The sequence below is a fragment of the Periophthalmus magnuspinnatus genome, chromosome 16 (genome assembly GCF_009829125.3).
Source record: "Periophthalmus magnuspinnatus isolate fPerMag1 chromosome 16, fPerMag1.2.pri, whole genome shotgun sequence".
Taxonomy (NCBI): Eukaryota; Metazoa; Chordata; class Actinopteri; order Gobiiformes; family Gobiidae; genus Periophthalmus; species Periophthalmus magnuspinnatus.
Window position 1 is genome coordinate 5,053,260 of NC_047141.1, and position 140,920 is coordinate 5,194,179.

The window sequence follows — 140,920 nt, forward strand, 5'->3', positions numbered from 1 at the left end:
AACCGTGTTATAACGTAAGCCAAAACACCTCTAAAGTACACAGACATTACAATTCGACAATTAAAATGATAAGAAAACACCTTTATTTTGTTGAAATCATGTTTAAAGTATCAGAAAAACAATTGTATTATGTGTAAATGGAGCTCAACAGTGAAGGCTCATCCCGCGCTTCAAAAACTAAATTTCCCATACATTTTTCTCATAGGCTTTACGAAAAAAAAAAAAGAATATTTAAGGTTCAAATGCGTGCTTAGGGATATTGTTATACTTGGTAACTAATGACCACAACCACCATTTTATTTACAATCTGTTTCAGACATTTGTAAATCACCAAGTTATTCAAACATTTCTCAGAATCTTGAGTTTTAAATGTGCTTTTTTGGACTTAAAACAGCTGCGTTATGGATATAAGTTAGGACGCAGCTAATCGTCTCCATGTTGCCTTTGAATTCTTAATATTTAAATGATAAAAGTCGATGGGAAAATGAATGGACCGTGTATCCAGGAACATGAGCGTCACTCTCCCTGTGTGATGTCATCCATATAAAACTCTGTACTTCCTGTAATTTTAAAGATATTTGCCAACTTTTCTTCACAAATTGCTTATTAATTTGTGTAAAACTATAATTTATATTTACAACAGGTTTTATCCACCAGATTAAGTAGAAATGACAGAATAATCACAACTTTTCAGACGCATTTGAGCAAAATGTCTTATCCCAGATACAGAGAAACTACCGGTCAAGTTTGGACACGGCCTCTCATTCAGTGTTTTTTTCTTATGTTTACTACTTTCTACATTTTATATACCTACAGAAGACATCAAATATATGCAGGATATACGGAATTATGCAGCAAAGGGGAAAAAAACTCATCTAAATATGTACTGTATATTAAAATTCCTTAACTTTGTGGACAGAGCTGCAAACCCTTGTCCTTCTCTTAATGAGCTTCATGACGAATTTGCATGAAACGTCAGGGTCAAAACATACCAAAAGTGCACATAAAAATAAGCTACAATATAAAACAAGTTCAGAGTTATTTTGAGTTCATGAGTTTACTACTTTCCACATGTGTCATTCATAGTTTTGATGCTTCAGTGCGAATCTACAGTGTAAATAATCATGGAAATAACAAAGAAATAGAAATGAAAAAGTGTGTCAAAACTGTTGACTGGATGTTTATTTGAGCAAAATGTGTCCCTGTACAGATATACAGCTATACGTCATGCTGAGGGTGTACTCCATGTATGTCTATAGAGGAATGTTCAGCAGTTACCATGGTGACACAATGCACAGATTAGCAAACGCAGTGTTCATAGTCCTGTTTAGGTGTTTGATTTTCAACAAAAAGATGAGATTGACTAACTGAAAAACTGTTGGCTGATGCTTGTTTGTGAGTGTAATGTTTTTTTCTGAGAGACTTGTTTAGCAGCACAAGTATTTTAAAGTACTTTGTGTCTAGACGGTGGAAAAGCGCCATATAAAAATGTGACCGTTTACCATTGATTAGTATTTGATTTTCAGTACTTATCTTGATTTGTTATGACTCAATTAATCATGATCATATGTTTTAGTAGGATAAATGACACAGGAGATCACAGGGTTAAGACCTCTAAGCGTAAATCTTCTTGCTTTAAGGAGCGTTTACAGTAAACAGAGACGCGGCAGCTCAAACACGGTTAGTTTAGAAGATTAGTGCTCGCTTTTTTAGTCCTGGAGCACATCACTTAAACATGAGCCGGTGCAGTACGGCGCTAACAGGTTTACATGGGTCAGACAGGGCATGGTTAGCGCTACAGCTAACCGGCTTGACCTCAATCAATATGGACAATTATGACCTCTCCACAACCGCAAACAGATTGATTGGGCTGCTTGGTTAAAAAAATAAAAATGTGAAAAATCATATTATAACATTGTTCAAGAAGGCACCTCATTTGTCTGTTATTAATGTCCATATTTTGATTTACAGACACAATAGCGAAATAAAAATACCAGGATCATGTAGAGCGGGTTAACACAAAGATTAAAAAAAATGATGAGCCTGACAGCAGCAGTTACAGAGAGAGGGGCCACATTTCTTCAATAGAAAGTGAACTGGAGCCACAGTTGATGTAACCAGAAGTGCGCCCATGCTCACTTCCTATTTGGAACGTGGATAGCGGGTTAGCTATGTAAATTTATATATATATATATAATCTATGCTCCCAAACCAAGGCAGCCCATCCCTGACCCCTGCCCCTCAGCCCCTCACTGCAGCCTGCAGCTCTGCATTATGCATGGGGCGTGGAGCATTACCAGAGTTTAACACTGCGCTAGTTTTGACCTCCATAACCTCTGTGCCCCTGAACACCCAGGGCAAGTGTGGCAACTCACACTCAAATACACAGGGCTGCAGTGGCACAGTGGTTCAAGGCCTCCAACCATCGGGTTGATAGTTCATTTCCAGCTCTGGCCAGTGCACCTATCGTTTGCCTGTTAATGTGAAGTGTGAGTGTTGGTCGGAGCGGCCGATGCTCAGAATGGCTGTTTTGCTTCAGTTTTCCCCAGGCCAGCTGGGTGGGGTAATGTAGAGTCAAGGAGCCAAATCAGGACCGTGATGGTCCTGATGGGGCCGTGCCGTGTGTGCCCACAGCAGAATGTGCCTTTGTTTTGGGGAACGCTTCAACAAGCTCCATGGTCACCATAAAGTCACGCACACACAAAGACCCCCCCATCATCCTGGACAGCAGGGCACAGACTGAAATGTGTCCAGGTTAGTCCTGTGCCATCACAGCAACTGTAGTGTGTTGTTTCATATAGTTTTTAATTATAAAAGCACTCACACACACAAACACACACACCACATTTATCCAGACAAAGTGGTGATGTTTTTGCCAAAGGACACAAAAACCACCAAGGTCCACCAGTTGAATAAAGGTGAAATCATAAAAGTGTAAACTATACCACTGTTGTATCGTCTCTCCATGTCCTTATCTCCTGTTCCACGTCTATGAGGTGTGTGTACATGTGATAAACATATGCAGCATTGACCCTGTGTCCCCTGTGTGCAGATGCCATGGGGCTGTCAGACGTGGCTCATGTGGAGAGCATCCAGGAGAAGTCCCAGTGTGCTCTGGAGGAGTACGTGAGAAACCAGTACCCCAACCAGCCCAACCGCTTCGGCCGGCTGCTGCTGCGGCTGCCCTCACTGCGCATCGTGTCCTCCCCGGTCATCGAGCAGCTCTTCTTTGTGCGGCTGGTGGGAAAGACCCCCATAGAGACCCTGCTTAGGGACATGCTGCTGTCCGGCTCCAGCTATAACTGGCCCTACATGCCCCCGGTGCAGAGGGAGCGGCCCCTGTCCCTACACTACAATGAGAATGGCCCCTGAAAAGGCTCCGGGGCCCCTCACGACTGTCATCCTGCTGTCCACTCACACTTTAGGATTCCTCCAAAACACGGCCATCTCACCTCCTGGGCCGGAGACGGACCCTCTGCAGGGACAGAGGCACGCCCCCCTGGGGTCAGAGCTGTCGGGCCCCTGGATTGAAGCCTGCTGTGTAGGGGCCAGTGTGGACTCGGCACTGGAGCTGAGCCGGCAGCACAAGGCAGCACTCATACCAGAAGCCATTAAAGAGTCAGACACCCTCTGGACCTTTTCGTATTAGCACTCAGGCTGTGACGCCGTAGGAGCCTGTGGCAGGGCTCAGGGCCCCGGGGTTTTTCTGTGGTTTTTACAGTACAGCAGTGGCCCTAGAATCCACTAGTACCCACTCAGCCCTACTGGTGCCTACCAGGTGAGCCACATGCAGACTAAAACAGTGAGCACTCATACCCGTTTAAGCAGGTTTCAGGAGAATCTAAACTTTTTTCACTGCGGGCCGCATATGGAAATATTTTTGAAGCAGTGAGTCATTCACTCTGGTGTATATTACGTAGCTTTGACAGAGGAACAGATAGCTTGGAACAGTAATGTCAGCTCTGCATCTCACTGCAATATGATGCTATCGAGGTAACGGTGGTAGAATTATTTTAATTTGTAGAAAAAAGTTCAATCTATGATCAGTTAGGCCAATTGAGCAGCGGGCCTGAGGGCCAACAAAACTTGGTCTGAGGCGCCGAGTGAAGGCAGACTGGGTAAAAGCGAGTAGTGCTGAGGAGGTACTAGACAACCACGTCCACCCACAGTGTCTGTAGGACTGTCTCTTATGTCCCTCTGTACCTCACGTCCTCCTCGTAGCTAAAGTCCCCTCTCTCCCTCCTGTCTTTTTTATTCTCCATGTCTTTCCTGTCTTCCCCTGTCCCCTATCTCCCTCCTGTCCCGCCATCCCCTCTGTCCTCTCTGTATAAAGTTGAATGAGTGAGCAGGCTCCGTGGGGCCCTGCTGTCGTGCCAAAGATCACAGTGATGTAAAACTGTTTCTGTGAATGTGTCTTATGATTGTGTGTGTGGGTCTGTCCACAGCTCCTGTCAGTGCCACAGTGAACCTCACATTCAGATTGTCCATGCGCTTGTCTGGGGCAGACTGGGACAGTCTGGGGTAGTCTGGAGTAGTCCGGGGTGGCCCTGGGGTAGTCCTGGATAGTCAGGGGTAGTCTGGAATAGTCTGGGGTAGTTCTGGGGTAGTCTGGAGTAGTCCAGGATCATTGAGAGTAGTCCAGGATCGTTCAGAGTAGTCCAGGATAGTCCGGGTTAGTCCTAGATAATCGGTGGTGGTCCTGGAAGAGTCTGGGGTGGTCCTGGATAACCTGGAGTAGTCTGGAGTAGTCCGGGTTGGTCCTTGATAGTCCAGGGTGGTCTTGGGGTGGTCCTGAGGTATTCCAGGATAGTCTGGGATAGACTTGAACATGCCTTAGAAAGAAGACACTGTGTCACTAAGCGTTTGATGACTGTGCCATATTGTGTTACCTGTTAGAACAGGAGTGGGAGGCTGTGCTGTACCTGTAGATCAGAAGCTCTCGTCTGTTTAAGGAGCAGGCCTCTGTGCTCCATGTCAGTATTATTGTACAGTATTGTTTTAGGCCTACCAGGACTTCTATTTTTGTTTGGATTCTATTCTTATTTTAAATAAAATTTACAGTTGTTATTCATCTTGTGTTTCTTTTATTTATTATTTGTTTATTAATTATTAGTGAACCAGACTCAACATCTGGGGCCCTTCAGACCAGTGATTCTCAACCGAGGAGTCAGACTTATATACTATACAGTCTATACAGTCATGTGTAATGGTAATTGCTCTGACACATTTGAAGAGCACGTATTATGCTATTTTGATGTATGTTATAATATTGTTTCCTCATCACAAACACACCTGGAGTTGTGTTTTGTTTCATTCACACAAATCCTGTATATTTAGGCTGAGTTCTTCTCTCAAACACAAAACACTCTGTTCCACCTTTTGATGTCATGCAGTAATACAGGAAGTGCTCCACTGTGTTTTTAACCTCCATACATCTTCACTAGATGAGCTGAGGTCTGTCAGGATGAGCTGAGGTCTGTAGGTATGAGCTGAGGTCATAGGAGCTCAGGTTGTGGGATGTGTGTCTGCAGCTGCACATGTGAAAGACACTGAACATTAGCAGGAATCACATCAGACATTTTAGCTCTTTGTGCTCACAGTCAGCTTATACAATCAATCAGCTGTGCTTACAATAGTTACATAACATCCTACCTGAAGGTGACATGAACCAGCTGGAGCTAGAGCTATGCTTTGTTAACTTTCTTAAACAACATACCGCTGCCCTAGAGCACTTTCGCCAGGTCCACAACTCATGTGTCTGCGTGTGTCAGTCACACTACAGTCCCCCAGGTACAAGGCTTACATGGGCATGAGTCATGAGCATATAATAATAATAATAATTATTATTATTATTATTATTATTATTATTATTATTATTACTATTATTATTATTATTATTATTAAAACTGCAAGCAGTGATAAAGGCCCTTGCCACCCCTTGCGACCACGGGGTACATGCCACCGCAAAGATAATAATAACTATTATTATTATTATTATTATTATTATTATTATTATTATTATTATTATTATTATTATTATTATTATTATTATTATTAATAATAATAATTAAATATTGATGTCCACCCCAAGTCTGCTGCCTACCCATAAAAGTCACTGCATGCTACTGAAATAAACAGCTATAAAAATGACATACATTTAATCTCACATTTGGCAGAAAAAAATAAGCAAGCAATATCTAATTTACACTGATAATTTGATTTTAGGACATGATACAAACTGCGCTACTTACAAGTTATTTGCCCTCAATAGCCCAAATATGCATTAAAGCTCCGGTTAGTATCATTTTCACTTAAATGTAGCCGACCAAAATAAAACAACATGTGTTCAGTGTGTTCAGTGCTGTAGTTTGTCATCACTGCTGAGTGAATGAGTGAATAAACACCCTAAGATTTCCCTAGTGTTTTCTTATCTCATGCAGTTGAATGCCTCTCCTGCGCCTAATGTAAGTTTGACTGCTCTGTCACATAAAGCGGCATCCTAGTATGTATCAGCTTCTACAGATGTGTTATTGAGATCTTTGGGATTTGATTCATGAAACCTCATTTGTACTTCCCCCGGGTTGACGTGCAATTTGAAAAATTGGTTTAAATCAGACTAGGCCTGTTATCTTGTTTTTCTGGCATGCATTTAACCGTAGTGAAAGTATACAGACTTTGTTCCCCAAAACATGATGAATTCCCAGTCGCACACACACACCCACACTCTGATGCTGTGAGCTGCTGTCTGAACCTTGGCCTGTGGAGCTTTCCTGTAATGAAAATGGCTCATGTGAGTGAGGTATGATGTATTCTCCGCACTAATGTAAAAATGAATGATACATGTGGGGCGGCCTCCCATCTCCATACACAGATCCCTTTAAATGCATATGTCCCTTTTCCATAAATACATGTGAGCGGAGCAATGCCAGTGTGTGTGCTGCTCCTCTGAGGCCAAACACCACAGACAGATGACACTCAGATGCAGACGACTGAGCCCCTCCTCCCCTCAGCTCTCATAAATGCTTAAACAGCACCGGGCCCATGTACGGCAACAGCATCAATATGGATGCAGCGCGGGTCGCTCGCATCAATATTCATGTGTTATGTTCGGCTGTGGCAGCGTCTGCGCGAGGTCAGAGGGCACCTGTGCATGTGGACATGTGCCCTCCTCTGTACCACAGACGTCCTCTGTACCACAGCCTCCTCTGTACCACAGACCTCCTCTGTACCACAGCCTCCTCTGTACCACAGACCTCCTCTGTACCACAGCCTCCTCTGTACCACAGACCTCCTCTGTACCACAGACCTCCTCTGTACCACAGACCTCCTCTGTACCACAGACGTCCTCTGTACCACAGACGTCCTCTGTACCACAGACGTCCTCTGTACCACAGACGTCCTCTGTACCACAATTTGTGTAATATATTGTAAGTTCACATAGTTAGCAAAATATGAATTTACATACTACAATTTACACATAAATATCTCAAAATATCAGTTAAACAGTTAAACCGTTCAAGTCAATAAATATATTAATTCATGCATAGCCTTTCCATTAATTATTCATAGGCAATGTTCAAAAGACGTGTCTTTAATTAAGATTTTAAAATAATAGATCCTGTTTCAAGGCACAGATTTTCACAGAAACCACCAGGAGACCCACCCCAGGTGATCTGAGGGCCCACAGGGCTCATAGGGAGTGAACAGGTCTGTCAGATACTTTGGACCTCTGTCATTCAGAGATTTGTTGACCAATAAAAGAATTTTGAAATTGAATCTGTGAGAGACTGGCCAGTGTAACGCTCGTCGTACTGGGGTCATATCTGTATAATCCCTCAGTCGTCCACTACTACTGAGGTTATATGATGTCTTTTTTTGTTTTCATGACCCTAACGGCAGCATTTTGTATCTGTTGTAGCTGCCTGACAGTGAACAGGTCAATTCAATTCAATTTATTTGTAGTCATTGTCACAGAAGAACAACGAAATTGCGTTTGGAGCATCCCATAAAGTGCAAATCCATAAATAATAAATACCCCTTAAACCCAAGTGTAAACATTAACCCAGTGTGGCTTCAGTACAACATGAGACAGTTCTTGTAGCAGCATGATGGTGTCAGTGAGGTGCACAAAACAGGGACATACAGACAGGGACCTGAGAATGATGACAAAATGCAACAATGCAACCAGTTCAATGTTATTAAGAGTTGGATGTGGTTTTTGTCCATGAGAGGGGGGCAGAGAGGGGCAGAGAGGGGAGAGGGGCCGAGAGGAGCAGAGAGGGGCAGAGTTCAGGAGCCTCACAGCCTGTGGATACAGACTGTTGACCAGTCTGGATGTTCTGGCCCGTATGGACCTGTACCTTCTCCCTGAGGGCAGCAGGTGAAAAAGATGGTGCGCAGGCTGATGTTGGTCCCGCAGGATGTTGTGCACTCTTCTCAGACAGCGAGTGGAGTAGATGGGGCTGATTTCTGGCAGAGTCGTTCTGATGATTCTACCGGCTGCTTTCACCACCTGCTGGAGCGCCTGCTGGTCAGCCTTAGTGCAGCTGGAGAACCACACTAAAAGTCCATACGTCAGAACGCTACTGATGGCACAGTTATAAAAGTTCAACATCAGAGGTCTGGAAATGTGGGCACTCCTCAATTTCCTCAGGTAGTAAAGGCGCTGTTGGGCCTTCCGTACGGCTGAGGTGATGTGATCGCCCCAGGACAGGTCCTCAGTCACGGTTACGCCCAGGAATTTAAAACTGCTCACCCTCTCCACCGCCTCGGTGCCAATGAGGAGAGGTAGGTGGTTGTTGTGACTTTTTCTGCGGAAATCCACAACAATCTCCTTGGTCTTTTTAGTGTTTAAAAGCAAGTTATTGTGGTGGCACCATGACTCTAGGTGTTGCATCTCCCTCCTGTAGTTAACCTCATCATTGTTGGATATAAGGCCGAGCACTGTGGTGTCATCAGCGAACTTAACAATGAGGTTGGACGCAGAGGAGGAAAGACAGTCATGGGTGAAGAGAGTGTATATCAGAGGGCTCAGAACACACCCTTGAGGGGCCCCGGTGTTGACAACAAGGGTGGGGGAGGTGTTCTTGCCCACTCTGACACTCTGTGTACAGTTGGTGAGAAAGTCCACAGTCCAGTTGCACAGAGAGGAGTTGAGTCCCAGTTGGTGGAGTTTAGACCGAAGTTTGTTTGGCCGGATGGTGTTAAAAGCTGAACTGTAGTCTACAAAGAGGAGCCGAGCATAGGTGTTCTTGTGCTCCAGGTGCTCCAGTAGTGTGTGCAGCACCGTGGCTATGGCGTCCTCAGTTGACCGGTTCTCTCTGTATGCAAACTGGTATGGATCCAGGAATGGTGGCAAAGCGGAGGTCGTTGCACTTTGGGATACCAGTGACAGGGATCGGTTCATACCACGTGCCAGTACTCGTACTCATACTCATCAATAGGCTGTGATACTAAGAGCTGATACCACCATAACTGCACTGTCTTATTTGACTTTCACAGCTCACCCCTGAGCAGTGTGGCTCTGAGCAGTGATGACCATAAAGAAGCACATTAACTGCACATTAAACTCAGCTTTAATCATATATGACTGTCACATGAACCACACAAATATTTCGGACTCTAAAGGTTTTTGACAAACAATTCTAGCAACAGAATAGAGCTGGTTCAGAGCTTTTAAAAGAAAGAAGGTATAGCATGTCCATATTAGTGAATGGGTGCCTGTGGTAAAAGTAAGATAACACTCACTGTTATGCTAACACGTTAGCAGTTAGCACATTATCAGTTAGCCCAGAGCACAGTCTTCAAAGATGAAGTGTAAATATTAAAGCCAGATGCTGATCTAAATAAATTATATTAGACTTATACCTCACTACAGTGATTACAGTAGAAATTTTAAAGAGCTTTTCAAACAAGTATTGTAAGATGAAAAAGTGTACAAATCCTATGAAATGAGTTAGAGTTACCTCTATAATTGAAAATAGTCCAGCCTGTTTGATATAAATGTGTGGATCAGCCTTTATAAATCTTGTCTAGAAATAAAGTCACTAAGGCGCGAGATATTTTTTAGGTGATAAAAAGTCAAACTACTTATGGTCTTGATACGGCTGTAAAAACTCAAGTTACAGTACTGAGTTATTCAAGCCTCTTTGTTTGGACTTTGTATGTGAAGGACAGAGCATTGACCTTTTCACATACAGTTTGTCTCTTTCATAGAGCCAAGAACAATAACCTCGGTTTTATCCTCACTTAACATGAGAAAATTATGACATATACACTGACCTACTTTTTCATGCACCGCATCAGTGATTCAGCCCCTGGAGTAACAGACTTAAATTTGTGAATCATCTGCATAAAGATGGTACGAGATGTTGCAGTGCTGTAATAATTTGGTTAATGCTGTAATATAGAGATTAAATAAAAGAGGACCAAGGATTGAACCTTGTGGAACCCCATACACTGTTTGATATATTTGTCAGAGGTGCATTCATCAACTGACACAAAATATTCTCAGTCACTAAGATTCGACCTAAACCAGTTCACAAAAGGGGACGGAAAACAAAAGTAATGTTCCTATCTATGTAATAAAATCGAGTAATTCACTGCATCGAATGTTACTGTCAAATCAAGCAGAACTAAAATAGAAACTTTACCAAACTTTTGATTTCAGTCCTGGAATTGAATTGGAACTCCACTGAACTATGGCTAAAAGGAGCTGTTCACTTGAAAACTACCACTTCACGACTTCACATGGTTACTCAAACATGTCTCAGTGAAACAAAACACATCTTTGGGTATGATTTGATGAGGTAAAAACATTATAACATGGCTTAATGCTCACAAGAATGTATTTGACCTTTAAGTCATAGTACGATCTCCAGTAATAACATATAATGACTGTTTCCATTGGCGACAGCAGTGTGTGGTGCTTGTCCTTATGTATGAGGGGGCTACAGTTTTCAATGTTCAAATGCTGGTCCAGACTGAAATCCTCTTTAAGCAGGCTTATTGACACGGCTTTAGCAGAGTCGCAACTAATGTACTTAAGAGGTCAGGCCTCGGTCAAAAATAAACGTCCAGATTTTCATATCCAATTGTTCCGCATCAATGTGAACTTTGGACGTGACTAACAAGTCTCAACAGGTTATTCACCGAAGCAGCGAGTATAGACGTGGGTCTGGTGCAGTGGAGGGTCAGGTGCAGTGGAGGGTCAGGTGCAGTGGAGGGTCAGGTGCAGTGGAGGGTCAGGTGCAGTGGAGGGTCAGGTGCAGTGGAGGGTCTGGTGCAGTGGAGGGTCAGGTGCAGTGGAGGGTCTGGTGCAGTGGAGGGTCAGGTGCAGTGGAGGGTCAGGTGCAGTGGAGGGTCTGATGTAGAGGGGGTCAGGTGCAGTGGAGGGTCTGGTGCAGTGGAGGGTCAGGTGCAGTGGAGGGTCAGGTGCAGTGGAGGGTCAGGTGCAGATGGGGGTCTGGTCTAGAGGGGATTCTGGTGCAGGTTGGTTGCAGAGGGGTCTGGTGTAGAGGGGGGTCTGGTGCAGATCAGGTGCAGAGGTGGGTTGAGTTTAGAGGTGATGCAGAGACTATTTCTACTATCTATTTTTATTAGTAATTTTAGCTGCAAAGTTTAAGTACTAATGCTAAATCACTAGATGTCCCTGAACGCCTCGTAGCCCCCCGTTTGTGCATTTTCGGTTCTCTGACCTGCTGTAGACTGGGACAAGAGTGGTCTGACAGCTTTTGGGGCAAAGACGATTTGTATTTTGTTGTTTAACGAACTTGGATTTCCCCATGCATGCAAACATATTGACTGCCAACAATACTGTGTGAATAGGGCTGTCAAAAATCAGATACTAATCAATACTAAAATACAATATTAGTGTCAAAACTAGATATTCGTTTGAACATGTATCAATACTGAAAAGTCACATTGACAGGACAGAAATGAACCTTTCCTGAATAACTTTACAATGATCTTGAGCTGGATCAGAACAAGTATAAGACACATAGACTCGTATACACCCATGGACCACTATGAACCTACTGCACACTGAGGTAGTACACAGATATAAGGATACATGACAATAGAACAGGAAGTACTACTATTTAATGTCCTATATTGCACAAAACTGACTCTTGTGAGCTCTACGTCATTCCTTCTCAAAAACAGACCTGGAGTGGAGTTTTGTTTCATTCACACATGTTTTAGTAACCCATTATTATTAGTCTGTCCACATCTCCAAAGCTCAAAACGCTCTGTTCCACCTTGTGATGTCATGAAGCAGTAGTTTTCAAGTTAACAGCTCCTTTTACCTTTTGTTTAGTAGAGATCGGAGGGATAAATTTACCCAAATGATTCCAGTGAAGGTGTATGGAGTTTAAAAAGACAATGGAGCACTTCCTGTATCACCACATGACATCACAAGGTGGAACAGAGCATTTTCTATTAGAGAGAAGGACTCGGACTCAGAACCTAAATATGCAGGGTTTGTGTGTTGAAAATGTGTGAATGAAACAAAACACAACTCCAGGTCTGTTTGTGATGAGGAAACAACATTAGAACAGATCAGAAAATAGTGTAATATGGGCCCTTTAAAGACACTGTATTTAATTCTATGTTTATTATTATCTCCGTGGTGTCAGAATTAGGGATGCACGATCCAGCTTTTTTTGTCCTAACACTGATGTTGATAATTTTGGCTTTAAGTATCTGCCGATACTGGCCATTGAAGTCCCCCAGGAGAACAATGGAGTCCCTAGTTGGTGCACTGTCTAGTACTCCTCCCAAGGACTCCAAGAAGGCCAGGTACTCTGCACTGCTGTTCAGCAGCCCCAACAGTGAGAGACCTGTCCCCCACTTCACCAGTGAGCTGTGGGACAATCAGCAACCCCACACCAGCTCGCCGCCTCTCCAGAGCCCAAGCTGTGCGTGAGGGTGAGGCCGACTATATCTATCCAGTAACACTCAAACTCCCACACAAGCTCAGGCTCCTTCCCCCCCAGTGAGGTGACATTCCATGTCCCCACAGCCAGTCTCTATGTCCGGAGATCCAGTCGCCGAGGCCCCCGCCTTCAACTGCCGCCCAGATCTCCTTGCCATGGAGGAGGTGGGTCATGGAGCAAGTGGGTCCATGGGAGGACGGCCCCATGTCACTCCTTTGGGCCCCATGGGGAAAGGCCCAGCCACCAGGTGCTCCCTCCCTGTAATTTATTTATTGGCTTATTTGACAGGGACAGTGTACATTAATAGCATTGCTGCAAATGCACCAGAATTAGCCAAAAGGCTATTTTGTATCTGTTGTCCCCGGACAGATGGCAGACCTAGCGAAAATTACAATACACTATAGACAAAACATTAAAAACAGATATAACAAACACTGTCAACAAAGGGTTGAGAAAAGACAAACAAAACACAGGCATCATACAGACAGTCCACAGCCATTCCACAACATCCAACACAAGAGAAAACACAAGTGCTCGTCTGGTTAGTCAGGGGGGAGTCATTAGTATTGTTAATGCAGACATGTTTGATTTGTTATAAACCAGTTTTTTAAATGTTTTTTAAACAGAATATAGATGCTTATTTCTCTGATGTTCTGAGGGACAGAGTTCCAGTCCTGTGCAGCTGTCACTGAGAAGGCACTGTGACCGAAGACACTTCTCCTCAGAGGAACAATACAGTTCGAGCAACATAACTGACCTTGGTCGTTTACTCATCTTTGAAGGCTTTTGGTAAGAAACAGCCAGGGAAATATTAGACGTGTTTAGGTGTGTGCTCACATGTTTTAGATCAGCAGTGAACTTCGGCCTCTCCACTGAGCACATGTTTTTTTTGCTCTGCTATGTTAAAGTGAAAATGAAACTTAGCTTCAATGTGTGCTATTTCTGACAAAAGTGAGGTGTTTGAGTCATTTTTATTAGTAATTATAGCTGTAAAGTTTTAGTGTTAATGGTCGCTTGAACCAATATCTTGGAACCGGTATCCGATCCACCAAAATATTCTATATTGGCTCCAATGAAATCCATATAACATTTTTGCCTTGGTGCTTCCTTAACCAGAATCGGTATCGAGTTTGAAATGTTAGTATTGTGACAGCACTAGATCAGAGCAGGTCCATAGCTCCAAAAGTCCCAGCACAAGAAAAGCCACCCCTCCGGCCTCGTGCATGTCAGGACATCACACACCACAACGCAGCTGCTTCTGTGGATGAATGTTCCAGTGAAGCGCTGCACTCTCTGACACGCTGACCCTTCTGTGACCCTTCTGTGACCCCCCCGGTGACCTGCCACTGACCCCCGCAGGTGTGGCCTCTGGGGGTCCCACACTGACAGCTCGCAGAGTGTGAGGTTATTAGCGAGCCGCATTCGGCATGATGTTTTTCCACACCACTGCAAAGCCCTGTGGAATCATGAACTACAACAAGAGTCACAGGGACATGAGGGGGCGGGGCGGAGGTGAGGGGGATTATGGGGGATAGAGACATCGTAGTGCATCTACTAACAGTTTAGATGCATCGCAAAAAAAGAAGTGATTTTAAGCATGTGCTGCAAGAAACACAAATGTTCAAATCATTTCATATTGTCAACATAACGTCACTTGTAGAGTCACTTGTAGAGTCACTTGTAGAGTTATTTACACTGGGAAGAGGAACCACAACTTTTACTCGTAACTAAGTAAGAGTACTGTTACTTCAGTGTAAATATTACTCAAGTAGGAGTAAAAGTCTCCTGCTCGAAAAGAACGCTTTCTTTAAAAAGTTACTCAAGTAAATGTAACTGAGTACTTCCCACCTCTGCTGCTAACACAAGTATGAGTCCCTGTATCTGGACTTGTTGGGTCAGTTATTTGTGTGTGTGTGTCTGTGTGTGTACGTGGGTGTGTGTTTGTGTCTGTATGTGTTTGTGTGTGTTTGTGCATGTGTGTGTTTGTCAGTTTGTGTGTGCATATGCGTGTAAATATGTGTGTGTGTGTGCGCACGCCTTTATGCTTGTGTGTTTGTTTGTGTGTCTGTTTGTGTGTGTGTATATGTGTGTGTGTGTGTGCGCGCGCCTTTATGCTTGTGTGTTTGTGTGGACGTGAGCACAGCCTGTTTGTCCCTCTCGTCGCTCCCAGGGAGATCCGTGACCGAAGATCCTCAAGTTTAGGGTTCATGTGCAGTTCAGAGCGCGGTTCACAGGGCGGTCAGCAGGCCACTGTCAGCAGAGCACACCCCTCCCCCTGCGCCATCTCTCTCTGCCCTGTCCTCTCTCTTCCCTCTCCTCTTTTTCCTCTCTCTCCACTCTCTCTCTCTATCCTCTCTCTCCTCTCTTTCTCTCCAATCTTTCTCTCCACGCTTTCTCTCCACTCTTCCCCTACGCCCTCTCCTCTCTTTCTCTCCTCTCTCTTCGCTTATGCCTTCTCCTCTCTCTCCTCTCTCTGATCTCTCTCTCCTCTCTCTCCACTCTCTCTCCTCTCTTTCTCTCCACTCTTTCCCTACGCCCTCTCTTCTCTCTCCTCTCTCTCTCCACTCTCTCTTCACCTAGGCCCTCTCCTCTCTCTCCTTTCTCTCCTCTCTCGCTTTCCTCTCTCTACCCCTATGCCCTCTCCCCTCTCTCCCTATGCCCTCTTCGCTCTCTCCGCTCTCTCTTTATGTTCTCTCTCCTCTTTCTGCTCTTCTCTGTCTTCTCTTTCTGCTCTCTCTCCTCTCTCCTTTCTCACTCCCTCTTCTCTCTCCCCTTCCTTTCTTTCTTTCTCTGTCTCATACATGTGGCTCTATCCTCTAATCACAGCCCTCTCTCCTCTCTCTCTTTCTGCTCTCCCTCTCCTCTCTCTTCCCCTACGCTCTCTCTACTCTCTCTGTTTTTCTCTCTTCTTTCATACATGTGACTGTATCCCCTAATTACACCCCTCAATTCCCTCTCTGCTCTTTCTCTCTTCTCTCTTTCCCCCCTCCTCTCTCATCTCTCTCTCTGTCCATCTCTCTCACATTTCTATCACCACTCTCTCTCTCTTTTCTCTCTTCCGTTTCATCCTCGCTCTCGCTCTGTCTCTCTCTTTCTACTCTCTTTCCCACCCCTCTCTCTCCACTGTCTCTTCTTTCTCTCATTTTCTCTGTCTCAGCTCTCTACCACCCCACCCCCCCTCTCTCTCTCTTTCCTCCTCCCTCCCTGTCTCTTTTCTCTCTCACTCTCACATACACAGGGCTCTGTTGCCAAATCACTGCCCTCTCTCCCTCCCTCTCCCTTCTCTCTCTCCTTCTCTCTCCCTCTCTCACATACATGGGGCTCTATCGCCAAATCACAGCCCTCTTTACCTCCTTCATTCTTTCTCTTTCTCTTCTCTCTCCTACCTCCCCTCCCTCTCTCTCTCCTTTCTGTCTCCTAATCATGACCCCCTCCCCTCTCTCTCTGTCCTGATCACATCCCTCTCTCCCTGTTCCCTTTCTCTCCTCTCTCTCTGCTCACCACAACCCCCTCTCCCTCCCTCCCTCCCTCCTCTCTCCCTCTTTCTCCCTCTCTTTTTCTCTGTGCTCAGCTGACTCCTGTCTGACCCCAGCAGGCTGCTCCATTGTCTGTTCACACTCTGTGCACTGACAAGACACACAGTATCACAGTGAAAGTACTGCTACTGCAAGTACTCATAGAAATACCCTGCTGCTCTTACTTCTACCTTTATTTTTTACTGATGTAGTAAGGTAATGATACAAATCCTTCCCCTCCTCTTTCTACTACACCACTACTACAACTATAACAACTACTACTATTAATAATAACATTACTACTACTATTACTACTACTCTATTCCTCCTCCTACTACTGCTACTGCTACTCCTCTCCTCCTCCTAATACTACTCATACTACTACAACTACTCTACTCCTCGTCCTCCACCTCCTTCTCCTCCTCCTCCTCCTACTACTGCTACTCCTCTCCTCCTCCTACAACTACTCATACTACTACAACTACTCTACTCCTCCTCCTCCTACTGCTACTACTCTACTCCTCCTACTACTACTCTACTACTCCTACTATTACCACTACTCTCTTCCTCATACTGCTACTACTATTCTCCTCCTCCCCCTCACACATTACTACTACTCTACTCCACCTCCTTCTCATCCTACTATTACCACTACTCTACTCCTCCTACTACTATTACTATTACTACTACTGCTACTATGGTGAAGACATTATTGCTTTGCCTTGAATGTTCCACAGTATGACATTAACAGTTCTTTTGTGTGTTTTTGAGGAGGTAACAGTATAATAACATGTCTTAAAGTTCACAGGACTCAGTTTATCAGTGTAGTGTTTTATAAGAGCCGTAAAGTGGAGGTGGGTCATGTGCTTGTCGTGTAGCTCTGGTTCTGCTCAGGTTTCTGTAGGTTTTAGACGTCATAGAGGCGATGTTTAGACGTCATAGAGGCGATATTTAGACGTCACTGAGGCGATATTTAGACGTCACTGAGGCGATATTTAGACGTCACTGAGGCGATATTTAGACGTCACTGAGGCGATATTTAGACGTCACTGAGGCGATATTTAGACGTCACTGAGGCGATATTTAGACGTCACTGAGGCGATATTTAGACGTCACTGAGGCGATATTTAGACGTCACTGAGGCGGTATTTAGACGTCACTGAGGCGATATTTAGACGTCACTGAGGCGATATTTAGACGTCACTGAGGCGATATTTAGACGTCATTGAGGCGATGTTTTTAGACGTCATTGAGGCGATGTTTTTAGACGTCATTGTGATGATATTTAGACGTCACTGAGGTGATATTTAGACGTCATTGAGTTGATATTTAATGCCGTATTTGGAGTTCTCTCCTTAGCACTGTCTTTTCTTGGTCATTGCAGAGCAGCTTTTTCATATCCTGCATATTTAAAGGTACATTATGTATTAAGTTTTTGCTGGCAGGTACCCACACGTCTCCATGGAGATGTTAATGCGCCCACAGTATGGCAGCTCCATGTCAGATCTATGGAGAGGAATACACACTTCATTACTTCACGTGAGTCTGGTCATCGTTGAATCTGCCTAAGTTCAGATGGGTGTGACTGACAGGTGGATTTGCCCGTTCTTTTTGGTCAGATTGTGTTAAAAGCTCAGATTAAAGTCTAATTTAAGTAACAGAGCTTCAGACAGATCAGAGCCTACAGTTAGCGTCACACCTCCAGGTAATGTTGGTGACATCAGCTGCAAAATCTCATCTGAGGCATTATTTAGCGCAGCATGACACATTTCCACACTCAAGTCCACATGGAAGAGCTGTATTTGGAGGTCACTTCTGTGGGTGTAGAATGTGTTAGCTCTGCGTTTGTCCAGCAGCCATTTCATACCCTGCATATTTAAAGCTGCACTATGTAGTTTTTGGTGGCGGGTACCTGCATGTTTCCATGGAGATGCTTTTGCTCTGTCTGGAATGCTCCACAATATGATGATGATGAAAAAAATCCCTGCAGTTAAAGATCCCATTGTAGGATATTTTCTGATCTATGTTCTAATGTTTCCTCATCACAAACACTCTGTTCCACCTTGTGATGTCATCATGTGGTAATACAGGAAGTGCTCCACTGTGTTTTTAAACTCCACACACCTTCACTAGAATCATTTGGATCATTTCATTCCTCAAACTGACAATCTCTACTGAACTAAAGGTAAAAAGGAGCAGTTAACTTGAAAACTACCACTTCATGACATCACAAGGTGGAACAGAGCATTTTGAGCTTTAGAGAAGTAGACAGACTAATAAATAAAACACAACTGTGGGTAAGTTTTTGTAACATGACTTAAAGCTTACAAGAATCCATTTTGCGTAATATAGAACCTTTAAGTTACATGCCAGATCTGTGGAGAGGCGACCCCACTCACAAAAAGAACGCATCTTTTTCAAGGTATTTTTAACAATTAAAACAGATGTAATTGAATAAATGCAGGATGGATGAATGTGAAGAAGTTTGCGGGAGGCTGCTGTGGCGTCCGGGGCAGCTGTGGCCACTTGGCTTTAGTGATGGCACTTTCAGTTCTTTTATGGGACACACATCGGTTCATTTCAAAAGACTTTCTTTTTTCATTTTTATTTATATGACAGAAGGCGGTGAGAGAAAAAAACAAGGCTCAGATTAGTTTAAAATGGTTCAAACTGAGAGTGGGAGCGTGTTTACTCTGTCAGATCATGAATAATCTAAATCAAACATTTTGTGTGTGTGTGTGTCTGTGTGTGCAGGGGTGTGTCTGTGTGTTGCGTATGTATGTGTCTGTATGTATGTATGTATGTACGTGTGTGTGTGTATGTATGTGTGCGTCTGTATGTGTATATGTATGCGTGTGTGTGTCTATGTGTGTATGTATGTGTGTGTAATTATGTGTGTGTGTGTGTATGTGTGTGTATGTATTTGTGTGTGTGTCTGTTTGTATGTGTGTGTGTGCCTGTGCGTATGTGAGTCGGGGTGTGTCTGTGTGTGTATGTGTGTGAATGTGTATGTCTGGCTCTGTCTGTGTGTCGGGGTGTGTGTATGTGTGTATGTGTGTAGGGGTGTGTGTGTCTGTGCGTATGTGAGTCTATGTGTGTCTCTGTGTGTGTGTATCTGTGTGAATGTGTATGTCTGTCTCTGTCGGTGTGAGGGGGTGTGTGTGTATGTGTGTGTCTCTGTCTGTGTGTATGTGTGTGTCTGTGCGTATGTGAGTCTATGTGTGTCGGGGTGTGTGTGTATGTGTGTGAATGTTTATGTCTGTCTGTCTCTGTCTGTCTGTGTCTGTGTCTGTGTGTGTGTGGCTCTGTCTGTATGTGTGTGTGTGTGTCTGTGTATGTGAGTCAGGGTGTGTCGGGGTGTGTCTGTGTGTGTGTATGTGTGTGTCTCTGTCTGTATGTATGTGTGTGTGTTGTAAAACGCAAACAAATATATTTAAAATATTTGGTTCTTTTAATAAGTGAGACCCGTCACAGTCACTTGTTTGTGTAAAAGCTGGTTTGACACATGCACTCGGTTCATGTTAAGGAATCGTTCAAAAGAGCCGACTCGTGCACGTCATTATTTGGCTCGTAGATGAGTCTCACGGCCGGAGGAATCGAAGAGTTGTGTTCTTTATAGCTGCGGCCGCGACCTCTGTCCAACCCCACGAGCAGAGGAGCTGTGCTGGCCTTTTCTCCCGCGCCCGTCCCATTAAAGATGGAGGGGAGGAGGGGGCTGGAGTGGGAGGGGGATGGGGGGGTGAGGGGGGCAGGAGTGAGGGGGAGTATGGGGGGCAGGCTAAAGTAACCTTATCATGTAATTGGGTTCAAGGTGAGAGCCATTGACCCGAAGCAGGGGGCTCGGGGCGGGTCAGAGAGTCACGTCAGACAGGCTTTAATCACTGATGAGGCTGATGCTGATGCACACAGCGAGAACACGCCGCTACACAGACTGAAGTCACATGTGCATACCCTCGCGCCAAGGAGATATTATCACTTTGTCTACAGCGTGCCACAATATGGGACACGGGATTTGTGATTTTGGATCTTGCATGTTTTGGTTTTATTGCTCTCTTTTAGTGTGTTCTCATCATAGACTGTATATCTAAACGGACATAGCTAACGCGCTAAATAGGACGTGATTTTGGCTCCATAGACTCTGGCCCCAATTCACTTTAAATAGAAACTGCTGTACTGAGCCTCGTCATTTTGGTCTTAAAATGTTTGTATTAAACCATTCTACGCAATCCTGCTGATTTTTGTTTCATTATTGCGTCTGTAAATCAAGATATGAACATTCATAACAGACAAATCAAGCGGCTTCTTTACCCGAGGTCACTCACGCTAGCGTTAGCAACAGGTTTGATTGACAGCATTGCTAAGTGCCCCTTCCTGCCAAACCAGCGATGTGGGCAGAAGGGGCGGTACCTTCAGCAGCCTCACTCCGGATTGGCTCTTTGGTTGCTATGATACGCATAGTCGGAGCTCCAAATATGGAACTCGACTCCAAATTGGCCCCTATAACTGCTCTAGCGTCGATGAGCTTTATTTGACTGGAGTCGAACGCTACGGGTGACGTCACACTCACTTTATCCACATCTTTGTACAGTCTATGGGTCCCACCTACTCTACTACTGGCACAAGACGAGCACCAACGCCTATGGAAAGCAGCGGCGCGAGTGGCGGGGAGAGAGTCCCGTCAACAATCTCACCCCTGATTGGCTTTTCGATGGCGTACCCTCATTACCCAATATGGAACTTGATTGCAGATTTGCCGTTATAAGCCTCGGTGAGCTTCATTTGACTGAAGCCGAACTCTATGGGTGAAGTCGCACTCCCTCAGTTCACTCACAGTCTGTGGTCTACACCCATCTCGAGCCAGCCACCAGTGGGAGGTGTTCTTTGACTTCTCCAATTCGATTGACGCTGTTTCTGCTTCTGAAGTAAAGGCCAACAGCTCGGGGTGTAATCGGGAGTTTGTGCAGGTGCTGGTGTGTGTGTGCGTTGTGCGGCGGGAGAACCCTTCTGATCGATAATTAAAGCATTTGTGAACTAAAGACAAGGAAATTAAGTTTGTGGATCAAGATGTATTTTTTTGTTTTTGTATTAACCTTTAAAAATAATGATAAGTTACAAAGTGTCCAGGCCGTAGAGCGAGGAGAGGCTGCGCTCGAGTACACCCCCGCGCCCCCCTTCTCCTCACAACCTCGTGCAAATCCAAGGTCTTACAAGCTTTTGACCTCCGCACTGATCAATATAAAAAGCTGACAGCCCCAATACACAGCACATGGCAATATTCGAGTAGTGCAGAGTACACAGTGAACAGGCCTTCAGCTGACCACACTGCTGCTTCAGACGAGCGCACGGGACACTTGAAGGTCCCATACTACATTTCTTTACATGTATTTGAGCAAAATGTGTCTTGCCCCAGTGTAGATGTATCGTATAAGCGGCTCTTGAGGTCAAAATAAGTCAGCTGTGTACTGTCTGCATCTAATTTTTGTTAATTTACTGTCCGTTAATCAGGAAGCGCACGTTAGCATCACCTCATAACCACAGCGAAACGCCGCCCTCGTCTCTCAAAGTTATGAAATGCACTTACAAACTCATCATGGTGAATAATTAGGATGCTCAGAATGCATAAGGTAAGTGAGGAGTAACTTTGTACCACTGCAAACACTTTTCTGCTGTAAAAATTTGATACAGCGTCTTTAAATACATTTTTCTGAGTGGGACTATAGTTTTTTTGTTTTGTTGGTGGGTGAAGTGTCTTGCTTACAGACACAATGACGTTATCCTCGCTATCCCCTGTGCCACTACGGTATAAGGCTTCCCAACATTCTCTCACCCAGAACTAACAGGACCAACATTAAAAAATACTAAAATGTATAACTCAAGTGGTAAAAGTATATAATGTGTAGTGGGTACTGATATTAGCATTAGCATTTAGCCTCTTCTTCCTATTTAAAAGATGGAATATTACACTTCTATGCGGTATTAACTGCTACATAAATAGTTACATATTTAGATCACCACGCTACCATGTATTGTTTTGAAAATGTCCAAATTCGCCCAAATTCGCAGAAATTCACCAAAATTTGCCCAAAACAACATATTAACATTTCGTATTCACTTTCGTTTTTGATGCTCAGAGTCTCCCATCCTTCCTCCATTCAGCGTGCATCCTGCTAACGAAACTGCTGCACATCGGATCAGGTTTGTGAAGTTGTAGTGTACAGTTTTGTATCATGTTTTTGTATATTTATGGCGAACTGTGGCGCAAAGAATCTTATAGCTAACCATAAAGAGTGTTTGAATAGGACCTGGGAGACATGCACGGATGACATTTACATTTACAACCTCTTCAGGCCTTTTTGCTGATTAGGGAACAACGTTATAACTTGGTGGAAAGCTAAAAAAAAAATGGCGTTTGCGTTCCCCTATAACATAACATCTTCTATCCCAACTGGACGGCTGGGGGATCACACAAACAGCTGGATACATGTGGATGTGGAGTAAAAAGCATTGCATTAGCATAAGCCTGAAGGAGTGACAGCCTCCTGGGATGGATGACCGGGGGGGTCAGAGGTCAGAGCCATCCACCGCCAAGGCCAAGGAGAGCGGCCCGATTAAAGACCTGAGTGATGGCCCATAAACATCTGCTGAGGGCCCCTCCATACCCCAACAGCTACGACCGGGATGCCACGGCTCAGTTCATCGTATTTGTTCCAATAGAGCTCCTGCAGTTGTCGACACGCTATCCCAGCATGCACCTCCAAACCGCACATTGGCAGTGGAGCGGTCGAGGATTCCCACAGAAGCTAACTGTGTAGCTGTAATGGAAAAAAAAACTTGAAGTGAGTTTCAGAGATTGTGGATTTACAAAGCTCCAGGTTGACAGTAGAAGTGGATTTCTGTAGCTAAACGGGTGAAGATATGAATGCATTTTTACATCGCTATTGTTTTTTGTTTTTTTTTTATTATTATTATTATTATTATTCAACCATTGTCTTATAACAATTCAAAAACTCTAAGTGCGCGTACTGTCATTAGCATTATAGTGTATCAATGAGGCTGAGGGTTTGAAGAGAAACAATCCGAATGCTTTTTTGTGAACTCTACAAAATAAAATCAGAAAACTAAAGATTTACCTTTGTTTGGTGTGTTTTATTACATTGACATGAGTGATTTAGCTGCTAACAGGCCACAACACCTGCACATTAGTGAGAGCACATCGTTTTCTTGCTTTATCAATTTCACATAATTTAATTTAGTTCAATTTTATTTTATTTCTACAGCACATTTAAAACAACGTCAGCTGATTTCACATAAATGTCAACAAAAAACATATACAGATAACACGATACATAGGAAAAGTACAATAAAACACCAGTATATCCTGTCTAGCTAGTATTAAATGCCAGGGAGAAGAGGTGGGTTTTCAGTCTTTCAGGGATCTGACAGGCAGAGGGCGCTCTGTCACCTCTGGTCTGATTTCAGGGCTCTGGGTGGAGTAAAGGGCTGCAGTAGCTCTCTCAAATAAAGAGGACCCATAGAGTGCACACACAGGACCCATAGAGTGCACACAGAGGACCCATAGAGTGCACACAGAGGACCCATAGAGTGCAGACAGGACCCATAGAGTGCACACAGAGGACCCATAGAGTGCACACAGAGGACCCATAGAGTGCACACAGAGGACCCATAGAGTGCAGACAGGACCCATAGAGTGCACACAGAGGACCCATAGAGTGCACACAGAGGACCCATAGAGTGCAGACAGGACCCATAGAGTGCACACACAGGACCCATAGCGTGCACACAGAGGACCCATAGAGTGCACACAGAGGACCCATAGAGTGCACACAGAGGACCCATAGAGTGCACACAGAGGACCCATAGAGTGCACACACAGGACCCATAGCGTGCACACAGAGGACCCATAGAGTGCACACAGAGGACCCATAGAGTGCACACAGAGGACCCATAGAGTGCACACAGAGGACCCATAGAGTGCAGACAGGACCCATAGAGTGCACACACAGGACCCATAGAGTGCACACAGAGGACCCATAGAGTGCACACACTGGACCCATAGAATGCAAACATTTCAACATAATCAAGAACATTTAAACTGTCACTATCAGTAAATGTTATAGGGTTTGGGCTTTATATTAAAGTCTTCATCTCTGGGACCCTTTTTCATGCCATAAAAATATGAAAAGTAAACCAGATGTCCAGATATGACAGAGTTAAGGCCACATCTATGCGATCTATACTATACGATTTCATTTAAAGACCAAAAACTCCAAAAGAATAGAAATGGCCCTAAAAAATCTCTCATTATAAACACTGTAAATCGTCTACATGTCAGCTTTGTTAGAAATGCAACTGTCCACTCTAATCCTAACGCATTCAGACTCACCTCATTATTCACTGCAATGAGTTTATAAGCACGTTTCAGAACCAGAGGCAGAGTTTGGGTATCATGCTGCAGCTAGCATGCTAACAGTGCACAGGTTTTACTTCTGGGCTTTGTTATTGTATAATTAAATTCAGATAGTACACAGTGGATTTATTTTGACCCTGTAAGCTGCTTTTACATTATATCTGTACTGGGGCTATAGAAAGTCTTTTTGTATGTATTTGTATTTTGTTTGAGTCTAACTTTTTTATGTTTTTTGATTGTGTGTTTTGCTGTTTTTATACTAAACTTAAGCTATTATCTTTAACTGAACACAACAAGGAAAAAAACTTCAGAAAATAAATCAAAATGGCACCTGCTATGACACAAATGTTGGTTTTGCTCACAACTATAAACTTATTTTAATCTTTTGTGAATCTGTCTTTGAAATGGAAAAAGGTCTGTTAAAGGCCCATGTATCTGAGCAAAATGTGTCTTGCATTTGCCCCAATACAGATAAACTGTATAATCAGCTCATGGGGTCAAAATAAGTCCGCTGTGTTCCATATGCATGTAATTAATCCGATAATCAGGAAGTGCGTGTTGGCATGCTACTTTTTGTTAGCCTCACTGTGATGGTAAAACTCAGCACATGTTTTCTGTAATAAGATGGGATATTTTTGTAGGTTGTGGTTGTTTAGTAGTCATGATGTAATTCAAAGTCCTATATTACGTACAATTGACTCTTGTGAGCTTTAAGTCATGTTATAATGTTGTTTCCGCCTCAAAAAGTTGTGTTTTGTTTCATTCACACATGTTTGAGTAACACTTTATTATTCTGTCTACATCTCCAAAGCTCAAAATGCTCTGTTCCACCTTGTGATGTCATGAAGTGGTAGTTTTCAAGTTAACAGCTCCTTTTACCTTTAGTTCAGTAGAGATTGGCAATTCTAGGGCTGAGATCATCCAATAAAAACACAATGGAGCACTTCCTGTATTACCACATGACATCACAAGGTGGAACAGAGTGTTTTCTCAGCCTAAATATGCAGGGCTTGTGTGTTAAACATGTGAATGAAACAAAACACAACTCCAGTATTTGCAATTATAACCATTCAACCTGTACTCCTCCTCTCCCCGCGTCGTTTGGAGGAAGAGGAGGAGAAAGAGGAGGCAGAGACAGAGGAGGAGGAGGCAGAGGAGGAGGAGGCAGAGGAGGAGGAAGCAGAGGAGGAGGTGGAGGAGGAGGAGGGCTGATAGAGACTCCAGGGCACTTGTGTGAAAAGTGATTTAACACCTGCATTTCCTGGAACTCACTGAAGGATGCTAATTTGATTAGTTGGACTCCTCAGCCAATCAGACGGCTTATTGCTGCCCTCTGACCCCAGAGACCTTTGCAGTAGGTTGAGGGGCCGAGGGCTGAGGGGTCCACTTGACATTCCCCCACCCCTCTTGCTCTCTCACTCTCTCTCTCTTTCATTGTATGCTGCAGAGGAGGCTGGAGTTCGTACTCTCTCTTCTCCTCTCTGTCCATCCTCTCTCTTTCTCTTACTTACTCTCTCTCCCTCCTCATTACTCCTCTTCTCTGCCCTTACTCTTCCTCCTCATCTCCGTTTTCTCCCTTCTCCCTTCCTTTACTCTCTTCTCTCTCTCTCCTCCTCCCTGTCCGTCCTCCGTCCGTCCGCTCTCTCTCCTCTTTTCTCCTCTCTTACTTTCTCCTCCTCACCGTCCTCCTCTCTCTCCATTCTTCTCCTCCCTTACTCTATCTCCTCCTCAGTGTCCTCCTCTCTTCCTTTGCTCTTTCTTGCCTTCTGTCCATCCTCCTCTCTCCTCTCCTCTGCCTTTACTCCCTCTCTCCTCCTCTCTCTCCTCCTCTTTGTCCCCTCTTCCCTTACTCTTTCTCCCCTCCTCTCCATCCTCCTCTTTTTCCCCTCTTCCCTTGCTCTCTCTCCTTCTGTCCCTTCTCCTCTCTCCACTTCTACGCCTTTACTCCCTCTCTCCTCCTCTCCATCCTCCTCTCTCTCCCCTCTCCTCTTACTACTACTTTCCTCCTCTCTCTTCACTCTTCCCTTACTCTCTCTCTCCTCCTCTCCATCCTCCTCTCTCTCCCCTCTCTTTTCCTCTCCATCCTCCTCTCTCCTCTCCTCTTCCTTTCCTCTCTCTGTCTGTTCGCCCCCTCTCTCTCTCTCTCCTTCTGTCCATCCTCCTCTCTCTCCCCTCTCTCTTCCTCTCCATCTTCCTCTCTCTACGCTCTTCCCTTACTCTCTTTCTCCTCCCCTCCATCCTCCGCTCTCTCCCCTCTCTCCTCCTCTCCATCCTCCTCTCTCTCCCCTCTTCCCTTACTCTCTTTCTCCTCCTCTCCATCCTCCTATCTCTCCATCCTCCTCTCTCCCCCCTCTTCCCCTACTCTCTTTCTCCTCTCCATCCTCCTCTCTGTCCCCTCTTCCCTTACTCCCTCTCTCCTCCTCTCCATCCTCCTCTCTCTCCCCTCTTCCCTTACTCCCTCTCTCCTCCTCTCCATCCTCCTCTCTCTCCCTTCTTCCCTTACTCTCTTTCTCCTCCTCTCCATCCTCCTATCTCTCCATCCTCCTCTCTGCCCCCTCTTCCCTTACTCCCTCTCTCCTCCTCTCCATCCTCCTCTCTCCTCTCCTCTGTCTTTCCTCTCTATGTCTGTTCGCCCCCCCTCTCTCTCTCCTTTTGTCCATCCTCCTCTCTCCTCCTCTCCATCCTCCTCTCTCCTCTCCTCTGTCTTTCCTCTCTATGTCTGTTCGCCCCCTCTCTCTCTCTCCTTTTGTCCATCCTCCTCTCTCCTCCTCTCCATCCTCCTCTCTCCTCTCCTCTGTCTTTCCTCTCTATGTCTGTTCGCCCCCTCTCTCTCTCTCCTTTTGTCCATCCTCCTCTCTCCTCCTCTCCATCCTCCTCTCTCCTCTCCTCTGTCTTTCCTCTCTCTGTCTCGGAGCATTAGTGCAGAGGGGGCGGGGCCAGGGGTCAGTTGAGTGCGCTGTGTTAAGCTAAAGTGAAGGGGATTTCCTGCGGTAGTGAGGAGGATTTACACGATCAGAGAGTCCGACTCATTAATAATAAAAATAATAACAAAAGTATTAAAATAAAAACGCATTTAAAAATACATTACAAGTAAGCCATTATGTAAAAGTAGGTTCTTAAATTAGTTTTAAAAGCACCCACAGTGTTGGCTCGTCTAATCTCGTCTGTCAGTGCGTTTCAGAGCTTTGGGGGCTTGACCGAAAAGGCCCTGTCCCCTGTGGTCAGACGTCGGGAGAGTCTGTTCTGTTCAGTAATCAGCAGTGTTTTAAAGTCTATCATTTATAGTTAGCCAGAGTAAAGCAGCAAGGACAGGGTTTATGTGCTGATACTGTTTGGTGCTGTTTGGAGTTTTGCACCAGCTGGAGACGGCCGATGGATTTCTGGCTCAAACTTACATAAAGGGCTTAAGAGTATTTCAAACAGCTGGGTATTAGGGCATGAATGACACTGTAGGTCTGCTCGAGGAACACGTTTTTTTTGTTTTATTTTGGCTATAGCGCGATTTGATAAAAGTATTAGCTGCTATGGTGGGCAGGTGTTTAGCTGCTGTTGTCTTAAAATGCGGAATGTGGGTCTTTAATTCTGGAGGGTGGGTCTTTAGCTGTCGAGGGCGAGTTTTAGCGGTGGAGGACAGGTATTTAGGTGTGGAGGGCAGATTATGTACTGTGGAGGGCAGGTCTTTAGCTGTGGAGGACAGATTATTAGCTGTGTAGGGCGGGTCTTTAGATGTTGAGGGCAGATTATTTGCTGTGGAGGGCAGGTCTTTAGCTGTGGAGGGCGGGTTATTATCTGTGGAGGGCAGATTATTTGTTGTGGAGGGCAGATTATTAGCTGTGGAGGGTGTGTCTTTAGCTGTGGAGGGTGAGTCTTTAGCTGTGGAGGGTGAGTCTTTATCTGAGGAGGGTGAGTCTTTAGCTGTGGAGGGTAGATTATTTGCTGTGGAGGGCGGGTTATTATCTGTGGAGGGCAGATTATTTGCTGTGGAGGGCAGGTCTTTAGCTGTGGAGGGCGGGTTATTATCTGTGGAGGGCAGATTATTTGTTGTGGAGGGCAGATTATTAGCTGTGGAGGGTGTGTCTTTAGCTGTGGAGGGTGGGTCTTTAGCTGTGGAGGGTGAGTCTTTAGCTGTGGAGGGTGAGTCTTTATCTGAGGAGGGTGAGTCTTTAGCTGTGGAGGGTAGATTATTTGCTGTGGAGGGCGGGTTATTATCTGTGGAGGGCAGATTATTTGCTGTGGAGGGCAGGTCTTTAGCTGTGGAGGGCGGGTTATTATCTGTGGAGGGCAGATTATTTGTTGTGGAGGGCAGATTATTAGCTGTGGAGGGTGAGTCTTTAGCTGTGGAGGGTGAGTCTTTAGCTGTGGAGGGTGAGTCTTTAGCTGTGGAGGGCAGATTATTTGCTGTGGAGGGCAGATTATTAGCTGTGGAGGGCAGATTATTAGCTGTGGAGGGTAGATTATTAGCTGTGGAGGGTGAGTCTTTAGCTGTGGAGGGTGAGTCTTTAGCTGTGGAGGGCAGATTATTTGCTGTGGAGGGCAGATTATTAGCTGTGGAGGGTAGATTATTAGCTGTGGAGGGTGGGTCTTTAGCTGTGGAGGGTGAGTCTTTAGCTGTGGAGGGCAGATTATTTGCTGTGGAGGGCAGATTATTAGCTGTGGAGGGCAGATTATTAGCTGTGGAGGGTAGATTATTTGTTGTGGACGGTTGCTCTTTTGCTGTGGAGCATGGATGTTTAGCTGTGGAGGACAGGTCTTTAGCTGTGGAGGGTGGGTCGTTAGCGTGATCCAGCTGCCCGGATTAGCCTGAGCTCCTGATCCAGCACTGACCCCTCCAGAGCAACAGCCAAATCTGTAAAAGCCTCAACACATAGGATTCTCATACCCCACATCCACAGGACTCCTTACCAGACATACAAGAAGTACTCCATTTTCATTTGAAATGGTTTGCAGTGATCCATAGTTACCTCACTAAACTTATGCATTCAGAGCATCCTAATTATTCACTGTGATGAGTTTACAGCACATCCAGCACATCCCAAAGATTCTCAATGGGGTTAAGGTCTGGACTCTGTAGTGGACAATCCATGTGTGAAAATGATGTCTCCTGCTCCTGAACCACTCTGTCACAATTTGAGCCCGATGAATCCTGGCATTGTCATCTTGGAATATGCCCGTGCCATCAGGGAAGAAAAACTCCACTGATGGAATAACCTGGTCATTCAGGATATTCAGGTGTCAGATGACCAGTTTTCTAATTAGATGCAGACAGTACACATCTGTTTATACAATATATCAGTACTGGGGCAAGACATATTTTGCTCAACTCTAAAGAGGGGGTATAATGCAGAATCTTCTTTTTGGAGCTTTCTACAATGTTATGATGTTTCCTCTTCAAAAACATGTTTGAAGAGGTTATATTTGTCAGCCATGCATATTTGGGTAATCTAGCAATCTCTCCCGGGCACTATATAAACCCTCCTTGCAGTTAGCTGTCCTTAAACCTACATCGTCTATGCTCCTGCACAGCAATTCTCCATAAATATATGAAATTTAAAAAATTGATACAAAACTATATACTACAACCTGACAAACCTGATGTGATGTACAGTAATTTTAGAAATGTTTTACTCCTGTAATGTTCTAATGTAAGGAAACACGCCAAATCTCTTCTGGTTTGTCTACCTTCTGAACACAGGGCTACTGTAGGCCGAAACCCCCGCCAAAAAAAGAGCAAAACAACAGCAACCTCAATTTCTAGAACCAGTCTCCAAAACAGACCATTAACTGACCAATAGAACCTTCACATCAAGTTCTGTCCTTTGTCTGTGTGTATTGCTTCTGGGACCCCAAACCTACATACATGCCTGTCACTGAGGCACTCACTATAGTCTCAGCCTCAGGCCTTTTAGTAAAGTAGTCCATCGGTTACCCTTCTCCGTCAAGGGCAAAGGACCAAGAACATTGATCCCTACCCTTTCCATGGGGCAGCCAGCCGAAGACCTGTCGATGGACCCTTTGTGAGATGTGCACCGGTCACAGAGGCCCCGCGCGGTAGTTCTCCACATCCCTCCTCAGTTAGCAGCAGTAGAATCCTCGCTGCAGACAGAGGAGTGTCCTTGTCACCCCAAAATTACCCGTCCCCATAGCTCCAGGAAAGGCGGTCTCTCGTAGTGACCGCAGAACTACATCGGCCATCTCACCTGCCCTGTTCTTGGATCTTTCCTCCCTTTTTGTAACACCTTGTCACCCTGGCTCCTTAAAAGACATGGGCCACTGTAGGTCTGAGTGGTCAATTCTTGTAAAGTGGAGCCCCCCAGGGAGTACTTGAAATGGCGTGTAGCACTGACCCTGAGCACCACACCTGAGTCTATACTGCTGCAATCAGACTCCCCCTTTTGTAGAAGGCGGGAAAGAGGTGCTGCAGTGCAAGAGAAGCCCTTCACAAATCTGAGAACAGGCCAGACCCAGGAAACTTTTACGATCCAAGACACAAGTGGGAGAGTCTTTCACTGTTTGCACTTTACAGTCTATGATACTCACTCTGCCCTCTATCTTGTGGTCCAGAAAAGACAGCCCTGAGCCAGGAGACCGGGGTGAGGTCTGAACGGGTGCTGCAGAAGCTGCTGTGGGACGTGCAGCATGGACTCCCTGTGCACTTCAGAGAGATACTGGGGCTCTATGGACAATCTCCACCTGTCCAGACAGGACCCTTTCCTTTGCTGTGTGTGCGGGGCGCTGGAGGACCACAGAACAACAACGGCTTGCTATTGTTTGACTCCCCTGTCCTCCCAGAGATGTCTGCAGTAAAGAAGAAGGACCTCTATATTCTATGCATCAAAGTCTTCCACAGAGCCGAGCTGTTCGGTGTCCCAGAGTCCAGGTGGTCAGGTGTGTTGGCCCCAGGTTCTTCTCCACGAGGCTGCTGGAGGTCCCTGTACCACCCTCCTGTGGAGAAACGCTGTGCGGATCTTCAGTGGCAGGTGGTGCATGGGGCCATGACTACAAACAGACATGTGGCTCACTTTGACCCAAGATCAGACAGACACTGTGCCTTCTGCCAAGAAGAAGAGACACTTGAACATCTGTGGTTGTCTTGTCCTCGGCTGGTCCCCCTCCTCAGTCTCGTGGGACGCTGGTTGCAGACTCTGGGACAAACACTCACCCGGGAACTCTTTGTGTTTGGACCCAAGTTTTCTGTGGCCAATCGTAGAACTGTTGTTTTAATAAACTTTATCCTAGGCCAGGCTAAGATGAGCGTGTGGCTCACCCGGAGGAACCACATGGTCGGCTCAGGCTGCACAGACCCGGAGCTCCTGTTAAAGAGACTGGTGGGGGCACGGCTCAAACTTGAGTTTACGTACAGTAAACTGGTGGAGCAGGTGGAGGATTTTGAGGCAGTGTGGACAGTGAGGAGGGCGCTGTGTTCAGTGAGGGAGGGGCAGTTAACCCTGCACCTGTAGGAGGGGCTGGAATATGGATGTGTGATTGTGTTTTTTAACAAAATAAATGTATTGTTAAAGTCAAAGTCTTTCTCTCTGTCTCTCTCTCTCTGTCCTTCTCTTCTTTCTCCATCCTCCCCTCCACTGTCCTCTCCTCTCATTGCCCTCTCTTTCTCTCTCTCCTCTTCATCTTCCCCTCTCCTCTCCTCTCATTGCCCTCTCTCACTCCGCTGTTGGGATCTCAGAAGATCTCTCTCTCTCTCTCTCTGTCTCTCTCTCTCTCTGTCCTTCTCTTCTTTCTCCATCCTCCCCTCCGCTGTCCTCTTCTCTCATTGCCCTCTCTTCTCTCTCTCCTCTCCATCCTCCCCTCTCCTCTCCTCTCATTGCCCTCTCTTTCTCTCTCTCCTCTTTATCCTCCCCTCTCTTTCTCTCTCCTCTTCATCCTCCCCTCTCATCTCCTCTCATTTCCCTCTCTCACTCCGCTGTCGGGATCTCAGAAGATCTCTCTCTCTCTCTCTCTCTCTGTCTCTCTCTCTGTCCCTCTCTTCTTTCTCCATCCTCCCCTCCGCTCTCCTCTCCTCTCATTGCCCTCTCTTTCTCTCTCTCCTCTTCATCCTCCCCTCTCCTCTCCTCTCATTGCCCTCTCTTTCTCTCTCTCCTCTCCATCCTCCCCTCTCCTCTCCTCTCATTGCCCTCTCTTTCTCTCTCTCCTCTCCATCCTCCCCTCTCCTCTCCTCTCATTGCCCTCTCTTTCTCTCTCTCCTCTCCATCCTCCCCTCTCCTCTCCTCTCATTGCCCTCTCTTTCTCTCTCTCCTCTCCATCCTCCCCTCTCCTCTCCTCTCATTGCCCTCTCTCACTCTGCTGTCAGGATCTCTGAGTTGCTCTGTCTCTGTCTTTCTCTCTGTCTCTCTCACCCTCTCTCTCTCTGTCCCTCTCTTCTTTCTCCATCCTCCCCTCCGCTCTCCTCTCCTCTCATTGCCCTCTCTTTCTCTCTCTCCTCTTCATCCTCCCCTCTCCTCTCCTCTCATTGCCCTCTCTCACTCTGCTGTCAGGATCTCTGAGTTGCTCTCTCTCTGTCTCTTTCTCTCTCTCTCTGTCCCTCTCTTCTTTCTCCTCTCCTCTCATTGCCCTCTCTTTCTCTCTCTCCTCTTTATCCTCCCCTCTCTTTCTCTCTCCTCTTCATCCTCCCCTCTCCTCTCATTGCCCTCTCTTTCTCTCTCTCCTCTTCATCCTCCCCTCTGCTCTCCTCTCATTTCCCTCTCTCACTCCGCTGTCGGGATCTCAGAAGATCTCTCTCTCTCTCTCTCTCTCTCTCTCTCTCTGTCTCTCTCTCTGTCCCTCTCTTCTTTCTCCATCCTCCCCTCCGCTCTCCTCTCCTCTCATTGCCCTCTCTTTCTCTCTCTCCTCTCCATCCTCCCCTCTCCTCTCCTCTCATTGCCCTCTCTTTCTCTCTCTCTCTCTCCTCTCCATCCTCCCCTCTCCTCTCATTGCCCTCTCTTTCTCTCTCTCCTCTCCATCCTCCCCTCCGCTCTCCTCTCCTCTCATTGCCCTCTCTCACTCTGCTGTCAGGATCTCAGAGTTCCAGTCAGCTGTGAAATCGGACAAATTGCGGTGGCCGTGCCTGTGGTGTTTAGTGTTTTTTGTTACGTGTGTGCGTGTGTGAGTCTCTGTGTGTGCGTGTGTGCATGTGTGTATATCTGTGTGTGTGTGTGTGTGTGTGTGAGAGATGAGGGGGGTGAGGGAGGGGGGGTGTATTGGGCCTATTGGGGGGCCAGGGGTCAAGGGGAGATTTTCTGCACCAACACTTCCTCTGTGTTTCCCATACATGCACACAAGCTCTCCACACACACACACGCACACACACACGCAGAGCTGTGGCGGGCCCCCGGGAGCCCGTGTGAGGGCCAGAACGAGCAGGGGTCACACACACACAGATGAGCCGCAGGTCAGGCCTGTCACACCTGCAGCAGTATTCACAACACTCTCTCTCTCTCTCTCTGCTCTCAGCCACATAATGAATAGTCCAATGTGAACAATTTCCCATTCAAATCCCACTCAAGACGTCACAGCTCCCATCAGCCCCGGGTTCACCGCCGTGGACCGGACCGGTGACGTCGTACAGCACAATCAGCGCCACTTTCACTTTGAACGTACACATATTTGTTGTGTAAAATCGCAGACTTTCTGTGGCAATTTGAACCGAACAAAAGCTAAAACTAAAAAATTATGTTTAAACAGTTGAATTGAGGTTTAAAAAAAATCTGTTATAACTTTAAAACTACCACTTAATGAATGAATCACAAGGTGGAACAGAGCAGTACTCAAACATTAATCACTCTAAATACTACCCCAGAGTTACAAATAAATATCGAGGGTGTACAAATTGAAAATGTGTTTGAGAATAAATTCCTAGGAGTAATTATGGACAGAGAATGATCATGGAAAGGAAAGGCCACATCCGGCAGATAAAAACTAAAATAGCCAAGAGCCTCTCAATTATAAATAAAGCAAAATAATATCTTGATGACGAGGCTCTCCGTACATTATCCGTACTCACTGGTTCTAACTTATTTCACGTATTGTGCTGAAATACAACAATTATCAATGCTCCACTAAGCCATTATTATTACTGCAAAAACGAGCAGTGTGGATTATTTTCTAGATTATACTCACAATCTTTTTTATCCAGTCCAAATTATTAAAATATCCGGACCTTGTAAAAATATTAGAGAGGTCAGTTTAAATATAAAGTCACACTGCACGTTCTCTGTGTCAGTGTTGGTTCTACTTTATGCTCATTGTTTCTTTTCCATTGCTGTTTTCTTGTTCTTCTCATGGTTGGAATGTTTTTCATGTGACCTCATATTTGACCTTTTACTGCGTTTACTGTCATGAATTGAATGAGTCTATGTGTATGTACTTGTATGTGTGTATTATATATATGTGTGTATATTTACGTATGTATAGAGGTATATAAGTATTCTTTTTTTCTTTCTTTTTTTCTTTTTTTCAGCTGAATAGGAAGCTTAAACGACGCTTTTAATTTATGTCCTAATGGAAGACAGGGGTGGGATTTAATAAGTTTTCTTCTTCCCACTCCTTTTCGAGCTTAAACACGAACAAGTTTGTGAAATGTGCTTTAAGTGTACTTGATATATGTGCTTGAAAAATAAAAAAAATAAATGAAAAAACTTAAATGAGACTATAAAATGGTTTTATATAACAAGTTTTGCAGAATAGCTCTGATTTAAAGTTGGACTACGTGACATTTTTGGTGAGGAATCCACTTTATTTAACTTTTAACTTCAACTTTAACTTCATTTAACTTCTTTCAAGCTTTTGTTTTTAAATGAAACGCGCTCAGGTTAAAGCAGACATATTGTGCTTGTGTGTGCTCTGTAGTTAAAATCTATGACACGCCTGGATCTTTACATTATAATTTCCACATTTTAAATCGGAATATTCATCCAAAACCAACGGGAGCTGACATCTTTGCAAACAACAAAGCTCCGTCTGCTGTCGGCCCACAGCAGGCGGCAGGGGGATTTGTTTCATTTGCGCCAGAATAACTACACGATGCTTCCAAATCCTACGAGTATCACCGATTAACAACATAAAATTGAAGAATGAAGTGTGTTTGTAGCGGTGGGCGTGTGAAACGGGGGACGTGGGACATTGAAAACGAGGGTGACTGTCAAAATAGCATCTTGAAAATAATTAAAGATCACTCGAATATGCACAAATCACTCCAAATACAACTTCAGAGGGTCAATTTTATTTATTTATTTATTTTATTTATCTTTATTTATACAGGGGGGACCCAATGAGACCCACTTGGACTCTCTTTTTCATGGGTGCCCTGTTTAAAATACAACACAAACCGAAAAAACAATCAAAACAAATAAGTCCATACAAAACATCAATAACAAGTGCAGGTGTGTGTATAAAAGTTTGTTATCAGATTATTAAATTGCAATTGTATCACCAACGTGTGTTTTGCTTTTCCTTGGAGCATATTCCATTTTTGTGAAGCAAAACACCCAAAAGCCTCTTTCCCATCTCAGTTCTGGCTCGTCCTTAGTCTTATGCATCATGTGATCTGGTGTTAAATGTTCCGGTATCAATAATTAACAAGCAGGTGAGGGATTCTGGCAGTTTTTGAAGTAATCCCTTATAGATAAACTTAATGCAGTGCTGTTCTCTTCTAACAGACAGTGATGGACAACCTACTTTTTCATAGAGACACAGTGATGAGTTTCAAATCCATCACCTGTAACAAAACGAAGGGCGGAGTAAAATAGTGGATCCAACGGTTTCAAAGCAGAGGCTGAAGTCTGCACATACACCACATCCTCATAATCCAGTACAGATAGGAAGGTTGCTTGCACTACTTCTTTTCTGTAACTCATTGGGATACAATATTTGTTTCTGTAATAAAATGATCATTTAGATTTTAAGCTATTACATAATTCTGAGATATGTTTTTTAAAGGACAAGTTTTCATCAAGCCAAAACCCAAGATATTTATAAGTGTTGACTTAGTTTTACTTGCATTCAAAAACAGCTTAAGATTTATGAGGGAGTTTTGGATTTCATTAAAATCTTGCTGCAGTTTTAAAAGCGCCTGATCAGCAGAAGGAGAAGTTGCATACAAAATGAGAAGAAACACATATAACATAGCTCTTAAATGTCCAGTTTAAGGTACACTTTATAGTCCCCGTAGGAAAATGATTTGTCTTTTGCATTTGACCCATTCTTCAGGAGCATCAGGCGCAGTGGGACCCATCTCTAGATCTAGTCTTGGTCAGGACGACTTCAACTAGAGGATTTGACCCACGGTGCGTGTTTTGGGTTGACGAGGGAAACCAGAGGAGCCCACACAGACCCAGGCAGACGGGGTCACAGTACTGCATTTTACTACTTGGGTTAAAGTAAAGATCCACTTGCTCAAATCTTACTCCTACACGAGTAAAAGTAGCACTGTCCAATTATGACTTAGGTTAAAGTACTGAAGTATTTGCTTTAGAAATGATTGAAGTAATGAAAGTAACCTTGTTGTAAATGATAACTTTGAGCCTTCTACGTGAGCCTACATTTTGTTTTTACTATCTCAAAAAAGCAATAAAAAGCAAATTCCGGGCTCGTTAGACTTGCAGATATTAGTCCTAAAACAGATTAAAGCAAGTATTATATTTGACTTTTAAAATGTAGAGGAGTCAAAGTAAAAAGTACTCAACTAAAATGCAACGCAAGTCCTCAAAATCTGCAGTAAATTTACTCAAAGTTACCGACCATCTCTGGACACAGGGAGAACATGCAAACTCTGCACAGAAAGGCACAGGTGTTTTTCCCTCATCACAAACACACCTGGAGTTCTGTTTTGTTTCATTCACACATTTTTAACCCTGCTGATTTAGGCTGAGCACCTTCTCTCAAACAGAAAACACTCTGTTCTACCTTGTGATGTCATCATGTGGTAATACAGGAAGTGCTCCGTTGTGTTTTTAAAACTCCACACACATTGACTAGAAATATTCAGATCATTTCAGCCATGTAATTTCCAATCTCTACTGAAGCAAAGGTAAAAGGAGCTGTTCACTTGAAAACTACCACTTCATGACATCACAAGGTGGAACAGAGCATTTTGAGCCTCGGAGGTACAAACAGAGTAATAATAAAGGCTTATGCATAGATATTTATGTTAAAGCCTACGTTCAGTCTTCCTCTGTGGCTCTACGGCGTGTGAGGAGCGAGTGAGAATCAGATTTACTCTCACAGAGCTCCATCTTGTGGAGGAGAAGAAGCATTACAACATGCTGCTTTTGAAGAGTCTGACTTTCCCCTTTGTGTCTGTGATCTTAAAGCGCACATATCACGCTATTTTCTGATCCGTTATAATGTTGTTTCCTCATCACAAACACACCGGGGGTTATGTTTTGTTTCATTCACACGTTTAACACACAAATCCTGCATATTTAGGCTGAGTTCTTCTCTAAAACTGAAAACAATCTGTTCCACCTTGTGATGTCATCATGCGGTGATACAGGTTTGTGATTTTAAACTCCGCACACCTTCACTGCGAGCATTTGGATCATTTCAGCTTTGGAGTTAGCGATCTCCTCTGAGCTAAAGGTAAAAGGAGCTGTTAACTTGAAAACTACCACTTCATGACATCACAAGGTGGAACAGAGCGTTTTGAGCGTTGGAGATGTACAGACTAATAACGCAGGATTAACTTAAGCGTGTGTGACTGAATTCTAACACAACTTAAAGCTCACAAGAGTCAATTTTGCACAATATAGAGGTTGAGAGCGTCTGGGGGTGTGATGCTAACTGGAGGCACAACTCTGTCAGAAGCCGTTACACTTTAATAAGAGCTTTATCTTAACACAATCTGACGAGAAAGAACTGAAACAGCGACAGATGAGCTGATTTGTGCGGTTAAATCAAGTCTCTCACACATATAATTACGGTCACAAATTAGCTAGCATTAGCCAAACAGTTTTTTAGTTGGTCACTCCCACCTTTGTGTTGAAAATGAAAGTACTAAACAGGAACAAACAACAAAACAACAGACTCCTGAAAATGTGTCCTTTAAATCCATTTTGTGTTTTTTCCTTGAGTTTTCAGACTATTTCAAAACCTTTTTAACAGTGATTGCTAATGTGCGCATTGTGTCTCCATGGTAACTGCTGAACATTTCACCATAGAGATACATGTAAAACAGCAAAGTATCAATAAGTGACGGAGCCAGCAGCACAATATGAACATTTTATTTCATATAGAGTTTATGGTTGTAGTTTAGGTTATAGATGTTTGAGATATACAATATAAAGTCACACACACGAGCACACACTGTACACATGTTTAGACCGGGCCCAGCGCCAAAGCAACTGCAGAGATCATGAATACAGCTATAAATACACTTAAAAAAACATCATGTTCCTCTCATAAGTGTCCAGGGAATAAACACTAGTGTACCTCAATACACTGTAGACCTACTACACTACTACTACTACTAAATACTTCACTTTAAATGTACAAAGATCAGAATTAAAGGTCTTATATTACGCGGATGTTTGGTCGACGTTGTACTGCTGTATTCTTCATCGAAAATAGACCTGGAGTTGTGTTTTGTTTCATTCACAAACCCTCCATGTTAAACACTCTGTTCCACCTGTCACGCGGCAATACAGGAAGTGCTCCGCTGTGTTTTTAAACTCCATACACCTTCACGAGAATCAGCCCTGGAATTGCTAAACTTTAAAGCTACAGCTATTGTTTTAGCCTCATTCGTTGTTGTTTGATTTTAGGAGACTTTGGAGACTTTCTGTGGCAATCTCAAGTGAACAAAAAAGGTTAAAAAAGGTTCAGATGTAAGGTTTTTGTAGTGTTTTGTAGAGTAAAGCAGTTAAATTGAGGCTAAACATAACATTAAAACTACCACTTCATGACATCACAAGGTGGAACAGAGCATTTTGAGCTTCGGAGATGTAGACAAACATAATCTGGGGTTACTCAAACATGTGTGAATGAAACAAAACACAACTCCAGATAAGTTTATGACGAGATAACAACATTCTAACATGGTTAATCTCACATGAGTCAGTTTTGCGTAATATAAAACCTTTAAAACAACACAAATAAGCACAAATAGAAACGTGAAACCAGCCAGAGCCGAACTCATCTCCACCTGCACCACCGGGGACGCTGCACGGCCCCTCTGCTCACCATCCACAGCCCCGCCCCCAGCAGCAGCACGACCTTTGACCCCAGGGTGAGCGACAGGAGCAGGGTGAGCGGCTCCACGCCCCCGGCACAGATCGGGACGGGCTGGAGGAAGTAGAGCGTGGCCTGGTCGCGTCCCAGAGGGTTGGTGGCTGCGCAGGTGTAGTGGGCGTGTGGTTGGACGTCCCGCAGCCGGCCCTCCGTGCGGTAGTGCGGTCCCTCTGTGAGAGCCGCGGCCCCGGAACCCTGCAGCAACACCTCTGGGTTCAGCCACTGCACGTCTGGGAGCGGAGAGCCCTGCACCCGGCACACTGCGCTGTACCCAGAGTCAGAGCTGCCCTCCAGAGTCACAGACAGGATCTTTGGAGGAGCTGCAGGCAGACGGGACAATCATCAGACTTGGGCGGTGGTGGAAAGTAACAGAGTAAAAATAGTAAAGTAGTGTAAATAAAGGGCCTATATTACACAATTTTCTGATCTCTGTTATAATGTTGTTTCCTCATCACAAACAGACCTGGAGTTGCATTTTTTTGGTTTTCATTCATACATGTTTAACACACAAATCCAGGATATTTAGGTTGATTCTTCTCTCAGACTGAAAACACTCTGTTCCACCTTGTGATGTCATGTGGTAATACAGGAAGTGCTCCTGGAATTACCCATCTGTACTGAACTAAAGGTTTGAGAGCAGTATCTGTACTTTCTACTCCACTACGTTTTTGAACAGGGTTGAAAAGTAAAAGTATTTTCATTATTGTCTGAGACCTGCTGAAAAGGCTGAGGGTTTATTTTTTAAAACGTTCATAATTTGAACAAATAAAAATATACAAATAAAAACAGATGGGAAAAAAATATCGATTCACTTGTTTCTGTTGAGCAAAATTCAGCACAAATCTTTATCAAAGTCACTACATTTGAAGCTTTATAAAACTTCAAAATCTGTGAGAAATACTTTTTTTACTCCTTAAGTACATTTTTAAACAGGTCTTAAATCGATTTTTTTAGGTGATACTTTTACTTTTACTTAGGTATTTTTTTGCTCCAGTATTTGTAATTTTACTTAAATAACAGCATTTCTTCATCCACCACTGAACAATGACTCAAACTCTTCATATCAAGTACCACCAGGGCTTTACGAGTCCCACCAGAACTAAACCAGGTCTATAACAGGACTATTTCAGTATCGAAGTATCGGAAATCAGATACTAATCAATACCGAAGCAAGTATTGAAACTAGATACTCACACTAAACTAGATCATTGTTGTGTTGGAATCAGTATCAAGTATCGAGTCTATTGGTTTTTTTTTAAATTTTAGTATTTTCAGTATTTCAGTATCATGACAACACTAGCACTAACACTTTGGACAGCCCCTGTATAAACCGTCCTCACCTTCGACCCTCACTCTGGTTCCCATCTTGTCGCTGTGCTCCTTGCCCTGGATTTCCACCTGGCAGTAGTAGCGGCCGCTGTCCTGTAGGGTGGCGCCGTTGATGCGCAGGGACAGATCGTGTTCTCGTGGGTTTCCTTCCAGACGGTACCTGCGCTCAAACACAACAGAGAACTCACTCGCTGACCACAGTGCAGTAAGAGGGTAACACAAACACATAATTTCGACACAGAGGCTGCCATGTCATGTGCTTAAGTGTCTTGCCTAAGGACACAATGACAGTTTGCACTAGAGGCGCTACTGTTCCGCTGTGGCACCTGGTGTTTCCTATTTATCGTCTGAGATCTGACTTTGCCAAGCAGGTATGGCCACAAAATCGAATGTACTGAGCTCTGACAGTTTGTTTCATTGTAATATCATTTTAAAAGTTTTTATGATACAAAAATACCTTGAAAATCCTGCATTCTTACTGTGAGCAGGGTCGCCTCTCCACAGACCTGACCTTGACCAAGTGGCTGCGTGCTTGTTGCCAATAACGCATCATGGAGACAAACACCTGCTTTATCCTTAACCAGAAAAACTACATAGTTCCATGGTTGGCTGCTCTTGTGGCTGACTGGCTGGCACACTGAGCAGTTTTTAAACTTGTAAATTTGTATCTTAAATTTTTTACTTAACATTTGAGATTTTGATGAATGAAGAAAGTGGAGCATGCGCAGTTTAAAGGCCTATTGACACTTTGCAGCTGATGTCATCTACATTCTGTGGGGGTGATGCTAGCTTTAGGCCCTGCTCTGTCTGAGGCTCTGTCACTCTAGTTAGACTTAGACTAGAGACAGTTTTTCAGTCAGTCACACTCACCGTTTTGTTGAAAATCAAACACCACGAACCAATTAATCAAACACTCCTGAATGTGTTGTCCATTTCGTATTTTTTCTGGAGTTTATCTTAGCCATTTTTTGACAGTGTTTGCTAATGTGTGCATTGTGTCACCATGGTAACTGCTGAACATTCCGCCATAGAGATACATGTAGAACACTCCCAGCGTGATGTCACTGCAAGTATCAATTGGATTGTGTGATCGGGGCAGTTTGTTTTTCTTGAACTCGTGGCGTCTCACCTCTGGTCCTGGTGCAGCGCGGCCTCACAGCCCTCTGCTCCGCTCCGGCTCACACAGTGGAACACCAGGGTGGAGTCAGCCCCGTGGCCACGCCTCCAGCTCACCTGCAGCGAGGCATGATGGGAGTGCAGGGGGTGGCTGAAGGAGCAGGGCAGGACCACGGGGTAGCCCTCCATAGCTCTGACCTCCGCTTGGACCACTAGAGCCCAGCCATCATCACCTGCAAGAACTGCACAAGGCCTGGGTTAAAGCTTTAAAGCTACGCCTGCAATTAAACAATATTTTAGTCAATTATTCAGTTGGACAAATGATTATTTCCAGTGTAAATTATATATATATTTTTTAACCAAATATAGGTTGAAATATAGTTACTAGTTTTAAATTTAAAGTGGACCTATTATGCAAAATTGACTTTTCACCATGTTATAGTAATTTTCCCTCATCATTTACTCTCATTTTCACCTCCACTGTACACGCCCACTGCTCCTTACTCATTTTGTTCTCCAATTTTATTTTCTTAAGTGATACACGCAGGATTCTGTGTTCTGTGAAGAAAAAACAATAGCAACTACTGGCTGGTCATTTTAGATGACTATTGTGATTTAAAATGTGCAAATTATGACATAATGATCCACGGGTGTCATAGACTATAATTACAGAGCGACACAACTGCAGTAGGTCTGCTTTAACAATGCCACATTTATATTTTAGAGTCTGTACATTCCACAAAACAATTAACAAAATACCACTAGGATTATTTCTTATAGTTAGATCCCTCTATATGACTGAACCCCACAGTCTCCACTTTAGGACACGAGAGAGTCTTTACGATATGAGACAGTCTTTAGGACACGAGAGAGTCTTTACGATATGAGACAGTCTTTAGGACATGAGAGAGTCTTTACAATATGAGACAGTCTTTAGGACATGTGCAAGTCTTTAGCACATGGGGCGGTCTTTAGGACATGAGGAAGTCTTTAGGACATGGATAGGTCTTTAGGACATGAGGCGGTCTTTAGCACAAGGGGAGGTCTTTAGGACATAGGGAGGTCTTTAGGATATGAGAGTCTTTAGGACATGAGACAGTCGTTAGGACATGAGACAGTCTTTAGGACATGAGGAAGTCTTTAGGACATGGGGAGGTCTTTAGGATATGAGGCGGTCTTTAGCACATGGGGAGGTCTTTAGGACATGAGAGAGTCTTTAGGATATGAGAGAGTCTTTAGGACATGAGACAGTCGTTAGGACATGAGACAGTGTTTAGGACATGGGGCAGTCTTTAGGACGTGGGACAAACGCGTAAAAACCCACTTAGATGAACAGCAGTTGTGGGACGCTCCTGTTCAGTGGGAGACATGTGGGAGGCAGGGACAGGTAAAGAACGTCACAGGTGAATATATATTTTATTAGCATTGCTTTGAAAACAACATGTCTGCCCTTGTTTGTCAATTTCAAGCCTTTAAATTCAATATCAAACGCCCTGTAGATGGACAATTTGCATTTCCACTTGGATTGCATGGATACATCTGACTTATACTTGTGTTTTAGTGTTTACTTACTAAATTTATTTACTAAAACTACTACCAACTATTGTCTTGTCTGACCTTCTCTGCTGAAAGTGAACAAGAGTGTACTGACCTGATGCTGATGAGAGGAGGAGAACTGTAGCCCACACCCACAGAACCATGCTCCTACTGAGGACAGAGAGGGACACAGAGGGACCAGGGGACACGGAGGGACAAGCTGGAGACACAAAGACAGGGAGGCAGAGGGACCGGGGACGGATGTGGAGACGCAGAGGCAGGGATAGTGAGACATAGGACGCACTGCATGTCCTGAGTCACTAACAGCTGACTGTGTCCACATGCTTCCTCTTCTCCTGCACCAATCAACTCCCAAAAACTCACAGAGACACTAAAAAGAGACTTCCTAAAAGCGAGGACCTGAACTAGACTGAAATGGGAGCTACAGGGGCTGGTCTAAGGACATACTCAGACACACCCTGCTGTATTGGACCCTGTCTGGCCCCACACTCACATTCGCCCCATGCGTGACCCCTTCCTCCACTAGGGGCGCAGTTTGTACTCTGGCTCTACATAGAAAGATAAACAGACAAATAGAAAAGCTCCGTGGGCCCGCTCCAGCGCGGTGCCTCTCAGTGTAATTGGGTGCAGTGCGCAGCAGAGGGCGCTGTCCTCATGCTCTTCTCTCCGCAGACCCGCGCTCTCTGTGGCTGAGTGTGACTGTATCAGGTACGTACGGTTTCATAGACATAGTTGAATGTTTATTATGTCCTTCCAGATTCAGACTTGATTTAGTCCTGGCATAGTTCTGGTTTAGTCCTGTCATAGTTCTCGCTCTATCCTGGTCTAGTTCTGTTTCAGTCCTAATTTGGTCTTGATTTAGTCCTGGTTTAGTCCTGGTTTAGTCCTGGTTTAGTCCTGGTTTAGTCCTGGTTTAGTCCTGGTTTAGTCCTGTTTTTCCAGAGGAAATGCAGACCTGTGCTGTGTTGCTTCATCAGCACATCTCACTCTGCTGTGCACTGTCCTGCAGCGTGAGGCTGAACCTTCATCTGTCTCTCCTCTCCTTCTCTCCATTTCTCTCTTCTTTTCCATCTCTCTCCTCTTCTCCATCTCTCCCTTCCTCCTCTCTTCTCCATCTCTCTCTTCTTCCTCTCTTCTCCCTCTCTCCTCCTCTCTATCTCGCTCCTCTTGTCCATCTCTCTCCTCTTCCTCTCTTCTCCCTCTCTCCTCTCCCTCGTCCCCCACTCTCCTTCTCTCTTCCTTTGCTCTGGTGTAAGCTCCACCCATCCCTCCCTCTGCCTCACTGCAGAAGCAGGTGTTTCCACGGCAGGTTCACTGTTTCTGCTCCTGAGATCCAGTGAGTCCAGATCTTCTCCTGGACGTTCTGAAGACGCCTGAGTCTGTCCATCCAGACGAGGACATGAGCCGCACGTGTGAGCTGAGCCACTGAGCAGGTAAAACTATGAACTAAACCAGGACTAAACCAGGACTAAACCAGGACTGAACCAGGACTAAACCAGGACTGAACCAGGACTGAACCAGGACTGTGCGTGTGTGAGTGTCCAGTAACCAGGACTAAACCAGGACTGAACCAGGACTGAACCAGGACTGAACCAGGACTGAACCAGGACTGAACCAGGTCTGAACCAGGACTGAACCAGGACTGAACTGGGACTAAACCGGGACTGAACCAGGACTGAACCAGGAGTAAACCAGGACTAAATCAGGACTAAATCAGGACTAAACTAGGACTGAACCAGGACTAAACCAGGACTGAACCAGGACTGAACCAGGTCTGAACCGGGACTAAACTAGGACTAAACTGGGACTAAACCGGGACTGAACCAGGACTGAACCAGGAGTAAACCAGGACTGAACCAGGACTAAATCAGGACTAAACCAGGACTGAACCAGAACTAAACCAAGACTAAACCAGTACTAAACCAAGACTAAACTAGGACTAAACCAGAACTAAAGCAGGACTAAACCAGGACTAAACCGGGACTAAACCAAGACTAAACCAGGACTAAACCAGGACTAAACTGGGACTGAACCAGGAGTAAACCAGGACTAACCCAAGACTAAACCGGTACTAAACTGAGACTAAACCAAGACTAAGCCAAGACTAAACCAGGACTAAACCAGGACTGAGCCAGGACTAAGCCAAGACTGCATCAGGACTAAACCGGGACTAAAGCTGAACTAAACCGGGACTAAACCAAGACTAAACCGGGACTAAACCAAGACTAAACCGGGACTAAACTGGGACTAAACTGGGACTAAACCAGGACTAAACTGGGACTAAACCAGGACTAAACCAGGAATAAACCAGGACTAAACCGGGACTAAACCAGGACTAAACCAGGAATAAACCAGGACTAAACCAGGACTAAACCATGACTACAGCAGGACTAAACCAGGACTAAACTAAACCAAAACTAAACCGGATCTGAACTTGGAAACTACCAAGTCTAATTAGGATTAAACAAGGACTAAACCAGAACAAAATAAGGACTAATCCAGGACTAAATCAGGACTAAACCAGGACTAAACCAGGACTGAGCCAGGACTAAGCCAAGACTGCATCAGGACTAAACCGGGACTAAAGCTGAACTAAACCGGGACTAAACCAAGACTAAACCGGGACTAAACCAAGACTAAACCGGGACTAAACTGGGACTAAACTGGGACTAAACCAGGACTAAACTGGGACTAAACCAGGACTAAACCAGGAATAAACCAGGACTAAACCGGGACTAAACCAGGACTAAACCAGGAATAAACCAGGACTAAACCAGGACTAAACCAAGACTACAGCAGGACTAAACCAGGACTAAACTAAACCAAAACTAAACCGGATCTGAACTTGGAAACTACCAAGTCTAATTAGGATTAAACAAGGACTAAACCAGAACAAAATAAGGACTAAACCAGGACTAAACCAGGTCTAAACCAGGTCTAAACCAGGACTAATGCATGTATTACCGGACGTCTCTCTTTCACCTGATGCTGTTCTATTTATAGCGGCTTTGTAGTAAACCTGACATTGAAGTATTGCAGGACAGTTCTATGGGGGGAGGGAGTGAAGGAGAGGTGTGGGGATATGTATGTATTTAACACTTTTATTTTGACTCTGTAGTATTGTTTTATAGTAACAGCAAAGTCTACACTTTGATACTTCTTCTTTGTGTTGTAACTATAGACACATGGAGATACCAACTTAACCTTTTTAGTCACATAACCAGCAAATAAATACATTGTTGTTTTCAGTCGTTTAATGTTTTAATATATCTATGTCACAGAAATCAGAAAAAAAAATGTTTTAAAATTTTGACTTTTATTTATTGGAAAAAATGGGGAGAAAAAATTGTATTTGTGCTGAAGGGTGAGGGGAGGGGGGTGTTCTCAGGTTGCAGCACAGGGACTATTTTTAGCCGAAGCACAGCCAGTTGTCGTTTGTGATAAAAGAAAACATCTACTATGACGCGCACGGCTGCAGCCACGAGGACAGTGGACTTTTATAACAACAGTACTCAAGAAAATGTAAACGTGAACTCGATTTCGATACTAAGGAATAGACTCGATACTCAATACTAATTCCAATACCATGACAGTTACGCATTAAATAGTTGTTTACTTTCTTTTATCTGTGTACTCCCTCAGTGTCCAGTAGGTTCATAATGGTCCATGGGAGTATAATAGTCTATGTGTCTTATACTTGTGAAAGATACAGAGAGACATCATTGTAAAGATATTCAGGAAAGGTTCATTTCTGTCCTATGAATGTGACGTTTTAGTATTGATACCTGTTCAAAAGAGTATCTAGTTTCGATACTAGTTTTAGTGTTGATTAGTATCTGATTTTTGATACTTTTGACAACTGTATCAGGTGCTGTTATGGATGAAAAGCCGCATTTAAATTTGAGGTATCTGTACTTTACTTGAGTACATTTTTAAGTTGATACTTTTTACTTTAATAAATATAAGTGCAGGTATCTGTATTTTGTACTCCACTACATTTTTCTCATTGTTTAAGATCTCAAAATCGGTGTGAAATACTTTTACTTTGTACTCTTTAACCACATTTTTAAACAGATATTTTAATACTTTTATTTAAGTAGATTATTTATGGAATACTTTTACTTTTTTTTTTGTATGAAGTATCTCGCTCCAGTATCTGTAATTTTACTTCAGTAACAATATTGAGTACTTCTTTCGCCACTGTAGAAAAGTTACGTAGTGCTTCTTTAAATAATGCAAACATTGAAAAATAAATGTAATTTTAAGTACAGTAATTAATATGTATGTCAGAGATGCATATCCACTTCGCTCTCTCTCTGGCTCTTATCCAGTTAACACAAGCGAAGAAGTCGAACCTGCTAATAGTCCACCTCCCCGCTAATGCTCTGTCCTCTGTTGTCATGACAACAGGATGTACAATCTATTACTGGCCTCTGTTAGTCATTTATCAGCGAGAGGTCATGAAGGCTTTGGTTTGCTACGTTCTGCTCGATTAAATGAAGACAGGGGGACAGGGGGACAGGTGAACAAGCGGACAGGGAAACTGAGACAAGTCAACAGGTGGACGGGGGGACAGGTATCAGATGGATATCTATACAGATGGATTAGTGGACAGAGAGACAGGGACAGGGGGACACTGGTGAGGTGGACAGCGATTGAAAAGTTACCTCATAAATGAACTTAAGTCAAAGTAACAGAGTATGATCCTCCTGTGACAAGCAGCACACAGGTAGACAGGTGATGAAGAGGAGGGGGCTGCAGGACATCTGGACAGAGGGACAGGAGGACAGGCACGATGTGAGACAGGACTAAGTGTCCACAGCCTCTTATCTGATGAAGGTCAGGGCAGAGGACAGAGATAGTGTCGGCTTAAGTCCCCCTCTGTGGAGGGACCTGTCACCATGGAAACGCTTTTGTTGATTTCATTGAGCGCCTTATCTCAGTGTCAGGGCCACAAAAGAGGACTTGCACATGTGGACAAGAGGACATGGAGACAGGGGACAACACACACAAACAGGGAAGAGGTGAACAATAGACCAGAGGGCAGGATATAGGACAGGTGGACAAATGGACAGTCAGAGAAGTAGATGACAGGGGCAAAGGGACAAGTGTTTGACTGGACTTTGGTTAGGTTTGGTTTCAGCGTTGGGGCTCACCCTGTACTGCCTGGACAGGGGGGATCAGTGATGGGACAGGGGAGGATAATGGGGGAATGGACTCCAGAGGGAGATGGGTTCTTTATTCATAACCTCAGCTTCACTGTAACACTTTCCTCACTGTCCGCTGTGTGTTACAGATGTCAGGTGACCTCCTGGCCCTGCCTCAGGTGACCACGCCGCTCCTGACCACACCCACCGGGAGCACACACGTGAACAGCTCAGAGAGGGCGGGGCCTGATCATGGGTGGGTGGTGCCTGAGTTCACAGTGGCGGCGCAGTGTCGTGTGGTGGCCACACTGGTGCTGTGTGTGTTTGCTGGTCTCAGCAACATGTGTGTGCTGGTGAGCGTGTGGCGCACACGCGGCCTGGCCTCTCACCTGCGCCCCCTGCTGCTCAGCCTGGCCGTGGCCCACCTCATGGGGGCGCTGTTGGTCATGCCCATGGATGCGGCGTGGAACATCACGGTGCAGTGGAGAGGGGGCGCTGTCCTGTGCAAACTGCTGTGTTTCCTGAAGCTGCTGTGCATGCACGCGTCTGCGCACGTGGTCATTGTCATCAGTCTGGACCGGCAGCACGCCATCCTGCGCCCTCTGCACGCGCTCAGTGCGCACCAACGCAACCGCCGCATGCTCGCCGCCGCCTGGGCGCTCAGCGTGGTGCTGGCCACACCACAGGTAACTCTGCTCTGATCAAAGTCCTGTGTGAAGGCTCGCTGGAGGCAACAGCGTGAACCAGTGCAGGGTCTGGATGTGTGGAGGGGAGGAGTCACATTTTGGTCCTTGGCACAGCCTGAGGTGCAGTGCTGCAGTGAGGTCATGATAGGGGTCCTCTGCTGTGTCCCTTAGGCACAAATGAAGCGTTTCACTCACTGCCATAAGGGGTCCAGTCTGTGGTAGTTCTTGGAACAGAAAATCTCTTCAGACTGAAGTGTGCTGTGATTTTATCCGCTGTAAAACCCGGACAAACACATCACTGTCACTGTCATATGATACATGCAGCATTATGAATAAAACATATGAATGAGACGTAAGGAGGGAGTGAAGGACACAGGAGAGAAGGCGAGGAGAGAGCCTGAAAGGGTGTAGCTCCAGCACTTTGTTTCCATAGCAACACACCTCTAGTCTCTAGGTCTGTTTAATCTGAGGAGGGGCTGCTCTGTCCCTGCAGACGCTTCATGATCTCAGGTGGAGGGCAGGGGTCTGTGCCGAGGTCCAAACAGAAAATACTCAGGTTGACAAGGTCGTCACTTTACACACTTACCACGTTAAAGGTGTATGAAGTCACTTTTCTGGTGAAGGGTTGTAATATAATTGCCTTTAATGTGCCACAGTATAACATTAAACTTATCCATCTCCATGGAGACAAGCAGACAACTCCATCAGGCTACAGATCAGGTCTGTGGACTTGTGAGCTCGTTCAAAATCTCTGTCTTTGAGCAATAAAAATACCTGCAATTGAACAAATCATGTTTAAGTTTAATGCAATACTGTGGAACATTTTTGTATAATGCTACAACTTTTTAATTATAAAATTCACCTTACTTCATTTGAGTTGAGAGAGAATTGTTGAACTTTGTGCCCATTTCTGTAAACCTTAAACAAGGACCCAATATTTGTGTTGTGACACTTAAAGGGCTCATACTACACTATATTCTCTCTGTTATAAAACATACATATAAAACATACCTGGAGTTTTGTTTCATTCACACAAATCCTGTTCTTATCTTAAACAGAAAACACTCTGTTCCATCTTGTGATGTCATGTGGTAATACAGGAAGTGCTCCACTGTGTTTTCAAACTCCATACATGTTCGCTAGAATCGTTTGGATAATTTCAGTCCTGGAATTTCCGATCTCTACTGAACTAAAGGTAAAAGGAGCTGTAAACTTGAAAACTACCACTTCATGACATCACAAGGTGGAACAGAGCATTTTTAACTTTGGAGACATAGACGGACGAATGATGTACGGTTACTCAGACATGTGTGAATGAAACAAAACTCAACTCCAGGTGTGTTTTTGATGACGTAACAACATTATAACTAAACTATGGCTAAAAAAAAATAAGCTCACAAGAGTCAATAGCCTCTGTGCACACCAGCGCACAGTAACCTCACTGTTAGCATCACTACTTCCTGTCCAGTTTTATCTCTATGAGGTTTTTGCAGAGTCACGCTAAAATGACATGTTAAAAAATACATAAATAAAATGAATACTTGACCAGAGGATGCGTCTGTGTTTAGAGAGTGAGGTGTTTGTGTCTCAATGCTAACGCTAAGGCTAATTTTGAGGCATAATACATTTTTAAAACAACACCACAAACTGAAAAAAAAAATCTTTATTTTATCAATTCGAATTTTTATTATTTATTTTATGTTTTCTTAGCTAGTACGAGAGCCTATTTTGTAGTGCAAACGGTACCATGGAATTTTCCACTGCCTCTTGTTAATATCTTAAGATGAACTCAACTCATCTGGTGCGACGTCGTGTATGAATCATCCAAAATTCATTAGTGCTTCCTCTAATGTCCCCTGGAAGCGTGTCGCAGTCCCCAGCGAGAGGACCAGAGCCTATGTCCGGCCCCGCTACATTCCTCGTGGGACCCTGTGGAGCATTAGCATTAGCGCAGAGCATTAGCATTAGCGTGGAGCACAGCAGGGGCAAATTCCTCTCTGATTAAAACACTCACCTGCAGCACTGGAGCACAGCTCTGCGGCTCTGAAACGCCCTCTGCTGGTCACGGCAGGGACGTGACAGGACTCATCAAAAACATCAAAACAGAGGATGGGGTGAAAGAGCATTTGAAGGTTCAATGCTTTTCTGCTCTCGTCCCCTCTTCTCCTCCTCTCTCCTCATCTCCTCTGCTCTCCTCCCTTCTCCTCTACTCTCCTTTGCTCTCTGCTCCTCCTTTCTCCTCCTCCTTGCTCTCCCCTCCTCTTCTCTCCTTCTTTCTGCTCTCCTCCTATCTCCCTCCTTTACTCTCCTCTTTACTCCTCTCTTTCTCTTTTCCCTATCTTCTCCTCCAACTTCTCTCCTCTCCTCTCTTCCCCTTCTGTTTCCTTCTCCTTTTTTTCCATTCTGCTCCTCCTCTTTTCTTCTCTCTCCTCTCCTCTTTTCTCCTCCTCTTTTCTCCCCTCTTCTCCTCTCTTCTTCTCTACTCCCTCCTCCTCTCTGCTCTCCTCCACTCTTCTCTCCTCCCCTCTTCTCCTCTCCTCCTTCCTCCTCCCCCCTCCTCTCTGCTCTCCTCCTCTCTCCTCACTCCTCCTCCCTCCTCATCCCCTCCTCCTCCTCCCTCCTCCTCTCTGCTCTCCTCACTCCTCCTCCCCCTCCTCCTCCTCTCTGCTCTCCTCACTCCTCCTCCCCCTCCTCCTCTCTGCTGTCCTCCCTCCTCCTCCCCCTCCTCCTCTCTGCTGTCCTCCTCCTTCCTCCTCTCTGCTCTCCTCACTCCTCCCTCCTCCTCCCTCCTCCTCTCTGCTCTCCTCACTCCTCCTCCCCCTCCTCCTCTCTTCTGTCCTCACTCCTCCTCCCTCCTCTTCCTCCCTCCTTCTCTCTGCTCTTCTCACTCCTCCTCCCCCTCCTCCTCTCTGCTGTCCTCACTCCTTCTCCCTCCTTCTCCTCCTTCCTCCTCTATGCTCTCCTCTCTCCTCCCTCCTCCTCTCTGCTGTCCTCACTCCTCCTCCCTCCTCCTCCTCCTCCTCCTCTCTGCTCTCCTCACTCCTCCTCCTTCCTCCTCCCCTCCTCCCTCCTCCTCTCTGCTCTCCTCACTCCTCCTCCCCCTCCTCCTCTCTGCTGTCCTCCCTCCTCCTCATCCCTCCTCCTCTCTGCTCTCCTCACTCCTCCCTCCTCCTCCTCCCTCCTCTTCCTCCCCCCTCCTCTCCTCCCTCCTCCTCCCCCTCCTCTTCCTCCCCCCTCCTCTCCTCCCTCCTCCTCCCCGTCCTCCTCTCTGCTCTCCTCACTCCTCCTCCCCCTCCTCCTCTCTGCTGTCCTCCCTCCTCCTGCTCCTTCCTCCTCTCTGCTCTCCTCACTCCTCCTCCCCCTCCTCCTCCCCCTCCTCCTCCCCCTCCTCCTCTCTTCTGTCCTCACTCCTCCTCCCTCCTCCTCCTCCCTCCTCCTCTCTGCTCTTCTCACTCCTCCTCCCTCCTCCTCCTCCCTCCTCCTCTCTGCTCTCCTCACTCCTCCTCCCCTCCTCCCTCCTCCTCTCTGCTCTCCTCTCTCCTCCTCCTCCCTCCTCCTCTCTGCTGTCCTCCCTCCTCACTCCTCCTCCTCCCTCCTCCTCTCTGCTCTCCTCACTCCTCCTCCCTCCTCCTCTCTGCTGTCCTCACTCCTCCTCCTCCCTCCTCCTCTCTGCTCTCCTCACTCCTCCCTCCTCCTCCTCCCTCCTCCTCTCTGCTGTCCTCCCTCCTCCTCTCTGCTCTCCTCACTCCTCCTTCCTCCTCCTCTCTGCTCTCCTCACTCCTCCTCCTCCCTCCTCCTCTCTGCTCTCCTCACTCCTCCCTCCTCCTCCTCCCTCCTCCTCTCTGCTGTCCTCCCTCCTCCTCTCTGCTCTCCTCACTCCTCCTTCCTCCTCCTCTCTGCTCTCCTCACTCCTCCCTCCTCCTCCTCCCTCCTCCTCTCTGCTGTCCTCTCTCCTCCTCCTCCCTCCTCCTCTCTGCTCTCCTCACTCCTCCTTCCTCCTCCTCTCTGCTCTCCTCACTCCTCCCTCCTCCTCCTCCCTCCTCCTCTCTGCTGTCCTCCCTCCTCCTCTCTGCTCTCCTCCCTCCTCCTCCCTCCTCCTCCCTCCTCCTCCCTCCTCTGTCTGTCCGTAGCTCTTTCTCTTCCGGCTGAGTAAGGCGGTGGACGTGGACTTCACACAATGTGCCACTCACGGCAGCTTCTCGCGCCGCTGGCAGGAAACGCTCTACAACATGTTCCACTTCAGCACGCTCTACGTCTGCCCCCTGGTGGTCATGGTGTGGTGCTACAGCTGCATCCTCCTGCACATCCAGCGCCAGGCAACCGTCCACAAAGGTATGGTCATTTCAGTCATTTTGCTCTTAAAATGTTCGTATTAACCTGCTCTACATGATCCTGACATTTTTATTTCACTATTGTGTCTGTAAATCAAGATATGAACATTAATAACAGGTAAATCGGGCGCCTTCTTTCCCAGAGGTTGCTCCTGCTAGCTTTAGCAACAGTTTTGATTGACAGCCTCAATCCAGATTGGCTCTTTGGTTGCCATGATACTCGCAGTCAGATTTCCAAATATGGAATACGGCTCTGAATTGTTCCCTATAACTGCTCTAGCCTCGATGAGCTTAATTTGACTGGAGCTGAACGCTGTGGGTGACGTCACCCTTAATTTATATTTATACGTTTTATTGGTAAAATGTTCTGTTCATGTTCTATGTTCTATCAGGCTGGGGGGTGTTCTACATGGATTTCTGTGCACGCATGAGATTCCCTATATGTTTGACATTTCATTACGGGGGTTTATTTATTTATTTAGTTAGTTATTTAATTCAGTTTAATTTGACCCATATATTATTTCATTATCAGGTTAAGAATATGGTTAGGATTAGGGATAGGTTCAGGAACAATTAATTTGGTGATGTTTAGGGCTTTGGGATATGGAACACTTGTCCTGTCCTGTAACGAAATGCCATGAACATTTAGGGAGTCCTATTAGCAATGCTGCCAAAAAGTTTTAAGATTGTCTGAAAACTCAAAATGGATTTAAAGTGCACATTTACAGGAGCCTGTGAGTAATCCGAGCATCCATGGTCCTGTTTAGGAGTTTGATTTTCAACAAAAAAGGTGAGAGTGACAAACTGAAAAACTGTTGGCTAATGCTAGCTAGTTTATGACTGTAATTTTATGTGTGAGAGACTTGTTTAACAGCACAACCTCACCTGTTGTAGTTCCAACTAAGTCATTTATTTCTGGTCAGATTGTGATAAAATAAAGCTCAGATTAAAGTCTAATCTGAGGTACAGAGCTTCAGACAGAGCAGAGCCTACAGTTAGCATCACACCCCCAGAGCATGTAGGAGATTTACTGTTTTTGAACTATCCAAAATCTACAAATGTTTAACATGATTATTATTTTATTATTTGAACTTTCTACCATGTTATAATGTTGTTCCCTCATCAAAAATACACCTGAAGACATTTTAGACGACATCCATGCATGTTTGAGTAATTTAGCAAACTCTCCCGGGGCCTATTAGAACCCTCCTTACGGTTAGCAAGAGTGCGAGTCTGTACGGTAATTTTTCATAAATAAAAAAAAAAAAAACATGATACGAAACAATACACTATGACTTCACAAACCTGGTGCAGTAGCTTCATTAGCAGGATGCATGCTGATTGTGTGTCATGTGTTATTTAGGTAATGTGTAATGAATTAATAATGAAAACCTCATACAAGTGTAATAGACCCGCTTTAATTTCGTGCCTTAAACTCCTTTGAACTGACAGCAATCCTGCCTTTGGATTTGAATAAACTGTCCGAGGATATTGTGAAAAAATCGTTCGACTTTTTACACTTTACACTAACAGAAAACATTGAACTCTGTGCCAGTTTGTGTTTCATGTGGATAGGCCCAGTAATGACGGAGATATTAACCATTAACCAGGTCAACACATCTGCAGTCTGACAGTTACACGGCAAACTCCACCTGAGAGTTCTGACATGTCTGTGTGATCATTCAGGCCCCTAATGGGTGCTCTCACACATATTTGCCCCGTAATTTTCCTTGTGTAGATTTAGGTTTGAGGTGGAGTTATAAATAGGAGATAGATGTTCAAAGGTGTTTAGAGCACCCGGGGCCTGAACGATTATGCTAAATATGACTCACAGTTCACACCCCATAGAAGTAAAATACCTCCTCTTTAATGAGAAGATAAAGCTGAATTTTGTCCTTAAGAAAACCCCTCGGAGTCCAGTGGTTCCACCTGAGTCTCAGTAAAAGTCCACAGAGAGACCGTTTACACATTGTCCTTGTTGTTGCAGCTGGAGAATGGAGCTTGCGTCGCTCGGGCACAGACATGATCCCTAAAGCGAGGATGAAGACGGTGAAGATGAGCGTGGTGATCGTGCTGTCCTTTGTCCTCTGCTGGACCCCATACTATCTGCTGGGCGTGTGGTACTGGTTCCAGCCCTCCGTCCTGGACTACACCCCGGAGTACATCCACCACAGCCTCTTCGTCTTCGGGAACCTCAACTCCTGCCTGGACCCGCTCATCTACGGCTTCTACTCCCCGTCCTTCAGGGCTGGACTGAGGCAGTGCTGCAGGGGCAAGCGCCACGCGGCCAGCCCCAGGAGCCTGAACCAGAGCCCGGTGAATACCAAAGAGGTCCAGAGAGAGGAGCAGGAGATGGACAGTATGAGCCCGGAGCAGGGAGATCTGGAGTGAGGGACAACACGAGGCAGATGTTTTCTTCTACCTGCTGTAACGTCCCACTCTTAGCACAAACTTATTTTGTGTTAAAGCTGGGGTTCACGAGTTTTGCTGCTAAACTGTGTAAAGAGAATTTATATTGACCAGAATAAATTAAAATCACAGGGCCTTACATTTCAACGAAGTTAAGTCGCTGCTTTGTGGTCTAAGAGCGTGCTGCAAATGGCTACAACATTTCAACGGCACTTGGCTGCAGGCTGTCAGACCAATCAAACAGTCCAACAAAGGTCCAGATCCCACCGCTCCTCCCCCTCACTCTCCCCTTTAGTCCTCCCAGCCCTGCCCCTCCACCTCCCCATTAAACCTGTTAGTCCTCCAGACCCACCCTCCACTCCTTCTTTTAGTTTAGTCCCACTTTAAAACTCATCCGTTGTGTTGTATACTCTGGGTTCATTTAAATTCTTCATCTTTTAGATGCAGACAGTAAACATCCATTTTCACTTTTCATTATAAGAAAGTAGTTACCCCAGCTTTAATGCAGAATCACCAATCACTGTATCTGGAAATAATGTAAAAAAAACACCCCACAATATTCTCTTGTATATTATTTTGACTGTGAAATCTGTGGCTGTCAAGAATGCTTTCCCTTTAACAATATGAGATATACTTAAAGGTATTTGTACAAAGTGGTACTGTGCACTCAGAGCATGACATTATTATTGACCTGAGACTTTAGTTTGTTCCTGTTAAGGCTATGCACATGTACACATGTATGTACACATGTATGTACACATGTATGTACACATGTATGTACACATGTATGTACAACTATGTACACATGTTTGTACACTTCTATGTACACATGAATGTACACAAGTACACTTGTATGTACACATGTACATGTATGTACACTTGTATGTACATGTACAGTATGTACACATGTATGTACACATGTATGTACACATGTATGTATTGTGTGATTCAGTTGTCCTATGTGTACACTATGTGAATGTACCGCCTCGTCTGCACAGTCTGTGGCTCTGACGTCGTCCCAATGATCCAACTGAATAAACCCACTGTGAAATGTACCAGAGCACACTGTGATCTGTGGGAGAGGAGAGAAAGGAGAGAAAGGAGAGGGCAATGAGGAGAGAGAGGGGGAGGTCAAGGAGGAGCGAGAGAGAGAGAGAGAGAGAGAGAGAGAGAGAGGAGGTCAGTGAGGAGAGAGAGAGAAAGAAAAAGAAAGGAGAGGGCAAGGAGAAAAGAGAGAGAAGGTCAGAGAGGAGAGACACAATAGAGACGAATACATAGACATACAGTCTATGGAAGATGCACCATGGACATCAGGACAGAGCTGGGAGAAAGTATTCAAACATTGTACTCAAGTAAGAGTAATGTTACTTCAAAAATAATATTACTCAAGTACAATTACAAAGTAGTGATCTCAGAAAATTACTCAAATAAGAGTGAAAAAGCAATTGGGAAAAAGACTACTCAAGTAAGAGTAACTTAAAGAGTAACTGTGAAAATGTAACATCTGATTTATAATTTGAAGTTAGTGTAGTTTGAAGGGCAAACATTAAATAATGCACAAAATGTGGTCTTTTCAAACAGATACAAAAATTAGACAAATTAAATCATATCTGAAGGAGCTGCAAGAAACACAAATATTCAAATCAATTCATATTGTCGACATAAAGCTCAAGTCACTTTAGATTTACTCACAGAGGGAAGAGGAACCACAACCTTTACTCAAGTAAAAGTACTGTTACTTTATTCAAGTAAATGTAACTGATTATTAATCACCTCTGATACAGGTGTTGTTTGCAGCCTATAGACAGCAAGGCTTCACAGTTTCATATTTGTTAAAAATAATAATAAACATTTTTATTCTATCAAATACCTTTAACTTTCAAGAAACCTTTTAACCAGAACACAGCACATCTCCAAAATGAAGCTTCTCAAAGAGGGGGACTTCTATGGGCTATTAACTGTACCACATAACATATTTAGATCATCATGTTTTATTGTTTTGAAAATACTAGTACAACGCATTAACATGTCTTTTTTATTAAAATCTTTTATGTTTTGAGTCAGAAGTCGTTCAGTGAAACTACTGCACATCCACAGACTGTATAACGAAGTGGACTGAGTGAGTGTGACATCACCCACAGCGTTCAGCTATAGTCAAATGAAGCTCATCGAGGCTAGAGCCGTTAAAGGGGTGAATCTGGAGCGAGTCCATATTTGGAATTCCGACAGCGAGTATCATAGCAACCAAAGAACCAATCCAGCCCAAGGCTGTTGAAGATAATGCTCCTACTAAACACTGGTTTAGTAGGGAGCTGGCACTTAGCAACGGTGTCAATCAAACCTGTTACTAAGACTAGTGGACACTAGGTGCCTGATTTGTCTCTCATTAATGTTTATATCTTGATTTATTGAAACAACAGTGAAATAAAAACACCAGGATCATGTAGAGTGGGTTAATACAAAAAAATGTAAGACCAGAATGACGAGTCTGACAGCAGCAGATGCAGAGAGACGTCGATGGAGTTAGATGTGTGCCCAGGCTCACTTCCTATTTGCAACGCAGCGGCTAGCAGGTTAGCGAAGTCCATTTATATATACAGTCTATGTGCACATTGCATCAGGTTTATAAATCTGTAATGTACAGTTTTGTATCATGTGTTTGTATATTTATGGAGAATTGTCATGTGGGAGCATGGGTGACAAAGACTTGTGGGCGGAGCCTTGGACAAATCTTATCGAATTCAAACAATCACATTCACAGTTTGGTCTATTTCTGATGTGTACAATCACAGTGTATAAACTTTAGGCAGCATATTATTTCACAAGGTACTAAACAATAAATGTGCACATCCAAGCATTTATTTATGTATATTATCATATATATCTCCTATCCATTGTAAAAGCAAAAAAAACAAAAAACTTCTCCAACTAACAGACAAACGGTGACTATGTTACTTAAATAAAAAAAATGCAAACAAGTTTAAGGATTTATATGTGGCACCAGCAGACAGGAGAATGTAAGGTGTGGGTTAGGCCGTGAGTTGAGGGTTTATCTTTTTATATATTAAAATAGCGTTTCCTGGTACATTTCTGTTTAAAAAGTGCAAGTGTAGTTTGGGTCAGAGGTCAGATCATAATAGTTTTGATTAAGGAATTTCAAGGAAAGTAGGACTAAAAGCTCATTGTGAGAAGGCCAGGGGTTTGCAGCGCTTACTCTGAGGATTAGAATATAAAACATGTACAGTATATAACATGTAGAAAGTAGAAAACATGTATATTGTTGTATTTCTAAGTGCGTTGCACTGTGCAGCCGTTCCACAGAGCAGGTTTGTGTTGTTTTGGGTGAGCAGAGGTCTTCATGAGGAGGAACCTCACAGAGCTCCTGCACAGTGACTCTGCACAGGCTGATCAAACGATCATCAGGCTCCACAATGTGCTCCCACTTCAGTGTGAATAAACTCAACTCTTTAAGACACACTGCAGGACAGTGGGAAAAAAGATTATATTTAGAGATATCAATTTGAAAGTTTACTTATATAAATCTAAGAAAAAAATATATTATAAGTTTTTTGTTGTTTTTTTTTTGTTATGGCATGTTGTCACATAAAGATATTTTATTCATAAAAATGACACAAATTTACAATTTTTGGGACATGAATCTCAAAAAGGTGAATTATTTTTTGCTTCTTTTTGTTGACATATTAGATACTAAAACATAGAGGGGATTTTGGATCTGATTAAGTATCTGAGTAAACTAGATCTTACAAAAGACATGTGCAGTAAGTCAGGCTGGAATTAGGTAAACAAATCCTTGTTTACGTTTCATCAAAATCTGGTAAAGTACAAGACTGTAGTGTTTGGTGTGTGGAGGTGCTACTTAAAGAGCTGATCTTTATGTCCCTATGGGGGAAATGCACCGTGTTTCTTATGACTCTATGGCTGCAGGTTGTAATCAATTAAATAAAACATCTTTCGCTGCAGATTTGGACCATTTTGTTCCACATGCAGCTTGTATGCCAAGAGACCAAACTAACCCAAAGAAAATACAAAATAAAAATTGAAAAAAAGGTTTGCCTGTAGTGTCAGCTCTTAAAATAATAATATATTTTGATGTAATTTTTCGCAGATCATTTGAGGACAGAGTTTAGTCATATGTGCACACATTGAGTCTGATTCAGTCTAACAGTGGAGTCTGTAGGACACACAGCATTTTCACTGTGAAATAATGGTTAAAATACATGATTCATAAAGTTGTTGCATGCACAGACCAGATTCCTACAGAGGAAACTGTGTCAAACTGAAGCAGCATCTTTACCAAAATCACTGAATCATAGAAAAACATCACAAAAACTAAATATTGTTATGGCCATATCCTGAGCTGTTGGGATTTTAATGGCACAGTTCGGGGTTAAGTCCTGGTCCACTGCTCAGCCCCAGAAGCGCTGGCGTCCTTGAGGCGGGGCCTGCTCTTTCTGAGGTGGGCTGAAAGCACCGCCACTCATCTCCATGGTAACCAGGAAGTACAGATTGGCGGCAATCATGGCGAGGGATGGAAGAAAGGACAACCCGAACCCGAAGGCGCGGATACTGCTCTGGAACATTGCAGCCACCCAGTACACCAGCCTGTGGACAAAACAAGCGCACCTTTAACCGCCGCATCAGCCTGTGGACAAAACAAGCGCACCTTTAACCGCCGCACCAGCCTGTGGCCAAAACAAGCGCACCTTTAAATGCCACACCAGCCTGTGGAAAAAAACAAGTGCACCTTTAAATGCCGCACCAGCCTGTGGAAAAAAAAAACAAGTGCACCTTTAACCGCCGCACCAGCCTGTGGACAAAACAAGCGCACCTTTAAATGCCACACCAGCCTGTGGAAAAAAAAACAAGTGCACCTTTAACCGCCGCACCAGCCTGTGGAAAAAAACAAGTGCACCTTTAAATGCCGCACCAGCCTGTGGAAAAAAAAAACAAGTGCACCTTTAACCGCCGCACCAGTTTGTGGACAAAACAAGCGCACCTTTAAATGCCACACCTGCCTGTGGACAAAACAAGCGCACCTTTAAATGCCGCACTTGTCTGTGGACAAATGAGTGTGCTGTTACATGAATGCTCAAAATCAAAATAACATTTTAACAGTAAAATAATGTGATTTGTTTGTGGCCACAGTCCGTCTGATTGCTCATTTTGCAGTTCACATGCAGACATACATTTGAGTCATTTTAAAGGTCCAGAAATCAGATAATAATCAGATTTTAGTGTGCATGTAAACACAGACAGTGTTTCAGTTGCTCTGGGTTTTAGCCGTTGCATTAGCCACGATCTCTGTCTGTCTCCTGTCACAACTGACAGGGACATGAGTTGCAGTGTGTACGTACAGCTGTACACTCCAACTTTCATCCCTAAATTTAGCACAATATATCACCAGTGAGATGATATGGCCCCACCCTATTGCACACCCTAACAACCGAGCTGTTGTTTAAGGGGGACTTCAGTGTGCAGGCCACATATGAAACAAACAATGCTTAAATTGGTCAAAAGACATAGGTGCCAAATGACTATGTAGACAATGTTGTGATGTAACATTTGAACACAACTAATAAATAAAATATCATATTTTGAAGCTCATCAAACACTATGATTAAAACAGACCTAAAACTACATCCGGTCACTTTACAGTTGAGATTCTGACTGAGATGAACAGTAAAAGGTTTTTGGTGTTAGGGAAAAGTACCGTCCGAGGCAGAAGAGCAGCGTGAGCAGCGGCACCAGTTTGAGCTGCTCCTGGCTCAGGTAGGTCGCCATGACGGCGAGCTGCAGGAAGTAGAGCAGGAACAGGTGAGTGGAGTCAGACACAAAGCCGCGGTGTACGCTGACATCATTAATCCCTGTTCTCTTCAGCCCTACGGAGCCACACCCCTCAGTTTCACACAGAGACTGCACTTCACCAGAGCGGAACCGCGACACGCCCAGGACCAGGTACCCTGCAACATGACACAACAGGGGGCGCTATTGTCAGCAGCACGTCACAAACTTTTAACACAAGAGCTCATGATTGGCTTCGTCTAAAAACTGGCCGCACTAGAACGGAAATGGGAAAAAAAAAGCTTTTGGTTATTTTGCTTCCCAAAAACAGAACACATTTCAAACACGTGAAACTGGATAGACTGGTGCCTCTACGGTTCATGCTGCTGCATTCACACACGGCAGTTTAATGTGATGTGTTTGGTTAAAGACATAGTTAGTTCAGGAGTGTAAACATTTCCTCTTTTGTACATGATATGATGTAATGTGTGAGTGTTCCAGAGGCTTCACACTGGGAGTGTTGTACATGTATGGCTATGAGAGAAGGTTCAGCGGTTACTATGGTAACACAACACACAATAGCAAATGCTCTCAAAAAAGTTTTAAAATAGTCTGAAGAAAAAAAAAAAGCAGTGCAATCTGTTAGCATCACACTCCCAAGGAATGTTGATGGCAAAGTATGAACAGGAGAATGACGACAGACCAAAAGAGGTTCTGATGTTGCAACACTGCACTGCTCTGTTTGTAGTGTTTACACAGAGCGCTCATGAATGACAGGCTGGTGCTCTCATTGGGCTCTCTCTGTAAAAAGATAAATGAAAATCAGGAGGAGCGCCTAAACCAGAGGAGGGGCACCTAGACCAGAGGAGGAGCGCCTAAACCAGAGGAGGAGCACCTAAACCAGAGGAGGAGCGCCTAAACTAGAGGAGGAGCACCTAAACCAGAGGAGGAGCACCTAAACCAGAGGAAGAGCACCTAAACCAGAGGAGGACTCACCCAGTGCTACAGGCAGTGAAGCAAAGACACAGCAGCGCAGAGTGTAGACCAGCCTGAGGGGGGCGCTGTCCATCACCGGCGCGTCAAAGGGGAGAAAGACGTATCCGCCCCACAGCAGGAAGGGGAAAAACAGAGCCGCTGTGCCCAAGGACACCGCCATCTTGAGGACCACGCGCTCACTGCAGCACCGCCCTGTGTCAGGGGAAGCCCGTCATTCAGTCAGTTTTTATTGACACTTTATTATCATTAAAGAAGACATGTCTGCTCTATACGTAAATCCATGACACCCATGGATCATTATGTTATAATATATATAATATGGTTTTATTTTTAAGTGCAATATTCATCTAAAACCACTTAATAAAAGAAAAAGTCCAGTGCTTTCCAGGTTATTACAGAGCACGACAGGTACGACAGGTACATCACCAGAAACTCCATCACAACAAAGCACCGCCTCCTGTCGGCGCCTCCTATGGACAGCCACGGATCACACTAGTGAGCAGCACATTTATTTTATTTAGTTTATCTTTATTTAAGGGGAAATGTACAGAGACATTGAGCTAATTAAAAACAGAGATGTTACGCAACAGATTTAAGCTAAATAGCTAGTTTTATCTGCAGTCAGAGTTTTGTACCAGCACCAGCAGTAGTACTGTACTAGTACTGTAGTACAGCAGTACTACAGTACTAGTACAGTACTACTGCTGTAGTAGATGTTTCTTAAATCATTTCAGATGAATTTTATGATTTATAATGTTCAAATTATAACATGATGATCCGCGAGTATCGTGGATATACACAATATTTATACAATATGTATATATAAACATACACACTATGTCCTTCTTTATATCCATATCAGTGAATCTGTGCAAATACCTCGAGGTGGCTTCTCTTCGGGCCACTCCTCTTGGACAAAGTGCTGCTGGAGGAAGGGCCTCTTTTCAGCCTCCATTTCCCATGATTCTTTGATGCTGGTGGAGGCGGGGCTGAACACCTGAGCTGCACTCACAGGCAGTGTGTTCTCCTGCCAGGCCCCGCCCTCCATCATCATCATCTGGCTCTCAGTCCAGCTGCCGGCCTCTGGAGGCTTCAACTCAGACATCTGCAACATACATGAGTCATACATGTGTAAATATTATGCAAGTAAAATACAAGCATTAGAATACAGGTTAAGGTGCACTTTAGAGTCCCATGCATTTGACCCGTCCTTCAGTGCCGCTGGAGAAGCCTGTCAGGAGCTGCTCCAGCAGGTTTTTTGGGTATATGGATGGTATGTAGTGGTGAAAATAGATCTGAAAACGTGTTCTCCAGTAAAAGTACAAGTACTGCTGCTAAAATATCACTGGCCTGAAATGAACCAAATAGTTTATTTTATTTGTCTCCTCCTCTATAACCTCCTCTTCCTCGCTCTCCACTGCCACAGCCCCGTCTTCACCCTCCTCTTCCTCGCTCTCTACACCCCTCATCATTCCTCTCTCCTACAATCCCTGTAAAAGTTTTAAGATTGTGCAGAAACCAGTTCAGACCAGTAGCTTTGACGTGTCCCATCATGAAGACACTGGAGCAGCTCCTTGTGCACGTCCTAAGGTCACAGCAGGGGGCGCTGTTCTTTACACACTGCACTGGATTTACTGATTCCTAAATGCTCAATAAAATTATGTATGGATCTAAATTTGTAAGTAAAGGTATTAAGTAGAGATACTAGAGATTGGGATAAAGATGTTGGTTGGCCGATATATCGTGCCGATATTTGCACTATTTAGCGTATCAGCTATTGGCCTTACCTTTCCAGTCTAGGCTGAGATTTTGTTTTGGTCTTGCTGCCTAAAGAGCACACATAAAGCTTTATTTAAACACTTCAGTGCAGAGAAATATCTGCACAGACGTGGCTGCGCAGCTCTCTTATAAGTCCACGGTAAAAAGGCCTTTTGATGAGTTTGTAGTGAATTTAAACTACAAAATTTGGGGAAAATAATAAAAATTGATCCAACATATCGGCCCAAAAATATGGACAGAGGAGATTGGTCATCATTTGCTCTGGATTCTAAATCATCAACATCGGCCATGAAAAAATCCGTATCAGTTGATCTGTAGTATTAATTACACAAGAAATATACTACTGAAAGTACTAGTTACTTTTTGCACTTTTTTTTTTCTTTAGTCGTTCTAAATCCTCCAGATAATCAGTGCAGTGTTGACATTTTGCATAAATCAACCTACTTTACATCACATTTTAGTGGTAAAACTGTTCCTAAATCCTCCATTGAAATGAAAGGAGCAGCTATTGGGACTTGTACTGTGTGAAGTGACTTCTGTGATTTTAAATGCAGACAAGTTTAAAACTCTAAATAAAAGTACAGCTACAGTCTACTCAGCAATAGGAATGTAAGTATTTGTAGTAATGGTCAGTACACACACAGAGCACACACACAGCACATACAGAACACACACAGAGCACACACACAGCACACACACACACACCCCGAAACAGAAGTACAGTGCAGTAGTTGTGTGTTGTGCGTCAGCCTGTAGGACTCAATAACACGTCACAGCGCTTCTTTATAGCACTGGTCTGGACAAATAAAACAATAATGCGGGATTTCGCTTCTATAGTATGACAGAAAACACGAGCAAGCGCCAGACTAAACACAGTGACAGGTTTGTTCCGGACATATTTTCAGGAAGAGCCACAGACGCGGTTAGTTTCGGCGCTCGGATCGACTGTATCGATACACACTCTTCCTTAACGAAACACACACACACACACACACACACACACACACGAACAAAGCAGGCAGGCTAGTACAGCCCAGGAATAAACACGACCAACATGTTTACAGCTCAGACGAGTACGCACCTGTTTCTGCTTCGGACGCCCCTGTCTACACCTGTCTACACCTGTCTACACCTGTCTACACCTGTCTACACCTGTCTACACCTGTCTACACCTGTCCGGGTTCACCGTGGACCGGAAACACGCAGCGGCGCGCCTCATGGACGCGCCTCCTGGTCTCAAGGCGCGTTCAAAGCCCCGCCCACAAACTCCGACTCTACAGTTTCCTTCTTTGTCGCTGCTATAATGTGTCAATTGCCTATAATGGACTATAAAGCTCATAATATGGTGTATTTACCTCTCAGTTTGATCACATTGAGTTAATAATATTATTTGGTAACGACACCTTCACACAACAAGTAGTAAACAAGTAGTAAATAAGTAGGCTACGACTACAGGTTTCTGCTGTCAGGACACAGTCATGAATTGCGTAACACAAACCTCCGTATCACGTGCTGCTTGACTCGCCTGTCCTGAGGTGATGTTATAATGTGTAAGGCCGACGTCACTGAAGGCCCAAGGGTCAAATGCACGGCCCAACCCTGCAGCCCAGTGCCCCAACACACCCATGCATTCTGTTCAAATGGTTCCATGTATAAGTCAGCAAAAACAGGTGAGCAACAGGTGAGAAACAGGTGAGTGACAGGTGAGGTCAATCAAACCTCTGTCTATGTTTTGTCTGTTCAAGGGGGACCGGAGGGTGTGTTCCAATTACAGGGGAATCACACTCCTCAGCCTTCCCGGTAAGGTCTATTCCAGGGTACTGGAGAGGAGAATCCGACCGATAGTCGAACCTCGGATTCAGGAGGAGCAGTGTGGTTTTCATCCCGGTCGTGGAACACTGGACCAGCTCTGTACTCTCCATCGGGTCCTCGAGGGCTCATGGGAGTTTGCCCAACCAGTCCACATGTGTTTTGTGGATCTGGAGAAGGCATTTGACCGTGTCCCTCGTGGTGTCCTTTGGAGGGTGCTCTGGGAGTATGGGGTCCGGGGCTCTTTGCTAAGGGCTGTCCGGTCCCTGTATGACCGGAGCAGGAGCTGTGTTCGCATGCAGTAAGTCAGACCTGTTCCCGGTGCATGTTGGACCTTGGCCCTTTGTCACCGGTTCTGTTCATTATATTTATGGACAGAATTTCAAGGTGCAGCCAGGGGCCGGAGGGGGCCTGGTTTGGGAACCACAGGATTTCATCTCTGCTGTTTGGTTTGTCATGGTTCTCAGCTGGAAAAAAGGTGGTTTGCTCTCTCCGGGTGGGTGGTGAGTCTCTGCCTCAAGTGGAGCAGTTCAAGTATCTCGGGGTCTTGTTCACGAGTGAGGGAAGGATGGAGCGTGAGATTGACAGGCGGATCGGTGCAGCGTCTGCAGTGATGCGGTCGCTGTATCAGTCCGTTGTGGTAAAGAAGGAGCTGAGTCCAAAGGCAAAGCTCTCTATTTACTGGTCAGTCTAAGTTCCTGCTCTCACCTATGGTCATGAGCTCTGGGTAATGACCGAAAGGAATTTCTATCACAGGGTGGCTGGATGCTTCATTAGAGATAGGATGAGGAGTCACAAAGAAGGAGCTCAGAGTAGAGCCGCTGCTCCTACACGTTGAGAGGAACCAGTTGAGGTGGCTCGGGCATCTGCTCAGGATGCCTCCTGGACGCCTCCCTAGGGAGGTGTTCTGGGCATGTCCCACCGGGAGGAGGCCCCGGGGAAGACCCAGGACACACTGGAGGGACTATGTCTCTGGGCTGGCGTGGGAACGCCTTGGGGTCCTACAGGAGGAGCTAGAGGAAGTGTCTGGGGTGGGGGAGGTCTGGGAGTCCCTGCTTAGACTGATGCGACTCGGCCCCGGATAAGAGAAAGAAAATGGATGGATAAAAGGTAACATGGTGATGTAAATATGTTTTGTTAGCAGTTAACACCCCATAGAAATATCTCCTCTTTAAGAGAGGAGCAAAGTTTTATGCACGTATTTGAGTGTGTGCCATGTGAGAGGGAAAGAGAGAGAGGGGGGGGGAGAGGGAGACAGAGACAGAGAAAAAGAGAAAATAATGGATATAAACTGTATACATTTCAAACTAGAAATGTAGTTGTTGGTCAGCCATGGATCCACAAACATAACAATATTACCTAAGTTTATTTGTGCAAACAGAACATGTTGCTTTAGTTCAGTAAGATCAATAATTAAGCACAAACATTTTTTTTTTTCTTAGTACATTTTATAACATAACTTCATCTTGATTTTAAACAACTGGCTGTTGTTGTAACACATAAACACAGCACAAAACCTTCTGTCATGCTCTGTTCTCTCCTGTGTGACTTCTCATGTGACTTTTCAAATCGCTGCTCTGGGCAAATCATTTACTACAGACAGAACAGCTGTAAGGTTTGTCTCCTGTGTGTGTTCTCATGTGTTTTTTAGATAAATCTTTTGAATAAATACGTTCTCAAAGACAGACAACTGGAAGGTTTCTTTCCTGTGTGCGTTTTCATGTGGCATGTGAAATGACTCTTTTGACGTAAGAGTTAAAAAATATTTGAGGAAAGTACTACTCAAGAGTAAATGTCAGGATGTAATTTCTGTTTTATAATTTTCCCACTTACTCACAATGGGAAGAGTAACCACAACATTTACTCGAGTACTGTTACTACAATATAACATTACTCAAGTAAAAGGACGCTGCTAGAAAAGTACTTAAAAAAAATCTCAAGTAAATGTAACTGAGTACTATCCAACTCTGGCCCATTCATGTTTTGTGTGATACTTGAACCTCGACCAAGACATTTGAAACTGATGCTTTGTTAAAATACCGTCTGAATATCGTTCTTGAGATACTGCAATTAACTCTGGGGATATGATTTTTTGTGCGTATGGCCCACCCCTGTGTAACACCATGTGACAAGAAAACACAGGTATTACTGTTTCATTTATAATAATAATGTTGTGTCTTTTTGTGTCTGTGCAGTTGGTGATTCTCTTGAACCTGAGACAGGGCTGTGTGATGCCAATTGTTCTGGTGAGAATTTAAAGTCACAATACTAAACTTTTAAACTCCATTTTGATACTAAGGAATAGACACAACTCAATACTGATTCTGATACCACAATAATAATAAACACAATACAATGTGATTTTAACATTAAATGGTAGTACTTTCTTTCATATTCCCATGTGTCTTATACACTCACCTGAAGGATTATTAGGAACACCAGACTAATACGGTGTTTGACCTTTCGCCTTCAGAACTGCCTTAATTCTACGTAGCATTGATTCAAGGTGCTGATTCATTCTTTAGAAATGTTGGCCCATATTGATAGGAGCATCTTGCTGTTGATGGAGATTTGTGGGATGCACATCCAGGGCACGAAGCTCTAGTTCCACCACATCCCAAAGATGCTCTATCAGGTTGAGATCTGGTGACTGTGGGGGCCATTGTAGTACAGTGAACTCATTGTCATGTTCAAGAAACCAATTTGAAATGATTCAAGCTTTATGACATGGTGCATTATCTTGCTGGAAGTAGCCATTAGAGGATGGGTACATGGTGGTCATGAAGGGATGGACATGGTCAGAAACAATGTTCAGGTAGCCCATGGTAAGCTACTGTAGCTGTAGCCACAGCTGCCCTGGGGCAGACTGACAGAAGCGAGGCTGCCAATCTGCGCCATCGGCCCCTCCGACCACCTATCATTCGTGCACACACCACTTTCATACTAGGCAATGTGGGTGAAGTGTCTTACCTAAGGACACAACGACAGATCAACACTCTAATCACTGAGCCACTGTCGCCCCTGGATCTTTGTAAACCCTTGAAATGGTTGTGCGTGAAAATCCCAGAAACTGAGTAGATTGTGAAATACTCAGACCGGCCCGTCTGGCACCAACAAACATGCCACGCTCAAAATTGCTTAAATCACCTTTCTTTCCCATTCTGACATTCAGTTTGGAGTTCAGGAGATTGACCAGGACCACACCCCTAAATGCATTGAAGCAACTGCCATGTGATTGGTTGATTAGATAATTGCATTAAGGAGAAATTGAACAGGTGTTGGTAATAATCCTTTAGGTGAGTGTATGTGTGTAATCCCTCAGTGTGCAGTAGGTTCATAGTGGTCCATGGGTGTATACGAGTCTATGTGTCTTATACTTGTGAAAGATACAGATCAGGATCATTGTAAAGTTTGGTTCATTTCTGTCCTTTGAATGTGACTTTTGTAATATTGATACTGCTTAAAATCTCCTAACCCTGTAGTTCTGTACAAACATGTTCTGAAATGTGATTCTTGCATTAGTTTGTCAGTTCAGATTTCAGTCTTTTTGTCAATTCCTCTGGATGTGTTTAAAATATGAACTTTGAACAGATTTATATTATTGAAACATAAAAAATCCCTAAATCGTTCAGCCCTACATTGGTAGAAATAGAACTGAAAAATTATACTCAAGTAAACAAATAGTTGCTTGTTTAATAAATACAGATACAGGTTTAAACATCGACTCAACTAAGTTCAAATGATACTGTGCGGCTGATGTCATTAACATTCCCTGGCTGTGTGATGCTAACTGTAGGCACTGCTCTGTTTGAGGCTTGTTAGACTTTATTTTAAACTATTTCTCTCCTGTGTGACTTTTTGTATGTCTTTTCAGATCAATGCTCTGGGCAGAACAGCTGTAAGGCTTTTCTCCTGTGTGTTTTCTCATGTGATATGTAAGACTACACTTTTTAATAAATGCTTTCTCACAGACAGAACAGCTGTAAGGCCTGTCACCTGTGTGTGTTCTCATGTGGTATGTAAGACTACTCTTTTGAATAAATGCTCTCTCACAGACAGAACAGCTGTAAGGCTTTTCTCCTGTGTGTTTTCTCATGTGTTGTGTGAGATGACTCTTTTTAATAAATGCTTTCTCACAGACAGAACAGCTGTAAGGTTTGTCTCCTGTGTGTGTTTTTATGTGGTATATAAAATTACTCTTTTGAATAAATGCTTTCTCACAGAGAGAACACCTGTAAGGTTTGTCTCCTGTGTGTGTTCTCATGTGATTTGTGAGATGACTCTTTTGATTAAATGCTTTCTCACAGAAAGAACACCTGTAAGGTTTGTCTCCTGTGTGTGTTCTCATGTGTTGTGTGAGATTACTCTTTTGAGTAAATGCTTTCTCACAGACAGAACAGTTGTGAAATATTTCTCCTCTGTGAACTCGAAAGTGTCTTTTTAAATCTATTTTTAAGCCAAATCTCTTTTTACAAACAGAGCACTGGTGTCTCTTCCCTGCAGTTCTTTCAGCTGTTCCTGGCACGTCCCCATTGTCCACAGTGGCTCTGGTCTCTGGTGCAGACTTGTATTTGGGGGATAGACTTGAGTTTGGTGCAGTGGTGCTTTTGGCTCTGATCTGGACTTGGTTGTAGTGGTCTCTATCTGCCTCTGTCTCCATTTGTGCAGCTGAAGAGCCGATTGGAGCACTCCAGTCTTCATCACTGTCAGTGTCAGAAGAGTGCTCCATGTTTCCCTCAGTCTCGGGGTGGACATGTGTCTGTGAGCTGATGTCCTCTCCCTGTATGTCCTCTCTGTGGGCATGTGTCTGTGAGCTGATGTCCTCTCCCTGTATGTCCTCTCTGTGGACATGTGTCTCTGAGTTGATGTCCTCTCTGTGATCAGTTTCTTTTCTTTGAAGCAGTGAGGACTCTTCTGTCTTCACACAGTCATCATTGGCCTCAGGGACAGACCTGAAGAAAAGAAAATCTATATAAATCAAAAACAGTTTGGAACAATTGTCCTCTGAGGAGAAGTCAGTGTCTGTGTCTGCATAAGATAAGATCAGATAAGATATGCCTTTATTAGTCCCACAGTGGGGAAATTCCAGTATTGCACCACACAGTTCAAGAACAGCAGGAAATGGTAACATGCAATAAAACAACAATAATAGCTTAAAATAATTTAAAAAGAGACCTAAAAAATAAACTAAAAATAGACTCTAATAAAAAAAAATAGATTAGACTATTATTTACAATAAGAGTGACATATGAATAGAAAAGTATTCTTATGTATAAAACCTGATAACTCTGTTCATGGGATTCAATTATTATCACTTTACACTTCTGGCTGTTCTTAAATGTCCCTGAATTCAGATGTATTTCTAATCTGATTATATTTTATAATAAATTGTGTTGAAAGTGATGGGACTCACACTTGCAGCTCCTCTTCCTCCTGTTTGTTGTGCTGTTCCTCTGGCTCCTCTTTAATCTCTGGGATTTCCTGTTTCAGAGTGAGACCAGGACTCAGAGAGGACATGTGGACACCTGCAGGAGACAATGGGCAAACAAAGATGATAATTACTTACACAAACACATGTATTATTTGTCCATGAAGTTGTACATTTAGTACAAATCCAAACTTTTTGAGATCAGGATTGTGTCGTCACACAGAATGTTCAGTTCCTCTAATGTTAAACCAATGGACATTTGAAGATGCTAAATACAAACCTTAGCGTTCATTTAAAAGACTCTTTACTGACTGTTAAGTATTGTTCATTAAAGTAGCGCTCTGCGTAAAAAGAGACATTTATTTTGTAGAGACAGGATGTGACGTCATGGCGCTTGTACTTTATGGCCGCTGTTGGCCGTACAAGAGTTGCATTAAAATAAATATGCCAAGCATTTTTCCCAGGTATAAAGAGACACTTCTGCCAAAAACACCTTAACACTGACAGACTATAATGTGATGGATGTATTTAGCAGCAGCTTATCGGCCTGTTGCACGGCTCTTTTACACTTGTATTGTTGTTGCTAATGCGTGTCTATGGACGTGCGCCACATTTGGACAGTAACACGTGGCTCGGACACATCAGACTCACCGGCTCTGGTCAGCACGTCTCTCGGGCTCAGAGTCGAGTCCAGGAGCCGTTGGTTCCTCTCGTTCTCCTGTTTGGAGCGACACAGTTCCTCCTCATACTCGGCTATGATTCTTTCAAACAGCACATATATGTCTTCAGCAGCCGCAGTCAGCCGCTCCTCCACCAAAGCTCTCAGCCTTTGGACTTTAGACATTTTACAAACCGTTTGGTTTTGTCACTTTTTCTGTTTTCTGTCTCTTTTCCTTCCTCGCTGGTTGTGGTAAAAAAGCTCGCTCCTTCGGGCGCTCCTCGCTGTGGCCGTGTGGCGTGTTGCTGCCGCACACTGGTCGCCCGTGGTACTGCAGTAGAGGGAAGTGAAGCTCACATCTGCAACTGGACATTATTATTGACATACACCAGGGGTCGGCAACCTTTAACAAGCAAAGAGCCATTTGGACCCACTTTCCACGGAAAATAAAACACTGGGAGCCGCAAATACTTTTTGACATCTAAAATGAAGATAACAGTGTATATATTGTTTTGTTTTGGCTTGTTTTTTTTTAACCTTTAGGCTTAGTGTAAACAACTATAGTGTGCTTATGACAGGAGCCCCAACCTTTTTGCACCACGGACCAGAATAATGTAGGTTTTATTTTCACGGACCGGCCTTCTACACGTGGCAGATAGATATGACAAAAATAAGTTAAGTAAATAAAAAATACGACTCACCAAACCGCTGCATCAGACGGAGCTCTGCACTTGTTTCTTTGGGATGAGGTTGACCCATCGAGGAGATGAAAGACAATGACACCCACAGCGTGATTATGTCTACTCTGCTCCGCAGTTTTTAAAAAAAAACTCTAAATCTTATCTTTTTATCCCAGGTGCTTATTCTCCATGTGCCAAAGCAGATTTGAAAGTTTCATTGCCTCATTCGCTTTTCCTCCACATATTACACTGAACGGATTCTGCGCGTGAGACTCACCTGTAGAGACAAACCCATAAACCCATATTTTAAGTAGGACTCCTGGTGTTGTCTGTTAAATTTATCTTTCTTTTTCTTAGAGGTCGTCTCCTCTTCTGGCTCCTCAGTTGGCCTTTTCCCCTTTGTTAAAAAGCTCTCCAAAGACTTTTGTTTTGGCTCATTTGTCTTTACGCAGGACTGTGAGCTGTGTCTGTGTCTGTGAGGCGTGAGCAGTGTTTGTTTTTAACATTGTTCCGCGAGTGTGACGCTTATTTAGAGCAACGAAAAATAAGAAAATATAATTTTATTTTAATGTTTCAAGATCATAATAATCATCCAATTTAAACTACAATAAAAAAAAGAACAAACACAAATAAAATACACTTCATTTAAATACTTAAAAAGTATTTTCCCAAGCCACGCAGAGCCGCAGTATAAGGATGAAAGAGTCGCATGCGGCTCCGGAGCCGCAGGTTGCCGACCCCTGACATAGACTAAAGAATATCCTTTACTGTACTATACTGAGGGTCGATGTGGTTGATTTTTCAAAAAGAAAACACAAACACGTAAAGCAGTGATTTTAGACATCCACAGCCCAGTTTCACTACAAAAGTCTCTTCACATGATGTGCAGCTCTCTCTTGAAATAAAGCGTCCCGTTATTTTAATAGATCCATGAGCGTGTTTCCTTTAGTCACATGGTCGACCCAAACTAAATACTTTTATTTTTTTTCAAATTAAGAAGACCGAAAAGAGCGTGCACAAAATAATCAAAAACATCACAAAGGAACTTACAAGGGAGTATGGCTCATCCGACGCTGTGCTACTAAGGGTGGAGGATGACAAAGACGGTAGGTTCGATGCCAGAGTTTGCGAAGCTGCTGAAAAATCATGTCCAGATTAACATAAACAAGGGCCGCTCTCCGCTAAATCATTTTTTCAGACTAGTGTGCATGGCCTTCTGTTTCCCTTGCATGTACGAAGATTAAGCCCCCGTCAAACGGGCTAATTGAGTAACTTTCATTTTAGACCCCTCGCATTTGGATTACTCATTTATCTTCTAAGAAATGCCTTTAGTTGTTCAGTGCAGTGTGAGTAAATATCCCACAATGCATTGAGTTTGAACTAGAGTTGTTTCGTTATAGAGATAAAATAAACTAAAATCTGAATGAGAGGGGTGGAACTGAAAATACAACCAAATTTAAACATCCATCCATTTTCTTCCGCTTATCCGGGGCCGGGTCGCGGGGGCAGCAGTCTAAGCAGGGACTCCCAGACTTCCCTCACCCCGGACACGTCCTCCAGCTCCTCCGGTGGGACCCCAAGGCGTTCCCAGGCCAGCCGAGAGACATGGTCCCTCCAGCGTGTCCTGGGTCTTCCCCGGGGCCTCCTCCCGGTGGGACATGCCCAGAACACCTCCCTAGGGAGGCGTCCAGGAGGCATCCTGAGCAGATGCCCGAGCCACCTCAGCTGGTTCCTCTCAACGTGTAGGAGCAGCGGCTCTACTCCGAGCTCCTCCCGTGTGACCGAGCTCCTCACCCTATCCCTAAGGGTGCGCCCGGCCACTCTGCGGAGGAAACCCATTTCAGCCGCTTGTATCCGCGATCTTGTCCTTTCGGTCATTACCCAAAGCTCATGACCATAGGTGAGGGTAGGAACGTAGATTGACCGGTAAATAGAGAGCTTCGCCTTCCGGCTCAGCTCCTTCTTTACCACAACGGACCGATACAGTGACCGCATCACTGCAGACGCTGCACCGATCCGCCTGTCAATCTCACGCTCCATCCTTCCCTCACTCGTGAACAAGACCCCGAGATACTTGAACTCCTCCACTTGGGGCAGAGACTCACCACCCACCCGGAGAGAGCAAACCACCTTTTTCCGGTCGAGAACCATGGCCTCGGATTTGGAGGAGCTGATTCTCATCCCAGCCGCTTCACACTCGGCTGCAAACCGCCCCAGTGCCTGCTGCAGGTCCTGGCTCGAAGAAGCCATCAGGACAACATCATCTGCAAACAGCAGAGATGAAATCCTGTGGTTCCCAAACCAGGCCCCCTCCGGCCCCTGGCTGCGCCTAGAAATTCTGTCCATAAATATAATGAACAGAACCGGTGACAAAGGGCAGCCCTGGCGGAGTCCAACATGCACTGGGAACAGGTCTGACTTACTGCCGGCAATGCGAACACAGCTCCTGCTCCGGTCATACAGGGACGGGACAGCCCTTAGCAAAGAGCCCCGGACCCCATACTCCCAGAGCACCCCCCAAAGGACACCACGAGGGACACGGTCGAATGCCTTCTCCAGATCCACAAAACACATGTGGACTGGTTGGGCATACTCCCATGAACCCTCGAGGACCCGATGGAGAGTATAGAGCTGGTCCAGTGTTCCACGACCAGGGCGAAAACCACACTGCTCCTCCTGAATCCGAGGTTCGACTATCGGTCGGATTCTCCTCTCCAGCACCCTGGAATAGACCTTACCGGGAAGGCTGAGGACTGTGATTCCCCTGTAATTGGAACACACCCTCCGGTCCCCCTTCTTATACAGAGGGACCACCACCCCGGTCTGCCATTCCACAGGTACTGTCCCCGACCGCCACGCGATGTTGCAGAGACGTGTCAGCCAAGACAGTCCCACAACATCCAGAGACTTGAGGTACTCAGGACGGATCTCATCCACCCCCGGAGCCTTGCCACAGAGGAGCTTGCCAACCACCTCAGTGACTTCAGCCAGGGTGATGGACGAGTCCGCCCCTGGGTCCCCAGTTTCTGCTTCCTCCTCGGAAGACGTGACAGTGGGATTGAGGAGATCCTCAAAGTATTCTTTCCACCGCCCGACAACATCCCCAGTCGAGGTCAGCAGCTCTCCACCCGCACTGTAAACAGTGTTGGTGAAGCACTGCTTTCCCCTCCTGAGGCGTCGGACGGTTTGCCAGAATCTCTTTGAGGCCGTCCGATAGTCCTCCTCCATGGCCTCCCCGAACTCCTCCCAACCCCGAGTTTTTGCCTCTGTGACCGCCCGAGCCGCGGCACGCTTGGCCCGCCGGTACTCATCAGCTGCCTCAGGAGTCCCACGAGCCAACAAGGCTCGATAGGACTCCTTCTTCAGCTTGACGGCATCCCTTACTTCCGGTGTCCACCACTGGGTTCGGGGATTGCCGCCGCGACAAGCACCACAGACCTTACGACCACAGCTACGAGCAGCCGCATCAACAATAGAGGTGGAGAACATGGCCCACTCGGAGTCCATGTCTCCAACCTCCCCCGGGATCAGGGAGAAGCTCTCCCGGAGGTGGGAGTTGAAGACCCCCCTGACAGAGGGCTCCGCCAGACGTTCCCAGCAGACCCTCACAATACGCTTGGGCCTGCCAGGTCTGTCCGGCTTCCTCCTCCGCCAGCGGATCCAACTCACCACCAGGTGGTGATCAGTTGACAGCTCAGCCCCTCTCTTCACCCGAGTGTCCAAGACACGCGGTCGGAGGTCAGATGACACGACAACAAAGTCGATCATCGACCTCCGACCTAGAGTGTCCTGGTGCCATGTGCACCGATGGACACCCTTGTGCTCGAACATGGTGTTTGTTATGGACAAGCTGTGACTAGCACAGAAGTCCAATAACAAAACACCGCTCGGGTTCAGATCGGGGAGGCCGTTCCTCCCAATCACGCCCCTCCAAGTGTCACTGTCGTTACCCACATGGGCGTTGAAGTCCCCCAGGAGAACAACGGAGTCCCCGGTTGGTGCACTGTCTAGTACCCCTCCCAGGGACTCCAAGAAGGCCGGGTACTCTGCACTGCTGTTTGGCCCGTAGGCCAACACAACAGTGAGAGACCTGTCCCCGACCCGAAGGCGCAGGGACGCGACCCTCTCGTTCACCGGAGTGAACCCCAACACGCAGCGGCTGAGCTGTGGGGCAATGAGCAAGCCCACACCAGCTCGCCGCCGCTCCCCGCGGGCAACGCCAGAGAAATGGAGAGTCCAACCCCTCTCAAGAAGATGGGTTCCAGAGCCCAAGCTGTGCGTGGAGGTGAGGCCGACTATATCTAGCCGGTAACGCTCAACCTCCCGCACAAGCTCAGGCTCCTTCCCCCCCAGCGAGGTGACATTCCATGTCCCCAGAGCTAGTCTCCATGTCCGGAGATCCGGTCGTCGAGGTCCCCGCCTTCGACTGCTACCCGGATCTCTCCGCACCCGCCCCTCATGGCTCCTCCCGCAGGTGGTGGGTCCACGGGAGGACGGCCCCACGTCGTTTCTTCGGGCTGGGCCCGACCGGGCCCCGTGGGGAAAGGCCCGGCCACCAGGCGCTCGCTGCCGAGCACCCACCCCAGGCCTGGCTCCAGGGTGGGGCCCCGGTAACGCCAGTCCGGGCGACGTAACCGGCCTTGATCTTTTACTTTCCATGCTGGGCTTCTGAACCGCTCTTAGTCAGACCCGTCTCCCAGGACCTGTTTGCCATGGGTGACCCTACCAGGGGCATGAAGCCCCCGACAACATAGCTCCCAGGATCATTCGGGTGCTCAAACCCCTCCACCACGTTAAGGTGGCGGTTCGGGGAGGGGCAAATTTAAACAACTGAATAAAAATAAATTCTAATTTGCATTTGAAGGTGATGTCTTTCTTTTTACTGAAAAAACCTTTTCCTCATCCAGAAGTGTAATATTTTGTTTGAACCCATAAGAACCCGGATCCATTTTTCCTTAAAGGAAAATTATGTGGGATATACCACAGACCAAGTGGACCACATAGAACACATTTCTGCAAAGTGTTTGTTATACTGGTGTCACTGTGGGTTCTTATGGGTTAACTGTTAATCACTATGGTAACATGTAATCCAGAGTTAAAAATGTGATAAAAAAAAAAACAAAAAAAAACAAGAAACAAACAAACAAAAAGCAAAAAAAAACCAAACCCAAATACATATTGATGCACATATCTTTTTTTTTAAATATATATATATATATATATTATAATTATAATATATTAGTCCCAAGCCCCTACAGGGCGTGGGGCTTATTGCTTTCGCAACTTCAGTCTGCAACTCAACATTGTTCTTGCTAACATGTCTTCATCAACATGTCCCCCAAACAAACTCGTGGCCCTACTCAAGCACCCATGGGCCTTATTTATTACTCCTAAAATGAACGAAAGGCAAAGGGAGGTGAATGATTCACCATTGTCCCCACGGTGACATGGGGACAAACGATACTTTTGTATTGTCTTGTCTCCAGACTCACACACAGTGGCTCAGGACAAAATCAAATAGAACAGAATATGTGAAGGGAATTAAACCTTTATTGAACCTAAACTTTATATTATGTAAAGAGTGCTGAGGTTTCTGGAGCTTGTGATTGGCTCAGTGTTGTTTGACCCCAGAGCTCTGTCCTGATTGGAGCATAGGTCACTCCTGGAGCTCTGTCCTGATTGGAGCATAGGTCACTCCTGGAGCTCTGTCCTGATTGGTCACTGTGAGGAGCATAGGTCACCCCTGGAGCCCTAGTACAAGTGTGGTCCTTGAGGCTGAGACCAGAGTGCTTCTCCTCTCTTGCATGTGTGCAGCTGCAGCTGTGTGACTCTACTCTCCAAAGCCATGTTCTTATTACTCTGCAATACTTTCACATTGGCTCTGTGTTTGCTCCAGTTTCAAGGTGAGTAACAGCTTTTCTTTTGTTAAAGTGGAGATTTAAGGCTTGGGAGGGTAGAGCAGATGATGTTAAAATTATATTATTGAAGTAGAAGTACAAAGTAGTGTTTCAAGAAAGTACTGATGTAAGAGAGAAAAAGTATTTGAGGAAAGTACTCCTCAAGTAAGAGTAACTTAAAGAGTAAATGTCAGGATGTAATTTCTGTTTTATAATTTTTCCACTTACAATGGGAAGAGTAACCATAACTTTTACTCCAATACAACTATTACTCAAGTAACAGTATGCTGCTAGAAAAGTACTTTTTCTTTTTTAAAGTTGCTCAAGTAAATGTAACTGAGTACTATCCAACTCTTTTGTGTGATACTTGAACCTCGACCAAGACATTTGAAACTCACCTGATGCTTTGTTAAATTACCGTCTGAATATCGTTCTTGAGATACTGCAATTAACTCTGGAGATATGATTTTTTGTGAGTATGGCCCACCCCTGTGTAACACCATGTGACAAGAAAACACAGGTATTACTGTTTTATTTATAATAATAATGTTGTGTCTTTTTGTGTCTGTGCAGTTGGTGATTCTCTTGAACCTGAGACACGGCTGTGTGATGCCAATTGTTCTGGTGAGAATTTAAAGTCACGATACTAAACTTTTAAACTCCATTTCGATACTAAGGAATAGACTCAACTCAATAATGATTCTGATACCACAATAATAATAAAAACATTCTTTATTTACACAATAGAATGTGATTTCAACATTAAATGGTAGTACTTTCTTTCATATTCCCATGTGTGTTATATGTGTGTAATCCCTCAGTGTGCAGTAGGTTCATAGTGGTCCATGGGTGTATACGAGTCTATGTGTCTTATACTTGTGAAAGATACAGATCAGGATCATTGTAAAGTTTGGTTCATTTCTGTCCTTTGAATGTGACTTTTGTAATATTGATACTGCTTAAAATCTCCTAATCCTGTAGTTCTGTACAAACATGTTCTGAAATGTGATTCTTGCATTAGTTTGTCAGTTCAGATTTCAGTCTTTTTTGTCAATTCCTTTGGATGTGTTTAAAATATGAACTTTGAACAGGCTTTTCTCCTGTGTGTGTTCTCATGTGGTATGTAAGACTACTCTTTATTAAATACTTTCTCACAGACAAAACATTTTTAAGGTTTGTCTCCTGTGTGTGTTCTCATGTGTTGTGTGAGATTACTCTTTTTAATAAATGCTTTCTCACAGACAAAACAGCTGTAAGGTTTGTTGCCTGTGTGTGTTTTTATGTGGTATATAAAATTAGTCTTTTGAATAAATGCTTTCTCACAGAAAGAACACCTGTAAGGCTTGTCTCCTGTGTGTGTTCTCATGTGTTTTGTGAGATTACTCTTTTCATTAAATGCTTTCTCACAGAGAGAACAGCTGTAAAGTTTGACTCCTGTGTGTGTTCTCATGTGTCTTGTGAGATTACCCTTTATATGAAATGCTTTTTCACAGACAGAACACCTGTAAGATTTTTCTCCTGTGTGTGTTCTCATGTGTTGTGTGAGATCACTCTTTTGATTAAATGATATCTGACAGACAGAGCATCTGTAAGGCTTGTCTCCTGTGTGTATTCTCATGTGTTTTGTGAAATGACTCTTTTGAATAAATGGTTTCTCACAAACAGAACAGCTGTAAGGTTTCTCTCCTGTGTGAATTCTAAAGTGTCTTATTGAATCGATTTTTAAGCCAAATCTCTTTTTACAAACAGAGCACTGGTGTTTCTTGTCTGCAGTTCCTTCGGCTGTTCCTGACACGTCCCCATTGTCCACACTGGCTCTGGTCTCTGGTGCAGACTTGTATTTGGGGGATAGACTTGAGTTTGGTGCAGTGGTGCTTTTGGCTCTGATCTGGACTTGGTTGTAGTGGTCTCCATCTGCCTCAGTCTCCATCTGTGCAGCTGACGAGCCGATTGGAGCACTCCAGTCTTCATCACTGTCAGTGTCAGAAGACTGCTCCGTGTCTCCCTCAGTCTCGAGGTGGACATGTGTCTCTGAGTTGATGTCCTCTCTGTGATCAGTTTCTTTTCTTTGAAACAGTGAGGACTCTTCTGTCTTCACACAGCCATCATTGGCCTCAGGGACAGACCTGAAGAAAAGAAAATCTACATAAATCAAAAACAGTTTGGAACAATTGTCCTCTGAGGAGAAGTCAGTGTTTGTGTCTGCATAAAGTATTCTTATGTATAAAACCTGTTTAATTCAATTAGCACTTTATACATGCGCCGGCGTCTGCTTCGCTGATCGAACTCCCAAAACAAATTGTTTTTATCAAAAATTAAGACATCCTTTTGTGGGAGGATAAGAAATCTCATAATTTAGAAGCTGCCTACGTTCTGTTCACTGTTGGCTTGTACCCCGTATCCGGCAAAAGCTGCGTAAAGTTAGCCACAAGTGACTCTGGCCGCGGCTCTGGACCGGGACAGCCTAAGACAACATGCCACCAAAGAGAAATATCACTGCAGAGGAAGCTGATGAACTCAAAAAGTCACTCGAATCCTTGATCGAGGAAGTTGCGGTGATTCGCAGTGATCAAAAAAAAGATTCTGACCGCTATGGAGGAAATCAAACAATTGCGTAAGGAAAACAATGAGAAGGATGCGTGGATTTCGCTCCTGGAAAGGAGGGTGGACGAGCTGGAGCAGTACTCCAGGATCAACGATGTGGTCATCTCGGGTCTCAAGATCAAACCCCGGTCATATGCAAAAGCTGTGGCCACTGACATCAGCGGGGGTGAGCCCAGCGAGGCCGAGGAATGCTCCGTGGAACAACAGGTGGCGGCTTTTCTGCGGTCGAGGGGCATCACTGTCAACGTGGAGGACCTGGAGGCATGTCACCTGCTTCCAAGGAGAAGAAAGGACGACAAAAAACAGTGATTCTAAGGTTTATAAACAGAAAGCAAAAGATTGCACTCATGAAACAAGGACGACTGTTGAGAGGCACGGAGGTCTACATGAACGACCATTTGACACCGAGGAACGCAGAGATCGCTAGGAGGGCCAGGCAACTCAAGAAACAAAGGCTGATCCAAGGTACATGGGTCAGACACTAAAATATTTATAAAACTCAATGGCTCACCAGAAGAAGCAAAGGTGCTGGTGGTGAAGGCCCTTAGTGATCTGGATCATTTCAACGGAGCCCTAGTGGGATCTCAAGTGACCTCTGGGTCTCACAAGGTATGATATCTGTCACATCTATCACATCACTATGTGACATTAATCTTTACTACTTTAAAAACAACAATGAGTTGTCACATAACGTTACAGCAAAGACTGAATAGCCTGGATCTATCAGAACTGGAATTGTTTGGCTGCACAGAGTACAATGAACTGGACATGGAAAATGAAATAGACCCTGATAACTGTTTTTTCTCTTCTATAAATGTAGATAGCAAATATTACACAGCGCATGAATTTGAACACTCTATTAAATCAGACGACAAACTCTCAGTTACACACTTCAATAGCAGAAGTATGTATGCAAATTTTTCTTCCATTAAAGAATACTTACTGCAGTTTACTGTTCCATTTAGTGTAATTGCAGTATCGGAAACCTGGTTCCAGGAGGAGAAGGGAATGGACTTCCATGGGGGGGGGGGGGGGGGGTGCTATGTATGTGCATAAGGAATTGAAGTTTTAAGCAATTGATAATTTGTCAGTTGTAGTTGAGGACATCTTAGAGTGTGTATCAGTTGAGATTTGCAACTTAAAGACAAAAAATGCTGTAATCAGCTGTATATATCGATCTCCTGGCACAAATGTTGAAGTATTTAATGACTGGGTAGAAAAAATGTTCTCTATGACCAATAACAAAACAATTTACATATACGGAGATTACAATATCGATCTATTAAATCTTGCTAAACATAAATTGACAGACGACTTTCTTAACAGAATGTATAGTCTGAGCTTATACTCAACAATTACAAGACCCAGCCGAATTACAAATCACAGTGTTATTGACAATATTTTTACTAACAATGTGAACAATAATATTAGTGGTCTAATGATCTGCGATATAACAGATCACTTACCAGTATTCCTCTGTTGTGGCGAAAAAGTTAACAAGATTGACAATGTGGATAATTCTACATATAGAAGAATGCGTCCGATGACACTGTCAGATCACTGAATGATGACCTTAATTATCAGGATTGGAGATCAGTATATTTGGAGAACAACGTTGATAGAGCCTAAAATAATTTTTTAGATATATTTCTGTCATCATACAATAAACACTGTCCCGTTCAACAATGTAGAACTAAAAAGAGAAAACCAAATTGTCCTTGGTTAACAACAGGGCTACAGAATGCTTGTAAAAAGAAAAATTATCTTTATAGACAATTTTTTAAATTGAAAACGAAGGATTCAGACAGAAGGTTCAAATTATATAAGAATCAGTTGACAGATATCATAAGAAACAGTAGAAAATTGTATTATAATAAATTGCTCAAAAATAATAAAAATAATGTAAAAAAAAATGTGGGGTATATTGAATAGTGTAATCAAAGAAGGCTCTAATAAGCATTCGTACCCTGATTATTTTGTTGATGAGAATGTTGTGATAGATGACATGCCCAGCATTGTTAACAACTTTAATGATTTCTTTGTAAAAATAGGTCCTGAACTTGCAAAAAAATTCCAGAAACAACCTCCACAATACAAGATGAAACACTTATCAGAAGTCATCTAAATACATTTTTTCTTTCTCCTGCAACTGAACTTGAAATTATAACAATTGTAAATGAATTTCAAAACAAAATGTCAACTGATTTTTATGATATTGATATGACTATAGTTAAAAAAGTTATTAATGGCATTAGTAAACCACTGACATATATTTTCAATCTATCATTTCTAATGGGATCATTCCCAGACAATATGAAAATTGCCAAAGTAATTCCACTCTACAAAAATGGAGATGGACGTTTATTCACTAATTATAGACCAGTGTCTTTACTTCCTCAATTTTCAAAAATTCTCGAAAAATTATACAATAACAGATTGGAATCATTTTTAGATAAATATGACATAATCAGTGAGAGTCAGTATGGGTTTAGAACAAAAAGATCAACAACAATGGCACTTATGGACGCTGTTGAGGAGATAACCAATGCACTAGATAACAAAAAGTATGTTGTGGGGGTTTTCATTGATCTAAAGAAAGATTTTGACTCTCTAAACAACTCAATACTACTCCAAAAACTTAAACTGTATGGCACAAGGGGCATTGCACTAAATTGGATTGATAGTTACCTGACTGGAAGACAACAGTTTGTGAAAATAAATGGATACACTTCCAGATTTATGAGTTCTAATTGTGGAGTGCCGCAAGGCTCAATTTTGGGACCTAATTTATTTAATTTGTATTTAAATGACATATTTAAAACATCTAACATATTAAAAATAATTTTATTTGCAGATGACACCAATATATTTTTCTCCAGTGACAATTATAAAAAACGTATTACAACGATGAACGCAGAGTTAAGTAAAATTGAATTATGGATGGATTCCAATAAGTTATCCCTAAATTTAAAAAAGACAAAAGCTATGTTTTTTGGTCATGATAAAAGAAATTCAGAACTTTCAGTACTTGTTGATGGGGTTAAAATTGAGTGGGTTTCTAATATTAAATTTTTAGGTATAATGATTGATGAAAAACTGAGCTGGAAACCACACATCAGATACAATCCAAGGTCTGAAAAAGTGTTGCTGTAATCAATAAAGGGAAATACATTTTCAATCAAAAGGCTCTGTACATACTGTACGGCTCACTCATACTTCCATATCTGACATATTGTATTGAAATTTGGGGCAACAACTACAAAACGTTACTCCTTCCCCTTTTCAAATTGCAAAAACGTGCAGTGAGAATCGTGCACAAGGTTGGTTACCTGGACCATACAAACAATCTGTTTTTCAAATCAAAATTATTAAAAATTTTTGATCTGGTAAAATTCTATACTGCTTTGCTTTTGTATAAAGCAAACAAAACTATGCTGCCATTAAATATCCAAAAACTGTTCAGCACACAGGACGTACACTATGATTTAAGGGGAAGGGGTAAATTTAAAACAAAATCAGTGAGAACCACCAGGAAAAGCATGTGTGTATCTGTGTGCGTGTATCTGTGTGTGTATGTGTGTGTGTGGGGGGGGGGGGGGGGGGTCAGTCTGTGGAATGGGTTGGAAGATAATGAGATTAATATATATATATATATATATATATATATATATATATATATATATATATATATATATATATATATATATATATATATATATATATATATATATATATATATATATATATATATATATATATATATATATATATATACACATACACATACACATACATACAGATGTAATATGTCATTTATTGTATGTAAATATTTGTTAAGCGCCGGGATCAATGTACAAAAGTAACCACATAATTTTTGAAGTTATGATATGATCAGGGGTGGGTTAATATAAGTTTTTCTTCTTCCCACTCCTTTTCGAGAGATGTGCTTTTCTTTTGTTTACAATGTACATGTAGTAAACATGAATATTCTTTCTCTTGGCACTAACTCGAAATAAACCAATCAATCAATACTTCTGGTTATTCTTAAATGTCCCTGAATTCAGATGTATTTCTAATCTGATTATATTTTATAATAAATTGTGTTGAAAGTGATGGGACTCACACTTGCAGCTCCTCTTCCTCCTGTTTGTCGTGCTGTTCTAATGGCTCCTCTTTAATCTCTGGGATTTCCTCTTTTAGAGTGAGACCAGGACACAGAGAGGACATGTGGACACCTGCAGGAGACAATGGGCAAACAAAGATGATAATTACTTACACATACACAGACACACGTATTATTTGTCCATGAAGTTGTACATTAAAGTAGCGCTCTGCGTAAAAAGAGACATTTATTTTGTAGAGACAGGATGTGACGTCATTTAAGCGCGCTCTCCTCTCTTCATGGCGCTTGTACTTTATGGCCGCTGTTGGTCGTACAAGAGTTGCATTAAAATAAATATGCCAAGCATTTTTCCCAGGTATAAAGAGACACTTCTGCCAAAAACACCTTAACACTGACAGACTATAATGTGATGGATGTATTTAGCAGCAGTTTATCGGCCTGTTGCACGGCTCTTTTACACTTGTATTGTTGTTGCTAATGCGTGTCTATGGACGTGCGCCACATTTGGACAGTAACACGTGGCTCGGACACATCAGACTCACCGGCTCTGGTCAGCACGACTCTCGGGCTCAGAGTCGAGTCCAGGAGCCGTTGGTTCCTCTCGTTCTCCTGTTTGGAGCGACACAGTTCCTCCTCATACTCGGCTATGATTCTTTCAAACAGCACATATATGTCTTCAGCAGCCGCAGTCAGCCGCTCCTCCACCAAAGCTCTCAGCCTTTGGACTTTAGACATTTTACAAACCGTTTGGTTTTGTCACTTTTTCTGTTTTCTGTCTCTTTTCCTTCCTCGCTGGTTGTGGTAAAAAAGCTCGCTCCTTCGGGCGCTCCTCGCTGTGGCCGTGTGGCGTGTTGCTGCCGCACACTGGTCGCCCGTGGTACTGCAGTAGAGGGAAGTGAAGCTCACATCTGCAACTGGACATTATTATTGACATAGACTAAAGACTATCCATTACTGTACTATACTGTGGGGTCGATCTGGTTGATTTTTCAAAATGAAAAAACATAAACAACATGTAAAGCAGTGATTTTAGACATCCACAGCCCAGTTTCACTACAGAACTAAAAGTCTCTTCACATGATGTGCAGCTCTCTTGAAATAAAGCGTCACGTTATTTTAATAGATCCATGAGTGTCACATTTTTCCTTTAGTCACGTGGTCGACCCAAACTAAATATTAGCCTCTGTTGGAGCTTTGTGCTATTGTTAAAGAAGTACAAATATCAGTAGGTCTACCTGTGTTTTACTGAACCTTGAGTCTTTGAATATTCTGTCTGTCTGATCACAGAGTCAGGGAATAACTTCATTTTGTGACTTTATCCTCTGCTGTCTACAATCAGACCAATGTTATAGCACATATGTTATAGTTTTTGGATTGATATAAACTTGTTAAATATGTTAAAGGATTTTTTTCAGCTCCAGTTCTTTATGCTACACACTCAGATGTGTGAATACATTCTCTTAAGTCTGTCTCTTCAGATGTTTTAACTACAAGTAATGCTGCACTAATCCATATTCCATCTTGTCATGTACTGTTAAATAGTTCATCAGTTTTATGAAAATGTTATTTTATTAAGATGACAAGAACAGATATTCATTATTATTATTAGGGACCGAGCATGAATGTCTGAGGAGGGAGAGTCATGAACGTGTTTTGGTCAAAAATGTGCAGATCAACCCAAGAACAAAAGCAAAATACTTTGTGAAGATGCTGCTTTGAAAAGTGTGTAGCTTTGTCATTCTGGTATAAATACTCAGAGCTCAGATGCTCGGGGGAACAGAGTAGGGGAGACCAAGGACTGGGGGAGAGATGCTCTAGAGGAGAGACTCAGAGAGACTCGGGACACCGAAAGGCGACCAGTCTGTGGCCCTGTCCTGTCTGTATCTGCTGTAACAAAGACTAAACCTTTTTTGTATTTCAAAACTCACCAGGCTTCACAAATGGATTACTTTTCATCTAGAACTGTAATTTCTCCACAACAGCTTCATGAGGAAAGAACATAATGTAGAACATAATGAACATCCCATTGAAAGTTTATGGGCACACCTGAAAAGTCTGTGGTTTAGTTTAGTCTTCCCTGGTTTAGTCCTGGTATAGTGCAGAGACAGAGATACAACAGTTACATTTGTTATGATCTAGTAGGTGCACCCAACAGCAGAAAAGAGGCAGGTCAGTAACAAGGATTATTTTAGAGGCAGGATGGTGACAGAGGCTGTGAGCTGACAGCTGGCGTGTTGGTAAGTGGCGTGACCAAACACTCAAAGTGGCCCAGTGGAGACTTCATGACCTTATTTTATCTGAACCAGGTGATACATGTTGAGAAGATCCAGTTTGGTAAAGATCTGTGCTCCCTGTAGAGACTCAAAAGGAGATTAAAGACAGTGAGCACTTTAATTTTTACAATAATAATACATAGGACAAAGTGTTTCTTATCAACAAAGAAGAATCCTGCACCCAGAGGAGAGGAAGAAGGCCAAATTATACCTGCTGCCAGAGAGTCCTTGTTATACACCTCCATAGTTTGTCTCTCAGGTCAGGTTAGATCATAAAAGCAACCAGCAGGAAGAGAGGCTTCTGCTTCTCATTTTCACACTGACCGCTGAGTGTACTGAATAAACATATTTGTTTCATAATTTATCTCCAATTTATATCCTTTTCTAAACAGTTTATTGTTTCAGAATGACAAAGAGATGGAGAAAATCAAGAACTACAAGCCAATAAACTGCACTGAAGCAGACTCTACTCTCAAATCTGCTGCTGCCACTCAGACTGTGACTGTGGCAGAGTGGTTATCCTGTCTCCTCCCTCTCACCAGGAGGTTGTGGGTTAGACTCCTGATCTGGAGTGTGCATGTTCTCCCTGTGTGACTGTGGCAGAGTGGTTATCCTGTCTCCTCTCTCTTTAGGACCTCCCCTGTTCATCCTGCTGACCGTGGCTCTGGTTTATCTGATGAAGTTGGGACACTGATGCCTTAAAATCATCAGCACTTTCAGCAGTTTTAGATTTGACTTTGATCTTGAGCCTGTGACCAAAGTATGTTGTTGTGTTGGGAGAGTGGAATGTTTGGTTTTTACTTCTTTTACATCTGATGTTGTTTTGTATTAATCGTCGTTTTGTATTCAAAACCAGGACCTCATGAAAACCAGGGTCCAACTTGAGCCAAATCATTTATTTCATTTGTTATATTCAATAATTCGTTACCTTTTTTCCGGACTATATGAATATGAATATATGAATATATTACCTGGATTCATATACTTATATTAATCATACATTGATTAATCATTTTTTTAATTACTAAATAAACATATAACCCAATTTATGTGGAAAAAACGTACACCTAGAACTGCCTACAAGACGCTGTCCAAACCCAAAGATAAAGGGGGACTGGAGCTTCCAGACTTCCAGTTGTATTACTGCTCATGTCAAGTAAAAGCTGTGTTAGGCTGCTTAATACACAAAGTGCTCCCCACTGGACACTCATTGAGAGAGAACTTTGCTCTCCTGTTTGAGATGAGTGTGGAAAGGGAACCAGTGTTTATAGATGTGCCTGCACCAGCACAAGAGCCAACACAAGTGTCAAGCACTGCCCAAACCTCTCCATCTTTCCACGTGTCCGTATCTTCTCAAGAATCAGTGCAAATCTTTCAGTCACCGAAAGTATGACCTGTTTGAGAGATCCATGTTTCATCCCACAGCAGTTGTACCTTCGTTTGTGTCCAAAGACTTGCCAGCTGTTGTCTTGAAAACGCCACCAAAATACAAGAAAAAATCTTGTTCTCCTAAAAAGATTTGTGGCAAGGCCAGTACATTACGCAATTAATGGCCTCTGCTTTGATGGTTGAAATGTTCAAAGGCAAAGTTGCGTTACACCCGCGAAACGAGACTTATAACACAATCCTTAATCGTTTAACCCAAAAAGCTTGGGAGAAATATCACATCCCAAATTAAGAAGACCGAAAAGAACGTGCACAAAATCATCAAAAACATCACAAAGGAACTTAAAAGGGAGTATGGCTCATCCGACGCTGTGCTACTGTTCGATGCCAGAGTTTGTGGAGCTGCTGAAAAATCATGTCCAGATTAACATAAACAAGGGCCGCTCTCCGCTAAATCATTTTTTCAGACTAGTGTGCATGGCCTTCTGTTTCCCTTGCATGTACGAAGATTAAGCCCCCGTCAAACGGGCTATTTGAGTAACTTTCATTTTAGACCCCTCGCATTTGGATTACTCATTTATCTTCTAAGAAATGCCTTTAGTTGTTCAGTGCAGTGTGAGTAAATATCCCACAATGCATTGAGTTTGAACTAGAGTTGTTTCGTTATAGAGATAAAATAAACTAAAATCTGAATGAGAGGGGTGGAACTGAAAATACAACCAAATTTAAACAATTGAATAAAAATAAATTCTAATTTGCATTTGAAGGTGATGTCTTTCTTTTTACTGAAAAAACCTTTTCCTCATCCAGAAGTGTAATATTTTGTTTGAACCCATAAGAACCCGGATCCATTTTTCCTTAAAGGAAAATTATGTGGGATATACCACAGACCAAGTGGACCACATAGAACACATTTCTGCAAAGTGTTTGTTATACTGGTGTCACTGTGGGTTCTTATGGGTTAACTGTTAATCACTATGGTAACATGTAATCCAGAGTTAAAAATGTGATAAAAAACAAAAATACAAAAAAACAAAAAACAAGAAAGAAACAAACAAAAAGCAAAAAAAAACAAATACATATTCATGCACATATCTTTTTTTAAAAATATATATATATTATAATTATAATATATTAGTCCCAAGCCCCTACAGGGCGTGGGGCTTATTGCTTTCCAACTTCAGTCTGCAACTCAACATTGTTCTTGCTAACATATCTTCATCAACATGTCCCCCAAACAAACTCGTGGCCCTACTCAAGCACCCATGGGCCTTATTTATTACTCCTAAAATGAACGAAAGGCAAAGGGAAGTGAATGATTCACCATTGTCCCCACGGTGACATGGGGACAAACGATACTTTTGTATTGTCTTGTCTCCAGACTCACACACAGTGGCTCAGGACAAAATCAAATAGAACAGAATATGTGAAGGGAATTAAACCTTTATTGAACCTAAACTTTATATTATGTAAAGAGTGCTGAGGTTTCTGGAGCTTGTGATTGGCTCAGTGTTGTTTGACCCCAGAGCTCTGTCCTGATTGGAGCATAGGTCACTCCTGGAGCTCTGTCCTGATTGGTCACTGTGAGGAGCATAGGTCACCCCTGGAGCCCTAGTACAAGTGTGGTCCTTGAGGCTGAGACCAGAGTGCTTCTCCTCTCTTGCATGTGTGTAGCTGCAGCTGTGTGACTCTACTCTCCAAAGCCATGTTCTTATTACTCTACAATACTTTCACATTGGCTCTGTGTTTGCTCCAGTTTCAAGGTGAGTAACAGCTTTTCTTTTGTTAAAGTGGAGATTCAAGGCTTGGGAGGGTAGAGTAGATGATGTTAAAATTATATTATTGAAGTAGAAGTACAAAGTAGTGTTTCAAGAAATTACTGATGTAAGCGAAAAGGTATTTGAGGAAAGTACTGCTCAAGTAAGAGTAACTTAAAGAGTAAATGTCAGGATGTAATTTCTGTTTTATAATTTTTCCACTTACAATGGGAAGAGTAACCACAACATTTACTCCAATACAACTATTACTCAAGTAACAGTATGCTGCTAGAAAAGTACTTTTTCTTTTTTAAAGTTGCTCATGTAAATGTAACTGAGTACTACCCAACTCTTTTGTGTGATACTTGAACCTCGACCAAGACATTTGAAACTCACCTGATGCTTTGTTAAATTACCGTCTGAATATCGTTCTTGAGATACTGCAATTAACTCTGGAGATATGATTTTTTGTGAGTATGGCCCACCCCTGTGTAACACCATGTGACAAGAAAACACAGGTATTACTGTTTCATTTATAATAATAATGTTGTGTCTTTTTGTGTCTGTGCAGTTGGTGATTCTCTTGAACTTGAGACAGGGCTGTGTGATGCCAATTGTTCTGGTGAGAATTTAAAGTCACAATACTAAACTTTTAAACTCCATTTCGATATTAAGGAATAGACTCAACTCAATAATGATTCTGATACCACAATAATAATAAAAACACTCTTTATTTACACAATAGAACGTGATTTTAACTTTCTTTCATATTCCCATGCATTAGTTTGTCAGTTCAGATTTCAGTCTTTTTGGCAATTCCTCTGATTAAAATATGAATTTTGAACAGATTTATATTATTAAAACATAAAAAATCCCTAAATCCTTCAGCCCTACATTGGTAGAAATAGAACTGAAAAATGATACTCAAGTAAACAAACAGTTACTTGACTAATAAATACAGATACAGGTTTAAACATCGACTCAACTAAGATCAAATGATACTGTGCAGCTGATGTCATCAACATTCCCTGGTGGTGTGATGCTAACTGTAGGCACTGCTCTGTTTGAGGCTTGTTAGACTTTATTTTAAACTATTTCTCTCCTGTGCAACTTTTTGTATGTATTTTCAGATCAATGCTCTGGGCAGAACAGCTGTAAGGTTTGTCTCCTGTGTGTGTTCTCATGTGGTAAGTAAGATTACTCTTTTGAATAAATGCTTTCTCACAGACAGAACAGCTGTAAGGTTTGTCTCCTGTGTGTGTTTTTATGTGGTGAATAAAATTACTCTATTGAATAAATGCTTTCTCACAGAGAAATTACCTGTATGGTTTGTCACCTGTGTGTTTCATCTCATGTTTTATGAGATAAGCTTTAGCAGTAAAAGCTTTCTCACAGAAAGAACACCTGTAAGGTTTTTCTCCTGTGTGTGTTCTCATGTGTAGTGTGAGACCATACTTTTCAATAAATGCTTTCTCACAGAGAGAACACCTGTAAGGTTTTTCTCCTGTGTGTGTTCTTATGTGGTATGTGAGATTATACTTTTGAGTAAATGCTTTCTCACAGAGAGAACACCTGTAAGGCTTGTCTCCTGTGTGTATTCTCATGTGTTTTGTGAAATGACTCTTTTGATTAAATGCTTTCTCACAGACAGAACAGCTGTAAGGTTTCTCTCCTGTGTGAATTCTAAAGTGTGTTATTAAACCGATTTTTAAGCCAAATCTCTTTTTACAAACAGAGCACTGGTGTTTCTTCTCTACAGTTCCTTCGGCTGTTCCTGACACGTCCCCATTGTCCACAGTGGCTCTGGTCTCTGGTGCAGACTTGTATTTGGGGGATAGACTTGAGTTTGGTGCAGTGGTGCTTTTGGCTCTGATCTGGACTTGGCTGTAGTGGTCTCCATCTGCATCTGTCTCCATCTCTGCAGCTGACGAGCCGATTGGAGCACTCCAGTCTTCATCACTGTTAGTGTCAGAAGAGTGCTCTGTGTCTTCCTCAGTCTTGAGGTGGACATGTGTCTGTGAGCCGATGTCCTTTCCCTGTGTGTCCTCTCTGTGGACATGTGTCTGTGAGCTGATGTCCTCTCTGTGATCAGTTTCTTTTTTTTGAAGCAGTGAGGACTCTTCTGTCTTCACACAGCCATCAGGGACAGACCTGAGGAAAAGAAAATCTACATAAATCAAAAACAGTTTGGAACAATTGTCCTCTGAGGAGAAGTCAGTGTCTGTGTCTGCATAAAGTATTCTTATGTATAAAACCTGCTAATCCTGTTCATGGGATTCAATTAACACTTTATACTTCTGGCTATCCTTAAATGTCCCTGAATTCAGATGTATTTCTCATCTGATCCTATTTTATAATAAATTGTGTTGAAAGTGATGGGACTCACACTTGCAGCTCCTCTTCCTCCTGTTTGACGTGCTGTTCTTCTGGCTCCTCTTTAATCTGTGGAGTCTCTGGGATTTCCTGTTTCTGACTGAGACCAGGACTCAGAGAGGACATGTGGACACCTGCAGGAGACAATAGGCAAACAAAGATGATAATTACTTACACAAACATATGTATTATTTGTCCATGAAGTTGTACATTTAATCCAAATCCAAACAGGTCAGGATCAGGATCAGGATTGTGTCGTCACACAGAATGTTCAGCTCCCCAAATGTTAAACCGATGGAGATTTGAAGATGCTAAATACAAACCTTAGTAAGATAAGATAAGATAAGATAAGATAAACTTTATTGTCCCAAAAGGGAAATTTGTCTTGGGCTCACTGCCCACAGCTTAAAAACACAGTTACACTCACACATACACAACAGTCTCAAGATACATGTGCCATTATTAATGTCCATTATCCATTTGTGCACTGCACAACCATAAAGTGTCCAAGTTATTGCACAAGCCCCATTTCGCCAATAATTATTGCATCAGCCCATAATTGCACAGTTTTTGCACAGGCAGTTATTGCACCACTGAAAATGAAGTGACTAAGTGCGCCTTTGTTGTGCAGATTTGTTTAACAGTGTAACAGAAGTGGGCACAAATGAGAATTTGTATCTGTTACTCCTAAAGTTATGCACCCGATAGCGCCTGCCCGATGGAAGCATTTCATATTCCCCATGCAACAGGTGAGAGGGGTTCCCCACAATCTGTCTGGTCTGAGTGAGAACAGAGTTTTGAAAAATGTCCTGCAGAGAAGGGAACTCTTTCCTGCCAATCACCTTCATGGCCTTATTTATCAGTTTTCCAAGTTTAGTTTTACATTGGACAGTTAAAGAGCCGAACCAGGCGACCATACTGTAGCGGATCAGACTCTCCAACACAGCATTATAAAGACAGGTCATGATTTTTGTGCTCACACCAAACAGCTTCAGCCTCCTTAAAAAGTGGAGCCTCTGAGGCAGCTTGGAACAAAGAAAATCAACATGTACATTCCATTTGAGCAGGTTGTCAATGTACACACCCATTTACTTAAAAGACGCAACCTGTTCTACTTGTCGACCTTCAATAACAACAGGATGATGGATCTGCAGAGCTCGAGGGTCAAACGCCATCTCCTTAGTTTTATTCACTTTTAAGGTTAAGTGATGCTCACTGCACCAAGACAGAAAAGAGCTAATCTCCTGATGGTAGGTAGAAATACAGTCGCCATTTTGAAGAAGACTCACAATAATTTTGTCGTCTGAGAATTTAATGATTTTGTTTCCTGGCTGACTGTTACGACATCCATTTGTATACAGGGTGAACAAAATGTATGAACTTGCAGCACCTTGTGGTACACCTGTACTACAATTTTTTGCTCTAGATAATGTGCTCCCTCACTTGTTGTGATCTATTTGTTAAAAGAGTAAAACCATTTCACAAGTGCTGGGCTTACATTCAAGTCAAACAGTTTTTGAACAAGAAGATTCGGCCGTACAGTGTCAAATGCACAACTAAAATCTGCAAATAAGACCCTTGCATAAGCCCCAGGAGATTCCAAATGTTTACAGATCAGGTGCGACAGACTGATGACTGCGTCTGCTGTGCTAAGGCCCTGTCTGTATGCAAATTGCAATGGGTCAAGGTCAGAAGAAACTTCAGATTTTAGTCTGTTGACCATTATCTTTTCAAAACATTTCATGACAATGCTCGTTAGGGCTACAGGTCTGTAGTCCTTATTTGAGCTTGGACAAGATGTTTTTGGAATTTGTACTATTGTTGACTTTTTCCAAAGATCAGGAACAGTACCATTTTCAACAGAAGACTGAAAGATTGGACACCAGGCCTCAGAGAGTTCCTGTGCACAGCTCCTGATTAAAAAAGCAGACAACCCATCCGGACCGGCAGATTTTTTGGGACACACTTTGCTAAAAGCAGACTGTATGCATTTCAAATCAATGTTAAAACCATCACAGTGCTCAAAACCATCGTGATCAAATTTTAAAACAGTGTCACAATCATTTTATTCATTAAATCTTAAAAAGAAGTCATTAAGATCATTAGCGTATTCCTCGTCATTGACAGTCTCTAACTTAGTCTTGCTTACTGTCATGTGGGTCATTTTTTTCATTAAGTCCCACACCTTTTTATTGTCGTGGGACTTAAAAGCTCCCTCTAAAGTGACTTTGTGCTTTTCTCGTGCATGTTTAATCATTGCATTTACTTCTTTCTGGGCTGTGACCGAGCGCACCATATCCCTGTCTCTATATGCAGCCTTCTTCTCCCTGATACAGGTTTTAACCTCCTTTGTAATGTAGGGCTTATTATTTGGAAAGTGCTGTATAGTCTTCTTGGGGACAACTGTGTCAACACATTTATATAGTCTGTCATTGTCTCTGTGGCTTCATTTAAGTCCAGACTGTGAAAAATACTCCAGTCTGTACAAGCGAAGCAGCCCCTCAAAGCTTCCACACTATCCTCAAACCATTGCAGCACTGTCTTCAGCAGTGTTCATTTTAAAGACTGTTTACTGACTGTTAAGTATTGTTCATCAAAGTAGCGCTCTACGTAAAAAGAGACTTTTATTTTGTAGAGACAGGATGTGACGTCATTTAAGCGCGCTCTCCTCTCTTCATGGCGCTTGTACTTTATGACCGCTGTTGGCCGTACAAGAGTTGCATTAAAATAAATATGCCAAACATTTTTCCCAGGTATAAAGAGACACTTCTGCCAAAAACACCTTAACACTGACAGACTATAATGTGATGGATGTATTTAGCAGCAGCTTATCGGCCTGTTGCACGGCTCTTTTACACTTGTATTGTTGTTGCTAATGCGTGTCTATGGACGTGCGCCACATTTGGACAGTAACACGTCGCTCGGACACATCAGACTCACCGGCTCTGGTCAGCACGACTCTCGGGCTCTGAGGACTCAGAGTCGATTCCAGGAGCCGTTGGTTCCTCTCGTTCTCCTGTTTGGAGCGACACAGTTCCTCCTCATACTCGGCTATGATTCTTTCAAACAGCACATATATGTCTTCAACAACCGCAGTCAGCCGCTCCTCCACCAAAGCTGTCAGCCTTTGGACTTTAGACATTTTACAAACCGTCTGGTTTTGTCACTTTTTCTGTTTTCTGTCTCTTTTCCTTCCTCGCTGGTTGTGGTAAAAAAAAAAAAAAAAAAGCTCGCTCCTTCCGGCGCTCCTCGCTGTGGCCGTGTGGCGTGTTGCTGCCGCACACTGGTCGCCCGTGGTACTGCAGTAGAGGGAAGTGAAGCTCACATCTGCAACTGGACATTATTATTGACATACACCAGGGGTCGGCAACCTTTAACAAGCAAAGAGCCATTTGGACCCACTTTCCACGGAAAATAAAACACTGGGAGCCGCAAATACTTTTTGACATCTAAAATGAAGATAACAGTGTATATATTGTTTTGTTTTGTCTTGTTGTTTTTAACCTTTAGGCTTAGTGTAAACAACTATAGTGTGCTTATGACAGGAGCCCCAACCTTTTTGCACCACGGACCGGAATAATGTAGGTTTTATTTTCACGGACCGGCCTTCTACACGTGGCAGATAAATATGACAAAAATAAGTTAAGTGCATAAAAAATACAACTCACCAAACCGCTGCATCAGACGGAGCTCTGCACTTGTTTCTTTGGGATGAGGTTGACCCATCGAGGAGATGAGAGACAATGACACCCACAGCGTGATTATGTCTAGTCTGCTCCGCAGTTTCTTTAAAAAAACTCTAAATCTTATCTTTTTATCCCAGGTGCTTATTCTCCATGTGCCAAAGCAGATTTGAAGGTTTCATTGCCTCATTCGCTTTTCCTCCGCATATTACGCCAAGCGGACTCTGCGCGTGAGACTCACCTGTAGAGACAAACCCATAAACCCATATTTTAAGTAGGACTCCTAGTGTTGTCTGTTAAATTGATCTTTCTTTTTCTTAGAGGTTTTCTCCTCTTCTGGCTCCTCAGTTGGCTTTTTCCCCTTTGTTAAAAAGCTCTCCACTTTTGTTTTGGCTCATTTTCACTCGCTTGTGGCTCTACTTTTGGGCGATGTGTCTGATGTGTTATACATGATACGTCATCACGGAGACAAGAGCAGATCTGTCACAGATATAATATACGTGCCACTACATCAAATAGATTTCTGTGGCAATTTCCTATCAGGATTTTCATGATATATCTACGGACGAGCTTATTAGCGCGTCATTACGGACGGGCGAAAGTTACGTCAGGGAAGATCCTCCTGCTCCTGACCCCTATACGAATAGAGTGTCTGAAAATCTGTGTCTTTACGCAGGACTGTGAGCTGTGTCTGTGTCTGTGAGGCGTGAGCAGTGTTTGTTTTTAACATTGTTCCGCGAGTGTGACGCTTATTTAGAGCAACGAAAAAGAAAGAAAATATAATTTTATTTTAATATTTCAAGATCATAATAATCATCCAATTTAAACTACAAAAAAAAAAACAACAAACACAAATAAAATACACTTCATTTAAATACTTAAAAAGTATTTTCCCAAGCCACGCAGAGCCGCAGTATAAGGATGAAAGAGCCGCATGCGGCTCCGGAGCCGCAGGTTGCCGACCCCTGACATAGACTAAAGAATATCCTTTACTGTACTATACTGAGGGTCGATGTGGTTGATTTTTCAAAATGAAAACACAGACACGTAAAGCAGTGATTTTAGACATCCACAGCCCAGTTTCACTACAAAAGTCTCTTCACATGATGTGCAGCTCTCTCTTGAAATAAAGCGTCCCGTTATTTTAATAGATCCATGAGCGTGTTTCCTTTAGTCACATGGTCGACCCAAACTAAATACTTTTATTTTTTTTCAAATTAAGAAGACCGAAAAGAGTGTGCACAAAATCATCAAAAACGTCTCAAAGGAACGTACAAGGGAGTATGGCTCATCCGACGCTGTGCTACTAAGGGTGGAGGATGACAAAGACGGTAGGTTCGATGCCAGAGTTTGTGGAGCTGCTGAAAAATCATGTTCAGATTAACATAAACAAGGGCCGCTCTCCGCTAAATCATTTTTTCAGACTAGTGTGCATGGCCTTCTGTTTCCCTTGCATGTACGAAGATTAAGCCCCCGTCAAATGGGCTAATTGAGTAACTTTCATTTTAGACCCCTCGCATTTGGATCACTCATTTATCTTCTAAGAAATGCCTTTAGTTGTTCAGTGCAGTGTGAGTAAATATCCCACAATGAATTGAGTTTGAACTAGAGTTGTTTCGTTATACAGATAAAATAAACTAAAATCTGAATGAGAGGGGTGGAACTGAAAATACAACCAAATTTAAACAATTGAATAAAAAAAATTCTAATTTGCATTTTTTGGTGATGTCTTTCTTTTTACTGAAAAAACCTTTTCCTCATCCAGAAGTGTAATATTTTGTTTTAAACTGTTAATCACTATGGTAACATGTAATCCAGAGTTAAAAATGTGATAAAAAAAAAGAAACAAAAAAAAAAAAAAAACACACACAAACACATATTTATAGGTATATATGCGTGTGTATATATATATATATATATATATATATATATATATATATATATATATATATATATATATATATATATATATATATATATATATATATATATATGGATCCTAAAAGTGCAAAAATCTCGAGTTACCTTCTCACTGTGTTGAGTCATTGTCTCATGTCAGGATCAGGGCTCTTCCGGTGGTGGTTCACTGTGTGGACGATACCATGGACAGCTCCATCAGACTCAGCTCTCTGTGAAAAGTTAAATGATTGCAGTGGAAACAACAGTCTATTGTCATTAATAAAAATATAACTTTTGTATTGCTCTTTACTCTTTACTATTGCTCTTGCTCTGGACTAGGTCAAACTCACACTCCTATAGGACAAATGCACAAACCTGGGGAAATGTACTTCCATTTTTTTTCTATTTTCCATCCATTTTCTTCCGCTTATCCGGTGCCGGGTCGCGGGGTCAGCAGTCTAAGCAGGAACTCCGAGACTTCCCTCACCCCAAACACGTCCTCCAGCTCCTCCTGAGGGACCCCAAGGTGTTCCCAGGCCAGTCGAGAGACATGTCCGGAACACCTCCCTAGGGTGGTGTCCAGGAGGCATCCTGAACAGATGCCCGAGACATCTCAGTTGGCTCCTCTTGATGTGGAGGAGCAGCAGCTCTACTCTGAGCTCTTCACCTTATCTCTAATGGAGCGCACAGCCACCGTAAACTTTCAGCTCAGCTCCTTCTTTGCCACAACTGTCCAATACAGCGACTGCATCACTGCAGATGCTGCACCAATCTTCCTGTCAATCTCAAGCTCCATCCTTTCCTCACTTGTGAACAAGACCCCGAGATACTTGAACTCCTCCACTTGAGGCAAGGACACACCTCCCAAAGAGGGAAAGCCGCCTTTTTTCAGTCAAGAACCATGGCCTTGGACTTAGAGGAGCTGATTCTCATCCCAGCCGACTCACACTCGCCCCGGTGCCTGCTGCAGGTTCTGGCTCGATGAAGTCATCAGGACAACATCATCTGCAGATAGCAGAGATGAGAACCTGTGGATCCCGAACCAAACCCCCTCCGACTCCTGGCTGCGCCTTCTGTCCATAAATATAATGAACAGAACCGGTGACAAAGGGCAGCCCTGGCGGAGTCCAACATGCACCGGGAACAGGTCTGACTTACTGCCGGCAATGTGAACACAGCTCCTGCTCCGGTCATACAGGGACCGGACAGCCCTTAGCAAAGAGCCCCGGACCCAGTACTCCCAGAGCACCCCCTAAAGAAAACCACGAGGGACACGGTTGAATGTCTTCTCCAGGGCCACAAAACACATATGGACTGCTTGGGAAGACTCCCATGAACCATCACGTGTGCGATGGAAAGTATAGAGCTGATCCAGTCGCGGCGGCAAAATCCAAACCCGGTGAATCACAGCTACGAGCCGGTGGAACGGCAATATAGGTGGAGAACTTGGCCCACTCTGAATCCATGTCCCAACCTCCCCCGGGATGTGGGAGAAGCTCTCCCAGAGCCATGAGTTGAAGTCCCCCCGGAACAGAGGGCTCAGCCAGACGTCCCCAACAGACCCTCACAATACTCTTGGGTCTGACAGGTCTGTCCGGCTTCCTCCTCCACCAGGTGGTGATTGGTTGACAGCTCTGCCCCTCCCGAGTATCCAAGACACAGGGCCGGAGGTCAGATGACACGACAACAAAGTCGATCATCGACATATCGTCAGACTTAGCATGTAGAGATGAGTGAGTTGACCTGCATTTGCATACAAAATTAGTGCATATAATGAGCATTTAGAAAGCATTCAGGAGTCGTTCACGGGTCGCTCAGTCGTCCAGCAGATGTAACAAAGAGGTTTCTGCCACAATCAACGTTGCTAATCCTACACTTACATCATCTGACAGTTTAGATCACAATGGTGAGCCACAACCAAAACCATCGAGTTTAATAAGTGTAATAAATATATGTCCAATGATGGAGAGTACTGACATTTTGAGTCCTCTCTGAAAAGTCCCTCTTTCCCCAAAACCATCTTCCTCCGGGGCTCTTCATGCTTTGTCTCGTCCATCCATCCATCCATTTTCTTCCGCTTATCCGGGGCCGGGTCGCGGGGGCAGCAGTCTAAGCAGGGACTCCCAGACTTCCCTCACCCCGGACACGTGGTGAGGGCTTTGTCTCGTACTTTAGATAAAATTAACTTCACTAACTTTTAGTCTTTTAGTCTGTAAAACACCCATTCAAATGTACCTCTACCTGAGGCACCCAGAGCAGACCTCGAGGGAAGAGGGGCCTTCACACCGGTGTAAACACATAGCTGTCCACACCAATGCCCGACTCAAAAACAAATTGCTGCCAGCACATATTTACCTACTGGAAATAAAGCACATCTAATCGTTTTAGAGGGATATTTAGACTAGTATGAACACCAGAGCGCCGTTTTGTTTCCAAAAAATCCAATCATTATTTTCAATATAAAAGCCTGTGCTCTTGGGTGCCCTCTGGTGGCCTCAGGGCCCTAAGCAGCTGCTTAGTCTGCTTATAGGCCGGGCCGGCCCTGGCAGCACTTTAAATCCCTACTAAAGGTTCACCTTTTCTCATTGGCATTTGATACCAGTAAAAGAGGTTAAGGTTAACGTACAATTTAATGGATTTTACCTGTTGTGCAGGTTTTGGGTTGAAGGAGGAAACCGGAGGGCCTGGAAGAAACACACAGACACAGGAGGAACATGCAAAAACGCCATTGTTCTGACCAGTCTATATTGCCTATTTTCTGTTTTAGTTTGGCCAAGTGCTTTGGCCCTTTAATAAAAATCAGGACATTGTCCCTACAGGTCACGTGTGGTAATGCACGCAGTATAACAGAGAGGTCATGTGTTAGTTACGCTGTAATAATGAGGGCATTCCCTGTAAGTATAAAACAAGTCTAACAGTTAAAGGTATTCATAAAGAAAGTAGTTAAAAAGTACAAAAATGAACTATTTACAAGCTAATTTACATGCTAACTTATGTTGCGTTTCTAGCATGCATCTGGGACATTAGCATATTTGCTAATCGCCATATTTCTTTTAAGTTCACTAATGTACACTGTATTATGTTGTCACAGTTTCACACCTGCTGTATAAAAACAGTCTAAACCCATCCTGGCATCAGTGACTTATTGTGTGGAGATGTTTAACTCCTGGACATTAGACACTACGAGGCCAGTGCACACACAGACACAGGAGGAACATGCAAACTCCACACAGACACAGGAGGAACATGCAAACTCCACACAGACACAAGCAGAATATGCAAACTCCACACAGACACAGGAGGAACATGCAAACTCCACACAGACACAGGAGGAACATGCAAACTCCACACAGACACAGGAGGAACATGCAAACTCCACACAGACACAGGAGGAACATGCAAACTCCACACAGACACAGGCAGAACATGCAAACTCCACACAGACACAGGCAGAACATGCAAACTCCACACATAAAGAATGAAACTACCACTGAGCCTTAACTGTGTCATTTGAATGAGGGTTCAGTGGGACTTTTGTATTGTCTTGTCTCCAGACTCACACACAGTGGCTCAGGGCAAAATCAAATAGAACAGAATATGTGAAGGGAATTAAACCTTTATTGAACCTAAACTTTATATTATGTAAAGAGTGCTGAGGTTTCTGGAGCTTGTGATTGGCTCAGTGTTGTTTGACCCCAGAGCTCTGTCCTGATTGGAGCATAGGTCACCCCTGGAGCTCTGTCCTGATTGGAGCATAGGTCACTCCTGGAGCTCTGTCCTGATTGGTCACTGTGAGGAGCATAGGTCACCCCTGGAGCCCTAGTACAAGTGTGGCCCTTGAGGCTGAGACCAGAGTGCTTCTCCTCTCTTGCATGTGTGTAGCTGCAGCTGTGTGACTCTACTCTCCAAAGCCATGTTCTTATTACTCTACAATACTTTCACATTGGCTCTGTGTTTGCTCCAGTTTCAAGGTGAGTAACAGCTTTTCTTTTGTTAAAGTGGAGATGTAAGGCTTGGGAGGGTAGAGCAGATGATGTTAAAATTATATTATTGAAGTAGAAGTACAAAGTAGTGTTTCAAGAAATCACTGAAGTATGAGAAAAAGTATTTGAGGAAAGTACTGCTCAAGTAAGAGTAACTTTTTCCACTTACTCACAGTGGGAAAAGCAACCATAACTTTTACTCTAATACAACTATTACTCAAGTAACAGTATGCTGCTAGAAAAGTACTTTTTCTTTTTTAAAGTTGCTCATGTAAATGTAACTGAGTACTACCCAACTCTTTTGTGTGATACTTGAACCTCGACCAAGACATTTGAAACTCACCTGATGCTTTGTTAAATTACCGTCTGAATATCGTTCTTGAGATACTGCAATTAACTCTGGAGATATGATTTTTTGTGAGTATGGCCCACCCCTGTGTAACACCATGTGACAAGAAAACACAGGTATTACTGTTTCATTTATAATAATAATGTTGTGTCTTTTTGTGTCTGTGCAGTTGGTGATTCTCTTGAACCTGAGACAGGGCTGTGTGATGCCAATTGTTCTGGTGAGAATTTAAAGTCACGATACTAAACTTTTAAACTCCATTTCGATACTAAGGAATAGACTCAACTCAATACTGATTCTGATACCACAATAATAATAAAAACACTCTTTATTAACACAATAGAATGTGATTTCAACATTAAATGGTAGTACTTTCTTTCATATTCCCATGTGTGTTATATGTGTGTAATCCCTCAGTGTGCAGTAGGTTCATAGTGGTCCATGGGTGTATACGAGTCTATGTGTCTTATACTTGTGAAAGATACAGATCAGGATCATTGTAAAGTTTGGTTCATTTCTGTCCTTTGAATGTGACTTTTGTAATATTGATACTGCTTAAAATCTCTTCATCCTGTAGTTCTGTACAAACATGTTCTGAAATGTGATTCTTGCATTAGTTTGTCAGTTCAGATTTCAGTCTTTTTTGTCAATTCCTTTGGATGTGTTTAAAATATGAACTTTGAACAGGCTTTTCTCCTGTGTGTGTTCTCATGTGGTATGTAAGACTACTCTTTATTAAATACTTTCTCACAGACAAAACAGTTTTAAGGTCTGTCTCCTGTGTGTGTTCTCATGTGTTGTGTGAGATTACTCTTTTTAATAAATGCTTTCTCACAGACAAAACAGCTGTAAGGTTTGTCGCCTGTGTGTGTTTTTATGTGGTATATAAAATTAGTCTTTTGAATAAATGCTTTCTCACAGAAAGAACACCTGTAAGGCTTGTCTCCTGTGTGTGTTCTTGTGTGACTTGTGAGATTACTTTTTTGATTAAATGCTTTCTCACAGTAAGGACACCTGTAAGGCTTGTCTCCTGTGTGTGTTCTCATGTGATTTGTGAGATTACTTTTTTGATTAAATGCCTTCTCACAGAAAGAACACCTGTAAGGCTTGTCTCCTGTGTGTGTTCTCATGTGTTTTGTGAGATTACTCTTTTCATTAAATGCTTTCTCACAGAGAGAACAGCTGTAAAGTTTGACTCCTGTGTGTGTTCTCATGTGTCTTGTGAGATTACCCTTTATATGAAATGCTTTTTCACAGACAGAACACCTGTAAGATTTTTCTCCTGTGTGTGTTCTCATGTGTTGTGTGAGATCACTCTTTTGATTAAATGATATCTGACAGACAGAGCATCTGTAAGGCTTGTCTCCTGTGTGTATTCTCATGTGTTTTGTGAAATGACTCTTTTGAATAAATGGTTTCTCACAAACAGAACAGCTGTAAGGTTTCTCTCCTGTGTGAATTCTAAAGTGTCTTATTGAATCGATTTTTAAGCCAAATCTCTTTTTACAAACAGAGCACTGGTGTTTCTTGTCTGCAGTTCCTTCGGCTGTTCCTGACACGTCCCCATTGTCCACACTGGCTCTGGTCTCTGGTGCAGACTTGTATTTGGGGGATAGACTTGAGTTTGGTGCAGTGGTGCTTTTGGCTCTGATCTGGTGGTCTCCATCTGCCTCAGTCTCCATCTGTGCAGCTGACGAGCCGATTGGAGCGCTCCAGTCTTCATCACTGTCAGTGTCAGAAGACTGCTCCGTGTCTCCCTCAGTCTCGAGGTGGACATGTGTCTCTGAGTTGATGTCCTCTCTGTGATCAGTTTCTTTTCTTTGAAACAGTGAGGACTCTTCTGTCTTCACACAGCCATCATTGGCCTCAGGGACAGACCTGAAGAAAAGAAAATCTACATAAATCAAAAACAGTTTGGAACAATTGTCCTCTGAGGAGAAGTCAGTGTTTGTGTCTGCATAAAGTATTCTTATGTATAAAACCTGTTTAATTCAATTAGCACTTTATACATGCGCCGGCGTCTGCTTCGCTGATCGAACTCCCAAAACAAATTGTTTTTATCAAAAATTAAGACATCCTTTTGTGGGAGGATAAGAAATCTCATAATTTAGAAGCTGCCTACGTTCTGTTCACTGTTGGCTTGTACCCCGTATCCGGCAAAAGCTGCGTAAAGTTAGCCACAAGTGACTCTGGCCGCGGCTCTGGACCGGGACAGCCTAAGACAACATGCCACCAAAGAGAAATATCACTGCAGAGGAAGCTGATGAACTCAAAAAGTCACTCGAATCCTTGATCGAGGAAGTTGCCGTGATTCGCAGTGATCAAAAAAAATATTCTGACCGCTATGGAGGAAATCAAACAATTGCGTAAGGAAAACAATGAGAAGGATGCGTGGATTTCGCTCCTGGAAAGGAGGGTGGACGAGCTGGAGCAGTACTCCAGGATCAACGATGTGGTCATCTCGGGTCTCAAGATCAAACCCCGGTCATATGCAAAAGCTGTGGCCACTGACATCAGCGGGGGTGAGCCCAGCGAGGCCGAGGAATGCTCCGTGGAACAACAGGTGGCGGCTTTTCTGCGGTCGAGGGGCATCACTGTCAACGTGGAGGACCTGGAGGCATGTCACCTGCTTCCAAGGAGAAGAAAGGACGACAAACAAACAGTGATTCTAAGGTTTATAAACAGAAAGCAAAAGATTGCACTCATGAAACAAGGACGACTGTTGAGAGGCACGGAGGTCTACATGAACGACCATTTGACACCGAGGAACGCAGAGATCGCTAGGAGGGCCAGGCAACTCAAGAAACAAAGGCTGATCCAAGGTACATGGGTCAGACACTGTAAAATATTTATAAAACTCAATGGCTCACCAGAAGAAGCAAAGGTGCTGGTGGTGAAGGCCCTTAGTGATCTGGATCATTTCAACGGAGCCCTAGTGGGATCTCAAGTGACCTCTGGGTCTCACAAGGTATGATATCTGTCACATCTATCACATCACTAAATGACATTAATCTTTACTACTTTAAAAACAACAATGAGTTGTCACATAACGTTACAGCAAAGACTTAATAGCCTGGATCTATCAGAACTGGAATTGTTTGGCTGCACAGAGTACAATGAACTGGACATGGAAAATGAAATAGACCCTGATAACTGTTTTTTCTCTTCTATAAATGTAGATAGCAAATATTACACAGCGCATGAATTTGAACACTCTATTAAATCAGACGACAAACTCTCAGTTACACACTTCAATAGCAGAAGTATGTATGCAAATTTTTCTTCCATTAAAGAATACTTACTGCAGTTTACAGTTCCATTTAGTGTAATTGCAGTATCGGAAACCTGGTTCCAGGAGGAGAAGGGAATGGACTTCCATGGGGGGGGGGGGGGGGGGTGCTATGTATGTGCATAAGGAATTGAAGTTTTAAGCAATTGATAATTTGTCAGTTGTAGTTGAGGACATCTTAGAGTGTGTATCAGTTGAGATTTGCAACTTAAAGACAAAAAATGCTGTAATCAGCTGTATATATCGATCTCCTGGCACAAATGTTGAAGTATTTAATGACTGGGTAGAAAAAATGTTCTCTATGACCAATAACAAAACAATTTACATATACGGAGATTACAATATCGATCTATTAAATCCTGCTAAACATAAATTGACAGACGACTTTCTTAACAGAATGTATAGTCTGAGCTTATACTCAACAATTACAAGACCCAGCCGAATTACAAATCACAGTGTTATTGACAATATTTTTACTAACAATGTGAACAATAATATTAGTGGTCTAATGATCTGCGATATAACAGATCACTTACCAGTATTCCTCTGTTGTGGCGAAAAAGTTAACAAGATTGACAATGTGGATAATTCTACATATAGAAGAATGCGTCCGATGACACTGTCAGATCACTGAATGATGACCTTAATTATCAGGATTGGAGATCAGTATATTTGGAGAACAACGTTGATAGAGCCTAAAATAATTTTTTAGATATATTTCTGTCATCATACAATAAACACTGTCCCGTTCAACAATGTAGGAGTAAAAAGAGAAAACCAAATTGTCCTTGGTTAACAACAAGGCTACAGAATGCTTGTAAAAAGAAAAATTATCTTTATAGACAATTTTTAAAATTGAAAACGAAGGATTCAGAAAGAAGGTTCAAATTATATAAGAATCAGTTGACAGATATCATAAGAAACAGTAGAAAATTGTATTATAATAAATTGCTCAAAAATAATAAAAATTATGTAAAAAAAAATGTGGGGTATATTGAATAGTGTAATCAAAGAAGGCTCTAATAAGCATTCGTACCCTGATTATTTTGTTGATGAGAATGTTGTGATAGATGACATGCCCAGCATTGTTAACAACTTGAATGATTTCTTTGTAAAAATAGGTCCTGAACTTGCGAAAAAAAATCCAGAAACAACCTCCACAATACAAGATGAAACACTTATCAGAAGTCATCTAAATACATTTTTTCTTTCTCCTGCAACTGAACTTGAAATTATAACAATTGTAAATGAATTTCAAAACAAAATGTCAACTGATTTTTATGATATTGATATGACTATAGTTAAAAAAGTTATTAATGGCATTAGTAAACCACTGACATATATTTTCAATCTATCATTTCTAATGGGATCATTCCCAGACAATATGAAAATTGCCAAAGTAATTCCACTCTACAAAAATGGAGATGGACGTTTATTCACTAATTATAGACCAGTGTCTTTACTTCCTCAATTTTCAAAAATTCTCGAAAAATTATACAATAACAGATTGGAATCATTTTTCGATAAATATGACATAATCAGTGAGAGTCAGTATGGGTTTAGAACAAAAACATCAACAACAATGGCACTTATGGACGCTGTTGAGGAGATAACCAATGCACTAGATAACAAAAAGTATGTTGTGGGGGTTTTTATTGATCTAAAGAAAGATTTTGACTCTCTAAACAACTCAATACTACTCCAAAAACTTAAACTGTATGGCATAAGGGGCATTGCACTAAATTGGATTGATAGTTACCTGACTGGAAGACAACAGTTTGTGAAAATAAATGGATACACTTCCAGATTTATGAGTTCTAATTGTGGAGTGCCGCAAGGCTCAATTTTGGGACCTAATTTATTTAATTTGTATTTAAATGACATATTTAAAACATCTAACATATTAAAAATAATTTTATTTGCAGATGACACCAATATATTTTTCTCCAGTGACAATTATAAAAAACGTATTACAACGATGAACGCAGAGTTAAGTAAAATTAAATTATGGATGGATTCCAATAAGTTATCCCTAAATTTAAAAAAGACAAAACCTATGTTTTTTGGTCATGATAAAAGAAATTCAGAACTTTCAATACTTGTTGATGGGGTTAAAATTGAGTGGGTTTCTAATATTAAATTTTTAGGTATAATGATTGATGAAAAACTGAGCTGGAAACCACACATCAGATACAATCCAAGGTCTGAAAAAGTGTTGCTGTAATCAATAAAGGGAAATACATTTTCAATCAAAAGGCTCTGTACATACTGTACGGCTCACTCATACTTCCATATCTGACATATTGTATTGAAATTTGGGGCAACAACTACAAAACGTTACTCCTTCCCCTTTTCAAATTGCAAAAACGTGCAGTGAGAATCGTGCACAAGGTTGGTTACCTGGACCATACAAACAATCTGTTTTTCAAATCAAAATTATTAAAAATTTTTGATCTGGTAAAATTCTATACTGCTTTGCTTTTGTATAAAGCAAACAAAACTATGCTGCCATTAAATATCCAAAAACTGTTCAGCACACAGGACGTACACTATGATTTAAGGGGAAGGGGTAAATTTAAAACAAAATCAGTGAGAACCACCAGGAAAAGCATGTGTGTATTTGTGTGTGTGTGTGTGCATGTGGGGGTTGGTGGGTGGGGGTGTGTGTGTGTGTGTGTGTATCTGTGTGTGTGTGTGTGGGGGGGGGGGGGGTCAGTCTGTGGAATGGGTTGGAAGATAATGAGATTAATTATATATATATATATATATATATATATATATATATATATATATATATATATATATATATATATATATATATATATATATATATATATATATATATATATATATATATATACATACATACAGATGTAATATGTCATTTATTTTGCTATATGTAAATATTTGTTAAGCGCCGGGATCAATGTACAAAAGTAACCACATAATGTTTGAGGTTATGATATGATCAGGGGTGGGTTAATATAAGTTTTTCTTCTTCCCACTCCTTTTCGAGAGATGTGCTTTTCTTTTGTTTACAATGTACATGTAGTAAACATGAATATTCTTTCTCTTGGCACTAACTCGAAATAAACCAATCAATCAATACTTCTGGTTATTCTTAAATGTCCCTGAATTCAGATGTATTTCTAATCTGATTATATTTTATAATAAATTGTTTTGAAAGTAATGGGACTCACACTTGCAGCTCCTCTTCCTCCTGTTTGTCGTGCTGTTCTTCTGGCTCCTCTTTAATCTCTGGGATTTCCTGTTTCAGAGTGAGACCAGGACACAGAGAGGACATGTGGACACCTGCAGGAGACAATGGGCAAACAAAGATGATAATTACTTACACATACACAGACACACGTATTATTTGTCCATGAAGTTGTAGATTAAAGTAGCGCTCTGCGTAAAAAGAGACATTTATTTTGTAAAGAAAGGATGTGACGTCATTTAAGCGCGCTCTCCTCTCTTCATGGCGCTTGTACTTTATGGCCGCTGTTGGCCGTACAAGAGTTGCATTAAAATAAATATGCCAAGCATTTTTCCCAGGTATAAAGAGACACTTCTGCCAAAAACACCTTAACACTGACAGACTATAATGTGATGGATGTATTTAGCAGCAGCTTATCGGCCTGTTGCACGGCTCTTTTACACTTGTATTGTTGTTGCTAATGCGTGTCTATGGACGTGCGCCACATTTGGACAGTAACACGTGGCTCGGACACATCAGACTCACCGGCTCTGGTCAGCACGACTCTCGGGCTCAGAGTCGAGTCCAGGAGCCGTTGGTTCCTCTCGTTCTCCTGTTTGGAGCGACACAGTTCCTCCTCATACTCGGCTATGATTCTTTCAAACAGCACATATATGTCTTCAGCAGCCGCAGTCAGCCGCTCCTCCACCAAAGCTCTCAGCCTTTGGACTTTAGACATTTTACAAACCGTTTGGTTTTGTCACTTTTTCTGTTTTCTGTCTCTTTTCCTTCCTCGCTGGTTGTGGTAAAAAAGCTCGCTCCTTCGGGCGCTCCTCGCTGTGGCCGTGTGGCGTGTTGCTGCCGCACACTGGTCGCCCGTGGTACTGCAGTAGAGGGAAGTGAAGCTCACATCTGCAACTGGACATTATTACTGACATTGACTAAAGACTATCCATTACTGTACTATACTGGGGGGTCGATCTGGTAGATTTTTCAAAATGAAAAAACATAAACAACACGTAAAGCAGTGATTTTAGACATCCACAGCCCAGGTTCACTACAGAACTAAAAGTCTCTTCACATGATGTGCAGCTCTCTTGAAATAAAGCGTCACGTTATTTTAATAGATCCATGAGTGTCACATTTTTCCTTTAGTCACGTGGTCGACCCAAACTAAATATTAGCCTCTGTTGGAGCTTTGTGCTATTGTTAAAGAAGTACAAATATCAGTACCTGTGTTTTACTGAACCTTGAGTCTTTGAATATTCTGTCTGTCTGATCAGAGTCAGGGAATAACTTCATTTTGTGACTTTATCCTCTGCTGTCTACAATCAGACCAATGTTATAGCACATATGTTATAGTTTTTGGATTGATATAAACTTGTTAAATATGTTAAAGGATTTTTTTTCAGCTCCAGTTCTTTATGCTACACACTCAGATGTGTGAAAACATTCTCTTAAGTCTGTCTCTTCAGATGTTTTAACTACAAGTAATGCTGCACTAATCCATATTCCATCTTGTCATGTACTGTTAAATAGTTCATCAGTTTTATGAAAATGTTATTTTATTAAGATGACAAGAACAGATATTCATTATTATTATTAGGGACCGAGGATGAATGTGTGAGGAGGGAGAGTCATGAACGTGTTTTGGTCAAAAATGTGCAGATCAACCCAAGAACAAAAGCAAAATACTTTGTGAAGATGCTGCTTTGAAAAGTGTGTAGCTTTGTCATTCTGGTATAAATACTCAGAGCTCAGATGCTCGGGGGAACAGAGTAGGGGAGACCAAGGACTGGGGGAGAGATGCTCTAGAGGAGAGACTCAGAGAGACTCGGGACACCGAAAGGCGACCAGTCTGTGGCCCTGTCCTGTCTGTATCTGCTGTAACAAAGACTAAACCTTTTTTGTATTTCAAAACTCACCAGGCTTCACAAATGGATTACTTTTCATCTAGAACTGTAATTTCTCCACAACAGCTTCATGAGGAAAGAACATAATGTAGAACATAATGAACATCCCATTGAAAGTTTATGGGCACACCTGAAAAGTCTGTGGTTTAGTTTAGTCTTCAGCCCTGGTTTAGTCCTGGTATAGTGCAGAGACAGAGATACAACAGTTACATTTGTTATGATCTAGTAGGTGCACCCAACAGCAGAAAAGAGGCAGGTCAGTAACAAGGATTATTTTAGAGGCAGGATGGTGACAGAGGCTGTGAGCTGACAGCTGGCGTGTTGGTAAGTGGCGTGACCAAACACTCAAAGTGGCCCAATGGAGACTTCATGACCTTATTTTATCTGAACCAGGTGATACATGTTGAGAAGATCCAGTTTGGTAAAGATCTGTGCTCCCTGTAGAGACTCAAAAGGAGATTAAAGACAGTGAGCACTTTAATTTTTACAGTAATAATACATAGGACAAAGTGTTTCTTATCAACAAAGAAGACTCCTGCACCCAGAGGAGAGGACGAAGGCCAAATTATACCTGCTGCCAGAGAGTCCTTGTTATGCACCTCCATAGTTTGTCTCTCAGGTCAGGTTAGATCATAAAAGCAACCAGCAGGAAGAGAGGCTTCTGCTTCTCATTTTCACACTGACCGCTGAGTGTATTGAATAAACATATTTGTTTCATAATTTATCTCCAATTTATATCCTTTTCTAAACAGTCTATTTTTTTCAGGATGACAAAGAGATGGAGAAAATCAAGAACTACAAGCCAATAAACTGCACTGAAGCAGACTCTACTCTCAAATCTGCTGCTGCCACTCAGACTGTGACTGTGGCAGAGTGGTTATCCTGTCCCCTCCCTCTCACCAGGAGGTTGTGGGTTAGACTCCTGATCTGGAGTGTGCATGTTCTCCCTGTGTGACTGTGGCAGAGTGGTTATCCCGTCTCCTCTCTCTTTAGGACCTCCCCTGTTCATCCTGCTGACCGTGGCTCTGGTTTATCTGATGAAGTTGGGACACTGATGCCTTAAAATCATCAGCACTTTCAGCAGTTTTAGATTTGACTTTGATCTTGAGCCTGTGACCAAAGTATGTTGTTGTGTTGGGAGAGTGGAATGTTTGGTTTTTACTTCTTTTACATCTGATGTCGTTTTGTATTAGTCGTCGTTTTGTATTCAAAACCAGGACCTCATGAAAACCAGGGTCCAACTTGAGCCAAATCATTTATTTCATTTGTTATATTCAATAATTCGTTACCTTTTTTCCGGACTATATGAATATGAATATATGAATATATTACCTGGATTCATATACTTGTATTAATCATACATTGATTAATCATTTTTTTAATTACTAAATAAACATATAACCCAATTTATGTGGAAAAAACGTACACCTAGAACTGCCTACAAGACGCTGTCCAAACCCAAAGATAAAGGGGGACTGGAGCTTCCAGACGTCCAGTTGTATTACTGCTCATGTCAAGTAAAAGCTGTGTTAGGCTGCTTAATACACAAAGTGCTCCCCACTGGACACTCATTGAGAGAGAACTTTGCTCTCCTGTTTGAGATGTGTGTGGAAAGGGAACCAGTGTTTATAGATGTGCCTGCACCAGCACAAGAGCCAACACAAGTGTCAAGCACTGCCCAAACCTCTCCATCTTTCCACGTGTCCGTATCTTCTCAAGAATCAGTGCAAATCTTTCAGTCACCGAAAGTATGACCTGTTTGAGAGATCCATGTTTCATCCCACAGCAGTTGTACCTTCGTTTGCGTCCAAAGACTTACCAGCTGTTGTCTTGAAAACGCCACCAAAATACAAGAAAAAATCTTGTTCTCCTAAAAAGATTTGTGGCAAGGCCAGTACATTACGCAATTAATGGCCTCTGCTTTGATGGTTGAAATGTTCAAAGGCAAAGTTGCGTTACACCCGCGAAACGAGACTTATAACACAATCCTTAATCGTTTAACCCAAAAAGCTTGGGAGAAATATCACATCCCAAATTAAGAAGACCGAAAAGAACGTGCACAAAATCATCAAAAACGTCACAAAGGAACGTACAAGGGAGTATGGCTCATCCGACGCTGTGCTACTAAGGGTGGAGGATGACAAAGACGGTAGGTTCGATGCCAGAGTTTGCGGAGCTGCTGAAAAATCATGTTCAGATTAACATAAATAAGGGCCGCTCTCCGCTAAATCATTTTTTTCAGACTAGTGTGCATGGCCTTCTGTTTCCCTTGCATGTACGAAGATTAAGCCCCCGTCAAACGGGCTATTTGAGTAACTTTCATTTTAGACCCCTCGCATTTGGATTACTCATTTATCTTCTAAGAAATGCCTTTAGTTGTTCAGTGCAGTGTGAGTAAATATCCCACAATGCATTGAGTTTGAACTAGAGTTGTTTCGTTATAGAGATAAAATAAACTAAAATCTGAATGAGAGGGGTGGAACTGAAAATACAACCAAATTTAAACAACTGAATAAAAATAAATTCTAATTTGCATTTGAAGGTGATGTCTTTCTTTTTACTGAAAAAACCTTTTCCTCATCCAGAAGTGTAATATTTTGTTTGAACCCATAAGAACCCGGATCCATTTTTCCTTAAAGGAAAATTATGTGGGATATACCACAGACCAAGTGGACCACATAGAACACATTTCTGCAAAGTGTTTGTTATACTGGTGTCACTGTGGGTTCTTATGGGTTAACTGTTAATCACTATGGTAACATGTAATCCAGAGTTAAAAATGTGATTAAAAAAAACAAACAAAAAAAACAAGAAACAAACAAACAAAAAGCAAAAAAAACCAAACCCAAATACATATTGATGCACATATCTTTAGTTTTTTTTATTATTATTAGGCCCAAGCCCCTACAGGGCGTGGGGCTTATTGCTTTCGCAACTTCAGTCTGCAACTCAACATTGTTCTTGCTAAAATGTCTTCATCAACATGTCCCCCAAACAAACTCGTGGCCACTGTTGGGAGTAACGGCGTTAAACTATAACGGCGTTACTAACTGCGTTACTTTTTAGTAACGGAGTAATGTAACTAATTACTTTTCCTAGCGTCGTAACGCCGTTACCGTTACTGACAATAAAATGTAGCGCGTTACTTTTAATTGAGTTCACGCTGCTCTTCATCAGAGTCTCTCAGCCGAGGAGCTGCTGTTGTGTTTCTGTGGTGAAAGAGGAGGCTGGGGTGAGATAAAAGGCTCGTTTGAGATGAGGCGGGCGCAGATACGACGCCGTCGATCGGTGCGCGGTGCATGCCGGTTAGTTTTGTGTCCAAGATGCCACCGACTTGCTCTGACGTATGCGCCGGTAACGGGAAGTTTTTGAGCGAGGCGAGCGCAGCAGCTCTCCACCGACTGCATGGACTACAAACGCGTAATGCATGATGGGAAATGATGTCATGTCCACACGTGCATTCACAGCAGATTAGGTCCGAGTTGTGTTTTGATCAGAAACGTGACTGTGTTCTCTCCAAAGAGGAACAAGCTCAGATCAGAGGTGATTAATATTTGAATAATGGACAGAGAATCACAGTGTGTGGCCAGAGAAGGTTAAAGGTTTTGTCTTATTTTACATGATTTACATTTGAATGCCTTAGTTTTGCAAACCATGGTAATGAATCTTTTCAGTATTATACTGAAAGCACTTTATTGTTACTGTTTATTTTAATGAAGAAAATACTTGAAGTTCAGTTGTCTGAAATTGTGTGACATGTTGATTTATTTGCACTTCAAATGAAATGTTTTATATTTTTTAAATTTTTGATAAATTCTATAATTTACTTGAAAACAAATGCAAAATAATTGCAATCTGTTAAAGTGAAATAAATGTTAAAGGTTCACATCTGTTGTGTTTTTATTGTTTTAACATAATAAGTAACGTGGAGTAAAGTAACGCAGAGTAGTTACTTTGCCTAGTAACTAGTTACTTCTCCCAAAAAGTAACTGAGTTACTAACTCAGTTACTTTTTGGGAGAAGTAACTTGTCACTATAACTAATTACACTTTTGAAGTAACTTGCCCAACACTGCTCATGGCCCTACCCAAGCACCCATGGGCCTTATTTATTACTGCTAAAATGAATGAAAGGCAAAGGGAGGTGAATGATTCACCATTGTTCCCATGGTGACATGGGGACTTTTGTATTGTCTTGTCTCCAGACTCACACACAGTGGCTCAGGACAAAATCAAATAGAACAGAATATGTGAAGGGAATTAAACCTTTATTGAACCTAAACTTTATATTATGTAAAGAGATTGTGCTGAGGTTTCTGGAGCTTGTGATTGGCTCAGTGTTGTTTGACCCCAGAGCTCTGTCCTGATTGGAGCATAGGTCACTCCTGGAGCTCTGTCCTGATTGGTCACTGTGAGGAGCATAGGTCACTCCTGGAGCTCTGGTACAAGTGTGGTCCTTGAGGCTGAGACCAGAGTGCTTCTCCTCTCTTGCATGTGTGTAGCTGCAGCTGTGTGACTCTACTCTCCAAAGCCATGTTCTTATTACTCTACAATACTTTCACATTGGCTCTGTGTTTGCTCCAGTTTCAAGGTGAGTAACAGCTTTTCTTTTGTTAAAGTGGAGATTTAAGGCTTGGGAGGGTAGAGCAGATGATGTTAAAATTATATTATTGAAGTAGAAGTACAAAGTAGTGTTTCAAGAAATCACTGAAGTAAGAGAGAAAAAGTATTTGAGGAAAGTACTGCTCAAGTAAGAGTAACTTTTTCCACTTACTCACAGTGGGAAGAGCAACCATAACTTTTACTCTAATACAACTATTACTCAAGTAACAGTATGCTGCTAGAAAAGTACTTTTTCTTTTTTAAAGTTGCTCATGTAAATGTAACTGAGTACTATCCAACTCTTTTGTGTGATACTTGAACCTCGACCAAGACATTTGAAACTGATGCTTTGTTAAATTACCGTCTGAATATCGTTCTTGAGATACTGCAATTAACTCTGGAGATATGATTTTTTTGTGAGTATGGCCCACCCCTGTGTAACACCATGTGACAAGAAAACACAGGTATTACTGTTTCATTTATAATAATAATGTTGTGTCTTTTTGTGTCTGTGCAGTTGGTGATTCTCTTGAACCTGAGACATGGCTGTGTGATGCCAATTGTTCTGGTGAGAATTTAAAGTCACGATACTAAACTTTTAAACTCCATTTCGATATTAAGAAATAGACTCTACTCAATAATGATTCTGATTAAATGGTAGTACTTTCTTTCATATTCCCATGTGTGTTATATGTGTGTAATCCCTCAGTGTGCAGTAGGTTCATAGTGGTCCATGGGTGTATACGAGTCTATGTGTCTTATACTTGTGAAAGATACAGATCAGGATCATTGTAAAGTTTGGTTCATTTCTGTCCTTTGAATGTGACTTTTGTAATATTGATACTGCTTCAAATCTCCTAATCCTGTAGTTCTGTACAAACATGTTCTGAAATGTGATTCTTGCATTAGTTTGTCAGTTCAGATTTCAGTCTTTTTTGTCAATTCCTCTGGATGTGTTTAAAATATGAACTTTGAACAGATTTATATTATTAAAACATAAAAAATCCCTAAATCCTTCAGCCCTACATTGGTAGAAATAGAACTGAAAAATTGTACTCAAGTAAACAAATAGTTACTTGACTAATAAATACAGATACAGGTTTAAACATCGACTGAACTAAGTACAAATGATACTGTGCAGCTGATGTCATCAACATTCTTTGGCGGTGTGATGCTAACTGTAGGCACTGCTCTGTTTGAAGTTTGTTAGACTTTATTTTAAACTATTTCTCTCCTGTGTGACTTTTTGTATGTCTTTTCAGATCAATGCTCTGGGCAGAACAGCTATAAGGCTTTTCTCCTGTGTGTGTTTTCATGTGTTGTGTGAGATGACTCTTTTGAATAAATGCTTTCTCACAGAGAGAACAGCTGTAAGACTTGTCTCCTGTGTGTGTTTTCATGTGTTGTGTGAGATGACTCTTTTGAATAAATGCTTTCTCACAGACAGAACAGCTGTAAGGCTTTTCTCCTGTGTGTGTTCTTATGTGGCATGTAAGATCACTCTTTTGAATAAATGCTTTCTCACAGACAGAACAGCTGTAAGGTTTGTCTCCTGTGTGTGTTCTCATGTGGTAAGTAAGATTACTCTTTTGAATAAATGCTGTCCCACAGACAAAACAGCTGTAAGGTTTGTCTCCTGTGTGTGTTCTCATGTGGTAAGTTAGAGTACTCTTTTGAATGAATGCTTTCTCACAGAATAAACAGCTGTAAGGTTTGTCTCCTGTGTGTGTTCTCTTGTGTTTTGTGAGAGAAGTCTTTCTATTAAATGCTTTCTCACAGAGAAAACAGCTGTAAGGTTTCTCTCCTGTGTGTGTTCTCATGTGTCTTGTAAGACCACTATTGAGAGTAAATGATTTCTGACAGCCAGAACAGCTGTAAGGTTTCTCTCCTGTGTGAACTCTAAGGTGTCTTTTTAAATTGATATTTAAGACAAATCTCTTTTTACAAACAGAGCACTGGTGTCTCTTCCCTGTAGTTCTTTCGGCTGTTCCTGACACGTCCCCATTGTCCACAGTGGCTCTGGTCTCTGGTGCAGACTTGTATTTGGGGGATAGACTTGAGTTTGGTGCAGTGGTGCTTTTGGCTCTGATCTGGACTTGGTTGTAGTTGTCTCCATCTGCCTCTGTCTCCATCTGTGCAGCTGAAGAGCCGATTGGAGCACTCCAGTCTTCATCATTGTCAGTGTCAGAAGAGTGCTCTGTGTCTCCCTCAGTCTCGGGGTGGACATGTGTCTGTGAGCTGATGTCCTCTCCCTGTATGTCCTCTCTGTGGACATGTGTCTGTGAGCTGATGTCCTCTCTGTGATCAGTGTCTTTTCTTTGAAGCAGTGAGGACTCTTCTGTCTTCACACAGTCATCATTGGCCTCAGGGACAGACCTGAAGAAAAGAAAATCTACATAAATCAAAAACAGTTTGGAACAATTGTCCTCTGAGGAGAAGTCAGTGTCTGTGTCTGCATAAGATAAGATCAGATAAGATATGCCTTTATTAGTCCCACAGTGGGGAAATTCCAGTATTGCACCAAACAGTTCAAGAACAGCAAGAAAATGGTAAAATGCAATAAAACAAGATAATAGATAATAGCTTTAAAAATTTTAAAAATAGACCTAAAAAATAAACTAAAAATAGACCCTAATAAAAAACTTAGATTAGACTATTATTTACAATAAGAGTGACAGTGCAGCAAATGAATAGAAAAGTATTCTTATGTATAAAACCTGCTAACTCTGTTCATGGGATTCAATTATTATCACTTTATACTTCTGGCTGTTCTTAAATGTCCCTGAATTCAGATGTATTTCTAATCTGATTATATTTTATAATAAATTGTGTTGAAAGTAATGGGACTCACACTCGCAGCTCCTCTTCCTCCTGCTTGTCGTGCTGTTCCTCTGGCTCCTCTTTAATCTGTGGAGTCTCTGGGATTTCCTGTTTTAGAGTGAGACCAGGACTCAGAGAGGACATGTGGACACCTGCAGGAGACAATGAGAAAACAAAGATGATAATTACTTACACAAACATATGTATTATTTGTCCATGAAGTTGTACATTTAGTCCAAATCCAAACTTTTTGAGATCAGGATTGTGTCGTCACACAGAATGTTCAGTTCCTCTAATGTTAAACCGATTTGAAGATGCTAAATACAAACCTTAGCGTTCATTTAAAAGACTGTTTATTGACTGTTAAGTATTGTTCATTAAAGTAGCGCTTTGCGTAAAAAGAGACATTTATTTTGTAGAGACAGGATGTGACGTCATTTAAGCGCGCTCTCCTCTCTTCATGGCGCTTGTACTTTATGGCCGCTGTTGGCCGTACAAGAGTTGCATTAAAACAAATATGCCAAGCATTTTTCCCAGGTATAAAGAGACACTTCTGCCAAAAACACCTTAACACTGACAGACTATAATGTGATGGATGTATTTAGCAGCAGCTTATCGGCCTGTTGCACGGCTCTTTTACACTTGTATTGTTGTTGCTAATGCGTGTCTATGGACGTGCGCCACATTTGGACAGTAACACGTGGCTCGGACACATCAGACTCACCGGCTCTGGTCAGCACGACTCTCGGGCTCAGAGTCGAGTCCAGGAGCCGTTGGTTCCTCTCGTTCTCCTGTTTGGAGCGACACAGTTCCTCCTCATACTCGGCTATGATTCTTTCAAACAGCACATATATGTCTTCAGCAGCCGCAGTCAGCCGCTCCTCCACCAAAGCTCTCAGCCTTTGGACTTTAGACATTTTACAAACCGTTTGGTTTTGTCACTTTTTCTGTTTTCTGTCTCTTTTCCTTCCTAGCTGGTTGTGGTAAAAAAGCTCGCTCCTTCGGGCGCTCCTCGCTGTGGCCGTGTGGCGTGTTGCTGCCGCACACTGGTCGCCCGTGGTACTGCAGTAGAGGGAAGTGAAGCTCATATCTGCAACTGGACATTATTATTGACATAGACTAAAGAATATCCATTACTGTACTATACTGTGGGGTCGATGTGGTTGATTTTTCAAAATGAAAACACATAAACAACACGTAAAGCAGTGATTTTAGACATCCACAGCCCAGTTTCACTACAAAAGTCTCTTCACATGATGTGCAGCTCTCTCTTGAAATAAAGCGTCACGTTATTTTAATAGATCCATGAGCGTCACGTTATTCCTTTAGTCGACCCAAACTAAATACTTTTTTTTTTTTTCAAATTAAGAAGACCGAAAAGAGTGTGCACAAAATAATCAAAAACGTCACAAAGGAACTTACAAGGGAGTATGGCTCATCCGACGCTGTGCTACTAAGGGTGGAGGATGACAAAGACGGTAGGTTCGATGCCAGAGTTTGTGGAGCTGCTGAAAAATCATGTCCAGATTAACATAAACAAGGGCCGCTCTCCGCTAAATCATTTTTTCAGACTAGTGTGCATGGCCTTCTGTTTCCCTTGCATGTACGAAGATTAAGCCCCCGTCAAACGGGCTAATTGAGTAACTTTCATTTTAGACCCCTCGCATTTGGATTACTCATTTATCTTCTAAGAAATGCCTTTAGTTGTTCAGTGCAGTGTGAGTAAATATGCCACAATGCATTGAGTTTGAACTAGAGTTGTTTCGTTATAGAGATAAAATAAACTAAAATCTGAATGAGAGGGGTGGAACTGAAAATACAACCAAATTTAAACAACTGAATAAAAATAAATTCTAATTTGCATTTGTTGGTGATGTCTTTCTTTTTACTGAAAAAAATGTTTTCCTCATCCAAAAGTGTAATATTTTGTTTTAAACTGTTAATCACTATGGCAACATGTAATCCAGAGTTAAAAATGTGATTTAAAAAAAATAAAAAAATACGGGCATAGGGCTTATTGCTTTCGTGACTCTAGTCTGCAACTCAACATTGTTCTTGCAAACATGTCTGTTCTTGCTAACATATCTGTTCTTGCTTACATATCTGTTCTTGCTAACATATCTTCATCAACATGTCCCCCAAACAAACTCATGGCCCGACCCAAGCACCCATGGGCCTTATTTATTACTGCTAAAATGAATGAAAGGCAAAGGGAGGTGAATCATTCACCACTGTCCCCACGGTGACATGGGGAAAGACAAGCGCTTTAAAAAAATTGTAATGTTATCAGATATATTGTTTTTGCTAAACATATTATTATTAGGCCCGAGCCCCTACAGGGTGTAGGGCCTATTGCTTCTTGAACGATGAGCACATGGTCGAAGTATCCTGACCTCATCAGACTGGAACTAGAGCTGGAGAAGTGGTTGGAGTTGTAGAAGACGTAGCAGAGATGGTGATGACTGTGGAAATGTTTTTTCTGTGGCAGACACAGACAGGAACAGAGATGTAGAATCTAGACTTGGGTCCCTTTAATGAAACCTAAAGAAATGTCTAATCAATCATGTATTTATAATTATTAGGCCCGAGCCTGGGACTCCGTCCCGGCGAGGGACTCATTAAAACCGCGTCTGAAACCCGGAAAATGGCAAAAATCAAGTAGTAAACACGCCCCGACATGGCAGTGAGTGGTGTCAAAAATTAGAACTCGATGAGCTCTAATTGTCACAAAAGACCCCGAGAAAAAATAACGAAAGACGACTCGGTAGCGCCACCTCAAACTTTGATTTTCATGGGGCCAATGGGAGCCTGACTCGGAAAAATGTCGACGTAAAAATCCGAAACTCACATCAAAAAATAGTACATGTCGGGACATGACAAAAATTATATTATGGCCCCGCCCTAAAATGTACAGGACGCCGGCCATATTGGATCAAACCCGGGAACGACAAAAGTGCACAGCCTCGCATTCAGGACATTTTCTCGCACAGTTTTCATCAGAAACACGTCAAATTTGGTCAAATCCCTCTAAACCCATGTGTGATTAAAGATTAACAATTACATTTTGATTATGACTTTGGGTGTGGTCAGGGTGAATTTTCAACAAAATCGCAATTTTTGCAATATTTCAATAAAATATTTATCTTTCACACATTTTTTGTTGGGAAAACGCTAATACAGCGTTTATGCACATTTGTGAGCTGAACGCAATGATATCTAAATCAAGGCACTCTCTCACAAAATGGCTCTCTAGCGCCCTCTTCAAATTTCGTTTTCAAAAATTCGTAGAAGACAATCGATTTGTCGTGGACGTGTGAAAAATTTCACAGGGGCCTTATTTGTGATGGGGCACAATGTGAGAAAGTCACATGACTGTAGCTGTTATGGTTTAGGAGAAAAATAATGGGTGGAAAATGTGTTTCCATTATTATTCTTATTTTGGTCGCGACTTTGAATCCACTTTTGACCCCCTGAACATTAACGAAAAGTCAATTTTATTGGACCCAAAATTCAAGATTGGTGAAAAATTTTGTATTTTAATGTTCAAAAAAATTCATGTACGAAAATGACTCAATAGCGCCACCTCAAAATTTGAAATGCATTACGTCAATGAGAGACCTTTTTCATCGTAGACAAATGAAATTTGGTACAAACATAGAAGATGTGAAGACAAGTAAAAAATTATATTATGACCCCACCCTAAACCCTACAGGAAGTCGGCCATTGTGGGCGGAACCCCATTTTTTCAAAATTTTACCTCTCACATTTGGATTTTTTGCGCCTCAGATTTTTATTCAAAAAAATTGCAAATTGGTCAAAATAAACTAGACCCATGTGGGATTATAGGGAACTGTCTTGGATTTTTCTACATCATAAAATGTGGGTGTGGCCAGCCTGCAAAAAAAAAAGCAATATTTTGAAGTGTTTAAGTGAGCTTAACTCACACATGCAGTGTCCTATTTCCCGGCATATACATTTTGTTTAAAATCTTGATCTACACGAAATGATATACAATTTACATATGTTAGAATTTTTTTTACTCCACAGCGCCCCCTTGAACTTTTGAATTGGACCAAAAAAGTTAATTTGACGTAAACATTTGAAATTGGGCATGGACATTTGGCTTCGCAACCTGAACAAAAAAGTCAATAAGAACATACCTCTAATTTCAAAGGTGTTGCCATGGCAACGTCTGACATTTCTCTTTGAATTACATGGGTTTTGGTCAACAAGGATGAAAATTTATTACCTTGTCATAGACCATTGAAATTTGGTACACATATTCCTCTCATCGTACTGAACAAAAAAGCCAATGACGACATACCTCTATTTCCAACCGTTCAGGCGTGAAAATGTGATAAATGGTCTCATTGGAATGAATGGAGTAGTATTACTCAGAAGCTGATTTTGGGGGGAGGAGCAATGTAAGCGGGTATGAAAGGCAGGATCTCCACGGTGGCATGTACCCCGCGGTCGCAAGGGGTGGCGAGGGCCTTTATCACTGCTTGCAGTTTTAACTTATGATTATTATTATTATTATGACATATTAGATTTGAGTTTGGCAGGATTAAACTACAGTCCTCCATATGGATCCTAAAAGTGCAAAAATCTCGAGTTACCTTCTCACTGTGTTGAGTCATTGTCTCATGTCAGGATCAGGGCTCTTCCGGTGGTGGTTCACTGTGTGGACGATACCATGGACAGCTCCATCAGACTCAGCTCTCTGTGAAAAATGATTGCAGTGGAAACAACAGTCTATTGTCATTAATAAAAATATAACTTTTGTATTGCTCTTTACTCTTTACTATTGCTCTTGCTCTGGACTAGGTCAAACTCACACTCCTATAGGACAAATGCACAAACCTGGGGAAATGTACTTTAAGTCCTTTTTTAAAAGAACAACAATCTGTAAAAACAGGCTTTTTCATACCAATTCATAGGGCCCTAGCCTTCAGGGGCCCTCGCCGCTTCAGTGCCACGTATTTCATATGTGACAAAATGAAGACAACACAGTCATTATCTCAACTAGTTTTAAAAAAGACTGAAAACTCTAAAGGCTCACAACAGCAATAGCCACAATTATAACAGTATAAAACATGTCAGGAAGGGGGGTCTGGGGGCCTCCCACAGAGAAATGCTTAAACTCTAGACATTTCTTTCCTGACTTCTAGTGCATTTTAATGTGTTCCAGTCGGCTACTGTGGGCTTACATTTGTCAATTTTTCCATCTATCAATCCATCCATAATTTTCTTCCTCTTTTCCGGTGCCGGGTTGCGGGGGCAGCAGTCTAAGCAGGAACTCCCAGACTTCCCTCACCCCAGACACATCCTCCAGCTCCTCCTGAGGGACCCCAAGGTGTTCCCAGGCCAGTCGAGAGACATAGTCCCTCCAGCGTGTTCTGGGTCTTTCCCTTGGCTTCCTCCTGGTGGGACATGTCCGGACCAGCTCCCTAGGGTGGTGTCCAGGAGGTATCCTGAACAGATGCCCGAGCCACCTGAGTTGGCTCCTCTTGATGTGGAGGAGCAGCAGCTCTACTCTGAGCTCTTCACCTTATCTCTGAGGGAGCGCCCGGCCACCGTGCAGAAGAAACTAATTTCGAATGCTTGTATCCACGATCTTTTCCTTTCGGTCATTACCCAAAGCTCATGACCACAGGTGAGGGTAGAATGTAGAATGTAGATTAACTGATAAATCGACAAGCCCCACACCATCCAGACACTTAACGTTCTCGGGGTTTGTTGCGGCGGCAACACCCAAACCCGGTAGACCACAGCTACGAGCCGGTGGAACGACAATACAGGTGGAGAACTTGGCCCACTCTGAATCCATGTCCCAACCTCCCCCGGAATGTGGGACAAGCTCTCCCAGAGGCGTGAGTTGAACAGAGGGCTCAGCAAGACAGACTCTCACAATACTCTTGGGTCTGACAGGTCTGTCCGGCTTCCTCCTCCACCAGGTGGTAAATGTTTGACAGCTCTGCCCCTCCCGAGTATCCAAGACACAGGGCCGGAGGTCAGATGACACGACAACAAAGTCGATCATCGACATATCGTCAGGCTTTGCATGTAGAGATGAGTTAGTTGACCTACATTTGCATACAAAATTAGTGCATATAATGAGCATTTAGGAAGCATTCAGGAGTCGTTCACGGGTCGCTCAGTCGTCCAGCAGATGTAACAAAGAGGTTTCTGCCACAATCAACATTGCTAATCCTACACTTACATCATCTGACAGTTTAGATCACAATGGTGAGCCACAACCAAAACTATTGAGTTTAATAAGTGTAATAAATATATGTCCAATGATGGAGAGTACTGACATTTTGAGTCCTCTCTGAAAAGTCCCTCTTTCCCCAAAACCATCTTCCTCTGGGGCTCTTCATGCTTTGTCTCATACTTTAGATAAACTTAACTTCACTAACTTTTAGTCTTTTAGTCTGTAAAACACCCATTCAAATGTATCTCTACCTGAGGCACCCAGAGCAGACCTCGAGGGAAGAGGGGCCTTCACACCGGTGTAAACACATAGCTGTCCACACCAATGCTCAAAAACAAATTGCTGCCAGCACATATTTACCTACTGGAAATAAAGCACATCTAATCGTTTTAGAGGGATATTTAGACTAGTATGAACACCCGAGCGCCGTTTTGTTTCCAAAAAATCCAATCATTATTTTCAATATAAAAGCCTGTGCTCTTGGGGGCCCTCTGGTGGCCTCAGGGCCCTAAGCAGCTGCTTGGTCTGCTTATAGGCCGGGCCGGCCCTGGCAGCACTTTAAATCTATTTGTTATTTGCCATATTTCTTTTAAGTTCACTAATGTACACTGTATTATGTTGTCACAGTTTCACACCTGCTGTATAAAAACAGTCTAAACCCATCCTGGCATCAGTGACTTATTGTGTGGAGATGTTTAACTCCTGGATATTAGACACTACGAGGCCAGTGCACACACAGACACAGGAGGAACATGCAAACTCCACACAGACACAGGCAGAATATGCAAACTCCACACAGACACAGGAGGAACATGCAAACTCCACACAGACACAGGAGGAACATGTAAACACCACACAGACACAGGAGGAACATGCAAACTCCACACAGACACAGGAGGAACATGTAAACTCCACACAGACACAGGCAGAACATGCAAACTCCACACATAAAGAATGAAACTACCACTGAGCCTTAACTGTGTCATTTGAATGAGGGTTCAGTGGGACTTTTGTATTGTCTTGTCTCCAGACTCACACACAGTGGCTCAGGGCAAAATCAAATAGAACAGAATATGTGAAGGGAATTAAACCTTTATTGAACCTAAACTTTATATTATGTAAAGAGTGTTGAGGTTTCTGGAGCTTGTGATTGGCTCAGTGTTGTTTGACCCCAGGGCTCTGTCCTGATTGGAGCATAGGTCACTCCTGGAGCTCTGTCCTGATTGGAGCATAGGTCACTCCTGGAGCTCTGTCCTGATTGGTCACTGTGAGGAGCATAGGTCACCCCTGGAGCCCTGGTACAAGTGTGGTCCTTGAGGCTGAGACCAGAGTGCTTCTCCTCTCTTGCATGTGTGTAGCTGCAGCTGTGTGACTCTACTCTCCAAAGCCATGTTCTTATTACTCTACAATACTTTCACATTGGCTCTGTGTTTGCTCCAGTTTCAAGGTGAGTAACAGCTTTTCTTTTGTTAAAGTGGAGATTTAAGGCTTGGGAGGGTAGAGTAGATGATGTTAAAATTATATTATTGAAGTAGAAGTACAAAGTAGTGTTTCAAGAAATTACTGAAGTAAGAGAAAAAGTATTTGAGGAAAGTACTGCTCAAGTAAGAGTAACTTAAAGAGTAAATGTCAGGATGTAATTTCTGTTTTATAATTTTTCCACTTACAATGGGAAGAGTAACCACAACATTTACTCGAGTACTGTTACTTCAATACAACATTACTCGAGTAAAAGGATGCTGCTAGAAAAGTACTTAAAAAAAAAAAAATGCTCAAGTGGGCGACAGTGGCTCAGTGGTTAGAGTGTTGGTCCCCCAACCCGAAGGTCGGAGGATTGAGTCCTGCTCGGACCAAGTTCTGTCGTTGTGTCCTTAAGCAAGACACTTCACCCACATTGCCTAGTATCAAAGTGGTGTGTGCAAATGATAGGTGGTGGTCTGAGGGGCTGATGGTGCAGATTGGCATCCTCGCTTCTGTCAGTCTGCCCCAGGGCAGCTGTGGCTACAGTAGTAGCTTACCATCACCAAGTGTGGAAATGAATGAATAATGACTATAGTGTAGTGCTTTGACAAGCCTGTAAAGTGCATTACAAGTGTAAGCTATTATTATTATTAAGTAAATGTAACTGAGTACTATCCAACTCTGCTCATCTGGACCATTCATGTTTTGTGTGATACTTGAACCTCGACCAAGACATTTGAAACTGATGCTTTGTTAAATTACCGTCTGAATATCGTTCTTGAGATACTGCAATTAACTCTGGAGATATGATTTTTTTGTGAGTATGGCCCACCCCTGTGTAACACCATGTGACAAGAAAACACAGGTATTACTGTTTCATTTATAATAATAATGTTGTGTCTTTTTGTGTCTGTGCAGTTGGTGATTCTCTTGAACCTGAGACACGGCTGTGTGATGCCAATTGTTCTGGTGAGAATTTAAAGTCGCGATACTAAACTTTTAAACTCCATTTCGATATTAAGAAATAGACTCTACTCAATAATGATTCTGATTAAATGGTAGTACTTTCTTTCATATTCCCATGTGTGTTATATGTGTGTAATCCCTCAGTGTGCAGTAGGTTCATAGTGGTCCATGGGTGTATACGAGTCTATGTGTCTTATACTTGTGAAAGATACAGATCAGGATCATTGTAAAGTTTGGTTCATTTCTGTCCTTTGAATGTGACTTTTGTAATATTGATACTGCTTAAAATCTCCTAACCCTGTAGTTCTGTACAAACATGTTCTGAAATGTGATTCTTGCATTAGTTTGTCAGTTCAGATTTCAGTCTTTTTGTCAATTCCTCTGGATGTGTTTAAAATATGAACTTTAGATTTATATAATTAAAACATAAAAAATCCCTAAATCATTCAGCCCTACATTGGTAGAAATAGAACTGAAAAATCTTTTAAGTAAACAAACTGTAGCTGACGGTAATATGTCAGTATATTTGTTTTCAGAATTTAATTCAAATGTTCTGTATTTGTGTCAAAGCATTGATGTCTTTATTTTATTAATTTTTATATATCGTATTTGTAAAAATTATTTACTGTTGTGAGTCACGTGAGCACATGTTTCCCCCGGAATTTAAACAGAGAGAGAACTAGAAATAGCCGTGAAAAGTGTAAAAGAACGAGCAAAGAAATACAGAAAAGTGCAAGATGTCAGATTTAACTACCGCTGGTCATGATGGCGAACACGGTAAACGTTGTGTTTTGTATTTATTTAAATGTATTGTATGTTTTAGAGTTTTAGAGTTACGCAAATTTTCCTTTATCTGTCCTTTAGTTTTCACCGTGTGGAGGTGGAAAGTGTGAACGAGATTAAACAATGGCACATGAACATCAGTAAGGAGCGTGAAGTCCTTTTATTAGAGAAGAAAACCAGGGTACCTACACAAACAGTTACTTGACTCATAAATACAGATACAGGTTTAAACATCGACTCAACTAAGTACAAATGATACTGTGCAGCTGATGTCATCAACATTTCCTGGCGGTGTGATGCTAACTGTAGGCACTGCTCTGTTTGAGGCTTGTTAGACTTTATTTTAAACTATTTCTCTCCTGTGTGACTTTTTGTATCACTTTTCACATCAATGCTCTGGGCAGAAGAGCTGTAAGGCTTTTCTCCTGTGTGGTTTCTCATGTGATATGTAAGACTACACTTTTGAATAAATGCTTTCTCACAGACAGAACAGCTGTAAGGCCTGTCACCTGTGTGTGTTCTCATGTGATATGTAAGACTACACTTTTGAATAAATGCTCTCTCACAGACAGAACAGCTGTAAGGCCTGTCACCTGTGTGTTTTCTCATGTGATATGTAAGACTACACTTTTGAATAAATGCTCTCTCACAGACAGAACAGTTGTAAGGCCTGTCACCTGTGTGTGTTCTCATGTGGTATGTAAGTCTACTCTTTTTAATAAATGCCTTCTCACAGACAGAACAGCTGTAAGGCTTGTCTCCTGTGTGTGTTTTCATGTGATATGTAAGACTACTCTTTTGAATAAATGCTCTCTCACAGACAGAACAGTTGTAAGGCCTGTCTCCTGTGTGTGTTCTCATGTGATTTGTGAGATGACTCTTTCGATTAAATGCTTTCTCACAGAAAGAACACCTGTGTCTTTTCACATCAATGCTCTGGGCAGAACAGCTGTAAGGCTTTTCTCCTGTGTGTTTTCTCATGTGATATGTAAGACTACTCTTTTGAATAAATGCTTTCTCACAGACAGAACAGCTGTAAGGTTTCTCTCCTCTGTGAATTCTAAAGTGTCTTATTAAATCTATTTTTAAGCCAAATCTCTTTTTACAAACAGAGCACTGGTGTCTCTTCCCTGCAGTTCCTTCGGCTGTTCCTGACACGTCCCCATTGTCCACAGTGGCTCTGGTCTCTGGTGCAGACTTGTATTTGGGGGATAGACTTGAGTTTGGTGCAGTGGTGCTTTTGGCTCTGGTCTGGACTTGGTTGTAGTGGTCTCCATCTGCATCTGTCTCCATCTGTGCAGCTGAAGAGCCGATTGGAGCACTCCAGTCTTCATCACTGTCAGTGTCAGAAGAGTGCTCCGTGTCTTCCTCAGTCTCGGGGTGGACATGTGTCTGTGAGCTGATGTCCTCTCCCTGTGTGTCCTCTCTGTGGACATGTGTCTCTGAGTTGATGTCCTCTCCCTGTGTGTCCTCTCTGTGATCAGTTTCTTTTCTTTGAAACAGTGAGGACTCTTCTGTCTTCACACAGCCATCATTGGCCTCAGGGACAGACCTGAAGAAAAGAAAATCTACATAAATAAAACAGTTTGGAACAATTGTCCTCTGAGGAGAAGTCAGTGTCTGTGTCTGCATAAAGTATTCTTATGTATAAAACCTGCTAACTCTGTTGGGATTCAATTATTATTATCACTTTATACTTCTGGCTATTCTTAAATGTCCCTGAATTCAGATGTATTTCTAATCTGATCATGATGGGACTCACACTTGCAGCTCCTCTTCCTCCTGTTTGACGTGCTGTTCTTCTGGCTCCTCTTTAATCTGTGGAGTCTCTGGGATTTCCTGTTTCAGAGTGAGACCAGGACTCAGAGAGGACATGTGGACACCTGCAGGAGACAATGAGCAAGCAAGATGACAATTACTTACACAAACATATGTATTATTTGTCCATAAAGTTGTACATTTAGTCCAAATCCAAACTTTTTGAGATCAGGATTATGTCGTCGCACAGAATGTTCAGTTCCTCTAATGTTAAACCGATGGAGATTTGAAGATGCTAAATACAAACCTTAGCGTTCATTTAAAAGACTGCTTACTGACTGTTAAGTATTGTTCATTAACCACGACGTTCCGATGGCCCGCCCACAGGCCGTCGCCTTTACGTTACAACTTTACAGCAATGTACGTAAATTTCTGCGTCACCCACACAAACAATCTACACATCAAATGAAAGCTATGAAATGAAATGAAAGCTGTTTTTACAGAGAAGTCAGAAATGTGAATTTGGACATCACTCATTCGTTCCGTAAACGTCCAGAGAATATAATCAAGTCAAGAAATTATGTCCACAAAAGAAGTTAGGTCCTCCATGTCCAATCTGCTGCACGAAAGTGAAATCTTCTCCGTCACTTTTTTGCATTTCTTTTGTCGATTTCAAGCATAATAAACTTCTGACAGTGCCAACTTTGTTCTTCAGTGCAAAACAAACTTGTTAGCTTGTGATAGACACCAACGTTGGCCAATAAGATGGGGGTTACTGGAGCCGCGGACAGTGAATCAGTGCAACAGATGACTGAAAGAGTACGCCCCACTCTCCCCCTTGTAGAATCAAGCAGTTATATTACACACGTTTAGTGATGTTTTCCCCTTAAAGCCGATGAGCAGCGGAACATGACGATGCATGACATACAATGGTTTCCCGTAAACAGGCTATGCTGCGCACGTAAAAGGAGGAGACTGGATACAAAGATCAGTGCGTAAAATTACGTGCACTTGATCCTTCAACCTTCGGGTTGCGGGACCAAAGCTCTAACCACTGAGCCACTGTTGCAGAATGACTGTCTCACTGTACAATCATGTACAGTGTGTTTTCAGTTTCCAGTGTGTGTGTGTGTGTTTGTTTGTTCACTGTTTGCAATGTGTGGTTTGTAAATATATATTTATTTTGACCCATACCACTTGTTTTGACTATATTTTATATACAAATATACATTTTATATTGTGTTTTGATATGATATATGAATGTACAGTAATAGAGCAGGGTGCTGGGTGTGCAGATACAGATTCCTCTCAGTGTGAGTTTTCAGTAGAGCCCTCACTGATGTCTGTGGGTTGAAACATTCAAAAGTTCTTGCAGTTTTTCCAAAAGTTCTCCAAATGTCTTCATTTGGATAGCTTTGGAGAGGCCTGGACTTACTGATGATAAAATGATTGTAAAACTCTCATTTTTATAGGTATTGACCTCAAATTTGAAACGTAAGTGGTCAACAATCTTGTCAGTTGAGATATAGTGTTTTCGTCCCCTGCTCCCTACTGCAGCTTTCTACACTTTCATTTTCACAAAAAAGCAGTCTGCTCAGCAGACAAACTTAGTGATTCTGACACCTGTGGGTAAAACTATAGGGTGTTTCCTTTACAAAGACCCAAACTTGTATATTTACTACTGAGGGTTCAATAATGGTGATCATTTTAATTTGGAGGGGTCAGAACAAAGGCAATTTCACCAAAATGACCCACAATGTTAAGGGGTTAAATTAGCGCTCTGTGTAAAATGAGACATTTATTTTGTAGAGACCGGATGTGACGTCATGACGCTTGTACTTTACGTTTGTGCAAGAGTTGCATTAAAATAAATATGCCAAGCATTTTTCCCCAGGTACAAAGAGACACTTCTGCCAAAAACACCTTAACACTGACAGACTATAATGTGATGGATGTATTTAGCAGCAGCTTATCGGCCTGTTGCACGGCTCTTTTGCACTTGTATTGTTGTTGCTAATGCGTGTCTATGGACGTGCGCCACATTTGGACAGTAATGGGCTCGACACACGGGGAGCGACGTCGCTCGCTCTCCATTTATTTTCAATGGTCTCTGTGCGACACTGTGTAAATCGCTCGTCTCTCTCACCTCCGCGACAAGCGAAAGTCGTGCACGTGAAAACCTCGCGCTCGTGCATGTCGACGTGCACACGCGGGCCTGCGACGCGACTAATGAAAGTTGAAAAATGTTCTACTTTTATCGCTGTCACCTGCACAGCAGCCAATCAGCGAGAGTTTGATTGACGAGCTAATGCACTGTCCACCTCAGAAACATCATGGAGGAGAAAATTATGCTCACGGTGTCGGATTTCCCAATTCTTTTTGACATATCTCAAAGAGACTACCGAGTTATATATATAAAAAAGCAGCTGCCTGGGAACTCGTTGGTGACAGGGTGAATATGAGTGGTAAGTTAACATGCACAAATTTGTTAATTCAGATAAATTTATGGAGGCTAATAACCAAATGTATTAAAGACTGATTCAACATTAAAAAAATATATGTATTTAAGATTTTTACATTAAACAGAATTAGCTGCAGAATAGGGTGGACCCAGGATCGCTTTTTTTTAGTTTTGTAGAGTGCAACCAATTGTAATATTTTAGTCAAATGAAGCAAAACTTTACGAGATTTCATTTTAGCGTCTTTTTCCCGTCTACCGCTATTAACCTCAAAATTCCCTCTAAATAAACAGCTAATCAGACGAGTAGGAGGCTCGCGATCTGCTCTGGAACAAAGCGCGACGTGACAAGCTGCCGCTAGTCGCTGCAGTTTGTCGCTGCCCGTGTGTTCGATTTTAAAGCCTCTGTGATGAGTGTCGCTGCACGCTGTCGTTAGTCGCTCCCCGTGTGTCGAGCCCATCACACGTGGCTCGGACACATCAGACTCACCGGCTCGTGTCAGCAGGACTCTCGGGTTCAGAGCGCTCAGAGTCGAGTCCAGGAGCCGTTGGTTCCTCTCGTTCTCCTGTTTGGAGCGACACAGTTCCTCCTCATACTCGGCTATGATTCTTTCAAACAGCACATATATGTCTTCAGCAGCCGCAGTCAGCCGCTCCTCCACCAAAGCTCTCAGCCTTTGGACTTTAGACATTTTACAAACCGTTTGGTTTTGTCACCTTTTCTGTTTTCTGTCTCTTTTCCTTCCTCGCTGGTTGTGGTAAAAAAGCTCGCTCCTTCGGGCGCTCCTCGCTGTGGCCGTGTGGCGTGTTGCTGCCGCACACTGGTCGCCCGTGGTACTGCAGTAGAGGGAAGTGAAGCTCATATCTGCAACTGGAAATTATTATTGACATAGACTAAAGAATATCCATTACTGTACTATACTGTGGGGTCGATCTGGTTGATTTTTCAAAATGAAAACACATAAACAACACGTAAAGCAGTGATTTTAGACATCCACAGCCCAGTTTCACTACAGAACTAAAAGTCTCTTCACATGATGTGCAGCTCTCTCTTGAAATAAAGCGTCCCGTTATTTTAATAGATCCATGAGCGTCACGTTATTCCTTTAGTCGATCCAAACTAAATACTTTTTTTTTTTTTTTCAAATTAAGAAGACCGAAAAGAGTGTGCACAAAATAATCAAAAACGTCACAAAGGAACTTAAAAGGGAGTATGGCTCATCCGACGCTGTGCTACTAAGGGTGGAGGATGACAAAGACGGTAGGTTCAATGCCAGAGTTTGTGGAGCTGCTGAAAAATCATGTCCAGATTAACATAAACAAGGGCCGCTCTCCACTAAATCATTTTTTCAGACTAGTGTGCATGGCCTTCTGTTTCCCTTGCATGTACGAAGATTAAGCCCCTGTCAAACGGGCTAATTGAGTAAATTTCATTTTAGACCCCTCGCATTTGGATCACTCATTTATCTTCTAAGAAATGCCTTTAGTTGTTCAGTGCAGTGTGAGTAAATATCCCACAATGCATTGAGTTTGAACTAGAGTTGTTTTGTTATACAGATAAAATAAACAAAAATCTGAATGAGAGGGGTGGAACTGAAAATACAACCAAATTTAAACAACTGAATAAAAATAAATTCTAATTTGCATTTGTTGGTGATGTCTTTCTTTTTACTGAAAAAAATGTTTTCCTCATCCAAAAGTGTAATATTTTGTTTTAAACTGTTAATCACTATGGCAACATGTAATCCAGAGTTAAAAATGTGATAAAAAAACAAAAACAAAAAAAACAAATACGGGCATAGGGCTTATTGCTTTCGTGACTCTAGTCTGCAACTCAACATTGTTCTTGCTAACATGTCTGTTCTTGCTAACATATCTGTTCTTGCTAACATATCTGTTCTTGCTAACATATCTTCATCAACATGTCCCCCAAACAAACTCATGGCCCGACCCAAGCACCCATGGGCCTTATTTATTACTGCTAAAATGAATGAAAGGCAAAGGGAGGTGAATCATTCACCACTGTCCCCACGGTGACATGGGGAAACGCTTTAAAAAAATTGTAATGTTATCAGATATATTGTTTTTGCTAAACATATTATTATTAGGCCCGAGCCCCTACAGGGTGTAGGGCCTATTGCTTCTTGAACGATGAGCACATGGTCGAAGTATCCTGACCTCATCAGACTGGAACTAGAGCTGGAGAAGTGGTTGGAGTTGTAGAAGACGTAGCAGAGATGGTGATGACTGTGGAAATGTTTTTTCTCTGGCAGACACAGACAGGAACAGAGATGTAGAATCTAGACTTGGGTCCCTTTAATGAAACCTAAAGAAATGTCTAATCAATCATGTATTTATGATTATTTATGATTATTATTATTATGACATATTAGATTTGAGTTTGGCAGGATTAAACTACAGTCCTCCATATGGATCCTAAAAGTGCAAAAATCTCGAGTTACCTTCTCACTGTGTTGAGTCATTCTCTAATGTCAGGATCAGGGCTCTTCCGGTGGTGGTTCACTGTGTGGACGATACCATGGACAGCTCCATCAGACTCAGCTCTCTGTGAAAAGTTAAATGATTGCAGTGGAAACAACAGTCTATTGTCATTAATAAAAATATAACTTTTGTATTTCTCTTTACTCTTTACTATTGCTCTTGCTCTGCACTAGGTCAAACTCACACTCCTATAGGACAAATGCACAAACCTGGGGAAATGTACTTTAAGTCCTTCTTTAAAAGAACAACAATCTGTAAAAACAGGCTTTTTCATACCAATTCATAGGGCCCTAGCCTTCAGGGGCCCTCGCTGCTTCAGTGCCACGTATTTCATATGTGACAAAATGAAGACAACACAGTCATTATCTCAACTAGTGTTGGGATTGTTATGAATGTTTTGGGCGCCAGTAGGACCCCTTTCACTATCTGTTTATGAAACTGGTAGTGAAACGGGAAAATCTTATCCGGGGAATGCCTGGGAGAAGAGCTTGGACCGCTCCTCTCCCCACGCAGGCCTTGTTTGTTTCATGTTATGAAGGCGGGGTAGCCCCTGGTTCGGTAGAGTCTGCTGTGGGATACGTACGGTCGCCCAGCTTTGTTTTTGGACAGCGCAGCGCTCTACTGGACTGTTGGCTCTCCAGTCTTGTGTCAAGGTAAGGCGCTGGTTGATTAAAGTTGCTGTCTGATGAAGTGATTTTGTATGCTGCTTTTGTGTGGGGAATAAAAGACACATTATTCTAGCACTAAGTGGTTTCTGTGTTTTGTTGCTCCGCCGATCCTCTAACGATCCTGCATAAATATATGAATTAAATGTTATAAAACAACTAGTTTTAAAAAAGACTGAAAACTCTAAAGGCTCACAACAGCAATAGCCACAATTATAACAATATAAAACATGTCAGGAAGGGGGGTCTGGGGGCCTCCCACAGAGAAATGCTTAAACTCTAGACATTTCTTTCCTGACTTCTAGTGCATTTTAATGTGTTCCAGTCGGCTAAAGTGGGCTTACATTTGTCAATTTTTCCATCTATCAATCCATCCATAATTTTCTTCCTCTTTTCCGGTGCCGGGTCACGGGGGCAGCAGTCTAAGCAGAAACTCCCAGACTTCCCTCACCCCAGACATGTCCTCCAGCTCCTCCTGAGGGACCCCAAGGTGTTCCCAGGCCAGTCGAGAGACATAGTCCCTCCAGCGTGTTCTGGGTCTTTCCCTCGGCTTCCTCCTGGTGGGACATGTCCGGAACACCTCCCTAGGGTGGTGTCCAGGAGGCATCCTGAACAGATGCCCGAGCCACCTGAGTTGGCTCCTCTTGATGTGGAGGAGCAGCAGCTCTACTCTGAGCTCTTCACCTTATCTCTAAGGGAGCGCCCGGCCACCGCGCAGAAGAAACTAATTTCGAATGCTTGTATCCACGATCTTTTCCTTTCGGTCATTACCCAAAGCTCATGACCACAGGCGAGGGTAGAATGTAGATTAACTGATAAATCGAGAGCTTTGCCTTTCGGCTCAGCTCCTTTTTTTGCCATAAAAATAATGAACAGAACAGGTGACAAAGAAATGTGATTCCCCTGTAGTTGGAATACACCCTCCGTTCCCCATTTTTAAACAGAGGGACCACCACCCCAGTCTGGCAGCCCTGCGGTACTCTCCCCGACCATCACGAGATGTTTCAGAGAGGTGTCAGCCAAGACAGCCCCACACCATCCAGACACTTAACGTTCTCGGGGTTTGTCGCGGCGGCAACACCCAAACCCGGTAGACCACAGCTACGAGCCGGTGGAACGACAATACAGGTGGAGAACTTGGCCCACTCTGAATCCATGTCCCAACCTCCCCCGGAATGTGGGACAAGCTCTCCCAGAGGCGTGAGTTGAACAGAGGGCTCAGCAAGACATCCCAGACAGACCCTCACAATACTCTTGGGTCTGACAGGTCTGTCCGGCTTCCTCCTCCACCAGGTGGTAAATGGTTGACAGCTCTGCCCCTCCCGAGTATCCAAGACACAGGGCCGGAGGTCAGATGACACGACAACAAAGTCGATCATCGACATATCGTCAGGCTTTGCATGTAGAGATGAGTTAGTTGACCTACATTTGCATACAAAATTAGTGCATATAATGAGCATTTAGGAAGCATTCAGGAGTCGTTCACGGGTCGCTCAGTCGTCCAGCAGATGTAACAAAGAGGTTTCTGCCACAATCAATGTTGCTAATCCTACACTTACATCATCTGACAGTTTAGATCACAATGGTGAGCCACAACCAAAACCATCAAGTTTAATAAGTGTAATAAATATATGTCCAATGATGGAGAGTACTGACATTTTGAGTCCTCTCTGAAAAGTCCCTCTTTCCCCAAAACCATCTTCCTCTGGGGCTCTTCATGCTTTGTCTCGTACTTTAGATAAACTTAACTTCACTAACTTTTAGTCTTTTCGTCTGTAAAACACCCATTCAAATGTACCTCTACCTGAGGCACCCAGAGCAGACCTCGAGGGAAGAGGGGCCTTCACACCGGCGTAAACACATAGCTGTCCACACCAATGCTCAAAAACAAATTGCTGCCAGCACATATTTACCTACTGGAAATAAAGCACATCTAATCGTTTTAGAGGGATATTTAGACTAGTATGAACACCCGAGCGCCGTTTTGTTTCCAAAAAATCCAATCATTATTTTCAATATAAAAGCCTGTGCTCTTGGGGGCCCTCTGGTGGCCTCAGGGCCCTAAGCAGCTGCTTGGTCTGCTTATAGGCCGGGCCGGCCCTGGCAGCACTTTAAATCTATTTGTTATTTGCCATATTTCTTTTAAGTTCACTAATGTACACTGTATTATGTTGTCACAGTTTCACACCTGCCAGTGCACACACAGACACAGAAGGAACATGCAAACTCCACACAGACACAGGAGGAACATGCAAACTCCACACAGACACAAGCAGAATATGCAAACTCCACCCAGACACAGGAGGAACATGCAAACTCCACACAGACACAGGCAGAATATGCAAACTCCACACATAAAGAATGAAACTACCACTGAGCCTTAACTGTGTCATTTGAATGAGGGTCTCGGAGTTAGAAACGTGGATCCGCTCATTGGAGGCTCTGACCCTGAGTTACAGTCAGGTAGCAGCAGTAGGGACCGCGGACCGCAGTAGCTTTAGCGTAACTAGCGAGACTAGTCCCCCAGCGCATCCCGTGCAGCCGGGATCAGACCAGGACAGGTCTGTGACAGTTAGAAGAAAGCGTAGGACAGGCCAGGGACACAGGGCTGAGAATTGGACTGTAGCAGACCAGGGACACAGGGTTGAGAGTAGAGAGCTCCCCGTCCAGAACAGGTTTGCTCCCCTGAGCTGGACCCGGGACACTTTAGTCATAGGGAGCTCCATAGTCAGGGACGTGGAACTGCCTGCAGCTTCCACGCGGTGTTATCCTAGAGCCAGACCGGGTGACATCGAGGGGAATCTTAGGCTTTTAAAGAAAAGTAAGAATAGGTACCGCCGGATCGTTATACACGCGGGGGGTAACGACACTCGGCGCGGTCAGTCAGAGGTGGTTAAGTTACAGATAGCTGCAGTCGGTCAATTGGCTGTCGATGTCGGAGTCCGTGTACTTCTCTGGCCCCCTCCCAACCTATACCAATTGTGAAATGTACAGCCGCTTTTCAGCAGTCAACCAGTGCTTGACCAATTGGTGCCCGCAGAATTGTGTCATCTTCATAGATAATTGGAGGGCATTTGAGGAGAAGCCTAGGCTTATACGTAGAGACGGCATCCATCCCACACAGGCTGGCTCCGCCCTGTTAGCGCAGAATATGATTGCTAGTCTAGATTGACCAGGTAAGACTAACACGCAGAATAGCTCAGGGAAGCACAGTGATAGTGACGTTAGGGAGCAGTTTAGACCAGTGAAGTACAGCTCAGTCAGAGGGAACAGCTCCAAACAGACAGAGACTGTGTGTGCCCCACGTGCCCCACATACAAAAAGCACAATAAAAACACCTCTAAACTCTGACAAGGAAGCTGTCAGATCTCATAACTTAATAAAAATAAATAAATGTGCCGCAAATAAACAAAATGATAAGTGTGTAAAATGTGGACTGCTAAACATCAGGTCTCTTTCCTCCAAATCTCTTTTAATAAATGAACTAATTGGCGACCTTAATATTGATCTGTTAGCCCTAACTGAAACATGGCTTCGGGAAAATGATTATGTTAGACTAAACGAATCTACACCATCAAGTCACATGAACTTTCAGAGTGCCCGGAGCACAGGTCGAGGTGGTGGTGTGGCCGTCATCTCTCATTCCAGTCTAATTCTCAGCCCCAAACCTAACTATACTTACCTCTCCTTTGAAAGCCTCGCACTCTCCATTACATGCCCCAATTGGAAAAAACAAAAAGCTGTTATATTTATAATAATTTATCGACCTCCTGGTCCATATGCCGACTTCCTGACAGATTTTTCTGATTTCATCTCAAGTTTAGTCTTGAACTGGGAAAGGATTGTTATAGTTGGAGATTTCAACATACATGTAGATAACGGCAGTGATTGCCTCAGTGATGCTTTTGGTGCACTCCTGGATGGGATCGGTTTCACCCAGAGTGTGAATAAGCCGACTCACTGTCACAATCACACTCTAGATCTCGTTCTAACCTATGGTATTGAGATTAATGATCTAATTGTCCTTCCTCAAAACCCTATACTCTCTGACCATTTCTTAATTACCTTTCAATTTATACTAAAAGACTATCCAGTCCCACAGAAAAAAAACTATAATGAAAAGAACATTATCAGATAAATCGG

General features: G+C 42.9%; 7 protein-coding genes across 9 annotated transcripts in view; 2 read left to right on the top strand and 5 right to left on the bottom strand.

The window, feature by feature from the left end:
- nr2f5 (nuclear receptor subfamily 2, group F, member 5) overlaps window positions 1-3,881 on the top strand; it is a 12,232-nt gene extending 8,351 nt beyond the window's left edge. Inside the window, exon 4 of the mRNA XM_033980751.2 lies at window positions 3,053-3,881. Coding sequence (XP_033836642.1) covers window positions 3,053-3,372 — 320 coding nt within the window. The 3' untranslated portion in view covers window positions 3,373-3,881. The remainder of the gene's footprint in view (window positions 1-3,052) is intronic.
- A 36,117-nt stretch (window positions 3,882-39,998) lies between these two features.
- si:dkey-11p23.7 (V-set and Ig domain-containing protein) lies at window positions 39,999-44,262 on the bottom strand. Its single transcript, XM_055227747.1, has 4 exons — window positions 44,191-44,262; window positions 42,553-42,781; window positions 41,435-41,583; window positions 39,999-40,414 (listed from the first exon to the last, which is right to left on the bottom strand). Exons 1-4 carry the CDS (start codon window positions 44,237-44,239, stop codon window positions 39,999-40,001), a joined length of 843 nt encoding a protein of 280 aa, XP_055083722.1. The 5' UTR covers window positions 44,240-44,262.
- Window positions 44,263-45,377: 1,115 nt separating this feature from the next.
- On the top strand, window positions 45,378-57,722 carry LOC117383645 (gonadotropin-releasing hormone II receptor-like). The gene is made up of 4 exons (XM_033980842.2): window positions 45,378-45,529; window positions 49,393-49,929; window positions 54,060-54,261; window positions 56,248-57,722. The coding sequence occupies exons 2-4, from the start codon at window positions 49,393-49,395 to the stop codon at window positions 56,649-56,651; spliced, it is 1,143 nt and encodes a 380-aa protein (XP_033836733.2). The 5' UTR covers window positions 45,378-45,529; the 3' UTR covers window positions 56,652-57,722.
- Window positions 57,723-58,605: 883 nt separating this feature from the next.
- On the bottom strand, window positions 58,606-66,461 carry LOC117383575 (transmembrane protein 79-like). Its single transcript, XM_033980775.2, has 5 exons — window positions 66,328-66,461; window positions 64,347-64,572; window positions 63,468-63,659; window positions 62,401-62,650; window positions 58,606-61,292 (listed from the first exon to the last, which is right to left on the bottom strand). Exons 2-5 carry the CDS (start codon window positions 64,570-64,572, stop codon window positions 61,097-61,099), a joined length of 864 nt encoding a protein of 287 aa, XP_033836666.1. The 5' UTR covers window positions 66,328-66,461; the 3' UTR covers window positions 58,606-61,096.
- A 4,381-nt stretch (window positions 66,462-70,842) lies between these two features.
- LOC117383646 (zinc finger protein 32-like) lies at window positions 70,843-87,268 on the bottom strand. 2 transcript variants are annotated; one of them, XM_033980843.2, is made up of 3 exons: window positions 86,988-87,262; window positions 72,469-72,580; window positions 70,843-72,007 (listed from the first exon to the last, which is right to left on the bottom strand). In XM_033980843.2, exons 1-3 carry the CDS (start codon window positions 87,178-87,180, stop codon window positions 70,891-70,893), a joined length of 1,422 nt encoding a protein of 473 aa, XP_033836734.2. In that variant the 5' UTR covers window positions 87,181-87,262; the 3' UTR covers window positions 70,843-70,890. The 2 variants fall into 2 exon arrangements, with proteins under 2 accessions (XP_033836734.2, XP_055083962.1); XM_055227987.1 differs by lacking the exons at window positions 70,843-72,007; window positions 72,469-72,580 and adding exons at window positions 80,435-81,844; window positions 86,446-86,557 and having other exon boundaries at window positions 86,988-87,268.
- Window positions 87,269-92,574: 5,306 nt separating this feature from the next.
- On the bottom strand, window positions 92,575-97,466 carry LOC117383647 (zinc finger and SCAN domain-containing protein 2-like). The gene is made up of 3 exons (XM_055228009.1): window positions 97,175-97,466; window positions 94,248-94,368; window positions 92,575-94,012 (listed from the first exon to the last, which is right to left on the bottom strand). Exons 1-3 carry the CDS (start codon window positions 97,374-97,376, stop codon window positions 93,178-93,180), a joined length of 1,158 nt encoding a protein of 385 aa, XP_055083984.1. The 5' UTR covers window positions 97,377-97,466; the 3' UTR covers window positions 92,575-93,177.
- A 6,999-nt stretch (window positions 97,467-104,465) lies between these two features.
- On the bottom strand, window positions 104,466-120,986 carry LOC117383571 (zinc finger protein 501-like). 2 transcript variants are annotated; one of them, XM_033980772.2, is made up of 3 exons: window positions 111,180-111,460; window positions 110,638-110,749; window positions 104,466-106,026 (listed from the first exon to the last, which is right to left on the bottom strand). In XM_033980772.2, exons 1-3 carry the CDS (start codon window positions 111,370-111,372, stop codon window positions 104,913-104,915), a joined length of 1,419 nt encoding a protein of 472 aa, XP_033836663.2. In that variant the 5' UTR covers window positions 111,373-111,460; the 3' UTR covers window positions 104,466-104,912. The 2 variants fall into 2 exon arrangements, with proteins under 2 accessions (XP_033836663.2, XP_055083905.1); XM_055227930.1 differs by lacking the exons at window positions 104,466-106,026; window positions 110,638-110,749; window positions 111,180-111,460 and adding exons at window positions 116,798-119,523; window positions 119,999-120,119; window positions 120,692-120,986.
- Window positions 120,987-140,920: the final 19,934 nt, after the last annotated feature.

Coding starts and splice junctions, on each gene's coding strand:
- si:dkey-11p23.7 (XM_055227747.1), bottom strand. CDS start 44,239: ATGGTTCTGTGGGTGTGGGCTACAGTTCTCCTCCTCTCATCAGCATCA. Junction 41,584..42,552: donor GCGCTGCACCAGGACCAGAG/GTGAGACGCCAC, acceptor GTTTGAGCGCAG/GTACCGTCTGGAAGGAAACC. Junction 40,415..41,434: donor AACCAGAGTGAGGGTCGAAG/GTGAGGACGGTT, acceptor GTCTGCCTGCAG/CTCCTCCAAAGATCCTGTCT.
- LOC117383647 (XM_055228009.1), bottom strand. CDS start 97,376: ATGTCTAAAGTCCAAAGGCTGACAGCTTTGGTGGAGGAGCGGCTGACT. Junction 94,369..97,174: donor AGTCGTGCTGACCAGAGCCG/GTGAGTCTGATG, acceptor TGTCTCCTGCAG/GTGTCCACATGTCCTCTCTG. Junction 94,013..94,247: donor GAGGAAGAGGAGCTGCAAGT/GTGAGTCCCATC, acceptor TCTTTTCCTCAG/GTCTGTCCCTGATGGCTGTG.
- LOC117383646 (XM_033980843.2), bottom strand. CDS start 87,180: ATGTCTAAAGTCCAAAGGCTGAGAGCTTTGGTGGAGGAGCGGCTGACT. Junction 72,581..86,987: donor AGTCGTGCTGACCAGAGCCG/GTGAGTCTGATG, acceptor TGTCTCCTGCAG/GTGTCCACATGTCCTCTCTG. Junction 72,008..72,468: donor GAGGAAGAGGAGCTGCAAGT/GTGAGTCCCATC, acceptor TCTTTTCTTCAG/GTCTGTCCCTGAGGCCAATG.
- LOC117383575 (XM_033980775.2), bottom strand. CDS start 64,572: ATGTCTGAGTTGAAGCCTCCAGAGGCCGGCAGCTGGACTGAGAGCCAG. Junction 63,660..64,346: donor CGAAGAGAAGCCACCTCGAG/GTATTTGCACAG, acceptor CCCCTGACACAG/GGCGGTGCTGCAGTGAGCGC. Junction 62,651..63,467: donor TTCACTGCCTGTAGCACTGG/GTGAGTCCTCCT, acceptor GTCATGTTGCAG/GGTACCTGGTCCTGGGCGTG.
- LOC117383571 (XM_055227930.1), bottom strand. CDS start 120,884: ATGTCTAAAGTCCAAAGGCTGAGAGCTTTGGTGGAGGAGCGGCTGACT. Junction 120,120..120,691: donor AGTCGTGCTGACCAGAGCCG/GTGAGTCTGATG, acceptor TGTCTCCTGCAG/GTGTCCACATGTCCTCTCTG. Junction 119,524..119,998: donor GAGGAAGAGGAGCTGCGAGT/GTGAGTCCCATT, acceptor TCTTTTCTTCAG/GTCTGTCCCTGAGGCCAATG.
- LOC117383645 (XM_033980842.2), top strand. CDS start 49,393: ATGTCAGGTGACCTCCTGGCCCTGCCTCAGGTGACCACGCCGCTCCTG. Junction 49,930..54,059: donor TGGTGCTGGCCACACCACAG/GTAACTCTGCTC, acceptor GTCTGTCCGTAG/CTCTTTCTCTTCCGGCTGAG. Junction 54,262..56,247: donor CCAGGCAACCGTCCACAAAG/GTATGGTCATTT, acceptor TTGTTGTTGCAG/CTGGAGAATGGAGCTTGCGT.